Below are 135,231 nucleotides of genomic sequence, written 5' to 3'. Positions count from 1 at the left end.
ATGGGTTTGAGCCCAGGGTTGGACTCTGCACTGACAGCACAGGAGCCTGTTTGGGATTCTCTCTCTACCCCTCCTCTACTCACTCATGTGTGCACACAGAATAACAATAAATAATAATTAATTATATGTATAATGAATTTATTTAAAGAGCTAAGTAAAGGAGGCATCTACATATATGCCTATATATATATATATATATATATAAACTTTTTGTAGAGGATGTGAAAGTGCTTCAGGGGATTCAAAAACACAAACGTAATTGTCCTCAAGCAGCTTATGCCTTAGCAGGATCATTAAGTAAATACAACAAAGAAAGTAGCAACCCCGTGAAAGAGGTATAGGTAAAGGGGTGGATGAAAGCAGAAAGTGGGTCATTTGCAGCTGGGGAGACGTGGTTAAGGAGGTGTAATTGACTACAACATCCTGTGGTTAGGGAGGTGTAATTGACTACAACATCCCCTGAACATTTACTGATAATTTTGCCTGTGGAGTTTATGATCAAGTCCCACATTTAGAGTTCCACAGTTCAAATCCAATACTAATCATGGAACCCTCCATCTCCTGTGTAAGGAGATGACCGGTAGGTACCAGGAGCCTGTGGCTTTACAGGTGAACCTGCAGTGGTCCCAATCGCAGGAAAACAGTGGCCTCTTCCCTCAAATTAACCTGTAGGGCTCACAACTGATTGAAATTAATTACACTGAAATTCAAACAAGATACTAAGTCAAGCCCCTTATCACCAGGGTTTATCTTTAAAATAAGCAGGAGAGAAAAGCAGGGTCTATCCAAGGCCTGAGATCAGAGAAAGAAAGGGGGGAAAAGAAGGGGAAACATTTCAAATGGAAGTATGAGAGGTTCAGTGAAAACCAAAATCATTTTAGATAATCCCAAGAAGGGAAACAAAGGAGACAACAATTAGGAGAGCTCTGGTGGGAATGATTTTTTTTAGCCAGGTTTGTCTTAAAACTCAGCTCTGACCATGTGGACACTCCCATCTCTAACCCAAAATATCACCCTCAAACCATCAGGAAATTCTTATGATGAACCAATGAAGCCCACCCTCTTTCATTTGCCGTTTAATGCCTTTCACCAATTGGCTTCAACTTTCCTGTACAGACTTGTTTCCTATGATGCCCCTCATGTTCCCCTAAATCAAGTCAAAGTGGAGGCCACAAGATCTGCCTTGAATATCCTCAGTACTTCAGAAACCTACACACACACACACACACACACACACACACACACACACATTTTCTTCTGGCTTTGTTTTTGCTTTTGCTATATCTGCCTGGATAACTTTACCCATTCCTTTTCTTCAAAATGGCACACATCCTTCAAAGCTGGTCCATATCTAAAGTTGCCTTCCAGACACAACTCCCCTGCCTCTGAACTTCATTTAGTAAATGGCTTAGTTTTGTTTTTAACCCTCCGTTACTAACTTAATCTCCTGGATGTTTGTGAACTACTACGCATGTTCAAGCAGATCTGGTTGTGCCCTCCTTGGTATACTAAGCACTTGGTTCATCACTCTGCTATGGCAAGAATGATGGTTGATCGTGTTGGGTATTGATGGATTTGTCCTTTGGTCCTCCCCTCTCTGCCCCCCGCCAACTAGATTTTAAACTCCTTCAAGGAGAAACTTAATTTTTATTCCTCTTTCTGTTACCCACAAACCCATACTTTACATATAGCTGGCATTCAATTCAATTGTGTTGCCTTGTCCTAAACCGCAATGGACTTAAACTGCAGCATGAGGCATTGAAAGATTCCCTGACAAAGAGGGAAAGCTCGGGGAAACTATTTCCTGGATATTTTCCAGTGGAGAAAGCTTCTATCAGGGAAGAATCACCCAGGATGCAGGGAGATGGGGGGTGGGGGGAAGGACTCCCAAATGACCTGGTCATCTCAAGAAGCCTATAATGCAACCAGCAGTCATCGAAAAAATTAAAAATTAAAATTAAAAAAAGACAAGGGATATCCCATTTTCAGAGTTCTCTGGGGGAGCCATTCTCTGGGAAGGAGGCTATAGAGAAATTCCCTCTCATGGCCTAAGGATTCAGGTTCCCCTGCCCATCTATCCCTCGGAGAAGTGTGTTTATGTCCCTTTTTCTGTCCCTCTCCCTCACCCCCCCCCCAGGCATTCCAGCCTAGGGCAGGGGGAGGCCATCAGACACAAAGCCCTCTGTGTATGGGGTGGTATGTGTCCCCCCACCCCTCCACCGAGAGGACACAATGCCCCTTCTGCTCCCTGTACTCTTCCCCCCTCCCCACCACCTCTCAACTGCACATGCCAGGCTGCAATTGGTTACTGGCTCAGGACAGCCCCCTCATACTGGGGCCCCAGGGGATTTTAAGCGGATTCCAGGAACCCCCCGCTCAGTTCCTTGTCCCCCACTCTCCCATCCCCACAGACGCTCCGAGCCCTTGCCCCTGCCCCAGCTATGGCTCCTGGGGCTCCCTCGTCCAGCCCCAGTCCTATCCTGGCTGCGCTGCTCTTCTCCTCTTTGGGTAAGTGGAGCCACCCCAGTCTGGGAGCCCTGGAGCTCAGCTTGCCTCTCAGCAACCTTCTCCTTGCCTTCACTGCATGCCCCACCGCCACCAAAGAGTGAGCAGGAGCAGGAAGGTGATATTATAGTCGGAGAAAAAATATATATAGCTTAGAGGGAGACAATAAAGGTATTCTGTGAAGGGAGAAGGTAAAAGAGCGTAGAGAGCTTCCCTGAGGTGGACCTGACTGGACCCAGGTTGGAAGGTAGTAACATGCCCCCAAAGCCATGCTGAGCACCTGGTGGGAAGCAGTGTTATGGTGTGGTAAGGAACAGGACAGACACCTGGGTCGGGTACCTAATCATTCCCTAGCAGTGCCTGAGGTACTTAACCTTAGTTCCCCTGAATAGGAAGGTCAGGAAATGTGATCTAAGGAAGGAGCCCAAGGTCTGTGGTCCCAACTCCTCGAATCTTTGTCTCTTGGTGCCTCAGTTTCTCTCTGTGGATCCATTGTCTATTATGCAGGCAAAAGGAGTAGGAGGGAGGTTCTATGAGATTCTAAGATCTTGTCCATCTAAAGCAGTCTTCCTTTATAAGGTGACCAAACCCTTTCTCACCCCATGGCAGATGTTGGGTGGGCAAATGAAAGTCAAAAGTAGAGATATTTGAATGGACAGTTCCCTTCTCCAAACGACCCCAAAGCCTAACACGATAGATGAGTAGTAGGCAAATTGGGGGTCGGGGAGAACGGCTCAGAATATCAGCTCTTTGAGTCCTGACCCCAGAATCCAGACCCTTCTGGGTGCTGTGCTGGACTAGTCTGGGACACCCAGAGAAAATGTTAAAGATAAGGAGTTGGAGAAGGTCATAGTGAGGGCAATGGGGAGAAGGAGTGTTGGAGAATAAGGAAGAGGGTTCTGTTCTAGCACCTGTCCCTCTCATAGTACCATTGAGCAGGGCTGAAGGGCAGTGGTTGATGTTAGAACAGGAGGAATAGAAGTTAGATCCAATGAATAACCTTCGTTGTTGCATTTGGGATTCCCAAGAGACCTCTAAGGAGAAGCGGGCCACTGATCTTCCATGCTGAGGTGGGAGATTTGAGACTATGGAGCAGGAGTGGGGGGTGGTGATGGGGTCTGGGGATGGCAGGAGCCCCCAACATTGGTCAGACAATGGGTCTCTGTTTGTTTGGTCGCTTCCTCCCCCTCCCATAGAACAAAAGGGTCTACAGTTGCCCCCACCCCGGGCCAGCCCACACACATAATCTCCCTGGAATGGCCTTCCTTGTGTGGGTGAGTCTTGGGAGTGGCACTGGGCCAGCATGGCCAAGAGGAGGGTGACAAGGGTCAAGCCACAGAGGGCTCACATGCAAAGTCATCTGAGCTCTGAGCTTGGGATCTTCCTCTGTATCCAACTTCCCCTGAGAAGCTCCCTGACCTCCCAGTCGACAGCAAGCTGTATGGCAACCAGGGATGCAGCAGCGAGGACAGTTGGGCCAGGAATAAACAGTCTTAATTATCTTCATTTTTTTTCTGTGAGAAATTTGAATGTGTGATGCTGTGAAATACTACGCAGCTGTTAAAAATAAGATTGATCTCTATGAATCAACATGGGAAGTTCCCTCAGACACATAGGCATATTATACATCCTCTTAAGTGAAAAAAGCCAAGTACAATATAATGCAATGTATCGCAAAAAGGAAAGAAAAGCTCCATAAGACAAAACTATTTCATGTTTTGAGTTTGTTGGGTTTACACTGCACTCGATACATAGAAAACGGTTACTTACTAAACTGATCGACAGTGGTCATATTTGGGAGGGGACTACAGGAAAAGCATTTGTTGGGGGAGGCGTCAAGAAAGACTCTAGCGGGGCGCCTGGGTGGCCCAGTCGGTTGAGCGTCTGACTTTGGCTCAGGTCATGATCTTGCGGTTTGTGAGTTCAAGCCCCATGTCGGGCTCTGTGCTGACAGCTCAGAGCCTGGAGCCTGCCTCTGATTCTGTGTCTCCCCCTCTCTCTCTGCCCCTCCCTGACTCATGCTCTCTCTCTGTCTCAGAAATAAAGAAGCATTAAAAAACATTTTTTTTAAAAGAAAGACTTTAGCTTTATCTCTATTTGAATGGTTTCTAAAAAAGAATGCAATATGTATTACCATATAACTTATAAACTAAAATTTTTTGAAGCCTGCATCTTAGGGGTACCTTAAGAGTTAAATACTGACCCAAAGGGAAAGGGAGACTTGGAAACAGAATCCACCTTCTGGAAGTCCTCAAGAGAGTTCTGTTACTGCTGATTTCATTTCCTCTTATGAACACACTGAACTTGAACCCAACGCAGCATTTCTGCCTAACTCTTCAGCTGGCCCAGAGAAATCTGGGCTTGACAGTGGATCATTTCTGCCCCAGCTTTGCTGTGGTCTCCACTCAGCCCTTGGCTTCCTATTGGTCTCGCTTCCTCTGGATCCCTTAGTGGGTCCCGGGCGCCCATCTGACTCCCCTCTCTGCTTGCAGTGCTCCCCCTGGCCCAGGCCATTGTGGTTTACACGGACAAGGAGGTCCATGGCGCCGTGGGCTCCCGGGTGACCCTGCATTGCTCGTTCTGGTCCAGCGAGTGGATCTCAGATGACATCTCCTTCACCTGGCGCTACCAGCCCGAAGGGGGCCGTGATGCTATCTCGGTGAGTGCCTGGGGGCGTCCTGGGATTGGATAACCAAACGGTGCTCTGAAGAACAACAGAAAAGAGCACTTGGGCAACCGAGGGGACATCCTTTGAGCCCTAACCCTAACTGTGGCAAGGTAAGTAGCCATCTGACTAGGGCCTATCTACACTGTCTCCCCCACCCCCAACTACCCTCTCCAGCCCAGGAGCCCTTACCCTGAGGCTAGACCCACATACTTCCCCTCATTCCTCATAGATCTTCCACTATGCCAAGGGACAACCCTACATTGACGAGGTGGGGACCTTCAAAGAGCGCATCCAGTGGGTAGGGGACCCTCACTGGAAGGATGGCTCTATTGTCATACACAACCTGGACTACAGTGACAACGGCACTTTCACCTGTGACGTCAAAAACCCACCAGACATAGTGGGCAAGACTTCTCAGGTCACACTCTATGTCTTTGAAAAAGGTGTGAGAGGAGATGGCCCAGGGGGTCTGGCAATACAGGGAGGACTGGGGGTGGGGGGTGGGGGGGAGGGAAGGGCTGGGGGAAGAGGCAAAATACCTGGGCTAATGCCCTTCAGGCTCTGGGAGGGCGGGCAGAAGACAGCCGTGGCTGAGCGCTGTATGTCGGAAACAGCAGGGAATGGGTGTGGGGCCAGGAACCGAAGGTGCGTGGCCCCGCTCACCCCTTTACTTGTTTTCCCTCCCCTCCTAGTGCCTACGAGGTACGGGGTGGTGCTGGGAGCCGTGATCGGCGGTGTCTTGGGGGTGGTGCTGTTGCTGCTGCTGCTTTTCTATCTGACCCGATACTGCTGGCTACGCAGACAGGCGGCCCTGCAGAGGAGGCTCAGGTAAGGGGAGCCTGGCGACCCTCCCTTTAACCCCGCTGTTCCCCATCGGGGCAGAAACTTCTTGGGGGGGGGAGCGGCAAAGGGAGGAGGAAGCTATAGCTGCTCTCCAGGGGGGCCCGGGCCTGGAGCGGGGCAAACCCACAGCACCGCCTTTCCCTGCAGCGCCATGGAGAAGGGGAAATTGCACAAGGCTGCGAAGGACTCGAAGCGCGGCCGGCAGGTCAGTGGAACTCGGGGCCTGGACAAGGCGCGGAGCTACCTGGCAGCAGTAAGGGATGGGATGGGACCAGGGTGGGGCTGGGCCCCCCCAGAAGGGTGACTGAGGTGTGACCCCCTCCCTGCAGACGCCAGCGCTGTATGCCATGCTGGACCACAGCAGAAGCACCAAAGCTGCCAGTGAAAAGAAGGCCAAGGGGCTGGGGGAGTCTCGCAAGGATAAGAAATAGCGGTTAGCGGGCCGGGCGGGGGGTCGGGGGTCAGGGCGGGAGCCCACCAAAGGCTCTCAGGTGGTGGTCATAGAGATGGAACTGCGGAAGGATGACCAGAGCTCGGAGCTCCGGCCTGCGGTCAAGTCCCCCAGCAGAACCAGCCTCAAGAACGCCCTCAAGAACATGATGGGTCTGGACTCCGACAAGTGACCACCCCCCTGGGCCCTCCCAGAGCAGGGGGACCTAGGCTCCTCTTCTTCCCCCCGTCTAGGTGCTTTCCTCCTTAACTCCCCAGCCCTGCCCTGCCCTCAGCACCCTTTGAGATGTAAGTTTCATTCCAAAGTTCATGCCCCAGGCCCCTCCCATCTCCCCCCACCTGCACCCACGGCTTTCTGGGAACCCAGGGGCCTCACCCTCCCCTTCACCGGCCCCAAGGACTGTGTGTTTGGTGCCCGTCCCTCTGGCACCGAGAAGAAAGGGACCTTGATACCCCGTGCCTCAGCTCCAGGCCACCTGGCGTTCCCATCCCTTGCGGCACCCGGCCTGTCCCTCCTTCTTTTCTTTCTGACCCTCCCTCCCCTTCATCAGGTGGTCCAGCTCCATATTCTGTCCTCCCGGCTAACACCCAGAACATCCAGATCAGACTCTCCTTCAGGGTTTATTTAGGTTGTTAGTTATTTTTTATTTTTTAATCCAGTCTTGTTTGTTTGTTTACCGGCGCCCTCCCCCCATGACTGAGTACCAATGACGTCATGTGGTTTTTGCATTTCCCCCTCCCCCCTCCCCATTAAATCCTTCATGGAGAGCTAGCCCAAGCAGAGGGGCCCCTGGTCCTCAATCCTCAGCTACAGGACTGGTGCCCCTGACCACTTTAGGGCACCGTTCCGGGACTTGAGGTCTTGGGGAAGGAGAGACAGAGAGAGACAAAGAATCCTCACAGGTCAGGGCATTGAGGACGGGGCAAATAAGCCTTAAGAAAGGGCTTTAAACAACCAAACAGAAAGGAAAAATAAACGGGAAGTGGGGGGGGAGGGGAAGGCTGCACTCCCAGCCACAGGGGACTCTTAGGATTTTTCTACATTCTGTATATTTCTTCTCAAACTCCCAAATGTCCTTAAATGTTTAATAAACACTGACATTTCCAGAAGTGCTGCCTCCATCTCCAACTTCCTCATTCTCCTGGGAATATCCCTGCCCCCTATTCCATCCCCGGCCCCCTACGTTCCCCCTTCCTTCCCCTCTCCCAGTCCTCTTCCTCATCACCTGGTTTCGGTTGTTAAGAATTTGGCTTTATGTTACGGACCTCCCATAGTACAGTGGAAAGATCTCTGAAATAGGCTCCCAAGACGCCTTCAGCAAATATCCAGTGAGTTTATCCTGTGTGCTGAACTGTGTATCAGCCTCTGTGTTTACATGGGTTAGAACACAGACTCCCTCTTTACCAGGATCTGAGTTTTTAAAATATGCCCACCCATCTGTGTGGCCCATGGCTGGTTATTTGACTTTTCTGTTTCTGCCTTTGTAAATTGAGATGATACCTGCCCTGCTTAATTTTTTTGAGAAGCAAATGAGATCCTGTATATGGAAACCTTTGTAAACCATAAATGGATATGCAACTAAGATATTAAGGATCAGTCTTTTAAAGATGTTTCTACAGGGGCGCCTGGGTGACTCAGTTGGTTGAGTGTCCGGCTCTTGATTTCGGCTCAGGTCATGATCCCAAGGTCATGGGATTGAGCCCCACAGCAGGCTCCTCACTGATCATGGAGCCTGCTTGGAATTCTCTCTTTCTCTCTCTTTCTCTCTCTCCCTCTCCCCCTCTCTCTCTCCCCCTCCTCACTGTCTCCCTCTCTAAAAAGATTGCTTGAAGATATTTCTACATCTTGCCTAAAGGATTACACTTTACGAATTAGCATAAATCCCATTCCCCCTACCAACACAGGCATGTGTAACTTTAGTTGGTGCATTATTTTAGCTATGCTATTAATACCTCATTATCTAGTTTGTTGGTATGCTAACGTAGGTACACCATTAATGGCCTGGGATACTAAGATGATTGTGGAAAGATATATATAAAAGTTTCCTGGGGGGTCACTGATGGCAAAAAAAACCCCAAGATTCCTGCAAGTCATTTCTTCACCTTATTAAGAGGTTAAAGATAAGATTTTTTTAACACCGGCTTTGCCCAAATCCAGAGTGCTTTCATTTATTTCAAGCCATGTCTTCTGCTTTTTTATTTTTTTATTAAAAAACATTTTTTTTTATTTTAGAGAGACAGTGTGCACAAGTGGGGGTGGAGAGGAGCAGAGTGAGAGAGAGTAAGAGAGAGAGAGACAGAGAGAGAATCTTAAGCAGGCTTCATGCTCAGCCCAGAGCCCCCAACACAGGGCTAGATCCCATAACTCTGGGATCAAGACCTGAGCCTGAAATCAAGAGTCGGACGCGCAACTAACTGAGCCACCCAGGCAGCCCGGTCTTCTACTTTTTTATAAAGAAAAATTAACCCAAATTCATTTCAATACAAAAGCGAATAGATTTCATTGGATAAATGCAAATCAAAACTACAATGAGATAGACCACTTCACACCCATTAGGATGGCTCCTATCAAAAAACCAAAACAAGGGGCACCTGGGTGGCTCGGTTGAGCATCCGACTTCGGCTCAGGTCATGATCTCACGGTCTGTGAGTTTGAGCCCCACGTTGGGCTCTGGGCTGACAGAGCCTGGAGGCTGCTTCGAGTCTGTGTCTCCCTCTGTCTCTCTTCCCCTCCCCCACTCATGCGCGCGCATGCGCGCGCGCGCTCTCTCTCTCTCTCTCTCCCTCTCTGTCAAAAATAAATAAACATTAAAAAAACCCAACAAAACAAAACGCAATGACAAGTGCTGGAGAGGATGTGGAAAAATTAGAAGCCTTGTACCCTGTTGGTGGGAATGTAATTTGGTACAGCCCCTGGGGAAAACAATATGGAGATTTTTTAAATAATGAAATATAGAATTACCATATGATTCAACAATTCAGCTTTTGGATGTATACCCAAAAGGATTGCAAGCAGGGCCTTAAAGAGGTATTTGTACAGCCCTGTTCCCAACAGTATTATTCACAGCAGCTAAAGTGTGGAAGCAACCCAAATGTCTGTGGATGGGTGATCAGAGAAGCAAAATGTGGTATATGCATGCAATTGACTATTCTTCAGAAAGGAAGAAAATTCTGACTTATGCTACAACGTGATTGAACTTGAGGACACTATGCTATGTAAAATAAGCCAGTCACAAAAAAGACAACTATCGTGTGATTCCACTTATAGGATATGTACTTAGAGTAGTCCCGATCGTCCAGACAGAGAGTAGAATGGTGGTTTCCGGGGACTGAGGGAAGGGGAGACAGAGGAGTTATTGTTTAATAGGTGTAGAGTTTCAGTTTTATAAGACGAAGAGTTATGGTGACGGAAAATGGTGACGGCTGCAGAGTATTACAGATGTGCGTAATACCACTGAACTGTACAAAAAAAAATAGTTAAGGTGGTAAATTTTTTAAGTGTATTTATTTCTTTTATATTATAAACATATATTTATTTTGAGAGAGAGAGTGAGTAGGGGAGGGGCAGAGAGAAAGGGAGAGACAGAATCCCCAGCAGGCTCCACACTCTGAGCACAGAGCCCGTTGCGGGGCTCTGTTCCAGGAAATGAACCATGAGATCGTGACCTGCGCCGAAATCAGGAGTCCGGACGCTCTACCGACTGAGCCACCCAGGTGCCCCAAGATCGTAGATTTTATGTTAAGGGTATTTTATCACAATGCCAAAAAAATGGAAAATCAAGGCTAATAGAGGCCATATAGCTTTTTTAGGGGGGGGAGAAGAAGTTTAGTCACAACTCAATGAAATTGAGAGTCTGAGCTGAAGAGTCCTTACCAGTGGAACAGACTACAGAGTCCAGAAACATGCAAATAAGTGTGAGGCTATATTATATTATGAAAGTAACATTCTAGTTCAGTAGTAAATAAATGGATTATTTAATAAAAGATATCAGCATAATTGACATGTGTGTCTGGAAGAAAACAAAGTAAGATCTTTATCGTTTTGTATTCAAAATTAAAATCAAATGTAAAATATATACATATATATATATATATATATATACACAAATATCAAAAGTGGGGGGGGGAAGCAATATTCAACTTAAGATGATTGTTGCCCTGTGACAATCAAATGTAGCTTTCATTTGGATAAACAAATAACACATCATGTATAAGAATATTTGCTTAATCTCCAGATGAGGAAGTCTTTTAAGCAAGTCAGGAAGTTCAGAAATCTTATAATAAGCGCATAAAATCTTGAACCACTTTAACGGAACAATATATTAGAAATGAAACTAGGGGCACCTGGGTGACTCAGTCAGTTGAGGAACCAACTTTTGATTTCGGCTCAGGTCATGATTCCAGGGTCGTGGGATCGAGCCCTGCATCGGACTCCATGATGAACGAGGAGCCTGCCTAAGATTCTCTCTGTCTCCTTCTACCCCTCCCCCACTTGAGTGCAGGAGCGCTCGCGCGCTCTCTCTCTCTCTCTCTCTTTCTCTCTCTCTCTCCCTCTGCCCCTCCTCCCCTTGTCCCACCCCTCCACTCCCCAGCCCCCACCCCCCCACTCATATGCACCTGTCTCTCAACATTCAACATTATCAACCACTTCCTCTTTCTGGTACCACTCTAATTCTTGGCTTCCTTGAAACACTATCCTCGTGTTTCTCCTCCCTATTTGAGAAATCATGAATTCGTCTTAAAGTAGAGATTGAAGCAACCCCGGGGGCGCCTGGGTGGCTCAGTCGGTTAAGCGGCCGACTTCAGCTCAGGTCATGATCTCGCATTCCGTGAGTTCGAGCCCCGCGTCGGGCTCTGTGCCGACAGCTCAGAGCCTGGAGACTGTTTCAGATTCTGTGTCTCCCTCTCTCTGACCCTCCCCCGTTCATGCTCTGTCTCTCTCTGTCTCAAAAATAAATAAACATTAAAAAAAAATTAAAAAAAAAAAAAAGAAGCAACCTGGAAGACATCTTTTGTTTGTCCCACATGATGTGTTATTTGTTTATCCAAATGAAAGCTACATTTGATTGTCACAGGGCAACAATCATCTCAAGTTGAATATTGCTTCCCCTTCCCCCCACTTCAAGTGAGGCCTCCATACTCACTGCTCACTTCCCTACCTGCCTGACGACTCTTAGTGTATGAATTTGCTACCCTGCCTGAAAACACCTAAGAAATTGGACAACTATTCATGTGTGGAGCGAGGGTGGGGTAGGGAGGCTGCAGTCAGACTTACACACACAGACTTACACACACACGCAGACTTACACACACTCCTCACGGCTCCTCAAACAGGCCATCCGTCACGATGCTCATCCGGCTACATTAGTTACTCCTCAGAATAAAATGCCTAATTTAGACCAACACATATCTAAAACAAGCAAATAGAAAATGTTGTCACAGGGGCGCCTGGGTGGCGCAGTCGGTTAAGCGTCCGACTTCAGCCAGGTCATGATCTCGCGGTCCGTGAGTTCGAGCCCCGCGTCAGGCTCTGGGCTGATGGCTCGGAGCCTGGAGCCTGTTTCTGATTCTGTGTCTCCCTCTCTCTCTGCCCCTCCCCCGTTCATGCTCTGTCTCTCTCTGTCCCAAAAATAAATAAAAAAAAAAAAAAAGAAAATGTTGTCACATCGCTATAGTCCTCATTTCTGTGACTGATCAAGAAGCCATAATTGATATCTATGAACTGCTTCCCCCATTCATTCCGTATTTTCCCTGCCCTCAGCCAGAATCTCAGATAGTCAAGGTTCTTTACCTGGCAAAGTGACCCAAACTTCCAGTTCCGGCTCAAGGTCTGAGCCCTCAATTGTCCTGCCTTTTTTTCCGCTGCTACATTTTTCCATTAACCTTTACTATTAGGCATGGAAGTACTAAGTGGGCCCAGAGAATCCCCTGGGTTCTCCGAAATAGTTCTTGCTGCTCCCAGTGGGCAGCAGCAACCCAAATTCCCCCAGGTTATCAGGATCAACCACACCAGCCAGCTGAGTAATCCCTGGACCTCTTGGTTCAGTGGTACATGGAGTCCCGAAGGACCAGGTGACAGTCTCATCTTCCAAGTCAATGGAACCATCGTGTTCCCTGGTGGAAACATTCTCCGTTTGGGAACAAAGTCCTTCAAACCAACAGAGCCCGAAGTTGCTGAGAGAAACAAAAATTCTGTGAGGGGGTTATTAGGTGTAACAGTGAAAGAACCACTCCACTCCCACCCCTGACTTCTGAACCACATACTCTGCTGTAGTAGGGGAGACGACACCATATAATGGTCTCTGATTCAAAGCGTAGGTTGCGTCTGTGAGACAGAACTCCATTCCTTTGGTGTTGTCTCCCAACCGTTGCTGTGGTCTTCAGTAAGCCCTTCCATGTTTCAAACAGGTATCGGCTTCCAGGTGATGGGGGATATGGTAAGACCACTTCATTCCAGATGGTAGGGTATGTGGTAAGACCACTGAATTCCACTTCAATCCCATTACCGCACCTTCCCTTGCTATGCAGTAAGTTCCTCGATTAGACACAATGCTATAGGAAGTGCTACAACTGTGTGTAAAGCATTCTGTGAATTCACCAATGCTTTTCATTCAATTTTCATTGCTTCCACCAATTCAGATGTCTGGCTGGTTCCCCCAGGGAATGGTACATATCAGGGACTCAGTGTTGGTCTCTGCTGTTGACATATTGGCATTCGGCAATAGCGCTAACCAGATTAGCCTTGGTAGAGAGAAATCTATGTTTTTGAGCTCATTCATAGCCTCCATGTCTGTCAACATGGCCACTTTATTCAAGAGACCATTGAGCAAGCACCGGGGTGAGCAAGGACAGAGGCCCTTGGTGGACACACACAGTCTGAGCCCATTCTCAGCATTCCATTGGAACATCTCTTCCCCAGGCTTCCTTGCCACCAGTGTTAGAACCCTGTGCTTTCTGGTCTCTGACCATCCAGCCAAACCATTAGTAACTGCCCTTGAATCAGGATAGATCTATACCTCTGGCCATCGCTCACTGCCGACAGTGAACAACCAAATGTACTGGCCACCAAGACTAGTCTTTTTCCTTCACTGAGAGAATTTTCCTTTACCATTGTCCTTCGGTGTCACTCCTGAGTGGGGCTGTAATGGTATAGCTCTTCCCTTTTGAAGTTTTTTTTTTTTTTAAATAATCTCTACACTTAATGTGGGGCTCAAACTCATGACCCCAAGAGCAAAAGTCTCATGCTTTTCCAACTGAGCCAGCCAGGCACCCCTATAGCTCTTTGCTTTGGGGCACTACCAGCACATATAAACCAGGCTGAAATTTTTTTTTAATTCAGCCAACTGGTCAAGCATTGAGGAAGAGAAGCAATACAGCAGGAGCAGTGTGAAAGGATCTTGAACCTCCTGCTCATACAACTTACCTTCTGGAGGAAAAAAAAAAAAAGCTTGTTTTTTTATATATAGTTTCCATTAATGGTAATCTGATATTGTGTATACCCAATCTTATGGCTAAGTGGATTAAACAACACTTGGTTCAGGGTGACTGGGTGGCTCAGTCAGTTAAGCGTCCGACTTCGGCTGGGGTCATGATCTCACAGTTTGGGAGTTCGAGTCCTGCTGTCAGCACAGAGCCTGCTTCGGATCCTCTGTCCCCCTTTCTCTCTGCCCCTACCCTGCTTGCACGCACTCTCTTTCTCTCTCAAAAATAAACGTTAAAAAAAATTTTTTTTTATTATTACGTTTCTTTATTTTTGATTGGCAGAGACAGAGCATGAGTGGGAGAGGGGCAGAGAGAGAGAGGGAGACACAGAATCCGAAGCAGGCTCCAGGCCCAGAGCCCGACGCGGGGCTCGAACCCACAAGCTGTGAGATCATTACTTGAGCCAGAGTCGGACGCTTAACTGACTGAGCCACCCAGGCGCCCCAAAATAAACATTTTTAAAAATTAAAAGAAACCACACATCTTTGGTCTTTGTCCTGTTTCTTGAACTTCCTGGTGACTACAATAAAGGTATCATTTGTTATGTTAATGAGGCAAAGTTAGGGAAGCTCTACTTAACCTAAAGATGATGCTGGGTTGGGAGAAGCAGCCAAGTGATTAGAGGTTTGGAACTTTCAGTCCCGTCCCCCTGACCTCCAGAGAGGGGACAGGGGCTTCAAGGTTGACTCGATCACCAGTGGCCAATGAGTTAATCAGTCATGTCTATGGAATGAAACCTCCATAAAAGCTTAAAAGGAGGGGCGCCTGGGTGGCTCAGTGGGTTGAGCGTGACGACTTCAGCTCAGGTCGTGATCTCACAGTTGGTGAGTTGAGTCCTGCATGGGGCTCACTGGTGTCAGCGAAGAACCCACTTCAGATCCTCTGTCCCCCTCTCTGTCCCTCCCCAGCTTGCACTGTCTCAAAAATAAACTAACATTAAAAACAAAACAAAACAAAAAACTACAAGGAGAGCTTCTGGGTTGGGAAACCCTCGGAAGTGTGGGGACAGTGGTGCACTTGGCAAGGGCACGGAAGCTCCTTGTCCCTTCCCCATACATTGCCCCGTGTATCTGTTCTACCTGGCTGTTCTAGCATGATGTTTTTTTAGAATGAGCCAGTAATCTAGTAAGTAAAATGTCTCTGAATTCTGTGAGCTGCTCTAGCAAATTAATCAAATCCAAGGAGGAGGTTATTGAAACCTATGACCTATATAGCAGGTGGGTCAGAAGCCCAGGTAAAAACCTTGGACTCCCAACGGGCATCCGAAGGGGGCAAGGAGCAGTTTTGTAGGACCAAGCCCGTAAACTGTGGGTCTGACATTATCTCCGGGTAGACAGTGTTAGAATTGAGTTGAATTGTAGGATGCCCAGCTAGTGTCAGAGAATTGCATGGTGGTGCGGGAAAATCATACACACACAAAAACAAACCCTCTGGAATTGGGAACAGAACCTGTACAAGAGATGTACTGAATGTCAGATTACTAGATTGGTGTTAGAATGAAAGGAATTATGGCCCAAATCAGAAAAGCCTTCCATAACAGCTTCTTTCCTTAGAAAGTGCTTTGGAGTCATCTAGAAGGTTTTATTTATTTTAAAGATTTTAGTTTTTAAAAATGCTTATTCTTGAGAAAGAGAGAGAGAGCATGCACCGGGAGGGGAGGGGCAGAGAGAGAGAATCTCAAGGAGGCTCTGTGCTGCCAGCGCAGAGCCCGACCCGGGGCTTGAACTTACTAACTGTGAGATCATGATCTGAGCCAAAATCAAGAGTTGGACGCTTAACCAAGTGAACCACCCAGGTGCCCCTAAAGATTTTATTTTTATTTATTTTTTAATTTATTTATTCATTTTTAAATTTACATCTAAGTTAGTTAGCATATAGTGCAACAGTGATTTCAGGAGTAGATTCCTTAATGCCCCTGACCCATTTAGCCCATCCCCCCCAACCCCTCCAGCAACGCTTTGTTCTCTATGTTTAAGAGGCTCTTATGCTTTGTCCCCCTCCCTGTTTTTATTTTTTAATTTTTTTTAACACTTATTCATTTTTGAGAGACAGAGAGAGACAGAGTGCAAGTGGGGGAGGGGCAGAGAGAGAGGGACACAGAATCTGTTGCAGGCTCCAGGCTCTGAGCCATCAGCACAGAGCTCAACTCGGGGCTCAAACTCACGAACCTCGAGATCATGATCTGAGCCAAAGTTGGACGCTTAACTGACTGAGATACTCAGGTGCCCCTGTCCCCCTCCCTGTTTTTATATTATTTTTGTTTCCCTTCCCTTCTGGTCAGCCGTTTTGTCTCTTAAAGTCCTCATGTGAGTGAAGTCATGTGGTATTTGTCTTTCTCCAACTGACTAATTTCACTTAGCATAATACCCTCTAGTTCCATCCACGTAGTTGCAAATGGCAAAATTTCATTCTTTTTGATTGCCGAGTAATACTCCATTGTGTGTGTGTGTGTGTGTGTGTATACGTGTATATATATATATATGTGTGTGTGTGTGTGTGTGTGTGTATATGTACATATATATATACATATATACTGTCCCCACGTATATATATATATACATATATATATACACATATATACTGTCCCCACGTATATATATATACCATATCTTCTTTATCCATTCATCCATCGGTGGATATTTGGGCTCCTTCCCTACTCTGGCTGTTGTCGATAGCGCTGTTATAAACATTGTGGTGCATGTGCCCCTTCGAAACAGCACACCTGTATCCCTTGGATAAATGCCCAGTAGTGCAATAGAAGTTACACCAGTATAAGATTAACAAGTTTGGGGATCTAATGTACAGCATAGTGATACTAGCTAATAATACTATCATAGACTTGAATGTTGCTAAGAGAGTAGATCTTAAATGTTCTCGCCACAAAACGGAAATGGTAACTATGTGATCAAATGACGGTGGTAGCTAATACTATGGTGTTCATTTTGCAATTTAGAAATGTGTCAAATCAGCAGGTTGTATCCTCTAAACTTACACAATGTAATGTGCCAGTTGTATCTCAAAAAAATCTGGAAAAAAGAAGTTCTATCAAAATCTATGTTATATATTCCTTCCCCGAAGACAGTTTCCATGAATTGAAATGAATGGAACGTGCAATGCTTGCAAAGTCCTTGTGAGAAATTACAGCTAAAAAGCAGTGTCTTGTCCATTGAGCCAGAGGCTCCACCAAGACAGTGGAGTTCTCACTGGATCTCCTCACTCCTGGTTATTCACACTCAGGAAATAAAAGCGATCAGAACACCTCCTTAGGAAGCAGTTATCCAGTGTGGGTGAAGCCAAATGGCCGTGCTTCCCCCAGAAGAGTAGGGAGTCTGGGAATGAGCAAGTGTGTGTGTGTGTGTGTGTGTGTGTGTGTGTGCACGCGCATGCGCGTGCATGCATGCATGTGCAGTGAGAGAGAGAGAAAGAGCAACCTCATAAGTAAAGGGTTGATTCTAGTGTGTGAATGTTGTTTAGTATTGCTTTAGGGTAAAATAACGATTCAGCAGAAGCTCTTTGCTTATTCTGAAAGAACCACAAGTTAGGAATGGCCTGGAGAAGGAACTCACCCCTGCTTTTGGCAAGACCCTAAAACAGGCATCAAACCAGACCTGGTTTAAATTCCTGCTGTAGCTCTCTGTGATCTAGGACAAATTACCTGACTTCAGAACCTGGAGCTTGGTTAAGTTAGCACCTAACCTATGGTGAATTTCAAAGAAGAAATTGAGCGTTGGTGGCATAGTGGTTAGCATAGCTGTCTTCCAAAGAAGAAATTGAGAATGTGGGTAAACCACGTCACTAGGCACTTTGCGTGGAGTCGAAGCCTTATCCGTGCTAGTGCCTCACCATCTCTACCTCCCTCCCTTTTCTTCCTCTTTTCAGTTGAAGGAAGTGGGGGAACTCTCCCGCAGGACACCTAACTCCCTGTCCACTGGTCTAGATCTCCATCTGTCACTGGCTGCTTCACGATACAGACGCCATCACAATACAGACACCATCCTTTTGTCCTGAAGATGCTTTCCTTTCTAGGCATTAAGTATGGCTCTGGCTGAGCCCCAATTATTTACCTTGGGGTCCCTCTCTGAGCGGCCAGCCCATTGTAAAGACTCACAGCCTGGCCGTAATGTTTGGGGGTCTCTTTTATTTTTTTTTTAAATTTTTTTTCTTAACGTTTATTTTTGAGACAGAGAGAGACAGAGCATGAACAGGGGAGGGTCACAGAGAGAGGGAGACACAGAATCTGAAACAGGCTCCAGGCCCTGAGCTGTCAGCTCAGAGCCCGACGCGGGGCTCGAACCCACGGACCGTGAGATCATGACCTGAGCCGAAGTCGGACGCTTAACCGACCGAGCCACCCAGGCGCCCCCGGGGGTCTCTTTTAGAGAGAAAAGGGGTGGAGGCAGGAGAAAGGCAGGTTCCCAAATCCTCAGGCTGGTGCTGGGCCTGGCTTTCCAAAGGCTCAGGACATTAGTTCCCAACCCCCTCGGTCCGGTGCCCCTTTCACTCTCCTGAACGATATTCATATGCAATATAAACTATATACCTAATTTCAAAAAGTAAGTTTAATGCTCTGATATTATAAAGGTGAAACAAAAGATTAATTTATAATACAAAAGAAAATATTTTAATATGTAATAGCAGGCATGGCTCCACATCTAATCTAATAGTCAGAGCCTTGGACTTAATACAGAATCACTGTGAACGCGACAGCAAAATGAGCCAACGGATAGGCGTCGGTAACTCTGATACCGTTAAGCAGCAGTGTTTTAGAGGACACGGATTTCTGGAAAGGGGAGCAGCTCTTGGCAAAGCCCTGAACAGAACAAATGATAAGTTCCTTCAATCTACACATCAGTTGCATTTCTGGCAAATTCGGTGTTTAAAATGATTTAAAAAAAAAAAACCCGGTTTGTGTTCTTTTGTGCAATTAAGTGGAGTTCTGGGCTCTCGCAGACAAGAACGGGTTTTTCACCTATGTTGGTATCCAGTGGGGCTTTGCCAAGGCGTGTGGGCTGTGGGACATTTTGTGCAGTCCTGTCCCGGTCACTGCAGTATGTGCTGCATCTTTGGCCCCGAGACCCTGAACAATACCGGGAAAAAATAAATAATACCTCCTCCTTGCCCACCCCACCCCCCAACATCTTAAAATAACCACGAATTACCCTCACGGATTTCCAAAACATCCTCTAGAGGGCAGTACGTCCCCCTGTTGAGAAGTGGCTTAGGCGACAAAACGTGACCCGGAGCCCTCCCAGGAGCTGGGGAAGAGTTTGGTTTCCTTTCACGAGGCCCACATCTGTTCACCCTTGTACCTGACGTGGGCCTGTTGACCCTCCCTCCTCTCTAGGCCCACATATCGGCCCTCCCTCCCCAGTTCTCTACCCGTTTCGCCTCGGGCGGCCTACACATTTCCTGGAACACGAGGGGAGGCAGCTGGAGGAGACCAGGCGCTGATAGAATTCTGGAAGGAGTCTGGCAGAGCAGTCGGGGAAAGCTAGGTCTGGTCCTTTCCTGGAAGGATGGGGCCCAGACGGGACCCAGATCTTCCCGCGTGGCCACAAGGGCCCAAGCAGGTACGCCCGAGCACAGCTAAGTTTGCCCTCAAACTTGGCTGGACAACATCCCCGCCTTCCAAGCCGTCCGCCTTCGCTCATCCAGTCCCTTGTTAAGGTGGTACAAGGAGCACAGATTCTGGAGCTAGACTCCTGAGTTCCAGTCCTGGCTCAACCATTCGCTTTGCTTTGGGAAGGTTATTTAGGCTCTCTGCGCCTCCGTTTCTTCATGTGTGAAATGAGGATAATGATAGTTATCCCTGCCACAGGGTTCCAAGAATCAGATGAGTTGATATACGTAAAAGTGTTGGGGGGCCTGGGTGGCTCAGTTAAGCAGCCGACTCTTTTTTTTTCCTTCTAATATTTATTTATTTTTGAGAGAGAGACCGGACACGAGCGGGGGAGGGGCAGAGAGGGAGGGAGACACAGAATCCGAAGCAGGCTCCGGGCTCCGAGCGGTCAGCACAGAGCTGGACTCGGGGCTCGAACTCACGCACTGAGAGACCACGACCTGAGCTGACGTCAGCCGCCCAACCGGCTGAGCCACCCGGGCACCGCAAGTGTCTGACTCTTGATTTCGGCTCAGGTCACGATCTACGGTGAGACTGAGCCCTGGGTCGGGCTCTGTGCTCACAGCATGGAGCCCGCTTGGGATTCTCTCTCTCCCTCCCTGCCCCTCCCCCATGCATGCTCACTCACTCTATTGTATATGTATATACACTTATATTTATATATTTATATTATATATATATGTAAAAGTGCTTTGAACAGTGTCTGCACATACTCTTTTGCAAATCTTAGATATCATTATCGTCACCACCATTCATGCCCGTCAGGGAGCATCAGGCCAGCAAGTTCCCCCAACGTGGCGGCCGAGCATCCCTAAGGCCCCCAACTATGAAGAGGCCGAAGCTGACGGAGTTCATTTTCTGCACAGGAGAGAACGCTCGCCGCTAACGTGGCGGACGCGGCGCCCCGTGGGCGGCTCGCGAAGATCTAGGAGGCTGCGGAGCAAGAAAGGCCAATCATCACGATCACGACCGTCGCGATCACCCACCAGCGTCACCATCCTCACACCAGGGGAAGAACAGAATCCTGGAAGGAAGACGGAGGGCTGTGAACTCGGGCAAAAGGCTTGCTTTCCGACCACCTGTGGACTGTGGGTCTAGGCCTTTGGAGACCCTGAGCCCGAGCTGCTTCCCAAGTGACCAGAAAAGAAAGGAACCTCCTGACCCCTCCCCCCCCGTCCCCCCCCCCCCGCCCCCCGCCCTCAGGCAGCAGACGGGCTGGCTTTGGGGAGAGGTCAGGGAAGACGAGGAGGAGGCCAGCGGCTCACTGGACAGCGATTCAGGGAGGGCTGGATCTCAGGGACCGGGAACAGCAGGGGCAAAGACGATGCCAGGAGCCACTGCCCCCCACAAAGGATCCCAGACATAAAGGAACCGCAGCAAGGGCAAGAGGGGCAGAAGTGGGCCGGAAGGGCGCCCCCCCCCCCCAAAGAGGGCGGAGTAAGTTAAGAGAGGACAGTGGGAAGGCTGCCTCCATCCCAGGCAAGGTCAAGGAGAGGTCAAGAGTCCCACCCAGCAAGGACACCAAGTCCCTCAAAGTAGCTGGTCCCGGGAAGCTGGAGCCTTGTCCGTTTCACTGCCGGAATTTCTCGCAAAACCTTCGCCTTCGAGTCTGGGCTTTGGGAACGTCCTCTGAAGGTTCTCCCCGCTCAGATCCGTGAACCTCTTGCACTTTGGGCAGGGCTCCCCTCCCGGCTCTGTCACCGCTCCCTACACCCCTACACGGCCAAAAACGCGCCAAGAGGCATGTCCGGGAACGGGGTGCGGTAACTGAATTTGCTTTCTTCCTTGACTATTTTCTGCCTGTCTCTTCTGTGAAGCCATTTATTTTATTTATTTTGAGAGACAGAGCACACACAAGTGGGGGAGGGGCAGAGACAGAGAGCGAGAGGGGGAGAGAGAGAGAGAGGATCCCAAGCAGGCTCCGCACCACCAGCGGGGCTCGAAGTCACTAAACCGTGAGATCATCACCTGAGCTGAAGTCGGCCGCTTAACCGACTGCCCCCCCACCACGGGCGCCCCAAGCTTCTGTATTCTGGACTCAAGAAAGGGGGGGTGAATACTAAGTGAACAGGGTGTGTGAGATCGAGCCCTCCTGGCTTGACCTTCAGGCACGCAGCTTCTGGTTTCAGCGTGTAGAGGTTAATTCTCAGCAGTGCAAGCCCGCTTCAGCGCCATCCCTTTATTTAATTCATGGTTTGGAATCTGCAGCGCGACAGCGGTGGTCTCTCCTGAGCCAGAGCCTTCCTCTCCGGCCCCTAAGTTAGACACACAGTGGGAGGGAGGGGGGATGTGGGAGGGACAGCAAGGGTAGGTCACCCGGGGATGGGCAGCAAGGAAGGCTTGTTCTCCCAGGGATAGACCCCAAGTGCGCTCCGAGCCAGAAGGCGACAGGGAGGGAGGCGAGCACCCTGCAGGTGTGCACGGGGGTGGTGACAGCAGCAGAGAAAGAGCCGGTGTGGGCGGCGAATCAAGGTGAGGGCGAGGTCAGGTGGGGGAGGGGGGCTCAGTCTAATTGCTCAGGCAGCGTTGACTTCCTGTGCCACCGCGCCGCGTAATCCTTGCACCTTCTCCATCACCAACCCCCACGCCCCCAGGCCAGCTCAGGCTCGCACTCACATCCCCTCCAAGAAAAGACAGAAGCGGAGGTCGAATGACCCCACTGGAGGGTTTGTTTTTTTCTTTAATCATCATTGAACATGCTAAAATCACACAGAGGGGCTATGTCACTTCCGCTCGGACTCCGCGACGGGGTAGGTGGGGACTCCAGGGGTCACTTGGTTTGGCGGCCTTCAGGGATGGCCAGATGTGGGAGGTTAGAGGTAGGCAGGTTAGCAAAGTCCCGGAAACCCTTCATCTGGGTACACATCTCTCAGCAGTAGCTGGGTCTCCAGAAGGCCCCCCTCCCCCACGCTCCTGTCCTCTCCAGATCGGCTCTAGTCCCGTCTCCCTGCCCTTGACCCTGGGAACCCGCTCTGCCTCTGCCTCTTATGGTCGCAGACTGGATGATGAAGCGTCCCTTCCTGGGAACTCCTCTACTCGGCATGCAATAACGTGGAAGGTGCTTGATTTGGGTCCCCTGGGGGGGGGGGGGCTCCAGTCCCCACTGTCACCCAGCTCCTAAGAGGGTGGGTGGATGCGGTGGCGCAGAAGGATGTGAGCGGCAAAACCCGTTACCTGAAGTGTGAATGTTGTAGCTGGCAGAACGGTGCTGGTGCCCCCCCCTCGGCGCCCTGCTCTGAAGGCTTTCCCCTCCCTCCCACGCTGGCGGGGGCCCCTGTCTCAGCCTCAAAGCCTCTTGCCCCTCAACCTCACAGGCGAGGCACAGGTACCGACGAAGGAGGCTTATCCCAAGGAGAAACCGGCCCACCTCAGGCAGGTGGCTGCCAACTGGGTTCTCCATCTTCCCCATGTTCCTCGTGCTTCCACTGCGGCGATGGCTGGAGGGGGCGATCAGAGAAAATAATATCTAAGGGTCGAACTTGCCTCGACAAGAGGCGAGAGGGACACACAGGAGTGGGAACTGTGGAGGAGGGGAGAGAAGGGAAGGGGGGGAGGGCAAGCCTGGTTATTCAGGGGCTAGGATCCTTTTTCCTTTTCTGGAATCTCCGGAACTTGCCCTGAATGGCAAGGGCGGCCTTCTCTGTTTCCGGTGCTGTCAGATCAATATCAATCTCCTCTTCCTCCTCAGCCTTCTTGGCACTGTTGGCCTTCCCTGCAGGGGGTTGAGAGACTCATAAATGGGTACACGGGCATTGCCCCCGCCCCTTTCTCCAGGCCCCCATATGCAGCGGTTAGGGTCCACTTCCTGCTGGGCTCTGTGGGGTTCCCCAGTCTTTGCTAGGACTAAGGACGCCCGGTAAGTCTCCTGCAAACTTGAGTCAGGGGACGGAGGCTGAGAGCTCTCTCTAGCTACGTAGGAGCTTTGCTGCTCTTAGACCAAGATGGCAAATGTCTTCTGTCACCACTCATTCCTAAACCCCGCGCTTCACATCCAGAGCATGTTCACTGTCCCCAGCGTGTTCTCAATTTCTGATTGACACAGTGGCCCGATTACCTGGCGAGTTTCTTCCTCTCACAGTGCCTGTTTCCAAGCACTCCCGAGCCAGTTTCTAAAATCAAAGAGGCAAGGCCGGTAGGTTTACTTCTGAGGAAAAAGTGGAAGGAGTTCTAACCGAGTGCTTTGTTTCACTTATCCACGTTCCTATTCCGACTACGTCTGACTCTGGGAGCTTCCAGACTTACAGCCCTACCCGTCTTCATGTCCGTGTATCTACCCGCTCCACAGATTGCCTCGCCCAACCCCACTCACCCTTTTCCTCCGGGCCAGGTGCCTGGTTGGCTGCTGGGGACGTTTTGGTATTAAGCTGGAAAAGACAAATCAGAATGTTAGATATTCACAGAAGCACTAAGGTGCCATCCCCTCGGACTCCTTACCAACACTTTGACGTCCTGCTACCAAGCACTTTCCCCTAGGCTTTTGAAGAAGCGGGTCTCGAGATCGAGATCGGAGGGAGGGAGAAAGTCGTCAAAACTCATTCAGCAAGTATTTATTGGCGCTAGGGAAGTCGTAGAGGATAAAACAGACTAGCTCTGTGCTCACGGGGTTTACATCCTAGTGCACAGATAGACCTACTATGCTAGTATGCTAGGTGGTCATAGGTGCTGTGTAGACAGAAGACAGGCAGAGGGGTAGTGAGGGCTGGGGTGGGAATGGAGAAAAAACAGGTGTGCGCAGAGTGGTCGGGAAAATCCTCTCTGAAAGTAGCATTTGAGCCAAGAGCGGAAGGAGATCAGGGACCCTCCAGTGGCTGTGGAGTGGAAGTGAGATGAGCCGTCAAGAGGAGGGAAGCAAGAGAAAGGGGGGGTGGAGACAAGATCAGAGATAAACTGGGGTGGGTCGACCATGGGGGGACTTGGGAGCTTTTTTTTAAAATGTTTTATTTATTTATTTTGTGGGAGAGTGGGGGGAGGGGCAGACAGAGAGGGAGAGAGAGTCCCAAGCAGGCTCCACGCAGTCAGCCCAGAGCCCTTAGGCGGGGTTCGATCCCACAAACTGGGAGATCACGGCCTGAGCCGAAATCAAGAGTCAGACGCTTAACTGACTGAGCCACCCAGGCACCCACGCCTTGGGAGCCTTCTTAAGGATTTTCACTTTTATAGGTGAGATGAGAAGGCACAAAGGGGCACGTGGGAGGAAGCAGGAAAACCCGGGGGGGGGGGGGGTTCCTGCAGAAAATGAGGCAAGAGATAGGGGTAGCTTGGGTCAGGGTGGTGAGGAGTTCGATCCCGGGTATATTTTCATGTTATGACCCAAGGGATCGGTTGATTGGATGAGTGGCCTTCTGAGAAAGGGGTCAAGGATGACTCCAGAGTGTGTGGCCTGAAGAAGTGAGGAAAACGGAGTTGTCATTTCCCACAGTGGAGAAGGTGGCAGGAGCAGCAGATTTTAGGAAAAGGGTCAGGAGCTTGTGTTCGGACAAGTCCAAGAGGTCTACTAATTACTCAAGTGGAGATTCTTCTACGAGCTGCTGGATGTCCAAGAGGAGGACCCGGCCCAGAGGTATAAATTGGGCAGTTGTTAAACATATGGGTGACATTTAAAGCCGTCAGGGGCGCCTGGGTGGCTCGGTCGCTTGAGCATCCGGCTTCGGCTCCGGTCACGATCTCACAGTTTGTGGGTTCGAGCCCCGCATCGGGCTCTGTGCCGACAGCTTAGAGCCTGGAGCCTGCTTCGAATTCCGTGTCTCCCTCTCTCTCTCCTTCAAAAATAAATAAAAACTTAAAAAAAAATTTTTTTTAAAGCTGTCAGACTGCATGAGAGCACCATCAGATAAAGAGAACACAGTCAAAGCCCGGGACATTCCAGTGATTTGAGGTTGTAGAACTAAGGAACAATCAGCAAGGGAAATTGAGAAGAAGTCAGGTAGGAGAAAAGCCGAGAGATTATAGTAATTTAGAAGGCCTGTGAAGAAACTATTTCACGCAGGAGAGAGTGATGAACCGTGTCCAATTCTGCAGGCCAGCCAAGTAAGATGAAGACGGGGGCTGACCCGGTGACCCCGACAGGAGGGTCACCGTGGAGGAAGGGAGCAGACGTCTGGTTATAGTGGGTTCGCGAAAGAAATGGAGGAGAGATTGAGGCAGCAAATGCAGAAGGCGTTGCAAAAAAATGGGGATGGGGGTGTGTGGTTTGAGGGGGATACGGCTCACGAGAAGATCTGCCCGAAGATGGCAGAAATGACAGAATGTTTGTGTTTTTATGAAAATAATCCAGTAGAGAAGGACGCACTACAGTATTGCAAGAGCCTCACTGCTGGAGAAGGAGAAAGGGGATGAGATCTGGTGCGTAAGTAGAGGCGGCCCTGAACGGGGGGTGAACTGGAGGGAAGGCAGAGCTTACGGGTCCAGAGGCAACACGTGGGAACATTTGCGAGGTCTCTTCTCATTGCTTCTGGGTTTTCTTTTTAAGTTTATTTATGTATTTATTGGAGAGAGAGAGAGAGAGAATCCCAAGCGGCTGATGGCTCACCCGACACGGGGCTCGATCTCACGAACTGCGAGATCATGACCTGAGCCAAAATCAAGAAACGGACACTTAACCAACCGAACCGTCCAGGTGCCTCTCATTGCGTCTGTTTTCGAAGTACAATAGGTAACATGGTCATCATCCAAGAGGAGGAGGGAAGAGGTACTGAAGGAAGGAAGCAGGGAAAGAAGGTATGAGATACTCATCCAGGGAAGCAGGAAAGTGACTGAAGTAGGAAACAGTAACAGCATTGCTGGGAAGCACTGGGGCCCCTCCTAAGGCCAAGGACATGAATTTGAAATAAGATTAGTCAGCGATACGTGTGCTCTTCTCTGGCCTTTCTGCCCAGATGGAGAGTTAAATTCAAAATAATAGTAGTTCCCCTTCCTCAGAATTGTGTCACTGGGGCTGCTTCATCTGGACATTCCTATCGCAAGGTACAATTCATCTTGAGACAGAGGCATGCCTGTGGGCTCCTGGGCACCCTTGGAGTCTGTGGGCTCATTTCCAAATCGAATACCTGATATTTCCCAAAATACAGGAACCGAGTGCTTTCACGAAGGTTCTGTCATCTCATCCGTAGGATAGCTCAGTGGAGTCTCCAGCATTATCCCTCATTTTAGCAAATGCAAACCTTTGCTGAATGACTGCCAGATAGAAGGGCTCTGCTTTAAGAGCGGATAGAAAGAACCCAGTGTATGACACGTAGATTATGCCATTTATACCCTATTTTGATGAATATTTATCAACCACTTACTGATGTTTGACTCTACGCCCTAATGGAGTATAGAAGAAACACAAGATCCATTTATTCAAGAAACGTATCACTGCCTAATACATGCCAAGCATCATTCTAGACACTGGGGATGAAGCGGTGAGCAAAATAAAGTTCCCGAACTCATTAAACACTTATGCCAGTTAGTGACATGTTCCAAGAAGGAAAATGAAGCGGCGTATCTAGGAAGGGCTCTCTGATGAGTGACATTTGAGCAGAAGTTTGAATGACACATAAAAACAAGCCATGTGAACGTGTGGGAGAGAAGCCTTCCAGGCGGATGAAACGTCAGGTGGAAAGTCCCTGAGGCAGGTTTTGTGCCTTCTGTGTTCAAGGAAGAGTAAGAAAACCAGCATGGCTGGAGCCGAGTGAATGAGGGAGAGTGTAGAAGAAATGAAGCTGGGTGGGGAGCCAGAATATGAGTATCTCTGGACCAGAGCCAAGGCTTTGGTTTTTTTTTTTTTTTTAGTTGATGGAAAGGCATTACAAAGTTCGGGGCACAGGGAACCATGGCCTGATATATTTTTAAAGAATCACTTTGCTGCTCAGAGAACAGACCCTAGAGAGGCAAGAGAGAAACCAGGGGAAAGAATTATGAGGACGATAAGCCAGTGAGTGGAGAAGCCAGATCATGGGGGTTTGGAATAGGGCTGGAGGTGATGAGAAGTATTCAGACTGGAGACAATTTTCATGGTAGGATCCATGGGACTTTTTGATGGATGTGTGTGTAACGATAGCTCTTTCAAAGAGCTCTGCTTTAAGAGCAGCAGAGAAATTTGGCGGAAGGTGGGGAAGAATGCGGAGTCGTGGGAGAGTGTTTCAGCAAGTGAGTTGAGAAGGAAAACTTGATGATGCAGAAGAGAGAGAGCATAGTCGCTAGAACAGTGCCTTGAACAGGCAAAAGGAAATGGACCTAGCACACAAGGAGAGGGGTTGGCCTCAGAGATATAGACAGTCCATCCATAATACAGGAATGAAGGCAACGAACATGGGTACGGAGGCAAGCAAGGGGGTACCTGTAATGGGACTGCGTGAAAGTTCTCTTCTGATTGCTCCTATTTCCTCGGTTAAACAAGAAGCACAGTTGTCAGCTAAGAGCGAAGAAGGGCCACAAAGGAGTAAAGGTTTGAGGAGAAAGGAGAAGGAGTGACATAATCACGTAAGAAAGTAAGAGAGCGAATAATGAGATGTGGTAGGGTCACCACGCAGCCCTAAGGGCCCACTTGAGGTTAATGGACATGGATTTTTTTTTTTTAATTTTTTTTTTGACGTTTATTTATTTTTGAGACAGAGAGAGACAGAGCATGAACGGGGGAGGGGCAGAGAGAGGGAGACACAGAATCGGAAGCAGGCTCCAGGCTCTGAGCCATCAGCCCAGAGCCCGACGCAGGGCTCGAACTCACGGACCGCGAGATCGTGACCTGGGCTGAAGTCGGACGCTTAACCGACCGCGCCACCCAGGCGCCCCAATGGACACGGATTTAAAGTGAAACCAATTCAGATAGTTGTCCCCAGCTTCCAGGCTGAGTGAAGAGCACCCAAACGGTATTTACTGAGAACTTCCTAGGTGCCAAACATGATCTCATTGGATCCCCTGAAATTTCTGAGGAGTCATCCCTATTTCATAGTTGAGGAAACAGGCTTAGAGAAGTTAAAGGTCTTGTCCAAGGTCAATCCACACTGCTAGGAAACAGTGGAACTGGCTTTGGGACCCAGAGTGGCAGACTCCACGTTCAACCACCAGGCTCTGCTGTTTCCACAGGATGGAATATTGTCACACGCTGGCCCAAATATGCCATTATGCTAACAACGACCGAATCTGGGTGAAAAGCACATAGATGCACACTGAATTGTTCTTTCAACTCTGATAATTTTTTCTAATAAAAAGTTAGGGGGAAATAAGAAAATCATAATTTGAAGTAAAACAAAAATTACTAAGACATGTTTTAAAAGTAGGCTATCAATTGGTATGGTCCAATTTTTGTAAAAGATACAGACTGCTGGGGCGCCTGGGTGGCTCAGTCGGTTGAGCGTCCGACTTCGGCTCAGGTCATGATCTCACGGTACGTGGGTTCGAGCCCCGCGTTGGGCTCTGTGCTGATGGCTCGGAGCCTAGAGCCTGCTTCACATTCCGTGTCTCCCTCTCTCTGTCCCCTCCCCCACTCACACTCTGTCTCTTTCTCTCTCAAAAATAAAACATTAAAAAAATTTTTTTAAAAAGATATAGACTGTTTATCTATCTATCCATTTCAGTTTACAAATCTGAAAGAAGGGCTCCCGGCTGCCTCAGTTGAAAGAGCATGCAACTCTTGATCTCAGGGTCAGGAGTTCAAGCCCCACGATGGGTGTAGAGATTACTTAGAAATAAAATCTGAAAAAATTAAAAAATGATAATAGGGTGCCTGGGTGACTCAGTCAGTTATGTGTCTGACTCTTGATTTCGGCTCAGGTCATGATGCCAGGGTCGTGGGATTGAGCCCTGAATTAGGTTCTGTGCTGGGTGTGGAACCTGCTAAAGATTGTCTCTCTCTCTCTCCCTCTGCCCCTCTCCTATTTGTGTTCCCTCTCTCCACCTGGGGGGTTCAGTTGGTCAAGCATCCGACTTCGGCTCAGGTCATGATCTCACTGCTTATGAGTTCAAGCCCTGTGTTGGGCTGTGTGCTGACAGCTCGGAGCCTGGAGCCTGCTTCGGATTCTGTGTCTCCCTCTTTCTCTACTGCTCCCCCCACTCATGCCCTGTCTCTCTCTCTCTCTCAAAAGATGAATAAATCCTTAAAAAATCTTAATAATAATGAATAAAAATCATAAAAATCTGGAAGAACATTCACAAAAGTGTTCCTGAAACTCTACAGAATTCCTGCTGGTTCCCCTTTCGTTTTGTTTTTAAGTTTATTTATTTATTTGAGAGAGAGAGAGCACAAGCAGGGGAGGGTCAGAGAGAGAGGGAGAGAGAATCCCAAGCAGGTTCAGTGCTGTCAACATGGAGGCAGACACAGGGCTCGAACCTGCAAACTGTGAGATCACGACCGGAGCCGAAATCAAGAGCCTGACACTTAACTGGCTGAGCCCCCAGGCGCCCCTGTTTTGTTTTGTTTTGTTTTTTAAGTAAGCTCCGTGTCCAACACGGGGCTTGAACTCAACTCACGACCCTGAGGTCAAGAGTCATGTGTTCTACTGACTGAGCCAGCCAGGGACTCCTTGGCTAGTCCCCCTTTGACCAAAAGAAAGGGCCCCTGAAAAGAAACGTTGTTTCTGAGACTCTTGGGGGACCAGCCAGTCACTGCTTTCTTTCCCCATGATCTTCCTGTGGTCAAATTTATTTTTCATTTCCGTATCTTTTTGCACACGATCGATATAATGGCCCAGTAGTCGCCTACGTGACACGTTGCCCTCTGGTACGCCGTCATCACGAGCGCTTCGTCCACACTGCAAAAGCAGGGCGGGGACGGTAACAGGATAACAGTCAATAGTCCAGGCAAGAGGGTCATGGGTCAAGAGGCGAGTGCATGACCTCCTAGTTCAAATCCTACTTTCTCGATCGCCAGCAAATCCCCGGCTCTGATCCTTGCTTTAACTGTTATCCCTCTGACTCTAAGCCTGTTCCCTTAGAGTTCTCTCACCCTAGCGCCTCCCCCTTTGGAGGACAGTCAGGGCCCAATGTTGAACATCTCTCCTCAGATGGCTAGCTCTTCCTCTACTGTGCTTCTCATCTTGGCTACTCTTGAACTTCCTCTGAGCGGGAATAAGTGTGGGGACAGACCCACACCGGCCACCGCTTCCCCTCTGCCCTGCCCTGCCTCAGTCTCTCCGGAGATGACCGACCCTGGGACGCGGGCCGTGGCTCAGCTGCTGTCTGGTCCCCCAGGGGTTCCCGGTGCGGCTTCAATTCATGAGGGGTCACCGGGGAGACCAGGAGAGGGTGCTTGCTCTAAGGAGGAGAAAGGCCCTATCACTCCCAACGCCCCCCTCGAACCTTCCGCTGAGAAGCAGGGTGCTGAGTCTCCCACCTCCTGGCCTCCTCCCTCGGCCCTTTCCAGCCAGTTCTCAAAACAGCCGCTCTGGACCCTGGATTTCTCGACTTGGCTTTTTGGGATTTGCTGAGGTTGGGGGGTGGGGGCAGTTAGATCGCAGGTTGTCAGCTCCCACACTCCATACGGTACTCGGCCCTTTCCTGCTCCCTGGTCTCTGCCCCAACTCCCCTGTTTGTTCTCCAGAATCCCAGCAGTTTTCGATGAGTCAAGGTCCTGCAAGCAGGCTGACTACCTGCATTTCAGATAAACCAGGGAGGCGTGGCGGGGAGGCGGAGGGGTCCACTCTGGGTGAACCAGAAACCACATGCCCTGTAAGAGTCCCTCTCCCAAGAACTCACATCTGCGAAGCCACAAGAGCTGTGACAGGTGAGCGTTTCTCAGCCTCTGCCCACCTCACATCCCGGCCAGGGATGCGCGACAAACTCTCGGGTGGTCTTCTCTTTCTTTCGATCCTGAGTTCTTCTGACCAGTAACGGCAATGAAATGGTTTAGCGAATCCTCTCCCTTACAGGACCCAGCAGGAGAACGAGGAGGAATCGAGGACCGCGTCACGTCGCCCTGCCTTACTGGTCATCACATATGTCATACCTACTCCGTGTCAGTCACCTTTCTACACACGTTATGAGCGTGGACACGAGGGGTCTTATCACAGCCCTACCAGACGGCTATTGTTGCCCTTCTCATTTTACAGAGAAGGAAACTGAGGTCAAGAGAGTAACTTGCCTACGGTCACCCAGCTAAGAAGTAGCAAAGCCAGAACGTGGAGCCAGACGGTCTGACTCCAGAGTCCAGGCTTTTGAACACCACGCTGTGAACACCACTCTCCCGTCTCTAGCCAAGGAAGGACAGCGGGAGGGAAAATCCTAATCATTCCCACAGGCAGCCAGAGTCAAGGTCAGTCTCTCAATCCACGGGCCCCAGCACTTTCTTCACGTACTCTCCACAGGGAACACAGGGAACAGTATCACGTCCTCCCATCGTGGGGAAATCTTTATTTATTTATTTTTTTAAGTTTATTTATTTTGAGGCGGGGAGAGGCAGAGAGAGAGAATCCCAAGCAGGCTCTGCGCCGGCCAATACGGGGCTCGAACTCACGAAACGTGAGCTCGTGACCTGAGCTGAAATCAAGAGGTGGACGCCTAACCACTGAGCCACCCAGGCGCGTCCCCCCACCCCCCCCCCCCTACTGTGGGGAAATCTTACTACACAACCTGCTCCCAGAGCGTGCGTACTGACTCAGATTCCGGCCCTGCCGGTTGACCTGACCACCCCGATTCTGGCTTTTATCTCAGCGTGTGCTCTGTGGGCCACGTGACACACAGCAGGCTGACCTCTGGGGGACAGCTATAACCCGACGTATGCTCTCTACTCGCGGTGACGCTGTGAAGCGGACGCTTCAGATGCCGAGAATTCCACGTGCGGGGCCATCGCCCTGGTTTCCGCCTCGAAGGACTCCCTCGCCTTCATTCAATCTGCGATTCTGTGTCTCCGGTGCGCTTAGAGCTGGGTGCGGCTCAGCCTCCGTGCCCACACCAGGACGAGATGTTTCTCACGTCTCAACACGCACCAAACGCTAATTAGCAACTGTGAGGCCATCAACTCTCGCCTTTCCCCAGAGGGTCCCACTTCTTTCCTTGCCTACCTCCCTGCACTCCTCTTCCCCTCACCTCTGGGCCTGACCTACTCCCAAGTTCCATTCTATCACGTTGGCGGTAGCTGCCAAGTTCCCCATGAGTATATTCTGGTTTCCTCTGCAGTTCAAAGTTGTGGGCCCTCCCTTCCCCTGGGGAAGGAGGAAAAGGAGAGGCCAGGCCTGTTAGCTTAGGGGTCTTGGGGCTCTGGGACTGCAGAGAGGATTCTGCCAAGGCAACAGCCTCCCTTTCCCAGTGTGGTACCTCCTCCCGGGGCACTCATTAGCATTCAGATGAATCCCGATTCTTCCATTTAGCTTCCTCCTTTCTCCTTCTCGGGAGTCTTTACGATTAACTCCCCTCACTCTCTTATATATAAAGTCTCCCTGTCTTTAAAAAAGGGGTAAAAAAGACTTCCTCGAGCTGAATTCTTTTTTCAACTACCATTAGAGGGAAAAGCAGCAGGTCTAGGACCATGCCTGGAGGAACCCCAATACTCAAAGGTTAGAGGGATCTTTTCAACAAATACAAATATTGCAAAAAAAAAAAAAAAAAACGAAAAACAAAAAAAACCTCCATCTGTACCTTGTACTTCACACAAAAATTAACTCCAAGCACACATAAAACCTAAAACTGTAAGACTTCTAGAAGAGAATATAGGAAAAAAATCTTTCCAACCTTGGGATAGGCAAACATTTCTTAGATATACCACAGGTAAAATCCATAAGAGAAAAAAATTATAAATTGGACTTCGTCAAAAGTAAGAACTGCTCTCTGAAGGGCGCCTGGGGGGCTCAGTGGGTTAAGCGTCTGACTTCAGCTCAGGTCATGATCTCACGGTTTGTGGATTCAAGTCCCCGGTCAGGCTCTGCGCTGACAGCTCAGAGCCTGGAGCCTGTTTCAGATTCTGTCTCCCTCTCTGTCTGCCCTTTGCCTGCTTGTGTTCTCTCTCTCTCTCTCTGTCTCTCAAAAATAAATAAATAAAACATTAAAACAAAAAAAGTAAGAACTGCTCTTAGAAAGACACTCCTAAGAGACTGAAGAGGCAAGGCACAGATTAGGAGAAAATGCCTGCAAATTGCCTGCAAATCACATGTCTGACAAACGCCTTATATCCCACATACATAAACAACTTTCAAATCTCGGTAACGTGAATGCAATTTGTAAACACGGGCAAGATATTTGGACGCCTTGCCAAAGAAGATACATGGGTGACAGATGAGCACAGGAGAGAAGATACATAACATCATTAGCCGTTTGGGGAATTCAAATTATAACCCCACCGAGGTACCATTACACGCCACTACTCTCGTGGTTTTTTCGTTTTGTTTGTTTGTTCTAACCACACGGCGTGCTGGCAAAGATCCAGAGTGCCTGGAACGCCGTCTACTGTTGCTGGGAACGCAAAAGGGCACGGCCACTTGGTGGTTTCTCAGGCACCGTCACTGCTGACCCCAGCAATCCCCCTCCTACGGATTTTTCCCAGTGAGATGAAAACCCCTACACGTACACCTGGAAATGAATGCCCGTAACAGCCCTACTTGTCATCACCAAAAACTGGAAGCCGCCCACATGTCCCTCACGTGGGGAAGGGATAAACGAAGCGTGGTCCGTCCGTGCGCTGCGATACTACTCGGCAGTTAAAAGAAGGCATAAGCCACTGATACAACGATATGCATGATGGATGAACCTCAAATTCATTAGGCTAGGGGGCGCCTGGCCGGCTCAGTCCATAGAGCGTGTGACTACTGATCTCACGGTCTTGTGTTCAAGTTGGGCGTAGAGCTCACTTAAAAAAAAAAAAAAAAAAAAGCGTTAGGCTAAGTGAAAGAAGCCAGTCCCAAAAATCTACGTATACATAGTATGATTCTAACGATATGACATCTCTTGTAAGGGCAAAACTATAGGGAACATAGAAAGATCATGTCAGTGGCGGCTGAGGTCACGGGAGGGGTGGTGACAAATGCGAAGGAGGGATCTGGGGATGATGAAACTGACCCGTATCTTGATTGTGGTGGTGGTTTCATGACCACATGTGTTTGTCAAGATTCACAGACCTACACACTGATAAGGGTCCATTTTACTGCGTAGAAATTTTATGTTAATGTCTTCAGTGTGGAAAAGGGTTAAGGGGAGGTCAAGAAGCTAACAACGACTGAGAAGGAGCACTTAGAAAGGCAGGGTAGTAGGGGGCACCTGGGTGGCTCGCTCGGTTAAGCGTCCGACTTCGGCTCAGGTCATGATGTCACGGTTCGTGGGTTCGAGTCCCGTGTCGGGCTCTATGCTGACGGCTCAGAGCCTGGAGCCTGCTTCGGATTCTGTGTCTCCCTCTCTCTCTGCCCCTCCCCTGCTCGCATTCTGTCTCTCTCTCTCTCAAAAATAAATAAACATTAAAAAAAAAAAAAGTCAGGGTAGTAAGACAGACTGGGGGGAGGGGGTGGGCCTAGGGCCTCTCACGGCTCCCCTCTTCACAGCAGGGCTCTCTGAACACTTACTGTCTCCGTCTCCTCACCTTCCAGACTCTCCAACCCATTTCAACCCCTCCTCTGCCCCTCCTACTCCAGTGAAATGACTCTTCGGACAAGCAATGACTCTATGATACCAAGTCAATGCAAAGGTGCCAACTCCATTTGGCTTGACTTGAGGCATTCGACACGCAAATCGTTTCGCCTTTCTCGACCCACATGCTTGCCCTGGCTCCTGGGACATCGTGATTTTTCCTGGTTTTTCTCCTTCCTGGGCACTTCTGCCCAATGCTTAAGTATTGGAGACTCTCGAGGTTTGGAGCCAGACTCTCCTTCTGTTCTCTCTTCCTAGAGGATCATATCCGTACCTCTGACTTCAGTCATCATTTATGTACCGTCCCGGAGAATGGGGGTTGGCAGACTACAGTCTCCCTGACGAATCTGATCTGTAGCCTATTTGTGTAAATAAAGTTTTATAGCCACACCGATCGTTTACATGTTGTCTATGGCTCCTTGGCTCTGCATCAGCAGAGTTGAGTAGTTGCAACAGAGACCATATGGTCCACAGGGCCAAATACATTTAGTATCTGGCCCATTACAGAAAAAGTTTGCCATAGAACTGCAACAGATCTTTCTGCAATGATAGAAATGTTTTGTTTTTATTTATTTTTTATTTTTTTAAAAGGTTATTCATTTTTCAGAGACAGAGAGACAGAGCGTGAGCGGGGAAGGGGCAGAGAGAGAGGGAGAGGGAGACACAGAATCGGAAGCAGGCTCCAGGCTCCGAGCTGTCAGCACAGAGCCCGAGGCGGGGCTCGAACCCACGGACGGTGAGATCGTGACCTGAGCTGAAGTCGGACGCTTAACCGACTGAGCCACCCGGGCGCCCCATGATAGAAATGTTTTAGATCTGTGCGGTCTGGTATACGGCATCCATGTGGCTGTTGAGTACTTATGTAATGTGGCCCGTGCAACCGAGGAATAAAATGTGTAACTTTATTTAATTCCTAAGTTAAGCGTTAGTTGTCAAGCGTTGGTTAACTTCAATAAGTTAAAGAGCGACAGGTGCCTAGTGGCTGCCATTCTGAACAGCCATTCTGAACGGCCACTGCCGACTCCGATGGACATCTCTGTCCCAGAGCCCTCCTGTGGGTTTCAAAACACCTCCACCCGATGGCCTCCAGAAACCTCAAGCTCTATGCATCTCAAACCGGACTCATAATCCTACTTACCCAACCTTGTCTTCTGCAAATATTCTCTATCTCATCCAGCTGCACAAGCCAGAAACCCGGAAATTGTCCCCGACGACTGTCCTTCTTTCCGTCACACTGTGTGTCCCATTCAGTATGAACGCCTGTTAACTTCATCTCCTAAGGATTTCTCACTCCCGTCACTTCTTTCCACCGCTGCTGCCCGAACGCACTTGCTTCCTAGGTGGGCCAGTGCAATAGCCCAAGCGGTTACCGATGGTCTTAGGATGAAGAATAGAATCACTACTGTGGTCAAAAGGCCCCTATACTATGCAGCCTCTGATTGCCTCAGTAACCTCATCTCTGGAACATACCTTATGCCTTCCTACCTCAGGACCTTGGCACAGGATTCTCTTATCTTTACTCCCTTATCTAATTAATTCCTGCTTATCCTTCAGAGCTCCCCTCAAGGGGTCCTTCTTCCGGGAGGCTCTTCTTGGCTACCCAGACTTGGCCAGGGCCCTCATTATGTTTGTTGTTGTTGATGTATTTACTTTGAGAGCAAGAAAGAGAGAGAGAATCCCAAGCAGGCTCTGCACTGTGAGCCTGGAGCCTGACGCGGGGCTCAAACCCACGAACCGTGAGATCACGACCTGAGCTGAAATCAAGAGTTGGACGCCTGCCTGAGCCCCCCCAGGCACCCCTCATTATGTTTTAATCAGCGCCGAGGATTTCCTCTTGGTAGCACTTATCGCTCGTGTAACTAAATCATAATTTTGTGGTCAAATATCGAATGTACGTCCCCTCCATTTGGGTGTGAGTTCCTATGAGGTGGGGGCAGTGTCCACCTTAACTCACTACCGTACCCCCAGGGTCTAGCACAAGGCCTTTATGTACTCAGGATTTGTCGAATGAACGAAAGAGTTCCCACTGTGCTCTATTTGCCACCTCATCTGGACTTCTGAAATCAAATTTGTTTTCAGCTGGCTGAGGGCCTCCACTCTATAGCTAGTTCAGAGGCTGTTAAGAGTATCAGAAGCCAGGTCACTGCTCTTCCTCGCGTCGGTACGTCGTGCCTGAAAAGGAGTTGAGGACGAAGGAGAACCTGTCCGGAAGCGTACCTCCTATCGCCTGTTCGACAGCTACCGTGCATTTGGCTTCCCTTCCCCCACCCTCACCACCTACCAGATTCCACTGCCTCGAAAGCACAGTCCATATTTACCGCTTATTTCCGTGTCACAGTAACTGCAACCTAGGCCTTGCACAGAAGAGGTACCCGACAGATATTTATGTGAACTAAAAAGTTCTCCAGCCTCAAATTCCCGGAAGGAGTGCTATGGCACATTAGGTGGAGCTAGACAGATCTGGTTTCATATCCCGGGTCTGCACTGACGATCTTCAAATCCCAGTTCTGGGGCGCCTGGGTGGTTCGGTCGGTTGAGGGTCTGACTTCGGCTCAGGTCACGATCTCATGGCTCCTGGGTTCAAGCCCCACGTCGGGCTCTGTGCTGACGGCTCGGAGCCTGGAGCCCGCCTCGGTTTCTGGGTCTCCCTCTCTCTCTGCCCCTCCCCTACTTGCTCGCTCACTTGCTCTCTCTCTGGAAAAAAAGAAAAAAAAAAAAATCCCAGTTCTGCCATTCCTAGCTGTGTGACATTGGGTAAATCGCTTAGCCTTGCTGTGCTCAGACCTCTCACCTGCAGAAAAGAGACAGTATCTGTTCTGAAGGGTGAAAAGAACTAGAGAAAATGTATGTAAAATGCCTAGCATGTATTAAAATAAATAGTTAGTATTTTGAGGTAATATAATCCTGGGTTAAATACAAGAATAGGTCAAGTTACTGGGGAATTGCCTGGTTAAAGTCCTGGAATCAAAGACTAAAGTTGCTACAGAGTTTATCTTCCCTAAAGAGACCTGAAGGCCGAAGACTATGCCAGGATTGGTCTAAGGGGACTTGAGGCTTATTCTCCAACCACAGGACCTTCATGACGGAGCTCTTTTCACTCTAAACCAATGCTGGAAATCACAATCTCCATCTTCCCAATGTTTGTCCCCAGAAATGCTGACGATGGCTCTAAACTCTGATAAAGGGCCCAACAATAGTCTGCGTGGACAGAAACTGTATTCCGTGCAGCAGCCGCCCAGGTCTGCAGTCCTGGAGACTCCTGGAGCCACTCCCGGGTACACAGGAAGGGGGTCCTATACGGCACCTCCGTAAGTGTTCACGTTTCATTTCAAAATTTTTTTTAACATTTGTTTATTTTTGAGAGACAGAGACAGAGCATTAGCAGGGTGGGGGCGGAGAGAGAGGGAGACCCAGAATCCGAAGCAGGCTCCAGGCTCCGAGCTTGTCAGCACAGAGCCCGACGCGGGGCTCGAACTCACAAACTGGGGGATCATGACCTGAGCCGAAAAGCTGGACGCTTAACCGCTGAACCGACCGAGCCACCCAGGTGCCCCTGTTCACGTTTCATTTCAAAGAACTCTAGGGGCGCCTGGGTGGCTCAGTCAGTTAAGCATCAGTCTCTTGATTTGGGCTCAGGACATGATCTTCTAGTTCGTGGGTTTGAGCCCCGTGTTGGGCTCTGCACTGACAGTGCGGAGCCTGCTTGGGATTCTCTCTCTCTCTCTCTCTCTCTCTCTCTCTCTCTCCCTCTCCGCCCCTACCCTGCTTATATGTGCACGCACACTCTCCCTCTCTCAAAAATAAATAAATACACTTAAAAAAAAAAACAAACCTCTAAGACACAGACACGCATTTTATTTTTTGAATCCAAACGATGATTGTGCAAATCTGTTCATTGCAAATCTGCTCAATCAGAAGGATGGCTTGTTAGTATTGTCTTGGCAAAACGCCTGAGAACAGTCAAACTGGTGGTGACTTAAGTGCCGTTTCCCTCCTGCCACCACTGGGGAATAGGTACCTTATCACTTTAGGCCTGACTCCCTCTGCCTCCTTCAAGGGCTGCGTTTCTTCCTTTCTTTGTCTTCTTCATCTGTAATGGTGTTGCCACGGCAACCACTGTCACCAGAATAGGCAAGACAGTGTCACCCCCTCTGCTCCGAGCAGCAAGTTAGAGCCAACCTTGGAGAAGGTAAACTACCCACATTTCCCCGCACTCCTCTTCCCCCTGGGCTCTTGAAAGAGGTTGTTCCGGGCGGCAACAGAAGGAACAAAGGAGGACCTCACCATACCTGGATTTGCATGATCCGGCTGGGATGCTTTGCACATGAAAACATATCATCTACACATTCTGGTGCTGCTGGAATCTCAGAGTTCAGATGAAGAAGCACAGGGACTCAGCGTCCCGCCCTACAGCCCAGGGCAGGAAACCTCAAAAGGGCCTGAATCGTCAAACTCCGAAACAGGAGCCCCCAAAAGACCCCAACCCCTTCCTTGGTTTGGTAGAGACATAAATCACCGGCTCCGTAAGCTCCCCGCCTGCGTTAGAGGTGCAGAAAGGGACGGGAGACAGGAGTTCGTGCAGCTGCTTCCAAGTGGTGACAAAGAGGGTCCCCAGGGACCCTTGCACCCCTGCTGACGTATCTTCCCCCAATGCTAGATGAAGGTCGCTGCCGAAGGACTTCAGAGAGGCCCGTGGGATGTCCGGGTGCCTCTGCGAGACCCTAGCCTGCTGTTGGGAGCACTGTTGGAACCGGTTCAATTCCTTCAGTGCAGCAACCAGCTGCAGTCTTCAAACAGCCTCTGAAAGACTCGTTCAAGGTCACCCTCAAGATAACAACAGAAGGAGAACTGGGAATTCTTACTTCAGGTCCTACACACACACATTCTTCTCCTCATATAAGGAATGTGAGCCAAATATCCTGGAACCCAGATGCCTCTTAAAACAGGAACTGGACCTGAGCGTTCGGAGCTCCCGAGCACCCCCCCACTCTGCCCCCTCCCCCCGGCCCCTCAGACACCCCAGCCCTGCTGCCTGGAATAGCATACCCCCCACCGGAGCCAGAGGCAGAACTCCTCGGGCCAGGCTAGCTCATGGCACGCGGTGAGTCAACAGCCCCGCCGTCCCCCCAGCATGGGCTGCCACAGTTTAATGAGCGGTTCTTTGCGGTGCCCTGCACACAGCTTGGAGCTGTGCCTTCTACCCCACACTGAGGGTAGGGGTGGGGGAGAGCGAGCAGCGCCAGGCATCATTTATTACTATAATCTTCAATGTGCATCCCACCCATGGCGTTAATGTCCCAAAATAAACGTATTAATCCCCCCACAGCCTACAAAGCAAACACTCAGCTGGAGGGCTTTGTGTGGGAGGGAGGCAGCACCAAGGACAACAGAGTGGGAAATGGCACCTCTTTCCCTGGGGTGGGGGGGGGGGGCGCTGCTGGGAAACCCAGGTGGGCATGCCTTCAGGAGTCAGCCTAGAACGAAGCAATAACGAGGCTTCAAGGAGGAGAATGTGACAAGGTCCAGGATTTGGGGCACCTGCTCATGGGCACCCGCAGGGATGCAGAGCTCTTGGAAAAAGTGGTTTGGGATCTGCTTCCGACTTGGCTTACTCCCTCGGGTAAAACAATTCTGGGGCAAGTCAAGGCATTTTGAGCAGCCCGTCTGGAGCATGGATTTAGAAAAGCACGCGCTTCGGATCCTGGAATCCTAGTAGGCTGCTAACACTTACTTTGCAGGTCTAACACATTCTTCTTTCCCCCTTCGTAGACTCTTCCTCCCAAAGCCTTTGTACTACTCTTCTTGGAAGTCAAGTGGCCCAAATGAAAGGGCCCTTGTTTGGTTAGCAGGTACACCGATTTTATCGCGAGATCTTTTGTCCTGCACTGGGCCCTCCAAGTCGAAACTTCACCGGACGTCAGAGAACTGCTCTCGTTTCTTTCTTTTCCGACAGAAAACCGCTCCTTCTGGCCCTTGATGCTCTGCAGTTCCGGGGATCGATGATGGACACCGGAAACTAAGAACCCAGGAAAAGGGGGCCTCCAGGTTTCCCCTCACCGTCTCTCCTGTTAGCTTGCCTGAGCCACTTGAGCACATTCACTGCACCCATTTTCAGGGCGACTGCACATCCTGCATTAGGGGCAGTAGTTGCCCTGCCTAGTATCCTACCAAAATGTACCCTGTCGATAAATATTATCTCCCGTGGATCTCTCGTCTCCCTCTACCCTCCCGCTCAGCAGGTATTAAATCACATTGCTTAGATTTCCTGTAGAAAGTACTTGGGACCTATTCCTTGAAGGTTGCATATAAATCACGGCATTCTATGCTCGCTGGGGTAACATATTAAAGGGCTCATATGGAAAGTTCTTTTGGAATGAGCAGTCTGTGCCCTAGTCTTCGTTGTAGTGTTGTGTACACTTAGCTCAGCTTTGGGCCTCAGTTTCCTCATTTCTAAGATAGGAAGATGGGATCAGATGATCTTTAGGGCTTCTTAACATATCTAAAATCATATCACTAAAACGTTTGGACGGGGACGCCTGGGTGGCTCAGTCGGGTAAGCAACTGACTGTTGACCTCAGCTCAGGTCTTGCTCTCAGGGTTGTGAGTTCAAGTGCTGGGCTCCACACTGGGCATGAAGCCTAGTTACAAAAATGTTTTTTAAATAATAAAATGTTTGGTTATTTCAGATTTTCTTGGTGAAAGATATATCTGTATTTCTATCTTGAAGATTTTTTGCAAACCAAGCTTCTTTCTTTCTTTCTTCCTTTCTTCCTTTCTTTCTTTCTTTCGTTCGTTCATTTATTTTGAGAGAGAATCCCAAGCAAGTTCTGTGCGGTCAGTGTGGAGCCCAACACAGGGCTTGAACGCACAAACTGTGAGATCATGACCTGAGCCAAAATCAAGAGTCAGCCACTCAACCAACCAAGCCACCCGCGCACCCAAAATTTTTTTCCATGAGAAAAGAAACTCATGAAGGGCAATTTGGGACTATAGAGAAACAGGAAACAGGGAGAGGCATTCATAGAACCACTGCTCTGAAAGGACAATTACTCACCTGACCCTTCTTCCTCTTCTTCCCCTTCAACCCTATCTCCATCACTTGCATTCCTGAAGACCCTCCACAGACCGACAGGAAAGATGCTTCAGGTTTGCATATTTCAACTCCAGCCACATTGCTTATGGGCGCCTGCCCTTATAGAGCCGTGACATTCTACGACGCAACAGACCACAGCTGCGGCTTAGGAAAAACAGTCGTCCCAATTCCTGGCTAGGAGATAACAGTCATCCACTTTTACCAGCGAGAGGCTCCCACTCAAGCAGCTAAAGCCAACGACCTGGATGGGTGACTGAGAAAGCAAGTTCTGGAACCAAGTTCTGATTTCCCTCGCTTTGGAAGACAGATTATTTTCAGAGGTGGAGGGCATTCCAATATTAAGTAGCTAGCCCTTCTGTTTTATATGTCCAATAGAACCGTAATAATTATAATAAAATACCGAAGAGAGAGGGAAACTTGGATTTCCTCCAAGTCCCTTCCAGGTTCCCTAACAACTGGCTCACAGAAGACAACAGAATGGTATAGGCCTGCCCAAGCTTCCGTTGTGAGAAAGGTTGCAGACTCTGACAGATATGCGCACGAACGAGAACGTGATCTCCCAAATGCGATATCCCATTGCCAGTACCTAAGACGAGAGCCAGCAGGAGGATAAAGGAGGGAGTACCAGTTCTGAGCTCTCTCCTAGCGAGGCTTAACGGATTTTTGGCCCCTGCCAGCCGAAACACAAGACAGACATTGTGAGCACAGTTCCCAGGCACCCACGACCCCCGTTTCAACAGAAGGACGGCCAGACCAAGGGATCGCACCAGCTGGGCCCCTCACAGTTGAAAAATGCGACAGGATCACAGGAGAACTTGCATCTGTGCTGTAAGCAGCCGGCTACACCGTAGGAGTGTCACGAGGGGTTATGGGACAGAGCCCCCGGGGACGGCGTGCATCTCCCATTCCCATCCTTCGTTGAAACCAGCGAAAAGTTATGAAACGACAAGAGATAGACCGTGATTCACAGCAATCAAGTCCTGCCTGCAGCTGTGAATACAGCAAGCTGAAGCTGAGTCCCCTGCAGCTCCCCTGCGCGTGGACACACACACACACACACACACACACGCACACACACGTGTACGTTTATGGGGAAATGCTCTGCTGCAGTACTGAGGGACAGCAAACAGCCATGGAGGCAAAGAGGAGCTGGAGATCGTCCCCAGCAGCCCCACCGGAACCCCTGCTCCTTGGTTGCACTACGTCTGAAGACTGCTCTCCGGTTTTGGTTCTTCAGTTGAAATGGGAATCTCGTAAGGAGATCCCAAATCCTCTCGTTTCAGGCAGTTTTTCTGAAGCAAGAAAATAAACAGGTGGTGTGTGTGTGTGGGGGGGTGAAGCTTATATAAGATTTAGGGTGCACGGGGCTTTCCTGGGCAGCCCGAGGTGGAGAGCCTTGGGGCTGCCCAGGGAGAGGTGGAGAGGTTTGGCGTCTCCCTGGAGCTCCAGAGCCCTGGGCAATACTTCCGCTTTTTATCGTATTGTTTGTTTTTTTTTTTTCCTACCAGAGGAAGAAAACAGGCCGGGTCTTGGCCTCTCAGGGAGCAGAGACCCCTTGGGGATCTGGTTCAGAAAGAGCTAGTCTCTGCGTAGACCCAGGTGGCTGCTTCTGGATTTTATAAATACTCATCCCTGAAGCCAGGCTCAGCTCCATATTAGAAGGCAGCCTTGAGAACTAAATTGCTAGTTAGAACCAGTTCACTCTGACGGCCTGGGCACCCCTGCGCACGCAGACAGCTAGTCCCCATCCGAGGATCCTACAGTCATCATTCTACGGAGCAAGCTCCTGAGTGAGGCTAGCCAAGTTCCGCCACGAAGTCAAGGCTTGACTTTCCCCTCACACACCAAACGGTCTTCCTGGTCACCGAAACAGCTTCATCCCTCCACCAAATGCCACCCTAAATGCCAGCCCCTGTAGCGTGCCCTACAGAGAGTCTGCGCACTTCCCCCCCCCCCCCCCCCCCCCCCAAAGCACAGGCTAACCACACATATTCACGCTGGCATAGCCTTCAGGTCACAATCTCCCAGGGGGCGGCTTGAATTGCAACTTTCAGATTTAGAAACACTAGAGGGGGCCTTGAACTCCAGAGCTCACTGAAAAGAGGGCAAAGGAAACCTCTCTTCTCATATCAGGGCTGCTCACATTAGAAGCAAGAGGAAAGGGGACGCCTGGGTGGCTCAGTCGGTTAAGCATCAGACTTTGGCTCAGGTCGTGATGTCACGGTTCATGGGTTCGAGTCCCGTGCTGACAGCTCAGAGCCTGGAGCCTGCTTTGGATTCTGCGTCTCTATTCGCTCTCTGCCCCTCCCCTGCTTGCTTGTGCGCTCTCACTCAAAAATAACTATTTTTTTAAATGTTAAAAAAAAAAAAGAAAGAAGTGGAAAGAAGATTGAACCATTTTTCTTTCCTTCTCTTTCTGAAAGGCTGCCCTGGTCACAGTCACAACTAGGTGAGGGACTTGAAGCCACTTTGGTTCATCTGCAGCCCCCAGACTAGCTGAATTTTCCAGGATAAACTCAGTGGACATAGCAACCAACACAACACAGCCGTGGGCACTAATTGGTTCCCTGGACGACAACTCTTAGCAGAGCTCCTACTAGAGATAAAGATCTAAATTGAGACCTAGGTTCCAGGGTCCTGTCCCCTCACTAACCTGGTATTCTTGAGAATTCTCGCGCTCATTTTCTGTAATATTCCAAAACAGAAACGGGGAGACAGTAACGATAGATAGCTAATGTGGATTGAGTACCTCCTCTGTGCCACTGTTCTAAGTCTTTTGCATATTATTATCTCATTTAATCACTTGAACGATCCGTATTGCCCCAATTTTACAGATCAAACAACGAAGCAGAGAAAGATCTAGTAACCTGCCTAAGACCACATAGCTAGGAAGTCGTAGGGCTGGGCCCTGGCATGTGGCTGAGACGCCGGATTTATCACAAGATCTTGGGTACTAGGAAAGGGGGGTGCAGAGGGCAAGCTTGCGGTGCTACTTAGCCCATACTGACTTCACTTGGGAAGGGAGATCCTGGTTTTTGGATCCTCCAAATGCATTCAAACAATGGGAGAGGTCTTTCCAAGTCTCTGCTTTGACCCCCACCTAGGGACAGTGTCCTTGGAAAAGAGAAAATCCCAGTTGATGGACTGGCTCTGTCTCAGATGGATGCCACGGAGCCAGCCAGAAAGACCTAGGCTGTAACAAACACTGCAGAGGGAGACCTCTCCGGAAGGGGACGTGGCTCCAGGAGTGGACGTGCCCCCACAACAGGCGCTTCTGAATAGCAGCACCGGTCCCTCCAATGGTTGGCTCCCGTCTGAATGGGGGGGGCGGGGGGGATGCCACCTTCCCCAAAGGGGGGAGGTGACGCCCACAGGGGGCGAGGGCTGGGGTTGTGGCTGAATGCTACCTAAGGAGCGAGTGCAGCACAGCCTGGAGAAGGAGGGTACAGGCGAGCCTTTCTCTCCGAAGTCCGGGGAGTGCAGGGAAGCCCGAGTGGCCTCGCAGCGCTAAGACAGATGCAGAGAGCGGTATCCCGAGGAGGCGACTTATCACCTGAGACCGCAGTCCCCCCCCCCCCCCCCCGCCCCCTCATCAAAAGCTCCATCCAACGCGCCGGGCTGAAAGCCTCCGTCTTGCAGTCGCTTCCCAGCGCCCGGGGCGGGAGCTTCCCCGGAGGGGCCGTGGGGCGCCCCCGGAGGGCTCGGGGACTCGGGGCTGCCGCGCCCTCCCTCGCTCCCGGGTTCCCGCGCCGCGGCCTCCCCGCCGCAGGCTCGCCCGGAGCTCACCTCGCTCATCGCGGCGGCCGGACGGGGCGCGGCACGTGCAGCAGAGGCGAGGGGCCCTCGGGGCTGCGCGGGCGACGGCCGCGGGTGGCGGGGCTCGGAGGCGGGAGCCCCGGCCGACGAGCGGAGCAGAGGCTGGTGCGGGGAAGGGGGGGGGGGGCGCTGCTCCGGAACCCGCACCCCGGCTCTCGGCGACCGGCTCCCCGCCGCCCGGTCCCCTTCCGACCCCGTCCTGTCGGAGCCGCTCCGCGCGCCTCCGCCGGGCGCTCCTTTTATAGTCGGCGCCGCACCCGCCTCCGGCCCGACCAATAGGAGCGCCTCCTGCCGCAGAGTGACGGCGCGGCGCATCCAATGGTGGCGGGCCCAGCGGTCTGCTGCATTTCCAAACTAGGGTAAGAAGGTCCGAGAGCGGGAAGGAGGGGGAGACCGTCGGGGGAAGAGAGCGCGGCAAGTGAAGTCGCGGGAGCAAAGAAGGAGGGAGAGGAGGGAGTGGTACACGAGGGAGGGGAGGAGGGAGAGGGAAGGAAGGAGTGCGGGAGTTCGAGACAGCGGAGAAAGAACTGGAAGGAAATCAAGAGGGTATCCGAATGAAAGGGGTAAAGCCGAGAGTTGTTGCAGATTAAGATTTAGTCGTAGGACGGCAGTCTGATTAAGAAATGGGAACAAAGGAGGAAGAGAGGGAGAGATAGAGAGGAGGGAGGAGAGACTCAGAGACAGAAGCAAGTGGACCGGATTCCATGGCAAAGAGCTGGGAAATTGTGAAGTGCTTGTTTGAGAATATTCTAGATCTTAGGAGTAGAAAGACAGTTTACAATTCACCTGTCTTACCTCCCATATAATGCAAAAAAAAAAAAAAAAAAAAAAAGGTCCCTTAAGCATCCACTTGAATAGGTAATGAGCTCCCCAGCAGCGTGAATTTACAACTGCTTATTCATTCAGTCTCAGTCTGACGATGTGCCCTCCACTGTATCAGGCATGATGCTGAGAGCATTAAAAAAAAAAAAAAAGGAGACACACTTAATATGACTTTGCACCTATTGGTGCCATTGAAATAGGGTTCAACATGCAAGTCCCGTTGGCCTGTGTCTTCCTGCAATTTAGGTAGGGTCATGATCTCGCGGTCCATGAGTTCGAGCCCCGCGTCGGGCTCTGTGCTGACAGCTCAGAGCCTGGAGCCTGTTTCAGATTCTGTGTCTCCCTCTCTCTGACCCTCCCCCGTTCATGCTTTGTCTCTCTCTGTCTCAAAAATAAAAACGTTAAAAAAAAAATAAAAAAAAATAATTATGTCGTCTAAGTTTCAGAGGGAAAATATGGTTGGAGCAAGATGAAGGGAAGTCAAACACAGAGGCGAGAGTCATGAACTCCCCAAGAACTTCCACTGATACTCCCTTTTATCTAACTATCTAGCTTTCATTTCTGCTTTAAGGAAATCCTTCAAATCCTCTTGCCTAGATACTTCTAGGCACTGTAAAGCCATTGAAAAAACTTTTAGGCGGATGTAAAGCCTCCATAGAGTTTCAGTGTGCCAAAACCAAACTCTCTCAGCTTCAGCTATGACGTCCTTTTGATAGTTTCCTTCATGGCCTGTAACAACTGAGTCATTATAGTTGGGCTACTCTCAGCCAAGAACCACTGCTCTCTTTTCAACAACCAGATTCAGATAAGACCTCAATACTCTTTCTCTAGCTGGATCCTTGGTGCTTTCACATTTTCACTTTTTTTTTTATTCCTTGGTAATGAAAAAGACTTTAATTCCATTATAGTTAACATACAGGGTTATATTAGGTTCGGGTGTACAATGTCACGATTCAACAATTCTATCCATGACCAAAGTGCTTTTACACTTTCTCTGCTAGATCAGAAACAGAGAAGAAGGGGGAAAGATCACGTCTTTTCCCCCATCCACCTGAGATCCTCTGACTCTCAGTTACCAATGGGAATCTGGTTGCCTAAGTTACCCAGTTTCTAACCAGGCTAGCTCCTACTCACTCTATGCAACCTGCTCCTCTGGCTACCCCCATCTTTCTAATGAATGGTTAATTAGTATTGAAAAGATTGCCTGTAACGAAGCACACCTCTCCCAAGTTCTTAAACAGCTCTGCAAAGATTATAAAGAGAATTTAAGGTCCTAGGTCAGAGATCATCAGCATGCTTTTTCTGTAACAACCAGAGAGTAAATATTGTAAGCTTTGCAGGCATCGTGGTCTCTGTTAAAATGATTCAAGTCTCCCGCCACGGCCTGAAAGCAGTCATAAACAATAAGGGTGGCTATATGCTAATAAAACTTTATTTGTGGACACTGGAGTGTGAATTTCACATAATTTTCATGTGTCATGAAATATTCTTTTTCTTCTTTTTAAGTTTAAATATAAAAACCATTCTCAGCTCATAGGTTCTGCAAAAAAAAAAAGCAGGAGGCCAGATCTGGCTTACTTAGATGATTATATACCCAGCAGTGTGTACAACAGTAAGTTGCATCATAGTAAATAGTAATCGATCAAAGAAGATAGACATGGTCCAGGACCAAAAGACCAAAACCTTCCTGCAGAAAATGGGATTTGGGTTGGGCCTCAAGGGAAGGATAATATTTAGGCAAATAGTGGAAGGAAATGGAAAGAAGGGAAAAAAAAAGATGTATCTATCTGGCCTCTGGGTGTTAACAAGAGAAAAATAATGAAATAAGACTGTGGTTGATGAGGGGCACCTGGGTGACTCAGTGAAGCACTAAACTCTTGATTTCAGCTCAGGCCATGATCTGGCAGTTTGTGAGACTGAGCCGCCCATCAGGCTCTGCGCTGACAGTGAGGAGACTGCTTGGGATTCTCTCTCTCTCTCTCTCTCTCTCTCTCTCTCTCAAAATAAATAAATAAACATAAAAATTTTTGAAAACTCATTAGTGGCATGTTTGTTTGTCTGTTTTTTTAAAAAAAGACTGGTTGGTGAATAGGGAAGCTACAGGAGATGTATAGGGCCTTGAATATCAGAATAAGGAACTTAAACCTGACCTTTGTACAAACAGCATTTTTAGATTATTCTTCCAGAGGAAACAGGGCTGATCTGGCAAGAGAAAGGTGAGGAGCAGGGAGAGCAAGATGGGGATTTTGCAGTTGGACAAAATATGAGTCTGGGGGAGCGTAGGGAAAGTGACAGAAGAGAAGGGAAGTGTTTGAACCGGAACCTGGGGGACCAAACAGAATAAAGCAGACTGAGACTGGAGGTTTGGCTCAAACCCGAACACCTGAGTGAGGTCAGCCACATGTCAGATGCGAACATGGCAGGTAGGAACGGCTCAGAAGCCAGAATGGAGTCAGGAATCAGACTAGAAGCCTAATGAGTTTCCCGTCGGAGAACCAGGATAGCAAAGGATGATTAGCTGTAAAAGACAGTGACTACAAGGGAAACAGGAATGCGTCCCGGTGACATCATGGAACCTGGAACTGCTAGAAAATGCCTAGTATAAGGTGGGTGTCCATTAAATACCTGCTAAGTGAATGCAGTCACAAATAATAACATGTGGAAAGAGCGTGAGTTTGGAATCAGACCGTAATGCATGTCCTTTTTCTTCATTCCATAAGCATTTATTATATGGGCCTGGCATATACAAACCCTCAGGGTCTGAAAAACGAAAGAAAGAGGCCGCTGTTGGCTTCAACGACTCACAGTTGATTGACAGAATCTGAAAGAAACAATTGCTCAGCAATGTGTAAGTGGTGTGACTGATAAGTGTGTGCAGAGGTGTAGCTCTGACCCGCAGTCTCCCAAAGGCAATCTTCTGTGCTCGGGGGCCTGAAGGGCCACGCGGATCGGGAGGACCAGGGAAGTGGTGGGGGGGGGGGGGGGGCGGTGATGCTTTGGAAGCCGAGGTGTGTATGGCAACTCCAACCAGACAGAATAACAAGGGCTCGTGTTCAGGGGTGAGTGAGCCCAGCTTGTTCGGGGATCTCTAAGTGTTCAAGCACCTCTAGAGCCAGAATGTGATGTGTTAGATCAGGAGAGGGAAGTGGGGTTGGAATAGATGAGACCAGAGCGACAAACAGGGGCCAGGTCGCAAAGGACTGTGTGTGACATGCTAAAGAGATTGGCTTTTATCCTGAAGGTGATGGGAAGCAAATGAAGAATTTTAAGCAGGAAAGAGACATGATCCAATTTGCATTTTAGAAATAGCAACAGCATAGAGGATGGGCCAGAAGGAGATGGCACTGGGTGTAGGAGAATAATTTAGCAGGCTACCGCAGTAATAAGTAGAAAGTGATGAGGGTCTGAACTCAGCTTCGAGGTAGTGGGCATGGCAGGTCAAGAGACAGGAGTGACCGGCACGGCATGTGATCATTTTCAGGGAGGGAGGGAGAGAAAGGAGGCTGGGTGACTCCCCGGCGGCTTCTGGCTTGGCATCTGGGAGCAGGTGGCAATGGAGAGGAAGGAAAGAAGGAGGGTAAGAGGACGATTATGTGTCAACTTCCTTCCTTGTTCACAACAGACCTGGCGAGTGTGGCGTTATTAACCCCCTTTTCCAGATAAGAAGACTGAAGTTCAGAGAGTTTAGCCCAGTAGGTCATAGCCAGCAGAGCTTTTTTTTTTTTTTTTTTTTTTTTCCAGTCCCTGGGACAGGAATGTGGGAAGAGGGTAAGGACCCCAGTTAACCCTGAAAGTCTGCTCAGCATGGATGTGAAGGGCCTACCACAGCGGCTCCCAGCCTCAGTCTGCTTCGTGGGGAAGACCTTAAGGCTGGGAGCACTTTTTTTTTTTTTTATTGATTCAAGTAATCTCTACACCCCACATGGGACTCAAACTCACAACCCGAAGATCAAGAGTCACATACTCTTTCATCTGTGACAGCCAGGTGCCCCAAGGCTGGGAGCACGTCTTTTTTTTTTTTTTTTTTTTTTAATTTTTATTGATTCAACTAATCTCTACACCCCACATGGGACTCAAACTCACAACCCAGAGATCAAGAGTCACATGCTCTTTCAACTGTGACAGCCAGGTGCCCCAAGGCTGGGAGCACGTCTTTTTTTTTTTTTTTTTTAATTTTTATTGATTCAAGTAATCTCTACACCCCACATGGGACTCAAATTCACAACCCAGAGATCAAGAGTCATATGCTCTTTCAACTGAGACAGGCAGGTGCCTCAAGGCTGGGAGCACTTCTGTACATAGAAGACCAAGCTCAGAGATGTGTGTCCCCAAGGCAACTGCCAAAAGAACAGGGCTCAGGGTGGTCCCTGGGCCCCAGGAGAAGGGGCAGCCCTGGGCCCGAGCATCCTTCCACCAGCCTGAACTCCTCCCTAAGCATCTAATACCCATCCAGGAGGAGGAAGTCAGCCTCCCTTCCCTTGTCTGGGATTGGCCCAGCCTGATGAATTCAGACTCTCATGGAGCTGGGTCTCAGTGATGTCAAATAATCACAAAAGTAACTCAGCTAGCACGAGCCTAGTCAGAATTTGAACCTAAGTCTTATGACGCCCAAACTCACGCTCTTTCCACTTTCTCGTGCTGGGATAGCCACCAAGTTGGGTAACATAGAAGTTAGTGGGAGTCGACAATGATTTTCTTTTTTTTTTCAGTATTATTTTATTTTTTTTTCCTTTTTTTTTCAGTATTATTAAGATATAATTGACAGATAACATTGTATAAATTTGAGGTGCACAACATCATGATTTCTTCATACACGTATGGTGAAATGATTCACCTGACAGCGTTCCAAATTCTTTTCCTTGTAATGAGAACTTTGAAGATCGACTCTCTGAGCCACCTTCGAATTGTACCATATGGTTAATTATAGTCACCATGCTGTGAATTTTTTTTTATCGTATAACTAGGCGTTTGTACCTTTTGACCAACTTCACCCAATTCCCGCACCACCTCCCCCCTCCACCTCTGGCAACCAAAAATCTGATCTCTGTTTCCATGAGTTTGTCTTCGATTCCACAGGTAAGTGAGATCCTATAGTAGCTGTCTTCCTCTGACTTACTTCGCTTAGCATAATGCCCTCAAGTTCCCTCCATGTTGTTACAAATGGCAAGATTTCCTTCTTTTTATGGCTGAATAATATTCCACTGTGTGTGTGTGTGTGTGTGTGTGTGTGTGTGCGCTGCGCGCAGGCTGCTGCGTGCGCGCACGCTGCGCTCACATCATTTTCCATGTATCTAGTGATAGACACCTTTTTTGTCTTCGCTGTTGTAAATAATGTTACAATGAACAAGGGGGTGCATGGATCCGTTCAGGACAGTCATGTTTTCCTTTGGCTATATACCCAGAAATAGAACTGCTGACTCACATGCTAGTTCTATTTTTAATCTTTTGAGGAGCCTCCATACTGTTTTCCATAGTGGCTGTGAATTTACATTCCCACACACAAGGGTTCCCTTTTCTTCACATTCCCTCCACCATTTGTTGTCTCTTGTCTTTTGGATGTTGGCTCTGACGGGTGTGAGGTGATACCTCATCGTGGTTTTGATTTGCATTTCCCTGTTGATCAGCGATGCTGAGCACCTTTTCATGTACCTGTTTGGCCATTTAAACATCTTCTTTGATCTTTGAGAAAATGTCCACCTCGGTCCTTTGTTCATTTTTCATTGGATTATTTGAGGGTTTTTTCTATTGAGTTGTTTATATATTTTGGATATTAACCCCTTACGGGATGTGTTCTTTGCAAACATTTTCTCCCATTGTGTAGGTCGCCTTTTCATTTTACTGATGGTTCCCTTTGCTGTGCAGAAGATTTTTAGCTTGACATAGTCCTACTTGTTTATTTTTTGTTTTGTTGCCTGTGCCTTGGGTATCGTAGAGCTCCATCGTTAAGACCTAATGAATTTGAGATGCCCATGTGACACCCAAATAAAGACATCTAATAAACTGGTGGGTCTACTGATCCTCCTGTAAGTTATTTAAACTCTCTGAGGCCTTAGTTTTCTCTTCCGTAAAATGGTGATATTATCTATCTGGTAGAGTTAACGCTCACCGAGAATAAATTAATGGAGCGATGGATGCCTAGCCTATTATATAATTTTTATCACACAACTTAGAGCTCGATTCTTTCCTGTAAGATGTAGGAGTTCAATTTGTTCGTGCACGCTCCATAATTAGACAATACATTCCTCAGTAATAGGGACCTTCTCTTTTGTCCGTCCCAATAAAGTGTCACCACAGAGTGGGCACGTAATAGCTTCCAGCTGTAGAAATGGATAGAGGCCCAGGATGCAAGGCCGTGTCCTCCTCCAGCCATCTCTTTCGCAGTGGGTGGGACCAGCATCCATTTCATCACTGGTGCTAGAAACCTGAAGTTCTGTTGAACTCCCCTTCCTCTTTCTCCGGGCAGACAGTCTAGCAGCACCAAGTTCCAATGATTGCACCTCTGGGAATTTCTCAAACCCTCTCTTCCTCTAGGTCCTCCCACTGTCACTAGCTCAGGCGTAATCTTCTCCCAGTTATGGGACAACAATAGCTTTCTTACTGGTCTCTTCGCCTCAGGTCCAGCCCCATCAAATCCATCTTCCAAACAGCCAGCAAAGAAAGATATTTACAATAAGATAGATCTATCCAGAATAGATAGCCTAATGTCACTTCTCGGCTTCCCCTTTAAAAGCTTTCTGGGGGCGCCTGGGTGGCTCAGTCGGTTGAGCATCCGACTTCAGCTCAGGTCATGATCTCACAGCTCATGGGTTCGAGCCCCGCGTCAGGCTCTGTGCTGACAGCTCAGATCCTGCTTCAGATTCTGTGTCTCCCTCTCTCTCTCTCTCTCTCTCTCTCTGCCCCTCTCCCGCTGGCGCACTCTCTCTCTCTCTCTCTATCTCTCTCTCTCTCTCTCTCTCCTCTCTCAAAATAAACATTAAAAAAAAAATTTAAAAGCTTTCTGATGGACTCGGGGCACCTGGGTGGCTCAGTCGGTTGAGCATCTGACACTTGATTATTGGTTGAGCTCAGGTCATGAGCTCAGGGTCGTGGGATCGAGCCCCATGTCAGGGCTCAGCGCAGAGCCTGCTTAAGATTCTCTCTCTCAAATAATAAACAAACAAACAAATACAAGCTGTCTGGCGGACTCAAGCTGCTTAGTCTGGGAGACAGGAGGTCCCCTGCAAACTGGCCCTGCCTGTGTCTCAGCCTCCCAGCCCGCCTCTCCAGAATTCTCTCCTCCCACCTCCAATCTGAAGGGCCAGGCTCCTGCGAGAGGGAGCTATTTGAGGTTCAGCCACACCCACTTTTGGGTCTGGCTTCGTGAACTTCCGCAGGTTGCGCCCTCTGCCTGAGCTGCATTTTGCTGTCACCTGGCTTCCTCGGTCCCCTTTCCAAATCGGCTCAGTTGTCACGCCTCCAGGAAACCTTTCCTGCCTCCTCTTCAGCACCTTTTTGCCACAGCGGACTTAGGTGCCCCTCACCTGTGGTCCCATATGCTCTGTGCACAGCGCCGTCCTTGCTCTGACTACGTTTCGCTTTATCTGTGCGAGGGTCTGTCTGCCCCACTGGCACATGTAAATTCCATGAGGACAGAAGAACATCTCAGTCATCATAGATCTTGGGAGTATGTGTATATACATATACATTTATTCATATATACATATTTATTCACACACACACACACTGTTCACACTTGTGAAAATATTCTTTTTTTTAAGTTTTTTTAATGTTTTATTTATTTTTGAGAAAGAGAGAGAGAGAGAGACAGAGAGCAAGCAGGGGAGGGGCAGAGAGAGAGAGGGAGACACAGAATCCGAAGCAGGCTCCAGGCTCCGAGCTGTCAGCACGGAGCCCAACGCGGGGCTCGAACTCACAAACTGTGAGATCGTGACCGGAGCTGAAGTCAGATGCCTAACCGACTGAGCCACCCAGGTGCCCCGAAAACGTTCTTCAATGTTGATGGAGCAGGCAGACCAACTCCAGTGAAGGCTCCAACTTGTGATTCTTTTTTATTTATTTTTTACACAGCAGTTAACTAAAGCAAAAATATATATTCAAGGTGGGAGAGTGGGCAGATTCCCAGAGGTGGAACTGGCCCATACTTTTGATTCTTAAACTTATTAATTTGAAGTCCTTCATCTGGAGGCGCCTGGGTGGCTCGGTCGGTTTAAACATCCAACTCTTGAGATCAGCTTAGGTCCCTGATCTCACTCTTGTGAGACTGAGCCCTACATTGGGCTCTGTGCTGAGCGTGAGCCTGCTGGGGATTCTCTCCCTCCCCCTGCCCCTCCCCCTGCTCACATGCTCTCATCCCAGACAGGACTGAAAACATAATTCGCAGGACCCACATAAAAACCAGAAATGCAGATCCTCTTGTTCAAAATTGTTAAGAATCTCAAGACAGCAATGGCAGAGCATCAAACCAAACCCAAGGCTCCTCTGAGCCCAGGGTCTTGTGTGACTGCATAGGTCACATGCCCATGAAGCCAGCTCTGGTGCAAGGGTCCTCAAATCAACCTAACTACTACCTCTAATGTGTTAGGGGCCACTCTGATTTGATTCTCAGCCCTCCCTAGTTAGGAAGCGTGGACCTCGTTAGCTCTTTGCATACACTCTTCGTTAGACCTGGTCTCTTTTTAAGAACTTTCACTTTGGGAGCCTTGTGCCACCGTTACGCCCACCCTTTTACCGTCGTCATACTGCACGTGAAAAAAGCGTGCTCTGTCTCTCCCTCTCCCTTCCCAGTTTGTCCAAGATCCATGTTCAGGGGCGGCTTACAGATCTAGCCTGAAGCTAACTAGTAAGGAACATCTCCACGGGTCTGATGAGAAGCAGCTTCCAGCGAGTCGTGAGGGTCCCCACCCCCCACCAGCGTCCCGCCCCATGTGCCAGCAACCTGCACCCTGGGCATGCTGGGAAAACCTCCCACCCAGGCCTTTGCCCTGGGTCCAGAGTCTGATGCCCTATCTAGGTAGTCGCTGGGAACCACTGGAGGCCACCCACAACAGAAGTGCCTTCTCCCTAACTCCAAACCCTGGCAGCGTGGAAGTTTGGGGAGAGGTGTCCCACACCAGATGCTGAGCCCTGCAGGTGACTGGCCCAAGAGTAGCAGGTAGGACATCTTTGGGGGGAGGCAGAGTCTAAAAGCAATAAAGTACAGGGGCGCCTGGGTTGGGGGCGGGGGGCTCAGTCGGCCGACTTCAGCTCAGGTCACGATCTCCCGGTTTGTGAGTTCGAGCCCCGCGTCGGGCTCTGTGCCGACAGCTCAGAGCCTGGAGCCCGCTTCGGATTCTGGGTCTCCGTCTCTCTCTGCCCCCTCCCCCACTTGTGCTCTGTCTCTCTCTGTCTCTCAAAAATACGTAAATGTAAAATAAATACACAAAAGCAATAAAGTACAGATAATGCAGAGGGTCAGATCCAGGGCGGGTTCGGGAAGGGGGTCTCTAAGAGGGGGAGAAGGGGGTCAAGGGTACCAGGAGCTGACCGCTGACCCTTCCCACATTCAGGGGCCCGTGACGGCCACTCCAACATCTGAAGCCATGGCCGGTGGGGAAGACGAGCCGAGGAACTGTGCGGTGTGCGGGGACCGAGCCACAGGCTACCACTTCCATGCCCTGACTTGTGAGGGCTGCAAGGGTTTCTTCAGGTGAGAGCCCCCCTCCCTGTAGAAACAACCTCCCAAACCGCCCGCCGGGCAGCCTTTAAGCCCCGGCATGTGCGCGAGCTTGTCCAGCTACAACCCCCCTGCATCCCAGAGCCCGACTACCCCGTGGCCAGCATGTTCTATCTTGCCAACCTCAACACTGAGCCAACAGGTGATACGATAACAGAGGGAAGGCCGAGGGTTTGTGCTATGGACACAACCCCTTAGTTGAGAGTGCTGATCCCGTGCCCTACGGAGATGCTTGCGTTGTACCCTACCCCCCCCCCCCCCCCAGGGACCCTTGGGCACAGCTCGGATTAGCCTACGTCACCGCCGATCCTTTTAGACCACGTCATCTCAGACCCTCACGACGCCACCCGTTCGCTGCCATCCCCGCCCGCCCTCCCAAACGTCTCTGTCTCCCACAGACGAACCGTCACCAGAAGCACTGGTCTCACCTGCCCCTTTGCTGGACGCTGTGAGGTCAACAAGATCCAGAGACGTCACTGCCCAGCCTGCAGGTTGCAGAAGTGCCTGGATGCTGGCATGAAGAAGGACAGTGAGTTGGCCCCTCCCAACACGAGCATCCATGGACCAGGTCTCTCGGCCTTGCCCTTGGTCCCACAGCGTGTACGTCACACAAGAAGAGTAGGAACAAGTCCGACGATGTTACTATTCCGCCCAAAACCCCAGCGGCCCCTCGTCCGCCTTACGGTCTGTGACCCCACGATCCTCTCCCTCCTACTCTTTCCGCCTGGCTCAGCCCATCACGGCCACACTCCAGCCACGCAGTGCGGCTGTCAAACACACCCCTCGGGACCCGTGTGATGGCATTTGCCGACCCCTCCACCAGGAATCTGCTTGCCCCAGATGTTCACGTGGCTTAACCTTTCTCTTCTATGTTTCACATATAGTGCCTGTCACTCAGTAGGTACTTGATAACCGTTAATCACTTGCTGTCATTTCTCCGCGCCAGGTACCCAGGCTATGCTCCCCACAGATAGTCTCCCCGGGGGCTCGCAGAAGTCAATGTGCCCCGGGTTCGCTCAGCTACAAAGCTACACCATCTGTATTTAATCTCTTCTGTCTGACTCCCAAGGCCTTGCTTTTTCCATGACATCACACGACTTTTCCATACGGAGCAGTGGAAAGGAAACCGTGGAAGTTAGAAACAAACAAACAAAAAAATTCAAGCTCCGTCACTTAAGTGTTTGTGACTTTGGACCTGTCACTGGGGTGTCAGCCCGCTCATGTCTCTGAAAAACATGGATAATAACACCCGCCCTGTCTTCCCAGAGGGTTACTGCAATCCAAGGTAGGGAGATTTAACCTCAGAACCCTTGAAATGAGAGCGCTATATGGAAACATACGGTGACGTTTTAGGCATCCAGGGCCCTCCCTCGTCAGTGTTGGCCCAGGAGCCAAACATCTCCCTTCACGACGACCCCCTTACCCTCCACCCTTCCTTTCTCCACCGCGGTGCCCTCTTTTCTGCCGCAGGGCCCGGCAGGATGGAAAAGTGGCCAGGAATCCCCTGCGGCCCGGAGCCTCGAGGATTTCAGCCAAGCCCTCCCGCCCCACATCCTTCACCCTGCTGGGTACCAGAGGGGTCCCGGACGTGGGGCTGGCAGAGACAGGTGCTCTGGGCTGGTCTCAGTGGCTCTGTCATCTGTGTTCCCCGGACACAGTGATCCTGTCGGCAGAGGCCTTGGCGCTGCGGCGAGCAAAGCAGGCCCAGCGGCGCGCACAGCGAGCACCTAGCCAGCTGAGCGACAAGCAGAAAGAGCTGGTCCGGACTCTCCTGGGGGCCCACACCCGCCACGTGGGCACCATGTTTGACCAGTTTGTGCAGTTCAGGGTGAGCCTTGACAGGCTTCGGGCCGGAAGGTGACCAAAAGGGTGCCCAAGGGGGCCTGACCCGAGGGAGGGGGCTGTGTTCCAGGCACCGATACGGAGGACGAGGCTTCTCCAGAACCCCCGGTGTAGACAGACGCCTCAGCCTAGCGCCCTTCCAAGCCAGGGCCGGAGCGGCCTAAAGAGAGCCTCTCACTGAGGCTCTGATCTCTGCAGCCTCCCGCTCATCTGTTCGTCCGCCACCAGCATTTGCCCGGCTCGGTCCCTGTACCGCCTCTGCTGACGCACTTCGCAGAGATCAACACCTTCATGGTGCAGCAAATCATCAAGTTCACCAAGGATCTGCCCCTCTTCCGGTACGTGACCTCCCCTTACCCTTCAGGAAGAAAACACTCCAGGAAGTCATAATCCCCAGACGCACGCCAAAGGAAAAAAAAAAAAAAAAAGTCACTGACCCCCCCCCCCCCCCCCCCGCCCATCACCCACCCTGCATCCTGTCCGAGCACCAGGTCGTAAATCCCCAGCTTTAAGTATCTCCCTCAGAACCGGGGGGGGGGGTGGGGGGGGGGGGGGCTCCTCTCCCTGTCTGAAGTTCAGGGCGGAGCCTGAGGTGCTCTCGTCCCCTGCTCCCCACAGGTCCCTGCCCATGGAGGACCAGATCTCCCTTCTCAAGGGAGCTGCTGTAGAGATGTGCCACATCGCCCTCAACACCACCTTCTGCCTCCAAACACAAAACTTCCTCTGTGGGCCACTCCACTACGCGATAGAGGACGGAGCCCACGGTGAGACGGCGCTAGAACCGCAGAGGGCACGTGCCCTTCGAGGTATGGTGTGCGGCCAGGTGACCCGAAGGATCCTAAGCCTGGCGTCTCCCACAGTGGGCTTCCAGGAACAGTTTTTAGAGCTGCTCTTTCGCTTCCACGGGACCCTGAGACGACTCCAGCTCCAGGAGCCCGAGTATGTGCTCATGGCCGCCGTGGCCCTCTTCTCTCCCGGTGAGCGTCCCCAAAGCCCAGAGGGGCGCCTCCGCCTCTGCCCCCACTCCCAGCCCCGTGAACCCACCCACGACCGGGGCTCGGTCTTCAAACCCAGCCTGGGCCCGTTCCGCATGGCAGGCCCGCGCCCGACCCCACCCCGTCCTTCCCCGCCACCCCCACCTCCTTCCAGACAGGCCTGGGGTTACCCGGAGGGAACAGATTGATCATCTGCAAGAGGTGACAGCACTGACCCTGCAGAGCTACATCGAAGGCCAGCAGCCAAGGCCTGGGAGTCGGTATGGGGGACCCCGGGGGGGCTGGAGGCTATGCCAGGGCACGAAGGTGAGGGAAACGCTGAGCTCAGGGGGAATGCTTTTACTGTCCCTTCCTGTGGGAAACCGGGTCCCTCGGGGGCTCGAGTCCTTCCCTCGTGCCTCGTCTAGTTCTGGCATCCAAAGTGCTCCTACGGGCGTTTCACCTGATTTTTTCCAGATTTTTTTTTTTTTTTTTTATTCGGTAGAGATGCAAAGTAGGAGCTGGCAGGCTCTGTATAACAGCATTCCTGAGATTGATGAAATCCAGTGTCTCACCCGTCCCCTCTCCAGGCTCAAGCAGCCGGCCAGGTCTCTCTCGTTCGCTCTCTTTCCTTGGCCCTTCCCCTCCTCTCCGTTGGGCCCATTAATGTTTCATTCATTCCCCCTTGAAGTCAGGGTCGTTCAGTTTCATGGCCCAGGCCGGTCCCCTGGCCCAAAAGTCCGTGATCTATTCAGGCTCTGAGGCACACTCCCCTTGTTCTCGGCTGTTCCTCAATGAGCCGGTTTGGCCAGGAGAGGGATGCTTTACACCATAGGACGCACCCACCTTCTAGAACCTGCTCTAGGAGACCCGATGCACAGACTCCACACAGGTGACGTCCTGGCCACATCTGGGGCTTTCTTCACACTTGGCCCTCAGACCTCTGGGTTCAAGAAATACGGCATGGTGAGAGAGGAAAGTGTCAGAGGACCCCCTCGGGGACCTTTTGGAATTCTGGATAAATTCGTCCTACCAGAGCGTGATTTTCTCTAGGGGTCAGACCTAGCTTCGCCGAGGGACAGTTCAGGGGCTCAGGACGTCAGGGCAAGACTCTCAGCTACCTCGTTCTCCTCCTCTTTCCCTGGTGACCCCACCGCTTCCTCCAAAGGTTTCTGTATGCGAAGCTGCTGGGCCTGTTGGCCGAGCTCAGGAGCATTAACAACGCCTTTGGCTACCAAATCCGGCACATCCGGGGGCTGGCCGCCATGATGCCACTGCTCCAGGAGATCTGCAGCTGAGGCCCCAGCCCATGTGGACACACGGGACTGGGGAAGGGGGAAATACTGGGGCCAGAGGTTGGGAGCGGTAGAAAGGGAGCCCAGTGGTTGCAATGAAAGACCAAAGCGATAACTGCCTCTTCATGCAGTCTTGGGGGCCGTGGGGGAGGACCACAGGGACAGAGTTGTTCTCCGGAAGCACAGAAAATGAGGAAGGAGGGAGCCTCGGGGCGAAGAGGTAAAGAAGCGCCTTCCGGGAAGTGAGGGGGGGGGCCCACTTTCCCAGGGCAAAGATTTAGCCCTTCGGCCCTCGGGAGACTCTGGGATGGAAAACAGGACGGGGAGCTGATCCCATGCAGACTTTTCTGCTCTGAAGAGGAAGACGCTGGGAGCTTTAATCGACAGGGAGATGTAGAAGGTGGGGGGGGGAGTGAGGGGAGAGAAGTCAGCCAGACAGACCCCCTAATCCTTCTCCCTCGGTCCAGAGCCACAAGAGCACGGGAAGAGGACGCCGGCGGGGGGGGGGTGGGGGTGGCAGAGGTCGGAGTCTCACGCCAGCCCCTCGGCAGCCGCCCCTGCGGCAGCCCCAGTTCTGAGGAGGGCACGGCCCTGTCCGCCACTCTGCTCCTGGGACCTAGAGGTCACCCAGCAGGGTGGGCTCTGGAGAGGGGCCTAGTCTCTGGCCCTCGGGCACCTGACTCGGAGGCTCCAGCTTCAGCGGGTGCCGGCTCTGGGACAACCTCAGCCCACAGTGATGCTGAACCCACAATGGAACCTGTTCCGCCAGTGGTTGAGGAAGGCTCCGAGGGCTAGGGTGACAGGCAAGGGGGGCATCTTCTTCTCCAGCACGGCACCCACACACCAGTTACTGTCCACCAAGCCTGTGGGGGAACGGAATGTAGACCGGGTTAGGTATTTATTTTTTTAATTTTTCTTAACGTTTATTTATCTGGTGGGGGGGCGGGGCGAGAGAGAGAGGGAGACACGGAATCCGAAGCGGGCTCCAGGCCCTGAGCTGACAGCACAGAGCCCGACGCGGGGCTCGAACTCAAGAACCCCGAGATCATGACCTGAGCCGAAGTCGGACGCCTGACCGACTGAGCACCCCCCGCTCAGGTGCCCCTGGACCGGGTTATTTAACAGGCTTGCAGAAAGGGGTCAGAAGTAAGGCGGACCTTCCCTCCCTCGGTCCCCCCAAGCCCTCAGCACCTGCGAATGCCGTCCGAATGACCCTCACCTCTAAACACCATGTTGGCCTGGGGCAGAGTCAGGTGGTAACCAAAGGAGAAGGTTGTGTCTTGTAGCCTCGTGTTTGCCTCAAACTCCACCCCGACCTGAACCTGAGAAGCAGGGCAAGGGTGGGAGAAGGATCTGTCTCAGTGAGGCCTCGAGGAGCCCTGACGGGGGACCCGCGGGATGAAGGCAGGCGGGGGGAAACGTCTGTGCCGTGTGGGTAGGAAGAACAGTAGGCCAGCGGGGCCCGTGGCCGTCTGGAGGGGTCAGAGTTCACGACCGACTTGCGGGGGCGGAAGATGGCGTCGGTAATCTCACCTGTTCGTTGGCCCTGTGGTAATAACTTGCATGGGCCCCACCTGATCCCACATTCAACGTGGCCACCCAGTGCAGGGCTGTCGAAACCAAAGGGGAGGAGACGAGGGGCGTTACTGTAGCAGGACACGGGCCAGGAGCCCTCGCCAAGGCCGGCATTGCCCCTCCCCATCGCTGCTCCCCCCTCACCCCATACCCGAGTACTTCCCAGCCAGGGTCAAGATGGCCCCCTCTTCGCCTGGCCGCCGGTGATAAACTAACTCTCCTCCCAGCACCAGCCGATGGGTGAGGCTCTGCAGGAAGTGAGCGACCATGATCACTGCGGGGTAGTGGAGACACATGGCATCGGTCACAGGGACAACGTCCGGGCCTGCTCCGCCGCCCCGGCCCACCCAAGAACTTTCCAGTCCCCGATCTGCACAGACGACGACGACGACGACGAGGCCTAGCCAACGTTAGCAAGTGATCGGCCAAGATCAAAAGAACCCTGTGCCAATTCCTCACCCGACTCCCCAATCAGGTCAGGATTCCCCAGGGTCAGAGTAGCCGTGTAGTCATCTCCTCGATACTCGCCATCGAACTGCCACGTCAGGAACTTGGCCTGCTGCGTCTGCAGCGGGGAGAAAAAGGAGTGAAGCCTTCCTCCTCCTTCGCGGTCACCGGGGCCTCCGCGCCTCTCGCTGGAGCCCCCAGAGCAGGACACCCGTGGAGGAGGACAGGCTTCAGCGGATAGAGGCGGGGACTATGGGTCACCTGGAAGACAGCCTTGGCTCGGAGCCGCTCTGCCAGGAGGAGCAGGACCTGGGCGTTGAGGCTGCCGCTGCTGTCCATATCCCCTACCACAGTGGGGAACACCTGTTGGAGAGGGTCCCCGGTAAGACCCGGCTGGTGGGGGGCACCACTCCGCCTCCATCCAACTCGCTAGGATTTCTTTAACAGTACCCAGCGCCCCCTGGTGGAGCCACAGAGGTAGACTTCTTCTCGCGCCACCTTTCCCCACTCTCTCCCCTTCAGAGGAAACACAGAGAAGCAGGCGCCCTGGACGCTCTTCCTCATAACACACACATTTCCTCCTCCTCCAGGCCCGGGTCCCGGCTGGGCTTTCAGGGAGATGACCCGGGCGTGAGGAGTCCTCACCTCGGTGGGGCTAAGTTGCCAGTCCCCCGCGTAGGCCGCGTGGAGGTGATAGCCTGGCAAGCCCAGAGCACTCATATGCACGGTGTGAGCCACCTGAGGAAAGAGAAGTCACTGGAGGAAAGCGTTCCTGCCGATTTCAACCCCCTCCCCCCCAGCTGCTCCCCAGCCAGATGGCCTTTTAAGAATCCCAAAGATTCAACATAGCCAACACCAGACAAAAAAGCAACAAGTCCCACAGGCAAGGGAAGCAGGGAGAGCCCCACATCCTCCCTCATTTGTCCCATAGAGCCTGCTTAAGGCTTGAGTACAAAAGGCAAGGAGGAGAGGATCCAGGGATAGGCGGGGAGGGATAGTGAGGAGGGCCAGAGAAGTGGGAGCACCTGGAAATGGCTGCTCAGAACCTTGTTGACAACGAGCTTCACTCCCTCCATCTGTGCTGGGAACACATCTGAAGGGGGTGGAGGGGAGGGGAAGGGGAGCAATAAGCACAGACAAGGCACCCCTACCCCCAGAGGTAAGTGTCCCCTTCCAATCCCATAGAAAGCACTTGGGAGGATCTGACCTCCTTTCGAGTCCTATCACGAAATGCTCCACTCCATTCAGGCACGGGATCCTCCCAGGGGCTGGATGCCCCGGCTGTGATCTCCCTTTCCTGCTCCCATCACTGGACACCCAGCATTCAGGACCCTCCCCTGCTCTGCCCCTTCAACTTGAGACACCCACATGCCAAGTTCTCACCTTTGCATAGCCGGTGCAGCTCATCGAAGCTCCCAGGGTTGGGCAGAGGTTCCTCTCGCCGGGGGCTCCGGCGGGGCAAAGCCCCCATCGGTGCCAGGCCCAGCGTGTTCCCCATTTCAGTCCAGAGGACAGGGGAGGGGCCGGGGTTAGCCTGAGAAAGGACGCTATTGCTCCCTCTACCCCCCACGGGCCCCACCCCCCATCATCCGACTCCCCAGTCCCAGAAACTTCCACATGGTCCGACGCTACACCTGGAACAGGAAGAGTGGGGAGAGGGCGCCGGTGGGGAGATTGAACCCCAGACACCCCCACACTCCCGTCCCATCTTCGATCCTTCACCCCCACCTGTCACCCCCTCCCCTCCCCCATTCTCTAACCCTAGCTCCCACACAGACCTCACCCAGCTTCCCAGTCTTTCTGCTCTCCATTCCTAGGCCCCAAGGCGAGGCTTGCAACGAAGCAGTAGCTCTTACCGTCTCAGACCATCCTGCTGCCCCCTTTCCCCCGGCACACCCCGGTCATCTTGATGGGGGCAGCCATCTTGAGTGATGGCAGAACTGCGGCTTCACGCTGCATCCCCAGCGTGGTCATCCACGCCATCTTGGAATCGGGCAAAAAAAAGACATCAAAGATCCGACCGACCCTCCCTTGATTGGGCCCCGCCCAATCGATAAAAAAAAAAAAAAAACTGCCTCCCTCTCCCCGCGGCCAATGGGAGAGGAGGAAGCGAAGGAGTGACAGACGCAGGTCCAGGGAGCTCCAACCCAGGCACTGCAGAGGCGGGCGGGACTTGATTGGTAGCTCCTTAGACTTACTCAAGTGGATGGCCTTAGATCGCCCGGCGTCTACAAGGTCGGGGGGAGAAAAGCCGTGAGCGCACAAGACACTAGAGGGAGCATCTTGGAACTTGGGCCACTTTCACCCTACGGCCTGGAGACCCGTTTTGTGAAGGGCGGCGGACGGAATGATTGTGAGGACTTCATTCGGACCCTGGTTCCTATGGCTCCTGGGTGCCCCCACCTCGAACCCCTAGGGACTCCTGACAGCCCTCCCCAGTACAGCACAGTACACAGTGCACCTCCAGATGAGTACTGCTCGCGAGTACTGCTCTCCCTGGAACATGGCCCCACACCTGGAGGTCTACACCTCCCCAAGTTCACCTTCTAGTTCTCTTGGCGGAAGGGAAATGGGTGGGAGTTGCGGTGAAAGGAGCAGGGGCTGCAGCCTTCCTACTAACGAAACCATTTCCTGAGTTAGGCGTCCGACTGGGGCTCAGGTCATGATCCCACGGTCGGTGAGTTGGAGCCCCCGCGTCGGGCTCTGTGCTGATGTCTCGGAGCCTGGAGCCTGCTTCCGATTCTGTGTCTCCCTCTCTCTCCGCCCCTCCCCCGCTCACGCTCTGTCTCTGTCTCTCTCTCTCAAAAAACAAATAACACATTTTTAAAAATTAAAAAAAAAAACCCTATTCCCTAAAACAGCTGCCCCTATGGGTTAATCCCCCCCTCCCCCCCCCCCCCCCACCGTGGCCCAGGTGTTGTTGGCAGATAAAATCTGTTGGTCCCCAAATGAACTCCACTCCACAGGCAGGGACAGTCCATGGAGGGCTCTTCAAGTACTAGGCATTCCCCAGAGGAATAATTGAAGATGGAGTAAGAATTTGGGGCCCCCCGGTCACTTCCCCCACTAGCCCTCACCTCTCCGACCCCTTCTCTCCTCCCTCACAATCAGAGCTGGCACGGGGGGGCTCGGGCCTTGGTCAGAGGGATGCCGTGGCCCCTGCTGACTCACATTGGCTGACCACCACTGGAGAATGGCCAGGGAACTTCGACCTTTATCCTTGGTAGAGGACTCTCGTTCCCTTCCTTTCTTGCCAGGGCCCGCCGTTTGGGAAGGAGAAGGCAGAGGCTACTTTCTGAATTTGTTTTATTGGGGGTGGGGTGTCCTCATGTATCAGCAGTCGGGAGGGTCATTCTGGGCTCTCGTGTTTTCTCCCCCGTCTTGTCACACATTAACTGAACACTGGAGAGAGGCGATCATACCTGCCCTTTGGCCCGTCCCAGGACTCTCCTAATCCTCGTTCCCCTCACCCCATCCCCTGATTTCTACTCCTTTCTCCTTTCTTCGGTTCCCAATTCCGGTCTGCCAAGTTACAGTCAAGGGGATGATTCCGGGGAGAGTAAATCTACCCACGATGGGACAAAGTTACCAACGGCTGCTGCTGCGGGCTTCATATGTCAGGGCTTCCCAGGGGAGACTAGGAACCCTTCCTGCAGCATTCATTTTTTAAACACATTTTTGTAATGTTGATTTTTGAGAGAGACACAGCACGAGGGAGGGAGGGCCAGGGAGAGAGGGAGACGCAGAATCCTAAGCAGGCTCCAGGCTCCGAGCTGTCAGCACAGAGCCCGACGCGGGGATGGGCATCGGGACCACAAGCCGCGAGATCATGACCCGAGCCAGAGTCAGACGCCCAACCAACTGAGCCACCCAGGGGCCCCCCTGCGGTATTCAGATCCGAGGACTGCCAGCCCCAGACCCCAAAAGAGTGAATGTTGAATAAGCCTGGAGTGTATCCCTTTGGACTCCACTAAGGCCTGCCTCCCCATGCCCCGCCCCCCCCTCACCATGAGTCCCCCACGTGCTTATCCTCTCCTCCCCCATTTCTCTGACTTGTTTACTCCAACATGGCCCCTGCCCCATCGGGTCCTTCCACAGTCCTTATCACCTGACGGGGGGCGTGGGGAAGCAGCAGTATATATAGCCCCTGTCTCCCCAGTCAGCAGGCACAGACAACGAGGACACACGCACTGACCCGGTAGGGGAAGGGAGCAAGGGGTGTGGTCGGGATCCGAAGGCCAGGTTTTAATTGTGGGAAGGGAGGGAACCCGGTCGGAGTGGGTACTTAAGTAGCCATCTCCGGAGAGGGGCTGAAACTGAATGAAGCTCGTTCCGCTTCAGCCCCTCCCCTACCCCCACTTGTTTCCAGGCCACCTTCCCCACTGTCACCACCATGAAGCTGCTGGCAATGACTGTGCTACTCCTCACCATCTGTAGCCTTGAAGGTGGGTGTGGTACAGAGAGGGGTCCCGAAGAAGGAGAAGGAGAAGGTGCTGGGGGTCGTAGCTACCCATCTGGCTGTACTCCTATGCCCCGCTCTAGCCACCAGAGAGCTCAAAAGATAGATCGTCCCCCCTCTAAAGCTCCTGGAGCTGGGTACCCGTTTGGGGAGGGGCCTGAGAGCTCATTGATGGGTATCCAGCTAAGAAGGTATGTGCGCGTGCGTGTGTTTCCGTGCGTGCAGGGGCTTTGGTGAGGAGACAGGCAGCGGAGCTGAGTCTACAGAGACTGGTCTCTCAGTACTTCCAGACGGTGACTGACTACGGCAAGGACCTGGTGGAGAAGGCCAAGGGCCCAGAGCTTCAGGCCCAGGCAAAGTAAGTTTCAGTGAAAAAGGTTCAGGGGACACCTGGCCGACTCAGGAGAGCATGCAAGTCTTGGTCCCTGGATTGTGAGTTCAGGCCCCACATTGGGTGTAGAGATTGCTTAAAAATAAAATCTTGAAAAAAAGAAAAGAAAAGAAAAGAAAAGAAAAGAAAAGAAAAGAAAAGAAAAGAAAAGAAAAAAGAAAAAAGGTGGGGGAGGGGGTGGTGGTGGTCAGGAACCAGGGAGCTATAGAGAGAAAGAAGGGAAGATCAAAGGTTGCACAGAAGACTGAGCTCAAGGGTGGGGGTTAGGGAGGATTAATTTTTTGTTTTGTTTTGTTTACTGTTTGTTTATTTTTGAGAGAGAGACAGAGTGCGAGCAGGGGAGGAGCAGAGAGAGAGGGAGACACGGAATCCGAAGCAGGCTCCAGGCTGTGACCTGTCAGCACAGAGTCCAACGTGGGGCTCAAACTCACGACCTGTGAAATCATGACCCGAGCCAAAGTCAGATGCTTGACCAACTGAGCCACCCAGGCGCCCCAGGGAGGATGGGGTTTAAGTGGGACGGAAAGATTCCTTCACCACCTCATAGGTCCCATCGACCTCTTGGACAGGCTTTGAATTTCAATCTCTAGGGTCTGTTCCTCTGCCCAGGGGAGGGCTTGTCTCTCCTCCTCCGAGTGTGGTGGTCATGACAGGATGGACCAGGCACTAAAGTCTGGGGAGCTGGGTCTCATCTCCCACCACCCACAAGGCCCCTGGTCTCTCACACTGACCTCTAATCCTCTGAATACACAGGGCTTACTTCGAGAAGACCCAGGAGCAGTTAACACCCCTGGTCAAGAAGGCTGGAACTGACCTGATTAACTTCCTGAACAACTTCATGGACCTCAAAGCACAGCCTGCCACCCAGTGAGGTGTCCAGACCACTGTCCTCCACCCCCAGCTGGGCCCTGGAACTCCCACTGGCCAGGCCTAGAGCCCTCTCCCAACCCGCCCCTTATTTTCTACAATAAATATCGAAGGAGTCAGGTGTGAGCCTGGTGCTTTGGGAGACCGGGAGGAGTCAGGGAATCGGTGAGGGGAGAACAGAGAGATGGGCTCCCACTGGGAGAGGGGTTCGGTGAGAGGAGAGGAGGGCTGAAGAGACAAAAGAGGGAGACAAAGGGCGGGGCGGGCGGGGTGGGGGGAGCTCTGTCTGGGATTCTTCTGCCCACAAGCCTGGGAACTGCTTTGCAGCAGACAGAAGAGCCTCTGCATTGCACAATCTCTCACCTAGACCCCCTGTCTGGGGAACAGCCCTTCCAAACCCCTCCCCCACTATAACCCGGGTGCCGTTCACAGAACTGGCCAGGGAGCCAGACCTGAAACTAGCAGACAGGATAGCCAGCTAAGGTCTCCTGGATTAAATCAAAATGGGGTGGAAATCAGGCCGGGCCGACGTGGGACACTCACACACCAGAACGCAGGGCAACGAAAAGTAGGCGTGTTCCAATAAAAGTTCGCTCCCACTTTGCATGTCAAACAGTTACCTTCCGGCCGTGGCTCATTTCTCGCATCTCCTCTGAGATCACGGTTTCCCCAGCCGCCCGCGCTGGCTCCACGTTCTTTGGCGGATCGATCAGCCTTTTCAGTCTGGCCTTCGAGGCCCTCACCACTCATGGTTATTTTCCTCCCTCTCTTTCCCAGTTTCTGGTTTTTTCTCACGGGGTAAGATGTGTGGGGACAAAGAGGTCTCAGTCTGTCACTTGCAGGATGACCTCGGACAGGTTAATTACCTTCAAAGAGCCTGAACCCCCTCCCCGCCCCCCCCCCTCCCCCACCGGGTTACTGACCAGATCAAATACTACAAGCAAGCTGGGAAACACTCTCAACAGGGTGAGTCGCCGCGTGGTGCACAGTCTTCCCCGACACGGGGAGTGCCAGGGTAGTCCTACTCTGACAGGGCTTCCGGGTCACAGGTAGGAGTGGCAGCATCTGGTGGGATTCAGATACCACAGGAAATCCTGCCCTCCTGGCACAGCCACAAGCAGGGCGGGGACTGACAAGGGTGAAGCCCCGGCCACCCACCCACGTGCTCGGAGGAGCTGCCCTCCCCCCATCTAGACCCAATTTGCTCCCCTTTGCTTCACCCGCCCGCACCCCCGGCCTGGCCCTCTGAGGTCCCTCTTTGCCCCAGACGCACCGAAAACCCACTGTTCCCGTGAAACCTTCCAAGGCTCTGTCACACCATTATCCTGCATGTTTGGTTTTGGCTTTTCAGCCACGCCACTGCCCACATATGTGTGCGTTGCGGGTTGTCCCCACGCTGTTCCCTGAAGCCCACTCCGATCTGGGGGGAGGGGGGCGGCGGGGGGAGGGTTGGACAGTCCGGCTTCTCCACGACCCGACCTTGGTTCAGTTGCCAGACACGGAAAGCGGGTGCGGGCGTCGTTTCTTGGGTTCCAATGTTTCTAAATGGGCCCAGACTCCCAACACTTCGCTCCCTGTTCGAGCTCCGTGCCAGAGAACCTGGGGCTGGGGGTCTCATTCCTGCCCACCCCCCGGGCCCGGCCCCAGCCGCCACAGTCAGCTTTTGTCCCTCTGACCAGGCAAGGGTCAGCCTGATGTCTGTTGGATTGTGAGCTCTGTAAGGTCAGGGGCTGTTTACTTAAAAATGGTATCTTCAGAACCCAGCCTAGTGCCCAGTGGAGGCTGAATAAATACGTGGTAAATGAACGAATAGGGTCCAGTCTGTGGCGGCTTTATTGGTGGTCCTCTCTTGTCATTGTCGAGTGGGGGTTGGAGACGGGAAAGAGAAGGGGGAGGAAAGGAGGGGAGGCGAAAATATAAACGTTCATGACTAGCATCTGAGCACAGGTCTTCGACGGGGAGGAAGAACCAGTGTGCACATTAACGGGGGGGGCAACGGGGGGGGGCGGGCATAGCATCATTGCAGAGACGGGGTCAGCTGGCATTAACGGGAGGCATGTGTGACGCCGACCATGAGGGCTAGGAGGAGAACAGGCGCGGAAGGATGCGGCCAAGGGCATCTGTCCTAAAGTTACTGGGGTGGTTTCTCATGCTTCAGGGTTTCATAAGTCTCCTGGTTCCGGGTGCTCAGCCCCTGGAGTCAGAGGTCAGAGGATGGTCAGGGCTCCCACCCACTCCCACAGACCCCATGTCTTCCAACAGTCACACAAAATCCCACCCTCTTCTGCCGACTTCCCAGGGCTGGGGTGGAGGGAGACAGGGTCACTCACCGTGTAAATGCCATCTGATTTCTGCGGAGGCAAAAGGGGCAAAGGCATTAGAGACCCACCCCTCCTTCAGGGTCCCGCGGCAGCGTCGTCCCCTCCCGGGGAGGTGGCAGGCCCCTGGGGCGGGAGGGTCCTCGCAGCGACACTCCAGGGCAGGAACGCCACGTGCCCACATGGCCACCAACGCACATATACACACCACATCCTACCCGCCCGTGCTCATGGTCACTCTTCACGTGACCCTCCCTTGTCACCCGCCGAATATTCCACTCGTGACTTGGCTAGGGATGGGGTGTGGGGGCGGGGGCTCTGAAGCTCGTGCCGGTCCGCACCCAAGACTCACGCCCTCCCGGAGGCCACGGACCCCGAGGCCGAGAGGCCGTCAAACAGACCCCCACGCGTGGAAGGGTCCCTACCTCATAGCTGGTTATCGCCGCCTTCCGCACCTGGATCTGGAGTGGGGGAAAGGTAATCAGTAACGGCGGAGTTAGTGGCCCAACCCCGTCCCTCCGAACTTCGCGGGGAGCCCCTGTCATTCCCGCTCCTCAAAGCCCTGCTGCTCGGCCGGCCCTCCCATGCCTCTTCCAGCCCTCTCCCCCCTCCGAGCCTCCCCCAGCCTTACCTTGAGTCGGCAGTAGAGCAGGGTGAGGACAATACCATACAAGAACAGGATGGCATCCAAGATATAGCAGAGCTGAGGCTCTCCCAGGGCGGCTGAGGGGATAGAGGGGGCCCGAGGGGTCGGGGCATCAGGGAAGATCTGGCACCAGGGGACAGAAGGGAAAGGGCTCCGGCAGGTAGGACGGGGCCTGGCGGGGAGGCTCCGAGGAGAGAGACACTGGAGCTTCCTCTCTGGATCCTATTCCTCGGCTTACCCTCTTCTCCCTCGCACTAGGGCAGGGCTAGGACAGGACGCATGGGGGGTACCACCTCGATGGCGCCCTACAGGTAGGTGCTAAGAGCCGAGCCCCCTGGGTTCGCGCTGTCGGCTCCTCAGGCGCCACTGAGCACTTCACAGCCCTCAAGGGACTTATCTGAGTTCACTGGGCTGAGACCGAAACCTCAGCCCAGAGGGGCAGGGTGACGGACAGGCGGTGACAAATTTCACTGAAGAAACCACAGGAGTGTCTCTGCTGAGTCCTGTGACCTGTGGCTGAGGGCTGGACAGGAAGGATGTGAGCCGGGGAAGGGAGGGAAGGCAGCTATTGGTTATCCCTGAGCCCCAGCCTCATCACCCTCGGGCCCACAGCAAGACACGTCGAAGTGGAAAAACAGGTGTCTGCTCTCCTAGGCCTCACAGATCCCGACGGCTCTGCGCACGGCCGGGAGAGCGTCTCGGCCCAGCCTCGGCGGGATGACAGCAGGCTGGATTCCGCGTCCGGACACTTGCCCTGTTACTCACTCACCCTGGGCCGCGGAGAGAGGAAGTTTTGTGCAATCAAAAAAAAAAAAAAAAAAAAAAAATCAAACAGCGGGGTGCCTGGGTGGCTCAGTCACTTAAGCCTCCGACTCTTGATTTCGGCTCAGGTCACGGTCTCGCGGTTGGGGAGTTTGAGCCCTGCAAGGGGCTCCGTGCTGGTGGTGGGGAACCTGCTTGGGTTTTTTCTCTCTCAAAATAAATACAGAAACTTAAAACAAAAATCAAACAAGGGTGGGGGGGGGGGCGCCTGGGTGGCTCGGTCGGTTAAGCGTCTGACTTCAGCTTGGGTCATGACCTCAAGGTTCGCGGGTTCGCACCCGGTGTCGGGTCTGTGCTGACCGCTCGGAGCCTGGAGCCCGCTTCGGATTCTGTGTCTCCCTCTCTCTCTGCCCCTCCCTTGCTCATGCTCTGTGTGTCTCCCTCTCTCAAAAGTACATAATAAAAACTTAAAAGAAACAAATAGGGTCTGAGCACCAGCCCCCGTCTGCCCTCAGCCCCTATCTGAAGGGCTCGTGGGCACACGAGCGAGGTCAGTGGAGTAATTTCTATGCCCTGACGCGCTTTCACGCAATACCGCGTAAATCTCAAAACTACCCCGTGGGGGGGGGGGGGGGACATCGTGGTCGCCATTTTACAAATGAAGAAACTGAGGCTGGAGACAGCTAAGTAACTCCTTGAGGGCCAGAGGATGAAGGGAGAGAGCTGGAGCTCAACTCCAGGCTCTCTGCTGTCAGAGCTCGTGCCCCTCCCTCTGCCTCAGTGCCCCTGCTCCGTTCTTGCCTCACGGCAGCATGCTGGCAGTCATGGAATCCCTCCCTCTCTCCGCTGCACAGGGGCGCTGCTGGACCCCCCCAATCTTTCAATGTCCCATCTCCCTGACGTTTCACTCACCCCCTCCTCCCCAAGCCTCAGCGGCAACCCTCTTCAAAAACCATACACACGGGCGGCACAAAGCGAGCGAGGGGTGGCGGATCAAGAAACTGAGTGACCGGGGCGCCTGGGTGGCTCGGTCGGTTGAGTGTCCGACTTCGGCTCAGGTCAGGATCTCACAGTTTGTGAGTTCGAGCCCCGCGTCGGGTTCTGTGCTGACAGTTCAGAGCCTGGAGCCTGTTTCAGATTCTGTGTCTCCCTCTCTCTCTCTGCCCCTCCCTTGCTCACACTCTGTCTCTGTCTCTCAAAAATGAATAAACATTAAAGAAAGAAAGAAAAAGAGAGAGAGAAAGAAAGAGAAAGAAAGAAAGAAAGAAAGAAAAAAAAGAAAGAAAGAAAAAGAGAGAGAAAGAAAGAAAGAAAGAAAGAAAGAAAGAGAACGAAGGAATGAACACTGAGTGACCGGAAAGAAAGAAGGAAAGAAAGAAAGAAAAAGAAAGAAAGAGAAAGAAAGAAAGAAAGAAAGAAAGAAAGAAAGAAAGAAAGAGAAAGAAAGAACAAACGAACACTGAGTGACCGGAAACCTAGAGCTGCTGAGAACTCCCCACATCTGCCCCCATCTCTTGGCCGGTGCTCAGGCCTCCGGAGCCGGGCATCGAGTGCTGCCCACACTCATGGCGGCTGTTTGCAGAATGGTCTATGCCAGAGATGGCCCACGGAGGCAGAACACGGGTCTATTTTGGTTGTCCTTGCCTCACTCCCAAGCCTAAGGACGGGCTCCCGCCTTCCTGAAGGGGCTCTGTCAGTATCGTTAACCAGCTAGAGATCACCTCCCGGCGGACCGGCCCAAAGACACCACACAGGAAATGCTGATCATGGGGAAGGGAGCTTCTCCCCAGACCGGCCCTACATCACACAACCATTCCCTGCCACACTGAAGCCTTGCCCGCTATCGATCCTAAAGGAGTCCAGACCACAAGGGAGGGAACCAGGACTCTCGCACCCCGATGGGGACCAGACGGGACCAGCCTCGAGGTCTCGGTGTCCATCTGAGCCCCGCGCCCACCTGCCCGCCACCAGCCCCCCTCTGCCCCTGCCTCGGCCCCCAGACGCGTGCCCTTGACTCCCAGCCCGGAGCCCGGCTTGCGGTCCCGCACCAAACCAGCTCACCTGCTTGTTCCACCGAAAGGAGGACGATCAAGAGCACAGCTGGAATCATCTTGGGCCGGAGCTGAAGGGCGGCGAGCCGGGGATCGGACGCGCTGCCAGCACTGTGCAGCTGTGCTCAGCGAGTGGCTCCCTGACCACAGAGTTCCCCCCTTCCTGCCCCGCCTTCCCCCAGCTTCGGCCCCTTCCCCTTCCTGCATTAGAGCCCGGGCGGCTCCCGGAAGGGCCGACGGAGGGAGCTCGATATGGGCTCTCACGCCTCAGGCCTTCAGTGACCAGGCCCCTGCCACCAGGGGAAAGGGGGACTCCCGCACTTGAGAAAGACCGCGTCCACCCGCCGTCACCCCCGCCCTGTTCAGATACATCTGGAATAAACCGTCCCTTCGAATTCCCTGAGAGCCCACCACAGCCCTTTCCCTTGCATGTGACGCTTGACCCAGGACTTGGGCAGAGGCAGAGGGGTTTACCAATTTGTGTAGGCAGCGAATTCCGGGCAGGGGGGAACCGAGAGGAAAAGAGGAAACGGGGAATGGAGAAGTGGGAAGGACAAGAGTCAGAGAAGGGGGTGGCGAGGAACAAGAAAGACTGCCAAGAACCGAGTCTCAGACAGAAGAGCAGGGTTAATTAATTAACATTCTTGAGTTTCCTAGCAAAGTGAAAGGCAGTAAGATACTGAGGAAGACATACCAGAAGTTTGGGCACAGGGGCCGGAAGGCGGCTTATTTATTATAATTTCTCCTTTTCTGGTACATGCACGGAAAGCCTGACAGCTAACTGTTCACGCACGTGTACACACACACACACAGAGTCCCTTTCCAGAGACGGCCAGGCTCCGAGGAGGAAGCAGACCGGCAGGGAGATCCAACGCTGTTCCCCTGCTCACCGATCCACTTCTCCAAACACAATATCTTGGGTACCTAAGAGACCGACGGGAGGAGGAAAAACGCGGTGTTATCCAAAATCCAGAACCCATCACCGTGCCCAGGAGATTGAGGATGTGGCTCTGGGCCCATTGTCTGTGCTGAACAGGAAGTGTTCGCTTTCCGCCCCCAATTAGAGTCCTGAACTCCCTCATCTGTGGCATCTCTGTTACAAGACAGGCCGCGTACCTATGATGGCAACAACATCTGCCAGCATGTGTCCCTTTGACATCTTGTCCAAACCGGCCTGGAGAGATTGAGACAGCAACAGTGTTAGGCAAGATTAGCAGGGTGGGAGGAGAAGCAAGGAAAGTGCGTGAAAATCTCAACCAAGGTCAGAAATTACGGACTCCTCTACTGGAGGGAGAGTCACCGGGGTCGGTTCTTACCAGGTGGGCGAAACCAGGAGCCTTGATCTTGCATCGGTAAGGGCGGCTGCTGCCATCGGACACCAGGTACACCCCGAACTCTCCCTGTCCAAGGAAGAAAGGTCGCTGCCTCCGTTAACAGGAAGAACACTCTCCTCTGCCCAGAAAACCTCTCTATTGGCCCGCGTGTCCTCTCTCGCGCTGGTGACCAAGCAGCTACTTGGACATCTGTCTCCGGTCCCCCAGCGCACAGACAGCCTTATCCTTCCCCGTCTCTCCTCACCTTAGGAGCCTCGATGGCGGTGTACGTGGCCCCCGGGGGAACCTGGTAGCCCTCTGTATACAACTTAAAGTGGTGAATCAGTGATTCCATGGAAGTCTGGAAAGAGGAAAAAAGGAGCATCAGGAAGCCGGTCCAAAGGTTTCCCGGGCCTCCCCCTCCCCAGCACAGACAATAACCTCTACCCTCGGGGAAACTAAAACCCACACAGCGAGCGAGAAAGCAGAGAAGACAGAGTGACAGAGGAGGCTACGGGAGGTTGAGACTCATATGGCGAATTCTTCCAAAAAGGAAAACTGAGGAGGAGGAGGTCATCTGAGGGTACTCCTCCCTGGCTGCTGGCCCCTTTCCCTTTGCCCTCTTCCCGGGGCCAACCTTCATCTCTGCTCGCTTAGGCGGAGACACTTTGGCATCATCGACCTTGATCTCCCCAGGAGGCATCTTGTTGAGACATTGCAAGATGATTCGAAGGGACTGGCGCATCTCCTCTACCCGACACAGGTACCTGGGGTGGATGAGACAGGCTCAGAGCAAGAGAGGACCGGTCAGGGCACGGGACGTGAGGCTGGGAAGGACGCCCGTGGCTGACCCGCAAAGGGCTGGCTGACTTTTTCCCCTTCCTCTTTTCTCCTAGCGCGGGATCTCTGCTTGGCTTGGCCCCAGGTAAAACCTACAGTCTTCTGGTTCTGGTCCTGGCTCCTGCCCCCTGTCCTCTCCTGATCTTCTCCCCCTACCGTGCCCTGCACTACTTCCCTCTTCAACTGCCCTCTTAGACACTTCCTGGACCGCAGAATGGGTAAGGGTCAAATTGACTCAAAAAGAAAACAAGCGAATCTCATTCAGGGTCAGCAAACAAGAATGGAACGTGAAGCTTAGACTCTGGTGGCAAGAGCCCCGGGTCAGGAGGATTCTAGTCTCAACCCCCACTAACAGGATAATCCAGGCCGATCGCTCCCTTTTTCATGCCTCGGCTTTCTCAGCCAAAACTAGTTCCATCTAAAACACGAGGATGAGGGCAAAAGAAGATGTACACCCGTGAAAGTGCTTCAAAAAACCACCTTGTTTAACAGACCAAGAGCTCCAGCAGATATGGGAAAATATGGGCATAAAGAAAGTAACCGAGAGACAGGTCAGACGAGGGGAAGCAGCTGGAAAACGAGCCGAGGGGACGTGGGCCTTACCTGTCGTAGCAGTCCCCTCGAGAGCCTATGGGAACATCAAAGTCCACCTGGTCGTAAACATCATAGGGCTGGGTCTTCCGCAGGTCCCACTGGATGCCTGAGCCCCGCAGCATCACGCCACTGCGGGGCACGATGGGAACAAGGGTCACTTTCCACAGACCAAGAGAGGAGGCGCGCTTTCTTCCGCCCCCACGCTCGGAGCATGGCCCGGAAGGCGCCACACCGTCCCGAAGCCAAGATTATCAGGCTGGAACTACCCCGTGCCCAAGGAGAGAAGTCTTTTTTTTTTTTAAATATTTATTTTGAGAGAGAAAGAGAGAGAGTGTGTGCAAGAGAGCAGGGGAGGGGCAGAGGGAGAGGATCCCAAGCAGGCTCCGCGCTGTCAGTGCAGAGCCCGATGCGGGGCTCGAACTCACAAACCGTGAGATCGTGACTGGAGCCAAAACCGAGTTGGATGCTTAGCCGACCGACACCCCCCCCCCGGCGCCCCCTAAGGAGAGAAGTCATTCCTCCCACCTAAATCCATAGTTCAGTGCGTCTTCGGCTGTTACGACCCCAATGTCGACTGTCCGATTTCGCCAGATCCTGTTGTTGGTCAGCATCTATCGATCAAGAGAACCGGCGCGTGAACACCCTCCACACCTCCCTCCAAACGCCTCTATATCTCTTCACAACTAGGGACTAAAACCCACAAGCTGCTTCGGCAGCACATACACTAAAGCCCACAAGCCTTTCTTGAGAGGGAAAGAGGGACTCTTCCCACCAGTTCCTATCTTACCTCTTCCAACTCATCAATCCGAAGTGAGAAGTTCTTAGAAAACTCATAAATGTCATCCATAAGCCCAAGAGGCAGGTCCTAGAAGCCAAACGGAGAAGGACAGAGAGTACAGCTCAGCCTCCCTGCCCCAGGGCTACAGGGTTGGCGTTTCCATCAGCCGGGGCTGCCCTCCAGTGGCCACAGAGGATACAGGCGTGGACCGAAAGTTCAAGAAGGCAGGGGAGTCCGCTCACCTGGTGCACACCTCCTGGCCGGACGTAGGCAGCATGCATCCGAGCCCCAGACACGCGCTCGTAGAATTCAAACATCTTGATAGGACACACTGGGAATTAGTGACAAAGTCCTGGGCCCCTAAGTCCAGCAACATGGTGGTCCACTCTCCTGCCCTCTGCCTTCTTGTGCCCTACCAACCCCTCATGACACAGAGTTCCTCAAGGACAGAACCCAAGTTAAATATACCTTCTTCCTCTACGTGTTCTTCGTTCTGTCTCCTTTCCATCCCTTGGCTCCTTCCTACCTTCTCCACTTCCTGTACCTCCCTGCCTATCCTATCCTTTCCTCCTTCTCTTACCTTCTCCCTCTCCTCAAACATCCAGAAGAAAGGGGTCATAGCCCCAATGTCCAGGGCATGTGTGGTCACAGCCATAATGTGGTTCAAAAGCCGTGTGATTTCTCCAAACAGCACTGTAGAGACAGGAAGACAGCGAGAGGATCGACAGCGAGTGGACACAGCGGTTCTGGGCAGCGTCTAGGGTCTTCGAACTAAGCCTGGGTTGGATGCTCCCACGATGGGAATGGTGCGGGAGGGGCACTAGGCTGCGCTCACAGCGGGGCCACAGGAAGGAGACGGGCATACCTCGGATCCACTGTGCCCGGGGCGGAGGCTGGATATTGAGTAACTTCTCCACAGCCAGTGAGTAGGCCTGCTCATTACACATCATGGACACATAGTCTAGCCGGTCAAAGTATGGAAGAGCCTGGGAAGAAGGAAGAACCTGGGTCACACCTGACAGGTCAGGAGCCCTCAGACTGCCTGCCAAAAGCATTGCTCTCAGTGGGCATCAAAAGTCTACGCTGCATTAACCTTCTAGTCTCAGGAGCTAAACAAGGCAGTGCCCGATATCCAGCAGCATGCTGGTAAATGTTTCTTTAACAGTCAAATCTCTGAAGGGGTGATTTGTTGCGTGTGCCCATTTCCACGGTGAAAATACTCCAGCAGGGCCAGCTTTAAGCTACCAACGTTACATAACTGAGCACAGCACTGGGCAGGGGAGCACAGTCTCTGCCATGCAGAGACAATAAAATCACTTAGGAGCACAGAGGAGTCAAGCAAGAAAATGATGAGCTCTGAGTACTTCTTACCCTGGCTTTTGATATAATTTATTAAATCGTAAGCCAAGGGGCGCCTGGGTGGCTCAGTCGGTTAAGCGGCCGACTTCGGCTCAGGTCATGATCTCGCGGTCCGTGAGATCGAGCCCCGCGTCGGGCTCTGTGCTGACAGCTCGGAGCCTGTTTCTTTTTCTTTAATTTTTTTTTTTAACGTTTATTTATTTTTGAGACAGAGAGAGACAGAGCATGAACGGGGGAGGGTCAGAGAGAGGGAGACACAGAATCCAAAACAGGCTCCAGGCTCCGAGCTGTCGGCACAGAGCCCGACGCGGGGCTCGAACTCACGGACCGCGAGATCATGACCTGAGCCGAAGTCGGCCGCTTAACTGACTGAGCCCAGGTGCCCCCCCTGGAGCCTGTTTCAGATTCTGTGTCTACCTCTCTGTGACCCTCCCCTGTTCATGCTCTGTCTCTCCCTGTCTCGAAAATAAATAAAACGTTAAAAAAAATTTATTAAAAAATCAATCAATCAATCAATCAATCAATTGTAAGCCAAGATCATTTAATTTTTAGTAATGGCTACGTTTAACAACTGGCTCACAAAATGCCCGGAAACATAACACTCTGTTCTCGCAAGCAGGCTTGAGCTGGCCCCGGCACACCACAGCCAACGCTCCTCTGGCCCACACGGCTGTCAGAGTGATCGGGTGAGTGAGAGATTTCAGGAAGACAGGGCCCTGAGAAGGACTGGATTGGCTTCTGGCGGGAACAGTTGGGGAGAAAGGGTTCTTTCCCCGGGACACCAAGAAAGCCAAGTCTAGCTGTCTGCCGAACCACTGAACCAGCTTCAGCTTCCAGGAAGGGGGCGGGGCTACGACAGCCCTCTCGGGGACAGCCAGTTCTTGTCCTGATGTCACTGTGACGCGGGTTAGTGCCGCACCGTTTAGCTCCACGGTCTCTGGGACCAGAAACCATCGGTGCCTGGACTCTCGGGGGCAGCGCAGTCTAGTCAGCTGGCTCTGTCCTAACCCCGTCACCCTGTGTCATCAAGCCCTCTCCTCATGACACTAAGACAAAACTTTCAGATGCTCACCCCGGCTCCAATTCCCTCAAACCTGACCCTCACCACTGGGGGTCACACAGCTCTCCTGAAACACGGCACACTGCCACAAACCCTCTCTCGGTCACTCTGACTCACTGAGTGTTTCGAAAACAAACCTAAGACAGCCGGAAGATACGAGAATCGGCTGTTCGTCCTAGGGAACTGACGTCTCTCCCCCCTTTCCCTGCCCCCAGGGATCGCGGCTTTGACGTATTGGTATGATAAGAACAGGGAAACTGAGGCATTCGAAAAAGGGCAAAGGGGTCAGCCAAAAGTCAGCCGGAGAAAAGCCGGTGGTGTGGTTCCGGCTCCAAAGCATTTCTGCTGGATAAACCAGATCTGGATGGATTTCAAACATCCCTTGCCACGTCCCTCCGTCCTCCAACCAAAACGGTCCTTGCATCCTCAACACCCTCCTCCCCCGGGGTTTTGGGGGCAGCAAACCGGCAATGCCCCAGGCCACAGCATGCCTAGGTCCCGTCAGCAGGCCCCTGTTCGCCCTCACACCTGCAGATAGGTCTTGTATTCAATGAGCTTCTCGGTTCCTCGGTGCAGAAGCCCGATGTGGGGGTCACACTTGCGCACCATCTCCCCACTCAACTCCATCACTAGTCGCAGGACTCCATGGGCTGCTGGGTGCTGGGGCCCAAAGTTCAGGGTCAGGTTCGTCACCATTGTGTCCTTTGGAGGGTCCACATCTGAGAAGTGGGAAATAGTTCAGAGCCAAATGGTGACTCCCCGGAGACAGCAAGGAGTCAGCCTCTCCCCGTCCCTCTTTCACCTCACCAATCCACACCTTGTTAACTTCCCAACTGCCAACATAACGGGGAAGAAGACCATCACACGGAAAAACGGGAAGGGAGATCGAGATTTTCTCATGAGGGGGGACCACGCACAAACCTTGCTCTTTCTTTTTCTGTTAGAGTTTATTTACTTTTCAGAGACAGAGAAAGCACCAGTGGGGGAGGAGCAGAGAGAGAGACAGAGAGACAGAGAGAGAGAGAGACAGAGAGACAGAGAGAGAGAGAGAGAATCCCAAGCAGACTCCATGCTGCCAGCACAGAGCCCAATGTGGGGCTTGAACTCACAAACTGTGAGATCATGATCTGAGCCGAAATCAAGAGTTGGGACACTTAACCGACGGAGCCACCCAGGCACCCAAATCTCGCCCTTCCATGTTTCCCAGAGTCCTTTTCTTTTTTTTAATGTTTTTTTGAGAGAGAGAGAGAGAGAGAGAGAGAGGGAGGGAGAGAGAGAGCACGAGCAGAGGAGGAGCAGAGAGAGAGGGAGACACAGAATCCAAAGCAGGTTCCAGGCTCTAAGCTGTCAGCACAGAGCCTGCCGCAGGGCTCGAACCCACGCACCGTGAGATCAGGACTTGAGCCGAAGTCGGACACTTAACAGACTGAGCCACCCAGGTGCCCCCCCCCCAGACCTTTTTAAAGATGATAATACTGATAACACTTGTATAGCTCTTACTGCGTACCAACCACCAACCTAAGCCCTTCACTGATTTTAATTAACTTAATTCCCCTAATAACCATACGAGTAGTACATTCTATTATTATCTTTATTTTGTTGGGGATGCTGAGGCCAGAGAGGATAAATGACTTCTCAGACAGCTAGCAAGTGGCAGAGCCAGGATTTAGCTCAGCTCGTTCAGCTTTTTTTTTTTTTTTTTAAGTTTGTTTATTTTGAGAGAGAGAGAGAGAGAGAGAGAAGAGAAGGAGGAGGAGAGAGAATCCCACGCTGTCAGCGCAGCGCCTGACGCAGGGCTCAACCTCACGAACCGTGAGATCATGACCTGAGCGGAAATCAAGAGTCAGATGTTCAAACAACTGAGCCACTGAGGCGCCCCTCAGGGTCCACGCTCTTAACCACCATGATACCCGGCCTTCCAAATCTATCTGATGAATGCCCAACTACTCAGGAAATGTCTATTTAGTTCTTGCTACCACTGAATGACAGCTGTTACCCTCAAAAAGCATACGATTTAATTTGGGAAATAAGTACACGTGAGAAACTAGTAACAGAGTTACCAACTAAGTGGCTTAGCTGTTAAATATTTAAAGGAAGAGGGGCGCCTGGGTGGCTCAGTCGGTTAAGCGGCCGACTTCGGCTCAGGTCACAATCTCGCGGTCCGTGAGTTCGAGCCCCGCGTCGGGCTCTGTGCTGACAGCTCAGAGCCCGGAGCCTGTTTCGGATTCTGTGTCTCCCTCTCTCTCTCTGACCCTCCCCCATTCATGCTCTGTCTCTCTCTGTCTCAAAAATAAATAAACATTAAAAAAAATTTTAAATATTTAAAGGAAGAAAAGAGTACTGTGAAGAATTCACGAAGGCAGGATCTGAGCTGGTTTTTGGTGTTGTTTTTGTTTTTTTTTAACTTTTAACATTTATTTATCTTTGAGAAAGAGGCAGAGTGCAGGTAGGAGAGGGGCAGAGAGAGAGAGGGAGACACAGAATCCGAAGCAGGCTTCAAGCTCCGAGCTATCAGCACAAAGCCCGATGTGGGGCTCGAACCCACGGACTGTGAGATCATGACCTGAGCCCAAGTCGGGGGCTTAACCGACTGAGCCACCCAGGCGCCCCAAGAGCTGGTTCTTAAATACAGGGAATGATTCAAATAGGCAGAGAAGAGCATCCCAGGCTATGGAATCAACAAAGATCAAATCTCAGAAACAAGGAAGTATCTGTGAAACTCTCACCTACACAGCGATGGGTGTGAGTTGGGACAGGAGCTCTGGGAACTCACCATTCCAAGGTGGAGGCTTCCAGTGGGCCGTTTCCTTGGTGGGGTACATGACCGCTCCCCCAAACTGCTCTGCCCATTCCATATCTGGCTGCCATTGCCGAGAACCTCTAGGGAGTTAAAGACAGATCCTGGACACAGGGGCCTCAACAGGGCTTGGTTCCTCTGTTCCCGTTCACTCTCAGGTGGGCCCAGGGAAGTGCCTGGGATTCTCCAAAGCCAAGTGACTGACACACAGCGTAGCTTAGGCAGAACGAGCTGGACCTCTAGAGGCTCCGTTGCTACTAACTGCCTAATTCCTGGTCACTCCTGGGCATGCAAGGTTAGGGATCCTAATTCCTTCCACTTCTCATCATGTTCTTCTTTCCACCTTGGTGAATATGAACGCAAGAAAGGTGCTTATTCACGGTCAACCAAAGACTAAGAGGTGTCCCGGGCCGGTGCATGGCGGGGGAGGGGCATGCTGGCTCCGCGGCTCGGCCCAGGTAAGACCCGAGTGATGCCCTGGGACCGACGCGGGGACAAGGGAGGTGTCTTGGCTTGTGCTCCTCCTTTATCTCCCTCTTCTCGTCTAACGAGACTTTTCAGCAGTCCCACGCCACCCGTGATGAGTGTTCAGCAAGGCACAAGGGGAAGGTGACACTATCACTAACGTTCAAGGGCACGGGCGCCCCTCCGCTGATTTCACCCCTGGCAGAAAGAGCTCGAGACCCTCTTTCCTCCCTCGGCCAGGGCGGGCGCCACTGCATCCTGGAGCCCGAGACAGAAGGCCTGGGCGAGGGGGTCACCGGCCTGGGTCATTCTTTCCTGGAGGGAGGGGGGGGGTGTCACAGGGCCCGCGGAGACCCCAGACCCGAGAAACCCTGGCCTCGGGGGCTGCGCGTCGAGGGCTGCCCGGAGTCTCACCTGCTGGGCTGAACGGGCAGCCGGCCCCCGACCCCGGACCGCAGCGCCTGGGCCGCGACGCCGCGGAGGCTGCGCAGAGCCCTGAGCGCCGCCATCTTGCCCCGCCGCGGACTGCGGGAAGGAGAACGGGCGGAAGTGCTTCCTGCGCGCCGCCTCGCGGGCTTCCCGCCCATTGGCGCCACGGGGCCGCCCTCTTGGAAGCTGGCAGGGTCGCGGGCGCCCGCCGACTACATCCGGGGTCGGCGCCAGGGCTTCACTTTCGCTCTCAGAGCGGCGGCGGGGCGCGGTTCACCTGGCCGCTCGTGGCTGACTCGCAGAGGCGGGAGCCGGAGCAGCTTGCGGCCCCCGCGGGACCCTCTGTGTGTGCCCTGCCGCCCCCCCCGGCTCTCCCTCGCTCTCCTGCGCCCCGCCGGGGCCGCCCCCTGCCCGAGCCCCGCTCCCGATGGCGGCTTCTGAGCCCGGCCCTCCCGGGGCAGCCCCAGGCTTTGCCAAGAGACTCGGAGCGGGGAAAGCCAGCTCGTTTCCAGACGGCCTGAGTGGGTTAGGGAAGAGGGGGCCCAAGCGGGGCTGGGCGGGCCCGAGAGCTCCCGCCAAACCCAAATGAAAAACGAGGAGGACGCCAAGGCCACCAGCACTGGAGTGGGCTGCTGGGTGTGTAGGAGCCACCTCGGCCAAGAGGCGGGGAGGCCCCCTGTGGGTGACCCTGATGTCTGCCAGGCTTCCAGAAGCTGCAGAATGACAGACCCAGGAAGCGACCTGAGAGATGCCTCACACCCCACTTCCCTGGGGGTCAGCCCTTTTTCCCTCCGGTCTTTCCGACCCCGCCTTAGTCCTGGCCCCTGGCGACGGCGGGGTAGAGATGTAGTACCACCAGGAGTCCGATCCCAGTCCTGTATGGAACAGACAAAGCGTTTTGCAGCCTTGGAGGCCAGTTCTGTTCTCTCCTTGTGCCTCCAAACCCAGCTCCCGCTGGGCCACCCGCTGAGTTTGCACATCCCTCCCGCTCTGAGCCTGGAAAGAGGCCTTCCCCAAATCTCTCCCCCTCCCCGCACCAGGGTCCCTGAGAGCCCACCAGCAGTGCAGCAGGGTGGGGCCGACGGACCAGGAAAGTGGCAGAGGCAGGGAATTCTTAGCTGTGGAGAAAGAGAGGAAAGCCAGACTTCTAGCCTGGGAGTTGACCTAATGGGAACCATACCAAAGGGTGGGGCCACATCCCTGGCTGTGGGAACTGACTGGGCCCGGCCCCGGGGTGGACTGGGCAGCCAGGCAGAGGCTCTGCCTCCGTCGTCCCCCCCACCCTTTCCCTGGGCCTTCTCTTCCCCTGTAGTTGGACACAGTGAATGTGATGGGGGGGAACTGCATTTCTTTACCCTAATCCAGCCCCAGGAGAAGTCAGGGTCGAGTCCGGGCTGCTTAGCCTTGGAGGCAACTTGAGCCGGCACCGGGGTGAGGGCTCCTGGGGGGCTACCTAGGACACTACATCTTTTGTGCCCTCTCCCTGCGGCCGACACCCCCACACGCTGCTGCTCTGATTCTGAGGCCCTTTGTCTTTCATTGCTTAGTCACCCCCTTTGTCCTCATCTCAGATGGGGGGTGGAAAGGGGCAGTAAGAGTCCTCTGGTGATGGCTCCTCTTGCCCCTGCCCCTCTGGTCTCCTGTCCTTTGTCTGACTCCTGCAACCCCAACCCCCTCCAGAGTTAGAGCCAGAGTCAGGGCATGTGGTGGGTGACTCCGGAAGTGGTGGGCACCAGGGCAGGTATTAGTGACCTGAGCAGGAAGGGAGGGGGAAAGGAAGTGTTCTGGCGGATATGATTTGGGAGACAGGAGGTGACAAGGCAGAGAGTGGATAGGGGAATGGAGGCAGGGGCAGGTGATCTGCCTCTGGGAAAGGAAAGGCACGGCTGACTGCATTCTCTTTCCTGGGGATATCCTGGGGAAAGGAGTGGCCACAGCATGGGGTGGGCAGAAATTTTCCCTCCTTCTGTACCCCTTGCTTCCGTGCCTCCAGAGTCCACCCCCCCCGAGACCTCTTTGCTGAGTTCTCTCCCGTCTAGAACCACTTCCTTCTCCGAATACTGCCCCTTCCTCCCCAGGCACTCTCCCCACCCCAGGCACTGGGTTCCTGTTCCTCTCCAGTACCCTAATTTCCCTATACACACAGTCCTGCCTCCACCCTGTCCCTGTCTCATGGGCAGTGAGAAATAAAAGATTACTAGATATTCCGGGAACAGTTGTGTTCTCGGGGCAATGTGAGGCCAAAGGAGGGAGCCAGGTGGGGGGATTCCCTAGGATGGGTTGACTTTGGGTGCATCTGGGTTTCTGAGAGAGCAAATCTTTCTGTGCTGGGGGCTGGCTGACTTGGGGCTGGGGGAGGGTTTTAGGGCAGTTGGGAGTGGGCAGGAACAGGGCCAAGAGCCTGGGGGAAGCTACTGGGAGCTGGGCCAGGGAAATGGGGAGCCAGGAAGTGGGGAGGGGGAGCCCTGGGGGGAATGGAGGCGGAATGGCTGTTCCGGGCTTTGGAGGGTGTGGGTAGTGGTAACTCAGGAACGGGGGAGCCCGAGGGAGAGCGGGAGTGTTAGAGAAGAGGAGGTGCCACCCTGGATCCTCCTTCTATAAAAGGAAAAGTCGTTAACCCCTCCTGCCTTATCCTCTGCCTGCTCCACATGCCCATTCCAAGCCGACTCATCCTACCTTTGGGCAGTAAATTCCCTGATGGCTGTCTCCTTGCCTGCCCCATCTCCCGCCTGGCCGACCGGCCTCTCTCCCACTGTTTGTTCCCGTCCTGAGCCAAAGGCCGGCCACCTCCTTTGTTCTGCCCTCTCGGTGCTTCCTTACCTGTTGCCCACTGCCTTTCCCTGGGCAGTTCTCTCAGTTGCCTCAGCTCTGGAAAGCAGCCTCTAGGGGCAGAGGGCAGCTCATGAGGGAGCCCTGAGAAAAGGGAGGCCATGCCAGATGAGAGAATGGGAGCGAGAATTCTCCCGGGACCGTGGCCTTTCTGTGCGTGTTGACCAGGCCCTTTCCCTGACTTCCTACCCCTCCTGGGGCTCTGTCCCACCAAAAAGGGAAAGAGACAGCTGAGAGCCGACTGTGGGGTTTGGGGAAAGGCTATGTCATCAGCTGGCCCGGTGCCTATGATCCATCCGGCTGCTAGAGATTCCCCTCCCCTGGGCAAGTCCCATTTTTTTTTTTTAAAGGAAAACAAAAACTAGGATTTTTGGGAAGCAATGAGACACCCATCTGAGTTCCACCAACCAAGCTCCTGTCTGAATGGCTTATAGCTCAGCCAATCGCCGAAGCTCGGGCTGCTTAAAAGAGCTGGCGCGGAGAGAGGCTGGGAAGAACCCACAGGGAGACCCACAGACACATAGACACGGGAGAGAGAGGAGGAGAGACAGAGACAAAGGCACAGCGGAAGGAGCCAGAGACAGGGCAGGCACAGAGGCAAAGCCAGACAGTCTGAGGGAGCCCAGAAGGAGAGGCCAGAGAAGCTAAAGAAGACACGGGCAGGGAGAGACAAAGACATAGGAGAGGAGGGGGTGTGAGAGGAGAGTTTGGGGGAAGCCAGGCCACTAGGCGCCTCTCCTAAGCCTAAGGGCCAAGTTTTCCCCATCTCCTCTGACCGGCCCCGGCCCCTCTGAAAACTCTGCCTCTGACCTTGGCACAAGTCCGAGCCCCCAGGCTGCAGAGAGGAGCTTTCCAAAGCCAGGGCGGGGAGGACTTGGTGCCCAGACGGCCTCAATCCCTCCCAGCCGCGGCACCAGTGCCATGAACAGGACGGACCGGCATCCCAGGAGGGGCTTGGCGGGGTGCTGGCCGTGGGGAGCCCGACCCCGCCTGCCGCTCCCCCCTGCGCCCGTCTCCCTGCCGCCGCTGCTACTGCTGGCCTCCCTCCTGCCCTCGGCCCGGCCGGCCAGCCCCCTCCCCCGGGAGGAGGAGATCGTGTTTCCAGAGAAGCTTAACGGCAGCATCCTGCCGGGTCTGGGCGCCCCTGCCAGGCTTCTGTACCGCCTGCCAGCCTTTGGGGAGACGCTGCTGCTAGAGCTGGAGCAGGACCCCGGCGTGCGGGTCGAGGGGCTGACGGTGCAGTACCTGGGCCAAGCACCTGAGCTGCTGGGAGGGCCAGAGCCGGGCACCTACCTCACCGGCACCATCAACGGAGACCCAGAGTCGGTGGCATCTCTGCACTGGGACGGGGGAGCCCTGTTAGGGGTGCTGCAGTATCGGGGGACCGAGCTCCACATCCAGCCCCTGGAGGGAGGCACCCCTAACTCTGCCGGGGGCCCCGGGGCTCACATCCTACGCCGGAAGAGTCCTGCCAGCGGCCAGGGCCCCATGTGCAACGTCAAGGCTCCCCCCGGGGACCCCAGCCCCAGCCCCCGAAGAGCCAAGGTAGGCAAGCCCTGGAGTCTGTGTCCTGCAGCGTCCTCCCGCCATGTCTGTCCTACTGACCCCCATTCACGCTCTCTCCACCCACTTCCATTGCTGGCCATTCTGCTTCTTCCCTGCCTTCTGTCTGCCTCCGCTCTTTCCACCAGCCTCCCTTCTCGGGAAGGCTCTGGCTTCTCCCTGCCCCATCCCTTCTCCTGGCCGGACTGCTGATCCCACCCGAGGAGGGCTCTCGGGGTTCTCTGCCGGGAGTGACCTCCCCTCTGGCCACGCCAACCCCGCTTGGCCACAGCATCCTACTGGTACCGTCTCCTGCGATAAGGCTATCCTGAAGGCCCCTTGGCCGTCCCAAACTTTCCGTGCCCCAAATTTGATTTCTACCCCCCCCCCCACCAACTATAAAGGAGTGAGAGGTTTGAAAGGAGTGAGGATTGGCCTCTGGCTTCTGGTGCTGCCTTCACGATAGTTCTGGCAAAGTGCAAACTAGGGCCGAAGTGGACGAGGAGGAAAGGCGCCCCGTTACCTGGTCAGTCCCCTTCCAGCACTGCGGACTGACTGCAAGGCGGCCTGAGGCTCCATCCTTCCCTCCCTCCCACGGCCGGCCTCCCCCCCCCCCCTCCCTCCCTCTCTCGCTTTAATCCAGACCAGCCGCTCTCCCTCCACACCCGCCACGCTGAGATCTGGCCCTGGCCCTAGCTGCTGACTGAATTGTTCCTCCAACCACACAGGGCAGACACGTTGCAGCCCGGCCCTCTAGCTCCAGGCCTGCAGGCCCCGTCGCACCACTCGGGCCTGGGGGACCCCCAAACCCCTCCCAGAGGCATTCTCACTGCGCTTTCGCCTCTGGGGCTCACGCAGCCCTGGGACGTGGCATCCCCCCCCCCCATCCCCTCCCCTTCTCAGAACCGACAGCTGATTTCTCAGAGTTACCACAGAAGCCCTGGGACTTTGGGGTTGGGGGGAGGGCCCAGGCGAGACCCGTGGGGAACGTGTGGCACCACTGGCTCTGCTGAGCTCCAGACCCAGGAAGTAAGGGGGCGTGGGGGGTAGTGATCCGCGGGGCTGGGCGGCTGTTTCAGGGCGCCCCCCCCCCCTCTTTTCCAATCCAGCGCTTCGCTTCACTGAGTAGATTTGTGGAGACTCTGGTGGTGGCCGACGGCAAGATGGCAGCATTTCACGGCGCCGGGCTAAAGCGCTACCTGCTGACGGTGATGGCGGCAGCGGCCAAGGCCTTCAAGCACCCAAGCATCCGCAACCCCGTCAGCTTGGTGGTGACTCGCCTCGTGATTCTGGGGCCAGGCGAGGAAGGGCCCCAAGTGGGGCCCAGCGCCGCCCAGACCCTGCGCAGCTTCTGCGCCTGGCAGCGAGGGCTCAACACCCCCGAGGACTCGGACCCGGCCCACTTTGACACGGCCATTCTGTTCACCCGGCAGGTGAGGCCCCAGTCGGCCCCCACGGGCCACGTGCTGCGTTAACTCCCCAACCAGCGGCGCTGCGGAAACCGTGCCGGAAACGGCGCCCCTGGAGCCGCACGACGCCGCGTCGCCTCGGCCCCGGGCCACGCGGCCGGGGCCATCCAGGCCCCGACGGTGCCGGGGGCCCAGCTGACCTAGATCTCTCGTCCCGGCGGGCCCCGGGGGTCTTGGTTCCTCATGCGTCTTCTGTGACCCCCCCTCTCCGCAGGACCTGTGTGGGGTCTCCACCTGCGACACTCTGGGCATGGCCGACGTGGGCACCGTGTGTGACCCGGCTCGGAGCTGTGCTATTGTGGAGGACGATGGGCTCCAGTCAGCCTTCACCGCTGCTCACGAACTGGGTAATTGGGAGTGGGGCTGTGGGGCACCCGGGATGGATGAGAGAGGTAGCAGGCCCGGGGAAAGGGGACAATGGGCTCACTAGAATGCAAGTAGGGGTCACAAGGCCACCCGGCCTAGGCGCAGGGCCGTTATCCTTCTCTGCTGTGGATGTAGGCAAACATTTAGCTTCGTCTATTAAATGAGATAGCGTGTGGAAACTTACCGTGAACTCTGTGTGTGTGTGTGTGTGTGTGTGTGTGTGTGTTTGAGGACGGCACAATATTGAGAGAGAGACTATTCGTCAGAGTCAGTGATAGAATGTTGGGAACGTTGGCTACAAGGCAAAGGGGGTAGGGAGGTGCCCTGAGTGTGTTTGGGGGGAAGGGGAGACAGAGACATGGGGGGTACATATGGAGGAACCCTGGAACACCGGAAGGAGATGGGGGCGGGGGCAGTGTGGGATGCGGGGAGAATCTGACCATCCACAGCTGGAACCAGGTTTATCATGGGCTTGAAGCCCCCCGACGGCACAGAGAGGGGACCCTTGGACCCTAACCAGGCCTCTGCTCTCACAGGCCATGTCTTCAACATGCTCCACGACAACTCAAAGTCATGTGTTGGTCTGAATGGGCCTGGAAGTACCTCCCGCCATGTCATGGCTCCTGTGATGGCTCACGTGGACCCCGAGGAGCCCTGGTCCCCCTGCAGTGCCCGCTTCATCACTGACTTCCTGGACAATGGCTATGGTAAGCAGATGGCTCACCCCTTTCTCTGTTCGGCTCTGGGCTCCTGCCCCGCCCCCCACCCCCCACCATACTCTCTCTTCTGCTACGTTCTGCATGGACCCAGTTGACTACCTCAAGTGTGTTTCCTCTGCAGTGTGGGACGGGGTGAGAAATGCTTCTGTCTTTGCGTGGTTCCCACTTCCTCTAGAATAAATAGCACAGCCAAGGCAGGCAACTTTTGGTGCGGTAGAATTAGATCTCACCTTTTAAGGGTCAGCCCTGTTCACACCAGAATGGGCCCGCTGTGAGGGGGGTGACTGCCCGTCACTTGAGGTGTGCAAGCCTGAGGGACGGCCTGCTACTCGGCAGGTTGCTGATAGGAAGCAGACTCCAGAGCCCTGTAGTTGCTTAGAGCAGGTAGGAAGACTCAGGGCTTTGGGTTCCTGTCCTGATGCTGTTCGTTAGACACGCGTAGAGAGTGTAAGTTTCTTCGCGTCTGTGTGTCCGATCTGTAAAACAGGTCTCTCGGTTAAACGAGAGAGCGTCGCTCAGGCATTTAGCCGAGGCTCATCACGTAACAAGCACCCAGGCAATTGCCTCTGCTACTGAAAGCTTTCTCCGGCCTCGGGATTTGGATTCTAGGATCCCTCAGGCCCCAGGGAGTCCAAGCTTTCAGCCGGCAACCTAGAGCGTTCCCTCAGCCCGCTGCTGACCTCACATCCCTACCCCCTTCCCAGGGCACTGTCTCTTAGACAAGCCAGAGGCGCCCCTGCATCTGCCTGTGACTTTCCCCGGCAAGGACTATGACGCTGATCGCCAGTGCCAGCTGACCTTCGGGCCTGACTCACGCCATTGTCCGCAGCTGCCTCCGCCCTGTGCTGCCCTCTGGTGCTCCGGCCATCTCAACGGCCATGCCATGTGCCAGACCAAGCATTCCCCCTGGGCCGATGGCACCCCCTGCGGCCCGGCGCAGGCCTGCATGGGTGGCCGCTGCCTCCACGTGGACCAGCTTCAGGATTTCAACGTGAGGTCCCAGGCCAGGGGTGCAAGCAGGGGGCCAGGGGGAGTGGGGACTGGCCCTGGGCCTGGGAGACTGTACTTACTGGCACGGCACCCTTTCTGCTTCTGCAGGTCCCACAGGCTGGCGGCTGGGGTCCCTGGGGATCATGGGGCGGCTGCTCTCGGAGCTGCGGGGGCGGCGTCCAGTTCTCTTCCCGGGACTGCACGCGGCCGGTCCCCCGCAACGGCGGCAAGTACTGTGAGGGCCGCCGCACCCGCTTCCGTTCCTGCAACACCCAGGACTGCCCAACGGGGTCAGGTGAGCAGTGGGAGGGACAGAGGCCTTCAGGCGGGGACGGTGGGGCTGAGGCGGTCGTCCCTTGAGTGTAGGGACTGTCCCCTGCTGTCGAGGGGAGCGACCTCACCGTTCAGGGCTCAGGGACCTCCTCTGGCAGTCTGTGGGGGGAGAGCGGTGCCACGCCGTCCAGGGGCCTGAGGGGCTGGGACGGAGGGGCTCCGGTGGGACGTGGTAAGGAAAGAGGACCCTGACCGGCCGTTTTACCCCGACAGCACTGACCTTCCGCGAAGAGCAGTGCGCCGCCTACAACCACCGCACCGACCTCTTCAAGAGCTTTCCGGGGCCCATGGACTGGGTCCCGCGCTACACGGGGGTGGCCCCCCGGGACCAGTGCAAACTCACCTGCCAGGCCCGGGCCCTGGGCTACTACTACGTGCTGGAGCCACGGGTGAGGCCCGGACGCCCCCGGGCGCCGTGCGTTCACGGTCTTTCCCGCAGCCCCCCTACCTGCTGAGCTGGCACAGTTCCCCCAAAGCAGCCCAGAGCCGTGCGGGGCCAGCCCGGGCTCGGTCAGGCTCCTCTGTCCCCCGGGTATTGGGAAAACAAGCCCCAGACTCTAGATAAGTTTCCCGTGGTTTCTTTTTCTCTCTCTTCCCGTCTCCCTGGGCTCTGCTTCGTGAGAAGGGATGTGGCCTTTCGGGCAAGTCTTTGACCCCGTTTCCTTGGGCTCCTCTCTGAATTCCAGGGGTGGCCTCGTTCAGCTCGCGGATGGCCAGTCCGTCACTGGACAGGCCTCTTGGAGACAGGGGCGCCTCCCCACTCCCTCCCTGCGCTAGGGCGGTTTGTTGAAGGCCCAAGGGAGGAGCCCTGGCAGATTTTTCACCCCTACCCCGGGGAAAACTCGTACACGTCGGCCGCCCCCTAGCGTCCATGTGGGTCGCTGCCTTCGAGGTTCAGGGCTGGTGTAGAGACTTGGACGGACTTGTGGTGTCCGCCTGGGCCCCTCTACTTGCCAGCTGTCTCCCCTTTGGGAGACTGTGCTCATCCTTCTGAAACCTCCGTGTTCCATCTCTGGAAACCTCAAGGAGTGCTTGTGAGATTTGCATTCTTGTTTACAAAGCACGTAGCACAGTGCCTGGTCCATAGGGAGTATTCTGAAAACGGTAGAGTTTTAAATCTCTGTTGTCGCCACGCTCATCACCCCTTACAGAGGTGGGGCTCACGCCGCACCCCGTTCACGTCCCCCCCCTGCCCAGCCTTTACGACGGCGCCTTCCTGGCGGGATCTGGCTTCACCCAATCCCTCCTGACTTGGCATTGCTGCTCTCTCGGCAGGTGGTAGACGGAACGCCCTGTTCCCCGGACAGCTCCTCGGTCTGTGTGCAGGGCCGCTGCATCCACGCCGGCTGTGACCGTGTCATCGGCTCCAAAAAGAAGTTTGACAAGTGCATGGTGTGCGGGGGGGATGGTTCCAGCTGCCGAAAGCAGTCCGGCTCCTTCAGAAAATTCAGGTTCGTCCGCTATTTATTTCCTCCCCTCGGGCCCCTGGGGATGCCAGGATGAACTTAACGCTGTTTCTCCCCTCACAGAGCTTCCTGTCTCGCAGGGGAGACAGATGAGTAGCCAGGTACAGCACAGGGTTCCACGTGTTGAGCAGGTGGCAGCCTGGGCTGCTGTGAGGGCCCTGGTGGGCCTCTGGGAGGGCTTCCCCAGGAGGTAACTTGCTCCTGGAGGGAGAGTGGGAATCGGACCGGCATCGAAGAGGTGGGCTTCAGTGGGCACCTCAGTGAGGGGGCACCGGATGCAAAGGTCTAGAGAGAAGAGGGGGGAGGGCACGCTTGCACACAGCTCAGACCTACAGATCTGAGACGATCGGATCTCAGGTCTATGCAGACCCCTTACACAGTTTTAGGGGGACGACCCTCTTTGCACACACACTCACACATATGGCCGTACAAACACAGCTCGGAAAGGCTGGAGGGATTCCGGAAGATGCTGAGCTCCCCCTCTATTCCTCCCACGCAGGTACGGGTACAACAACGTGGTCACGATCCCCGCGGGGGCCACTCATATCCTTGTCCGGCAGCAGGGGGCCCCCGGTGTCCGCAGCCTCTACCTGGCCCTGAAGCTCCAGGACGGCTCCTACGCCCTCAACGGTGAATACACCCTGATGCCCTCTGCCACGGATGTGGTGCTGCCCGGGGCGGTCAGTCTACGCTACAGCGGGGCCACCGCGGCCTCAGAGACACTGTCAGGCCACGGGCCGCTGGCCCAGCCCTTAACGCTGCAGGTCCTGGTGGCTAGCAACCCCCAGAACGCCCGCCTCCGGTACAGCTTCTTCGTGCCCCAGCCGGCCCCTTCGACGCCGCGTCCCACCCCCCAGGACTGGCTGCACCGCAAGGCACAGATCCTGGAGATCCTCCGGCGGCGCCCCTGGGCGGGCAGGAAATAACCTCATCGTCCCCGCTGCCCTCTGCGGGCACCGGGGCCTCGGACTGAGTTGGGAGAGAGAGGGGGCTTCCGCGGCTGCCTCACGCTGCCACGGCGGGGAGGGGCTGAGACTGTGAGGCCTGCCCTCCTCCCCTGCCCTGATGCGCAGGCTGGCCCTGCCCTGGTTTCCTGCCCTGGACGGCAGTGACGGGTGGTGGATGGAAGGGGCTGGGGACAGTCCCCCATCTAAACTGCCCCCTCCACCCTGCTGGTCACAGGAGGGAGGGGGAAGCCGGGGGCAGCAGTTGTATTTATTTAGTATTTATTCACTTTTATTTAGCACCAGGGAAGGGGACGAGGGCTAGGGTCCTGGGGAAACTGACTTCCGCCCCTCATAACCCTCACCCCGGCTAGGAAATCCAGGGTGGTGGTGATAGGCATAACTGATCCGTGTGTATGTGTGTGTGTGTGTGTGTGTGTGTGTGCGTGTGTGCCTGTGCGTGTGTGTGTGTGTGTGTGTGTGTTCACGTATAAGGTACATCCTGCCCTGCTTTCTTCTCCCTGAACTTTGTTTTCTGGGAAAGGAAGAGTCAAGGGGAGGATAGGCCTTCAGGGAGTAAGGGATTATCATATTTTTTAAATATATATTGAATTCTGCTATTTATGTGCTCCTTTGGGAGTCAGACACATGTGGGCTTGCACCCCGGCTCCACACCTCCGAACGTTCGTTTCCTCAGTTGCCAATAATAATACCTCCCTTGGAAATTGTTGTGAGGACTAAGTCATGTAAATAAAGGACTAGCATCGTGCCCGGCGCTGGGTCAAGTGCTCTGCGGTGGCCGCTGCCTCTAGGTGGTGTCACCGCCGCTCTGCCTGCCTCCGGCGTCCAGGGGCTCGGAGGTGGCGGAGAGCACGTCAGCGGTGCCCACCCTCAGCCCCAGGCCACGCTCCTCTGGTGGGCAGAACGCCGTCCTGCACTCGGAGGGACTCTCAGAGAAAGGACGGCTGTGTCCCTGATCCCTGGAGACGCCCAGCCAATGGAGACAGAATAAACGCTCGACCCCAGACACAGTTGATAAGAACGAGAAGGCGCAAAGGAAAACAAGAACAGCTCCATCCACACAAAAGGCACTTAGGACTGAGGGCCCCTCGTGGGGTCTGGTGGGGATGTCATTGTAGGAAGGGCACTGGAGAGGGAGTCCCCGGGCGTGAATTTGAGTTGGGGTTCAGTCTTACCGGCTAGTGGTGTTGGGGAAGTCACTGGTGCTGAGCCTTCGGCGGCTCTTATGCGTCAGGGGGCTGATAATACCCATCCCCACCGGGTTGTTCTGGAAACAGTTGATAACCACAGTTTCAGAACAGCAAAGGCCGAACCGCGTGAGAGGTTACCCTTGTGACTACTGAGTGATTAGGACAGGGGCCCCCAGAATCAACCGGGGCAAACACAGCAGACGTCTCTGAAGGTGTGAGGGTAGAACGGCATTTAACAGAGGGCAGGGCATGGTTTGGGAAGTCCAGAGGGCAAGGAGAATGGCGGGGAGGCGGGTCTGGGGGGGCGGACAGCCAGGTGTTCCCTGGAGGTCGACACAGGGAACACAGACTCGAGGGGCAGGAGGGCACCAGACACAGCTGTACTTTTCCTTCCGAGCAGGTGGCCTTGCTTAAGAAAGAACCGGGGCAACCCTGTGTGCGTCGTGGAGGACGCGCGGTTGGAAAAGGGGTGACAGGTGGATCGGAAGGATAGGCAGAGCCCTGTGCGAAGTCCGTGCGAGGTACACACACACACACACACACACACACACACAGAGCGTGACTGACGGGGCTCACCCATCGGAAACAACAGGACGTTGCAAAGCTCTGCATCATAAGGGCCAGATAAGCCATAGAGCCTGAGCCCAGACTCAGTGGGCTGTGAGGGGTAAGGAGGGTGAGTCTCAGGCTGCGCTGAGCAGAGGGCCACCCTGACGGCCTTCTCGCCTTTCCGTCGTGCTCGCGGGAGTTCACACTTTGAAAGTCACCTTCACGTGCAGCCTCTTAACAGGAGGCCCTTCCCTCACCGCGTCGGGCTCTGCCTGGCATAAAGAGGAAACTTTTCTCAGGGGTGCATGGGTGGCTCAGTCGGTTGAGCGTCTGACTCCCGGCTCAGAGGGCGTGATCTTGCAGTTCAGGAGTTCGAGCCCCGCAGCGGGCTTGCTGCTGTCAGCACAGACGGTGGTGCCTGCTTTGGATCCTCTGCCCGCCTCCCCCCCCCGATCTCTCTCCGCCCCTCCCCTGCTTGTTCTCTCTTTCTCAAAAATAAATAAAACATTACAAAACATTTTGGTTTCAACTTACGAAATTTTTCCCAGAGAGGGAAAGAGCTTAGGGACCGTGTCTGTGATTGGGTGGGCGTGAAAGCGGAGGACACAGAGAGCTAGCCTCTCAAAGACGAGTAGTGGGCATCATGGCCCTCAATCCCGGGCGACGCCCGACCCCTTTCTGGAACGCTCTTCTCCAGACCACCCTTCCCCTACCTCGGCTAGAGACTGGCCTGAAGCCCCCCTCAGGGATCCAGCCAGTTCTTGCCAGGGATGGGGCGAATTCATACCTTCTTGTAAGAGCCAGATGGGCTCTTGTCTCTCCAGTCTGCCTACTTATTGCCTTCCCGGGCCTGTGCTACATTGTGGGCGAGCAATCGGGGGGAGAAACAGGAATACCAGGAAGTTACGTTATGCACACCGAGCTCCAGTATCTGGTCTTAGAGGGAAAAAGAGAGAACAACAGTGAGCTGATGAAAGGGGGGTCTGTGACTGTGGGAGGACGAGGGCAGCGAGCGCCCTGTCCCTGGAGAAGTTCAAGCAGAGTTTGGACAACCATTTTTTTTTTAACGCGTATTTATTTTTGAGACAGCAAGAGACAGAGCACGAACGGGGGAGGGTCAGAGAGAGAGGGAGACACAGAATCCGAGGCAGGCTCTGTCGGCTGTGCTGACAGCTCAGAGCCTGACGCTTGGCTCGAACTCACGGACCGTGAGATCATGACCTGAGCCAAAGTGGGACGCTTAGCCGACTGAGCCACCCAGGCGCCCCTTGGACAACCATTTTATGGGGTGCTAAGTGCTGTGCCTGTGTGTTTGGGGTGGGGCGGGGGGCTTGAACAATAACTGTGAGCTGAGCCAATTTCTTAAAGCTCCTTCTGCCCCTCAGATCTTCCACCTCTGCGGTTAGAGCAGAGGAAATCCGGGCATTTGTCCAGCCACGATTTTCGCGGTGGGGGGTGAGAAAGCCAGGTTTCTGGGATGCTCTGCTCACACGTCTACCCCAGCCCCAGCCCCTCTTTTTCAATCTTCATGTAGTATTACAGTGTTTGGCCTTCTAAACTACCAGACTGACAGTCAGTGACTAAACCCAGCAGCTCATTGGTCAGGGCTGGGGGGGGGGGGGGGAAGGAGGGGGAAGAAAGTGGAATTCGATGTATTAACATTTTATTGGCTACGAGGATGCTTCTGAACCAATTGAATACTTTCCCCATTGACTGTTGCTAGAGGGGTAAGCCAAAATCATTTACAGCAAGACTCAACCAGCTGACAGCTGAGGGAAACCACCAGTTCTAAAAATGCTCAGAGGAAGCCCGAGGGGTGCGGGAGGGTGGGGGGGGGGAGTGGGTGGTGGCAGAGAGGAATTACTGAACAATTTCCCCAGAAAGGACCTTGTATAGGGACAGGCCCAGAGGACTTAAGTAGCCTTCGGAAGGAAAGGGAGGAGAGGAAGCATGTTTAAGACATCCCTCACGGTCTTTGGGAAACCAGCACCCGGCCCTGCAAACGCAGGGACGCAGCCTGAGGTTGGCCTGTCCAGCTTCACAGAGATGTATCAGCACATCCTCCCGATAACGTAGAGGCGTACAAGCATCGAGAAACTGCAAATATGAGAATTTTGGCCTGAAAGTGGGTCAGAGGAAAACATATTAATTGGAATAGCACTTCCTACGGAGAACTGACTGTTTCTCCGTTTGTTCAGTAACTAAGCCATCGGGTTATGAACGGGAGTCAGAATCACGCTCTCACGGCATCTGGAAAGGACACCGAGTTTTGGAGTCAGACTGAATCTAAGCTTTGCTACTCACACGTGATGATGTGATCTGAGATTCCTTGATCTCGGTGACCCTCGGTTTCTTAATGTGTAAAGTGGGTATTACTACTACCTGCCTTACGGAGAGGTTGTCAGAACTTAAGAATATAATGGCAGGGGCGCCTGGGTGGCTCGGTCGTCGGGCGTTTGATTCTTAATTTCAGCTCAGGTCATGATCTCACGGTTTGTGAGTTCCAGCCCTGCTTGGGATGCTCCCTCTCCCTCTCTCCCTCTCTGCCCCTCCACTGCTCTCTCTCTCTCTCTGTCTCTCAGAAATAAATAAACATTAAAAAAAAAGAAGAAGAATATAATGGTGTACGTGTTTGGCCCTGTGTCTGGCTTCTAGTAACTGCCAATACATGCTGATTCTCTTCCCCTCCGATCTCTTCCTTTGCCTGCCCCCTCTTTCCACTCCTGTATTAGCATGAGAAAATAAGTATACTGAGGAACCGTCTAGGTCAGATATAAGATGGGCTATTTTGTAGAGTTTGTGCTACAAATTCTTGGTTACGTTCAGGGGATGATAAAAGGAAGCCATGGTCCCCGTCCTTGGAGTTCACAGTCTGGTGGCTGAGACGGTCAAGTAAGACCAAAATGCCAGCCCCCCGTGACAGATGCCATGAGATGAGGGACGCCTAGCATAGAAGATGGGGCCACAAGTGTTCCTGGAGGAGGTGTCTGCCTCCCCTTCTAGAAGGCTGTGAGACTGCAGGGCCCCCAAGGAGAGTAAGCGGGTGGTGGAAGAAGAAAGAATTTCTGCTCCGGAGGGCAGCTCAAGGGTTCTTCTCTGTTATGCAAAACCAAAGACAAGTAAAACAGCTTTGAAGCTGGAGGATAATATTGTAAGTGGCCCAGTAGGGTTGGAAGGGGTGGTTGGGGTTAGAAGCTACATCTCAGTGGACAACGTTGAATGGGAGAGCGAAGATTTTAAAGACATTGGGCTGTTCCATAGAATGTGCTCCTGGTCCGTGCTGTCTCCTCCCAATGCCTCCGATGTTTCCTTGAGAAACTAGAGATTTATATGCCTTTAAATTCATTTTGAAACGAGACCAGATTTCTTCTATTGCGTTGTGTGTCATGACTGGACCACTAGGGGTCCTAGGATTTAAAAATTTTTATTATTGTTATTTTTTCTTTTTTTAATTTACATCCCAGTTAGTTAGCATCTAGTGCAACAATGATTTCAGGAGTCGATTCCTTAGTGCCCCTTCCCCGTTTAGCCCATCCCCCCTCCTACAACCCCTCCAGTAACCCTCCATTTGTTCGCCATATTTAAGAGTCTCTTCTGTTTTGGCCCCCTCCCTGTTTCTATATTATTTTTGCTTCCCTTCCCCTATGTTCATCTGTTTTGTATCTTAAATTCCTCACATGAGTGAAGCCACATGATATTTGTCTTTCTCTGACTGACCAATTTCGCTTAGCATAATACCCTCCAGTTCCATCCACGTCGTTGCAAATGGCAAGATTTCGTTCTTTTTGATTGCCGAGTAATAATCTATTGTATATACATACCGCTTCTTCTTTATTCATTCATCCGTGGATGCATTTGGGCTCTTCCCATCCTTTGGCTGTTGTCGATAGTGCTGCTATAAACATTGGGGCACATGTGCCCCTTCGAAACAGCATACCTGTATCCCTTGGATAAATACCTGGTAATGCAATGGCTGGGTAGTAGGGTAGTTCTATTTTTAGTTTTTTGAAGAACCTCCATACTGTTTTCCAGAGCGGCTGCACCAGTTTGCATTCCCACCAGCAGTGCAAAAGGGTTCCTCTTTCTCCGCATCCTCCCCAGCATCTGTCCTTGCCTGAGTTGTTAATTTTAGCCATTCTGACAGGTGTGGTGGTATCTCATTGTGGTTTTGATTTGTATTTCCCTGATGATGAGTGATGTGGAGCATTTTTTCATGCGTCGGTTGACCATCTGGATGTCTTCTTTGGAGAAGTGTCTATTCACGTCTTTTGCCCATTTCTTCACCGGATTATTTGTTCTTCGGGTGTTGAGTTTGTTAAGTTCTTTATAGTTGTTGGATACTAACCCTTTATCTGATATGTTCTTTACAAATACCTTCTCCCATTCTGTCAGTTGCCTTTTAGTTTTGCTGAATTCTTTGCTGTGCAGAAGCTTTTTATTTTGATGAGGTCCCAATAGTTCATTTTTGCTTTTGTTTCCCTTGCCTCTAGAGACCTGTTGAGTCAGAAGTTGCTGCGGCCAAGGTCAAAGAGGTTTTTGCCTTCTTTCTCCTCGAGGATTTTGATGGCTTCCTGTCTTACATCGAGGTCTTTCATCCACTTTGAGTTTATTTTTGTGTGTGGTGTAAGGAAGTGGTCCAGGTTCATTCTTCTGCATGTCGCCGTCCAGTTTTCCCAGCACCACTTGCTGAAGAGTCTGTCTTTATTCCATTGGATATTCTTTCCTGCTTTGTCAAAGATTAGTTGGCCATATGTTTGTGGGTCCATTTCTGGGTTCTCTATTCTGTTCCATTGATCTGAGTGTCTGTTTTGGTGCCAGTACCATACTGTCTTGATGATCACAGCTTTGTAATACAGCTTGAAGTCTGTATTATTATTATCTTTTAAGTTTATTTATTTATTTTGAAAGAGAGAGAGAGACTGTGCGAGCGGGGGAGGGGCAGAGAGGAGACAGAGAATTCCAAGCAGGCTCCGCACTGTTAGCATGGAGCCCGGCCCTGGGCTGAAACTCACAAAACCTGGAGATCATGACCTGAGGCGAAAGCACGTGTCTGATCCTTAACCAACTGAGCTCCCAGAATTTATTCAGAACGTAGAAAGACAGGATACTGTGGTAGAAACCAGCAATATTAGAATTTACGTTTTCAGAGACATAGCATTTCTAGGTGATGATCAAGTCTGGAGTGTGGCCAGGGTGAAATGGAATAGAGGTGCAAGTTCTTGAAAATGAAGCTTGCGAATTAATGCAGGAGAACTGCAGCAGAAGGCAGGTGGAGATGTGGGATAGACGATGAAGTTCAGTTTTTCTAAAACTGAACACCATGGAGGAGTAGAGAGGCTCAGGGGAAGGGTCCTGTGAGTGAACCACATTTCCACTTTCTCTAGGAGTCTGTCTTTTCCACGACACCGTGAACTCCTTAAACAATCAGGGCTTTTATTCTGTTCCTACTTTGTGCTCAAAATTCAGATAGACTGAATATCTACTTCTGCTGGCATTGTTCCCTAGTTCACAGTATCACAAAACCCCTTAAGATGGGGTTCATTTTATAGATGAAACCTAGAAAGTGTATTGTTCAACATCACACAGCCAGGGTGTGTATGATCAAAAGCCGGTGATTCTGCTGAAACCCACCATTATCTCATTTTGAACCTCCCCAGGCATCTCCAGTTCATGAAGTCCAAAGTTTAACTGGTCATCTCTACTGTTTCGCCCAAACGTGCCTCTTCTAAGTTTTGTTTCTTACTGAATGATGCCACCATCCACCCAGCGGTCCACACGAGAAATCGGGGAGTCTTGGGGCGCCTGGGTGGCTCAGTCGGTTGAGCATGTGACTCTTGGTTTCAGCTCAGGTCGTGTGATCTCTCTCAAGATAAATAAATAAACTTAAAAAAAAATTTAAAAAATACAGTTTTCAGAAAAAGGTAAAATGATGACGGTCATGCTGCTAAAGAAACAATTATTCTGACGACAATTGTTCAAATGGTAAGGAAGACTTTCTTCAGGACCATTGTGATACGTGTAAAGACTATCCCAGTCAGAGAGGTTGGGCTCCACTCTGAGTACAATAAGGACAAGGGGCTATTTAGAGCCAATGAGAAGTATGAGAGGGTCAGTGGATGGAAAATTACATCAAGGATAAGGAGATCCTGGCTAAACTGACTTAGCAGGTTTCTTGCTGAAAGTGGCTGGTGGTCCAAGGATGAGGCCTATTTGAAAAGAAACCTCAGAGGATCCTGTCTGAAGTTTGGTCGAGGAGAGTCTTTGTCAATATCTAAATAAAAATGAACACGTGTGAAAGATGTTATTTAACTCACGAGGGAACTGGCAGATGGTATAGTTAGTTTAAAAGAAAATCTGAAGAAGAGACATTTACAGATCAAGAGTACAGAATTGAATATGAAAATGGAGGCAAAAACTGCTTGTTTGTTTTGTGTGATATGGGGAATAGGGGGTTAATTGAACCTGATATCGGGACAAAATTTGCATGTCGGATCAGTTACCTACAGAGTTGTAAAATAGTTCCCATGGAAACAGAATCTCGTAAGGCAGCAGCGGGATCGTCACTTCTGGGAAGTGTTTCCCGAGTCTCTACGTGAGAATGGGTTGCAATTTCTGGGCAATCGTGTTTATCACACTATATTGTTTATATCCTTCCCTTCCTCCCATACACGCTCATGAACTTTTTGAGGCAGACACCGTGACTTACTCCAAGTTTCCTGGCTCTGAACAGCAGCTTCTTAGGAACATAACATGCTAAGAGGGTAGTGGAAGCCGCAAGATAAACATATTGGGTACTAATGGAGCGTCCATTTTATTCTAATATCTGGGAAAACGCAGTTTTACATTGAAGCTGGCGCTTCCCTCTTCACTCAACGTTTCCTTGTTTTATTAACTAACCGTTTCTATTTCAAGGTCGCGGGACACCCTGGGGATACAAAAATGCGCCTGAGCAGTCGCAACGAGATACCCTGAGCAAGAAACAATTGTGAGACTAAGTGGCACTAAGTCGCAGGGGCACCACGGACACGCCGGGAAGGGGCTGGCCCGCCGTGACAGGTCTTGGGGCGCGCCAGAAACTGTCGCACTGGCCTCTGGGTCAGGCTCGGCCCGGCAAGAGAGCCCTGGTTGGAGCTGATGTCTTCCCAGTCTGAGGGGTGGGAAATGGCATCCGGGCCGGAGCGCGTCCAGGAAGGAGAGCCCCCCGCCGGCTCTCGGAGCGCCCCAGCCCCGCCATCCTGCGCTCGGGCCTCTGTCGGCCTCTGTCCCCCTGTCTCGGGCGCCCCGCCCGCCAGGCCCCGCCCCGTGACGCCAGGCCCCGCCCCGTGACGCCAGGCCCCGCCCCGCGGCGCCCGCTTCCAAGATGGCGGCGGCGATGCCTGCCAGGCAGTCCGGGTGGCGGTGACGACGGGAAGCTGGAGAGCAGGTATGTGGGCTGGGGGTGATGGGGTGAGAGGCCCGGGAGAAAGGTTCGGGCGACTGGCGCGTTGAGAAGTTTTGGGCAAAGGCTGGAGACCAGCTTGAGCGGGGGTGGGGGGGGCGTCCCAGGTGGACGTTCGGGCAGAGGCCGGTGGGCTCACGTTGCAAATGCAAGAGGAGGTTGGGGTGGGATGGGGGTGCGCGGAAAGAACCCGTCTGTGACCCTCTGCAGCGCGCTGGCCACGCCCCTTCGGTGAGCCAGGCCAGGTATCCCCGACAGGTTCTGCCCAGCCCTCCCTCTCCCTGCCTCACTTTTAGCCGTAACCCTCCTCCCCACCCCCGCTAGGACGGGGATGGGGTAGAAAAGGTAGAGGAGGCCACCCCCACCCTCCTGCCCGCCGCGCTCCGGGGCTGTTTGCTTGCAGCTCCCAGGTGGTCACGCTGCCTGCACCTGCGGAGCTAGCTCCCAGGCACGTGAAGAACGGAAAGGAGCCTGTTTCCTACTCCGCCCTTGGTCCTCCTGAGGCCACTCCACAATCCTGTCGTGACTGCCTCACCCCTCGGCGAAAATAATGGTTCCATTAGCTGCCTTGTCCCTACTCCCCAAACAGGTTGGTCCTGTTGGGGTGGGGTATGGTTAAGCAAGCGTGAACCGACACTCTAGGGCAGCCGGGGCAGAAGCCAGGGACCTACGATCTCTGGCTCCTCCCCTTGTCTTTCCAACCGCTTTCCCTCACTTCCCAGTTTCACCCTGATGTTGAGCTCTGCCCCTCTGGGTGGGTGGTTATCCTTGACCACTTGTGTTACAGCTGGCCCCAGGATCGCTGTTGGAGTGTTGGATGGAGCCCTTCTCTGTCCTCTGTGACATTTCCAATTTTAGATAATGCCTCACATCTCTGCCCCGCCGGGACCCCCCGAAGCTCCCATGACCCCGAAGAAGACAGCTTGAACCTAGGTGAGTCTTTCCCCCTCTAAAATTGGAAGGGAGGTTCTCCAGGGACTCCTGTGAAAGGGACATGGGACCTGAATGATGTAAGCATTCTTGGGGGTGGGGACCGAGAGTAGTTGGCTGAGTGGTTTGGGGAGGAGGTGGAGGAGAGTGAAACTTGGGCTGGAAATGGCAGGTGGTAGGGCTGCTGGCGGTTACATTCTGTTTCTTTTTCGTGCCTGACCGTTCACCTGTGTGCTCCCTTCTGCGACTTTGTTCTTTGTCTCTTCTTCCTCTTAACTTCAATTCTTAACTGAGGATCTCTCTGCTGGCTTGCTCGTTGCCTGCCTGCCCCCCAGAACTCTCCTCTCTCCCTCCTCAGACCTCACCCCAGGATGTTGCGGAGGCTGCTGGAGCGGCCCTGCACACTGGCCCTGCTTGTGGGCTCCCAGCTGGCTGTCATGATGTACCTGTCCCTGGGGGGCTTCCGAAGCCTCAGTGCCCTATTTGGCCGAGAGCAGGGGCCGACATTTGACTATTCTCATCCCCATGATGTCTACAGTAACCTCAGTCACCTACCTGGGGCCCCTGTTGCCCCAGGGGGTCCTCCAGCTCCTCAAGGTCTGCCCTACTGTCCAGAACGATCTCCTCTCTTAGGTGAGTGCAGAAAGGACGAGGAAGTAAAGGGAAGGCCAAGGTGTGGGGACAGGGCTGGGGCGGCAGGAGTGGGCCTTGGAGGATGTTAAAGTACCCGAAAGGTGGGCTGAGGTTGACGTGGAGCCCGTTCTGAATTTGGAATTAGATTGGGCTCCTGGGTTGAGCCACAGCTTTCCATCGCCTGGCCATTCTCGTGCTCTCCCTGCCTTGGGCTGGGAATTGCTTCCTTTGTAGATGAGCTCTGGTTTAGTTAGTTGCAAGTCCTGTGTTCTCCCATCTTCTAACGGTAGCCTCCGGCCCAGCGAGGCAGGAGAGAGGGAGCGTGAAAAGAGGCAGGCCGGGTGAAGAGCCTGCACCTTCCAGACTTTGTAAAGCTGTCCCAGTGACGGCTTGTGAGGTTTCTAACGAGCCCTTGGGAAAGCTGAGCCCCGGCAGCAGACTGCCAGGGCCAGAGGCGTTCCCAGGCCTGGGGGTCCTTTTCTCATTGCCCCTCGAATCCCTGACCTGGCCGTTCTCTCCCTACAGTGGGTCCTGTGTCCGTGTCCTTTAGCCCGGTGCCGTCACTGGCGGAGATTGTGGAGAGGAATCCCCGGGTGGAACCGGGGGGTCGGTACCGCCCCCGCGGGGTGTGAGCCGCGCTCCCGAACCGCCATCATTGTGCCCCACCGTGCCCGGGAGCATCACCTGCGCCTGCTGCTCTACCACCTGCACCCCTTCCTGCAGCGCCAGCAGCTTGCCTACGGCATCTACGTCATCCACCAGGTACCCCGGCCCCGCCCCGCTCTCTCTGTGACGGAGCCTCAGGTCCCTGCCCGCCCCCCCCCCCCAATTCCCATGTAGTAGGTCCCCGGAACAGTGCTGAGGGGGTCGGACCGTCGAAGATGGGGAAACACGCAGCACTGCTCGGCCAGCTGGCTCGCCCCGTAACTCCTCCGCTTCTGTGTAGGGTGTTGTTCCCACGGTCTTCCGTGATTTCTTCCTTTGTTGAACTTGCAATGGTGCAAGTTTGGGACCGGCCAGACCTGGACTAAAGTTAGTTCTGCCATTTGTCCCACACGTGACCTTGAACACGTTTCTTAACCCCCTGAAATGAGGCAAAGAGTGAAAACTAATAGACACCTGTTTTCCGTGGCTATTGGTTGTCAGGATGAAAATGCTAGACAGCGGCATGTAAGTATCAGACACACGCTGATGCTCCACGAGTATTTGCTGAACGAAAAACGAAAGTTTGTCTTTCTCTCCATTCGGCTCGCCACCCTCCCTTCACCCGCCTTTGATCTCCCTCCTTTCATTTTTGTACTTGGGCCCCTCTTCTCCATGCTGCCTACAGACACGGTCTGGTTCTCCCCCATTACCTTCCAGGCTGGCAATGGGACCTTTAACAGGGCCAAGCTGCTGAACGTTGGGGTGCGGGAGGCCCTGCGTGACGAGGAATGGGACTGCCTGTTCCTGCACGACGTGGACCTGCTGCCCGAGAACGACCACAATCTGTATGTGTGTGACCCCCGGGGACCCCGGCACGTCGCTGTCGCCATGAACAAGTTCGGATACAGGTATAGAGGGCACGAGAGGGCGCGGGGAAGTAGGGAACCCCACCGTCCACTGGGAGGAGGGCCAAGGGGATGTGGGTGGGGATGTCTCCCCAAAAGACTTGTGGAATCCAGGCACCTTTCTCTCCCTAGCCTCCCGTACCCCCAGTACTTTGGAGGAGTCTCAGCGCTCACTCCTGACCAGTACCTGAAGATGAATGGCTTCCCCAATGAATACTGGGGCTGGGGCGGTGAGGATGACGACATTGCTACCAGGTCAGACTTCCTGCCCCCGCTCCCTCCCCTCACCCTCGCCTGGGGGCCTGTCCTCGGAGACCACGCCTGACTCTAGCAAGCCGGACCCCGACCCACACCGGGCCCATTCTTCTCCCTTAGCTTTTTCAGTCCACCCGGGTCAGGCTTTGCGTGCCGGTCTCCATTCTGTCGTCCCCCGGTCTCCTAGATCCTGATGACTTAAGGGAGAGACGATGAGATCAAGAGGCTACAGTATCACGGGATTCCTTCCAGAGTCGGAAGAGGGCCTAGCGATACTGCAGTCCTGCCTGCCGCCAGGCTTGCATCCAGACCACTTCCGGTGGGGCAGGGGAGGAGGGGCTCTGCTCCATACCGCCCAGAACCACTTTGTTGGTTGGAGTCCGTGTCGCTGGCACGGTGCCAGCTCATTTTTAGCCTGTGAAACGTTTTGACCTTCAGCCTCAGCTGACCCAGTTTCCCATCTGTGGCGTGAGGATTTGGGCTTGCTGTGCTAGACCCATTGCGTCCCCTCCCCCCTTGGCCCCTCCGGGACGAGCTCTCTGAATTCTTGTCCTCTGTATGTGTGTGAAGGACCCAGCAGTTTCTAAACGTACGTGTGCTTTCAGTACCTTCCCAGGCCATCTTCAGGTCTTGCTTCTGTGTGTTCCAGATGGGGGTTTGTTTCTTTCCAGGTCCTGATTATTTGGTTCTGTTCTTTTCCTAATGACGGGGACAGGTGGAGGGGTCGGGGTGAGGGAGTTGAGGCAGCTCGGCCGCCGTTCTAGATAAGAGTTGCTGAGCTTGGGTCCGCGACTCTCGGTCTTGCCCTGTCCTTTTGATCAGATGGCTCCTCTCCCTGCCCTTCCTGGACTGCCAGGGCGCTTCCCGTTAGCCACTCAGAGAGCAAAGGTGGGACGTGCGAACCCACCTCTGCCCGTTGTTTAACGAGGCCCCAGGGTTTGGATGCACTGGCACCAGCCCAGGCTTTGGATACATCCAGCTTCTGTGTTCTCTCGTGCCACTTCCTTCTTTCTCTTTGACTTTCTCTCTCCTTCCAGTACGTGGCACTTTTTTGCCTAACCGGCGAGAGTGGCTCTCTGTGTACAGAAACACGTAATTGCTTCCTTGCTGGCCGGACGTAGCTCCTGTTGGCCTGTCAGGAGCTTTCCTCCACTCCGGATCCTCCACGGTGCCCTCACTTTTCCCATAGGGTACGTCTGGCTGGGATGAAGATCTCGCGGCCCCCGACATCCGTGGGGCACTATAAGATGGTGAAGCACCGAGGAGACAAGGGAAATGAGGAAAACCCCCACAGGTAGGGAGGACTGCCCGCGAATGGTGACTGGGCCCTCAGGGTTCTGCATCCCAGCCAGGAAACGCCTAGAGGTCCCTAAGTCCCCGGCTGTTTCTCTCTGGGCCTTAGTTCTCCAAACTCTGACCCTCAGATTTGACCTCCTGGTCCGTACCCAGAATTCTTGGACACAAGATGGGATGAACTCACTGACATACCGACTGCTGGCTCGAGAGCTGGGCCCTCTCTATACCAACATCACAGCAGACATTGGAACTGACCCTCGGGGTCCCCGGACTCCCTCTGGGCCCCGTTACCCACCTGGTTCCTCCCAGGCCTTCCGCCAAGAGATGCTGCAGCGCCGGCCCCCAGCCAGGCCTGGCCCTCTGCCTACTGCCAACCACACAGCCCCCCAGGGCTCACACTGACCACTCCTTCCTGCCCACCTCAATCATGAAACCGAATCCGAGGGGTCGTATCCTCCCCGCCCTCGGCTCCTCACTGCTCTCAGAGGGGACGTGGGGGAACTGAACTCCAGTGCTGGGCTGGAGGCAAGGGCCTCTCCTCACTGCTGGACTGGAGCTGGGCTCCTTTAGACCTGGGGGTCCCTCTTTCTAGGGTCACCTGCCAGGGCTTATGACTGTGAATCCTTGATGTCATGATTTTATGTGAGGACTCCTGAGAGTCCCCGGCCCCAGGGGTAAGAGCAGGGCTGGACCCCAAGTCCCTTCCTCTTCCAGGAGAGAAGAGTGATCCGGCTTTTCCTGGGACCTCTGTGAATATTTATTCTATTTATGGTTCCGAGGAAGTAATGTTTGGTGAAGGAAACCCCTCCCTGGGTACTTTTCTGCCAGTGCTGGAGTAGCTTCCTCTTCTGGACCTGGCGCAGGGGGCTGGGATTTTGATATATTTTCTAATAAAGGACTTTGTCTTGCCTCTGCTCCTGCTTGCTGCATCCCAGGCACCTCGTGCCTATCTTTGCGACCTGCCCCCCTGCCGCCTCGTGCCTGTAGGTGACAGAACAACCAGATCCAGCCAAGCTCCAGCAACTTTTATTTTCGTGGGTCAAGAACTGCCACCAGCGGGGCCAGGAGGAGGTGGGAGTTGGGGATCAGCTGTTCGGTTCCGAGCCCAGGACCCGGGCTGCTGCCTGGCGTCCGCTCTCTATACAGTCGTTGACAGCAACCCCCTCATAGGAGGCTCCGGCCAGAGTCAAGGGCAGCCTCTGAGAAGCCAAGAATTCCGTAGCTGCCTCTGGAAAGAAAGGATGAAAGGATGGTTAGAGCTGGGGGTCTGGTCTCCTTGCCCTCCTCAGCACACTCGCTCTCCCAACTCACCCAGTTTTTGCCAGTGGCCTAGTGTATACTGGGGGATGCAGTTCTGGGGAGAGAAGAGGGGATACGGGGAAATTTTTGCTGCTGATGTCCAGGCCCAGGTAGACGGTGACAAATGCACCGCTTCCTGCCTTCGGTGGGAGTCGAGGAGCGTTTGCTCAACTCACCTTGTGCAGATGGACCAAGCAGTGGCTGGGTGGCTCTTTCAGTCCTAACTGGGTGGCAGCTGCTTCCTGGGCCTGTTGTTGGAGCAGCTCCTGAGATAAGACGGCGCCCCTGGCTTCCAGCATCTGTAACCAGGACCCTCCCAGCATCACCTAGGGAGAGGATATGGCACTGAACAGCCTGGCCTGACCTGCGCTGGGCACGGAGGAGCCCTCTGGAAACCCCCGCTAAGCAAAGCTATCGCTTCTCACGGTCACTCGGAGGCCAGGGGGGCTTCCGTCCTGCTCAGGGAAAGCAACTGAGTCATACACGATTCCCAGGACGCCCGGGTCTTCTGAGGATGGCACCAAATGTCCGAATCCCTGGGGCGAGGAGAAGACCGGGTCAGGAAGGAGAGGTTCCGGTTGAGCCCACGCCTCTCGTTCCTCTGTGTCATGGCTACCTGCACGGGCAGACGGGCTCCTCGGTACTGCAGGTTCACCACAGCCACAGACACCGCAGTGATGGCGCTCAGGGCCCGGGCCAGAGGCGCAGCCTCCGCAGGGAGCAGCTTGCCGAGCACTGGGGGGGAGAGCAGGCGGGGGCCCGCGTCAGGAGGCCTGCCCACCAGTCTCGCCCGCCCTCCCCGGGGTTGGACCCCCCACAGGGATGACCGGTTCAGGGGCGCAGGATGGTCCCGTGGGTCCCGGAAGCTGAACTTTGCCTCACTCCTGCCGGGGAAGGGGACGGTGGCTACCTCGTTACCTGAAGCCGGAACAGCACTGATAACGTGGTCAGCATCCAGACTGCTGTCCCCTAGAGACACCTGACGGGACGAAAACATTTGAGGGACAGACAGAATGGGAGCGTTGCCCCACTTTCCTAGGCACCAAAAGGGCAGGAGAGACTGAGTGCTGAGCCAGGATGAAGAGACTGTGCGATCAGCACAGAACCCCCGCCCCCTCCCCCCCCCCCCCCCCCCCCCCAGTTACTCCAGGAAGCAGACCAGACAAGCCAGCGTGGCCTCTCTGAGATGCGTAATGGAGCTGGGCTGGCCCTTCCCCTACCTAAGCCACTTACAAGCACTACTTCTGTCTAGAGTTGGATCAGGCAGATCTCGGAGGAAGGTCTACAAATAAAGTCTAAGACCCCGGGGTAGCCCGTACTTAAACAGCATCTAGGAAAACCATGAATAACTAGTCTGGCCCACCCCGGCCTGGTTAAAACATAGAGGCAAAGATGGAAACTCTAATTAGACACACATTCCACACCAGGGGCCTCTCCTACCTTCCAGCGCCTGTCTGCCTGGAGGCTGAGCCCACAGACGGGCTGGCCTCTGAGAATACGGACTCCTCTACTAGTCAGGTGGGTGTTAAGGGCTTGGGGCAACGTTTCCAGCCCTCCTCGGAGGGACCACTGGCTCCAGCGCTCGGCTCGGGCCTGGCTAATGAGTGCGGAGTCTGGCTGCGGGCTCTGCCCTGCACAGGGGGAGGCAGGGAAGAATCATTAAAACAGCACCCTGGCCTCCAGTCCCTTACTCTGGCGGTCCTTAATATCTTCACCCCTTGAACCAATCCCCACTCACCTGCTCCCAGCAGCAGCCCCAGTAAAACGGAACGATGGGTTTGCTCGGCTTGGAAGAGACTGGGAAAGCAGGACCTGACGCTGAGCTCTCGGCTGTTGCCTGCAAACACTCCTCGGCAGAGGCTGTCCATGGCTAGAGACGCCACCTTAAGGGTGAGACCAGGATTGAGAGGCCAAGGAAGAAGCCGCACAGCCTACTTCCCGCTGGCCCTGCTAGGTAGGGAACAGGGGTGGGGTAGGGTTTCGGTTGGGGAGCAGTCCCGCTGTAGCAAAAGAATGGGAAGCAGCGGAGAGCATCCACTCCCGACTGTTCTGAGGACTACTGGATGTGAAGAGAAGGGGGCGTCCCTAAGCCCTACAGAAGAGCCCCCTTAGGTGGCAGGTATGAGTGGAGGGCTCTGCAGCTGGTTAGGAGGGGAGGGATTTCGGGGCCTCTGGGGCCACGTTACCTCGGGTCCAAGGCGGCGCTGGGCAAAACTGTGCACAGTCTCATCAGGGTCTTTGCCCCTGGGCGCGGTCAACTCCCTCAGCCCAGCCCAAAACAGAGGTTTGGAGAAGGGCGGTGAAGGGCGGAAGAGCCCCCTGCACTGAGGAAGGCATAGTCATTTCCATTCATCTGGCTCCTCTTGCCGGGAGGGCTGACAGACTGGGAGATGCAGTGGTGGAAGGGGTGAAAGCCAGGCGGGCAGGGGTGCAGTAAGGAGGTGACGGCGTTACCTGAGGCCCGAGGGCAGCGCATGCAGGGCGCCACCTACGTACAGGAACCTGTTCTTGGCAGCTGGGTGGTCTCCCCGGACAGGCAACACTTCTGAGTCCAAGCCAAGCTCAGAAACCTGCTCTCCACACATCCTCAGGAAGAGGAGAAACTAAGGAAAGGACTGGCCCACCAATGCTCCCTCCCAAGCCTGTCCTCTAGTGAAGGGCCCTCCGCAAGCCCTCCTAGGCATTCCGTAGCCTTCTCACCAGGAGCAGGGTCCGGGCCCCCAGGGCTCCCGCCGGCCGAATTCCTCGAGGTCCAAGTTCAAAGATAGCACCACCTGGCCCTCGGACTGAGCGGATCCAGCCTCCCAGACGCTCGCTGGCCTCCACCAGGACCACCTGGGGACAAGAGGGCGGCACGGCCTACATAGCCTCGGGGTAAATGGTCTGCAGGGGAAGAGGGCAGCGCACTCCCTTTTGCTGGAAACGGGAGGAGGGTATTAAAGCAGCCTCCCTCTGGCACGACGGGGCACTCACCTTGGGGGGACAGGGGGCCCGGCTCAGGTGGTAACTGGCGGCCAAGCCGCTGATGCCTCCTCCCAGCACGACCACGGTCCGGCCCATTAGGAAGCCTGGGCGTAGCCTGGGTAGGGGGCGCGGTGGGGGAGGGGGATCGGACAGGCTGACGGGGCTGCACCTGCTCTGCGGAAGCCCCCCAGGTTCCACGTTCCAACCCCCGGTCCGGGCCACTGCTCCAGGGGAAACCCGCAGAGCCCGCGGACGGGGTGGGGCCGGTGAGGTCCCCGCCCAGGGCCCAGGACCCACCCGCGAGAGGGCCGAGGGAGCTGGAGGGAGAGGTCTCCGGGTTCCCCGGCCGGCGCCCGGCGTGGAGGCGGATAAGGACCCCGCCCGCGCTATCTGCCCGCGCAGGGTTCGTGGCGCCGTGAGGGGCCCCAGGCCCGCGGCTCGGGCGCCGCCGCTCCGGCCGCCCCCTTCGGGCCCTCCGACTTCGCGTCCACTCCCTCCCGCCTCCGGATTGGCGGGCCCTGGGAGGCCCCGGATCACGCCCACCAATGAGAGCACAGAGCCGGAGGTGGCTCCCCCCCCCCCTCCGCCCCTGCCCCGCCCCGCGGAGGCCGGCCCTGCGTGAGGCTGCGGCGCCGGGCGGCGGTTAACTGCTTAGGTGCCAGTTGGAGAGGGCGGTCGGCCGGGCCCTGCCCTCCCCGGGGGCTGCGGCGGCGAGGGCTGGAGCCCGGTCAGCGGGCCCCGGCTCAGGCGTCCCAGGCCCGGCGACGGTGACAGCCCAGAGGCGGGGGGGATGGGAGAGAGGCGAGCGTTGGGTGCAGGGAGAGCGGACAGGGACACGGGCCGCTCCGTGGGGAGGAGGCTCCGTAAACAGCTCCTTGATGTTAGCAGCAGCCCGGGCCTACGGGAGCCGGGGCCGCCCGGCAACGCGCCCCGTGTTTGTCAACAGGGGTCCTCGGGTGCCTCGCCCTCGAGGGGCAGCCCCGTTCCGGGCAGAAGACGGCGCCCCGAGCTTGCACTGGCTTCCCCGTAGCTTCACGAGTCGCAGGTGTGCCTTCCCTCTTTGCCCCCACGTTGGCCCCCGCGTGTCCGGGTCCGGCACCCCCACCTCCGCCCGAGAGCGCCCCCGTCTGTCCAGAGAGGGAACTGGGTCCCAGGGGGACTCCCGTTCCGCCGGTTCTCTTATCTGCCCCCTAAGCGCAAATACAGAGAAGGACATCACTTTTTCTTAATAAATTTATTCACAAAAAGTGAGGTTGTAGAGGGTCTGGGGGCTGTACACGGGCAGGGACCTGGGCAGCTCTGTACATGGGGCTGGGAGACGAGGGAGCCTCCAGGTGGAAGGGTACTTCTTAATAAAAAAAATAACGGGAGCTACAACCACCGCCTCCCCCCTCCCCGATTAAAAAGACACAAAAATAGACGTCTCTGAGGTAAATGGGGAGCCTGGGGCTTAAGGGTGTTGACAGGGCGTCACAGGTGCCAAGGCGTAAAGGGGGTGTCACAGGCACCGGGGTGGCTCCTGCATCAGTTGGTAGAACAGCACGTAGCCCTCACTGGACGCCACCTGGTTTTCACTGACAGGGGAGACACTGGGAGGAGGGGAGAGGGGACGGGGCTTGTGACGGCTCCCGGGTCTTCCCTCCTCCCCGCAAGATCAACCTGGGGCATCTAGGAAGAGCGCCCCGCCCTTCTGGGGCTTCACACGGAGGACAGGGGAGCAGCGGTGGGGATGGGGCAGGAATGCGGGGGGCGGGTCTCACCGAGAATCATTGTAGACGTGCCAGCCAGTCTGGCACCGGCACAGGGCCGTGTAGTGGCCGTAGTGGACGCTGCCCGAGTGGTTGCAAAGGGCATACAGCTGATAGATGGGGCTTCCTGTCGGGCGAGAGTCGACCACATTCCAGGGCCAGAGCTGGGCCCGCTCCCGCCCGCTCTCCCTCCCCTTCAGAGGAGCTCTTCAGGACCTTCCCTTCCAGACTTACCGGCTTTGTCACTGGCAAAGTCCCCTAGGCTCAGTCGCTGCAGCGGGAAGTCTACACCTACTGAACTTTTCTTGATGGAGCCTCGGGAGGCAGAGAATCGATTAAGATCTAAGCCCTAGTTAAGGAGCATGTGCGTGGAGGGGGGGGGGGGGGAGCAGAGGGCATTTGAAGGGGACTGAATGCTGTCCCCTCCCCTCCGGGAGCAGGGCAGGAAAAGGCGGAGTGGCAGGCTTTTCCTAAGGAAAACTCAATTGCCAAACGTCCAGCCTGGGCAGACATGGAAAACGAGGGGGGCCAACCGGATGGGACAAATAAGAATCTGAAGATCAGGATACGGAGCACGAGGATTCGGGGGAATCTTTGTACTGTCAACTTTTTGGTACTTCGTGTTTTCTGCCGACATCGATCACACACCTGAATGAATGTCAGATAACGTCATGTTAACGTGCTCCGCCCCTCAGCCGGCTTTTCTGACACCTTAACTCACAAATTTACCACGCTTCCCATTACTCCCTTCTCCTCGGGGCCACTCCCCTGGGCCCTAGGATTCCTAGGCCGTATCTGAGAGCCCGACACAAACCCAGACATACAAATATTACGCCCGTATCAAAGCATCATGCGACCCCTTTTACTCAGACGGGCCCCCTCCCCAGGCCTCCCACCCTTACTGTATCCCTCGTGGAACCCCACATACTGGAGCATTCTCTGACTCCAGCTCTTCTTCCTTGGTGAAAAGGTTGAAACAATCCCGCAGAGATACCTTGCCCCCGGCAAATCCTTTCTGGGGGGGGGGGGGAAACAGGAATGAAAGGTCAGCATGTTCTGGATGTGCTTCTCCAACTCGTCCCCATCAACCCAGGCTTCAGTGCTTCCCACAGGGCTCCCTCCCACGCTCTGGGGGTGGGCAGGGACGGGTCACAGAACCCATGTCCCATCCAACCCTGGAATCCTCCGGACTCCCACCTTGGGGATGGGCAGGGACAGGTCACAAAAAACCTCGAAGGTCGTGGAGCGATACCCACAGGCCTGGCACTTGAGACAACTTTTCAACTGGCCCACAAACAGGTCTAGACAGAAGCGAAGAGGCGGGACAGACAGTCATTCTGGGATGCCAGAGGTGCTCCCTTGGCCCCTCCTCTCTTCCCACCCCTCTTCCTGACCCTTCTTTTCCTAACCCCCCTCGCCCCTCGTCCGCATTTTCACCCTCTAGTCTCGCTCCCACACCCCTTCATGGTATCAGTCTTTCTCCCAAGCCTGCACCCCTCCCCCACGCTGATTTGCCCGCGTGGCTTTGCCCGGTTCCGTACCCACAATCTTGCTGTCTTCTCGCTCCAGGTAACGCTTCCACATTAGGTTGGCTCGGTCATCGTCACTACCACAGGTCAAGGGAAGCGAGGAGCACCCATGAGACGGCGGGGACACCGGGGCGGCCCCCCAACACCACGGAAACGACTCACGCAGCCCTGCACCCCACCCACCCCCAGCTCCTTCTCTACATTTCAAAGAAGCGTCAAAGGAGTAGGTCAAAGAAGTAACGCTTCAGAAGGCTCAGAGGGCTTTCCGGGGAAATCCAAGGTGAGGGAAAAGAAGGGAATAAGGAAGGACAGGGAAAGAACAGCTGTCTTCACCTGGCTTGAAACTCTTTAGGTCCCTGGTTATAAATTATCCCCTCTGCCTCAACCCAGGGCCATCCCAGCACTGCCCTCTGCCTCCAGCCGTACCCTTGGCCTCCCTCCCTCCTCCGACCTCTGCGCTGCTTCTCCAACCAGCTTCCGGGCTAAGCGGTTCCCTGGACCCTACATCCTCCATCCGGACTAGCCCAGTTCTGTGTGGGGTGAAGGCTGCCAAGCGTGTACGGGAAGGTGAAGGAGGGAGAGTGACCTCACCTCAGCTCTGGTTCTTCTAGCAGAGCCCCCCCGCGGCGGGGCTGAGAGGCAGCCGCACCACTGGCCAAGATGGGTGCAGCCCGGCGGCCTCGTCGGTTGATTTCGAGGTGCAGCCGCTCCATGAGGAGCTTCAGGAACTCTTGGGCATCCTGCTGGCTGCGGCCAGAAACAGGGTGTGGGCCACCGACCCCCACCTGGTCCCCAGACATGACCCCCCGCCCGCACGTCGATCCCCACTTCTCGGATGAAGGACATCCGAGGGCCCAGAACAACGCTGCCAGGGCCCCTGCTCGGCCCAGAGAGGAGCCTCCTCCCCTCCGGCTCTCCCACCTGTATCCAGAGAAGGAGGGAACGTATTTCTGGAAGACAGCTCGGAATCGGGTGGGATTCACAGCTTCACAGGAGTCAGGATGCCACAGGGCACCGATCACATCCGCAAAGGCTGTCGGGGCAGGCGTGGGGAGACCGAGGTTAGTGACTAGAAGAGGCGGGCCAGGGGTGGCTCAGAGGGCGGAGAACCACCTCTAGGGAAGCAGGCAGCAGGAAAAACAGATGGCCAGATGCAACGGTCGGGGCCACCGTGCCTGGCAGGCGGACCCAGAGGTCGGGGAGAGGACCCGGAAAGGGGGGAGCAAGAGGTGTTGCCCTACCTTCAGTGAGCTCTTGCGCTCGACCCCCTCCAGGCACCTCTTGCCGGAAGTCCCTCCGCAGACAGAAGTCCCGAAGAGGCCGAGTGCTGCTCAAACACTGTAGCACTGCATTCAGGAAGCACTGGGAGGCGCGAGAGACACGGCCATCATTGCTGCAGACCACTGACCTGACGCCTAGAAGGGCTTCAGTGCGCTCCTTCCCCACCTCCCCCAGGTCGGCCCCCCCGCCACCCCCAGCCCGCACCATTTCTCATTCCCGTTAGGGAGGAAGGACAGGAGGCTGGCTCTCACCGTGTTCCCCAGGTTTCGCAGGCCAACGTGACCAGAGCCCAGGAGCAGTGTGTGATGAGCCTGGAAGGTCAGAGTGGAGTCAGCGGTTTCCCATCTATCCCGCCCAGCACTCCGACCTTTCAACAGCATGCTGCCCACCGCTTCCCCACCCCTGCACTGCACCCCCAAGCTCCACCCTCTTTCCCCCACCGGGTACTGGGGGCTCCCCTACCTCACTGGCCATGAGCACGTAAGCCCATCGCAGCTGAGCGCAGCACGGACTCGGCCAGGGCTGTCCCACCTGCTCCCCACTTACTCGCCTGCCCAGCTGGCCGGCGCTGCAGCTCCTGGGGCAGCTCCCCAAGCACGGGCATGGCTGCCCAGCCGCTCCCCATGCCCACCTTGCTTCCCCCAAGGCCCCACTCCCGCCCCCCGGGGCCCCTTCCTGAGCCCTCTCCTGATGGATACAACTGCAGTCAACCTAGCTCACTTAGCTTGGGAAATGGACAACCACCCTAACTCAGATGCTCTGAGCCCGCCTCTCTTCAGCTCCAGAGATTAATTAGGCCCAGGCAGCATCCTAGGAGAGAAGGGGAAGCAAGGGAGAGTAAGGGCCCGGGGACCGGGGATGCGGAGAAGAATTCCAACTGGTTGGGTTAATTCTCTGGGGACTGAAACGGCACACCGTGCTGGGGACTCACAGACAACCCCGAAAAAAAGGTCTGCGAGGCTCGAGGGTACTTAAGTGAGGGAGAGGAGAGTCCCAGCTGCTGCAATGAGGGACTGGGAAAGGAACTCGGGGAAAAGAGGGAAAGGAAAGCCACCTGACGGCAAGAAAGCTGGAGGCACAGAGGAGCACGGGCACGGAAGGCCACGGGTGCCGGACAAGTCCTCACCATTTTGTCATCGGAGTAGAAAGACTCAGAGGGCCGGGCCGATATGACGTGAAAGGAGCCATGGGAAGTAGGGGGCTCCGTCCGTATACTGAGCAAGGTTGGGGGACCGGGAAAGCCCCCGAGGCGGCGGAGAGAAGCGCTGCGTCTCAAAGCCGGTGGCTCAGGCCGGAGCGCCAGGCGGCTCAGAGCAGCCCCGAGCTCCCCAGCGCCACGGTGCCCTCCCAGGGCAATCCCCATAGGCCGCAAGTCCCCACTGCTCACAGACTTGGAACGGGCTAGGTTGGTCCTGGAAGGGAGAGGCAGAGCCACGGTGGTCGGGGGTGGTGAGCCAGGCAGGGGAACTCCATGATCTGCCCGAAGGGGTCCTCTGGGACGAGGGCCTGAGGTCCGACCCCGTCCCAGCTCCAGTTTCTTGAGCCGTTCCTCAGGGGGCCCCGGCCGGGGAGGCAGAGGTCTTAACATGGGGTTCGGCCCGGGGGCTGGGTTTCGGCGCTCCTTGCTTCGGGCCCGTGGGGCAAATGGTAGCTTGGATCCCACTCGGGGCTGGACATTAACAGGTGGCTCTCGGGTCCGGCCCAGGCGGTGCTCAGAGGCCTGGGGCATTGTGGACACCACAGGCTGGACCTGGGAGGAGAAGAGAGGGTCAGTATTTGCATGTGGAGGGAGGCGGGAACCTAGGTTACCACACTAGCTTCTACATACTCCACAGGCAAGTACCCCGTCTGTCACGTCAGTCACTGTATCCCCAGCACCTGGCATCGTATTGGGCACAAAGTAAATACTCGGTATCCGTTGAGTAAGGGAATGAATGACAGCAGCCCCCCCGCGTTGGCTCTTTCTGTATTCCTCGTCCCCTTCCTGCAGAACACAGCTTGACTGAAAAGCCCAGGACAGTCTCTATCTCGGCGGTCTTTATGATCTAAACGCTCATGACGAGGGCCCCCATACCCGGCTAGTCAACGGGAGGTGCCCTGGGTCACTGGGAACCTCTGGACAAACGAGGGTGTGGATGCAAGGAAAACAGCCCCAAAGACAGCGTCCCACCCTCAAACCCCTGCCTGCCCTCCGGGCTGCACTGAAGCGGACTAAACGGGTGCCTTGCGAATCACTCCCTCCCCCACGTCTGAGCTGCAACGAGGTGTTGGGGCTCAGGGGCAGTGGCGGGGAGGGAGGTCGAACGAGACCCTCCTCTCCGCACCTCTCCCACCACGGCAGGGCTTCAGCCGGGTCCGCCCCCCTCGAGGGCAGAAAGGCCGAGGCCGCTGATTGGCTACGGGGTCCGGCGGCGTAGTCCCTGCGGTCCACGGATGCTGTCCCTCCAGCCCGGATCCCCCAGGCCTGCTGGGCCCCCCGCGCCCTGCCTTTGTGGAGGGCGTCCTTTCGGGTCTGGAGCGGTCTTCCCGCGGCCCCCCCCTCCCCCACGCCATAGCGCCCCGGCCCGTACCTGTCCCCCGGTGAGGCGACGGGGGAGGCCAGCCGGGGCCAAGCCCCAGCTCAGGGCCACCCCCTACTACCCCCGTGCAGCCCCCCCGAGGGCCGGGCTGCAGCTTTCGCTGCAGCTGTTGCCCAGATCTCTCCCGCCGCAGGGGCCGCCGCCATCTTTGTTGGTCCCGCCCGGCCACCGGCCACCGGCTTCACCGCCTCTCACGGCGCCTGCGCACCCACACTCGGAATCCACCCACCTCCTTCCTCGGCGCCTGCGTGAACCCGCCCCCTTGGCTCCGCCGCCGACACCATGGAAACGCAGCCAACTTTAGGACCGCCGGTTCCCAGATCTGCTTTGAATGGTTTTTAAACCGTCTCTCCAAAGCAAGTCCCTGCAGCCATAGGGTCCTGTGACCATAGGGATGAAGATCCGAGGGTCGTAGTATGGCCCCCAGGCTTGCAGACAGATCCTTGCCGGGGAGTCCGGGTGCCAGTGTGGGAAGCTGCGATGCTTGGGTCCGGCCCTCAGACCGGTGGAGAAGCATCCGGCACTCCACACAGGGATGGGAAGATCCCTGGAGGGCGGGGAATGCTGGTCCTGCAAAACCATTCCTCAAGCATCTTGCAGACCAAAGCAGTAGGCACCCCGCTAAAGGACACCAGCAGATCTCTGCAAGCAGATCTCAGCAGGAGGGAGAGCAGTCAAGATTTCCTTTCATTTCCCAGCTCCTCACCACAGCACCCCCCATCTTCCCCTCCCTCCACACTAAGGTCGTTGTACATGTGCCTTGGGTCTCAGCCGGCTCACCGTCTCTTCACAGTCACCAAAGAGAACGACGGGTCATCAGAGGAAGCAGCTTTTATTGATGAGTTATCTCCAGAGACCAAAAAGACTATGCACCCACTTTCCAGCCTGCTTCCCATCCTTCCTGGATCTCACATTGTTCCACCTGGGGAAGGGATATGAATTGCCTTGGTTTTCCAAAGCCCCCGTCTTTCCCCTCCCTGTGTAGCCTTAGAAATTCAGTGGCGATTGTGTTGTTTATTTTTTTCAGCAACGCCTGATGCGGCTACTTAGTAACAATTATGGGTGGAGGGGCTTGGGGGGGAAGCAGGTGGATGAGTAGGAGTGAGGCACAGAAACAGGAACAGAACATAGCCCGTCAAAGGTCCCTCTGTCCTGCCTCAGTGGCTTGGTCCTTCATTGGTTGCATTTCTCTTTATGCTGAATCACGCCCTTCTGAATCAGATCGGGGATTTCCACTGCCAGCCATGGACCCAGCTGCAACACAAGGGAGACCCTGTGAGATTACTACCACCGAGTCAGTGCCTCTTGTCCCATCAGAAGCTCCTTCCTAGACAGATTTTTATGAGCGTGCTCACGGAAAACACTGTTATTCCCTGTTTACTCTCAGTTACTTTTCTTACATTGCTCAGTGCCTAATTCCTCTCCCTCCCCTAATATGCCAAATATCCCAAACTTACCCCCAGAGCCATGAGATGAGCGAGTCCAAACTTGGGCACGTTCCTGGCCCACAAAGGCTTAAAGTGATCAGTCAGGCATATTTTGCCACCCCTATGAGAGGGACAGGAGAAAGAAGGTGTTGACATGCAAGGTTTACCATAAAGCATAGCAGCCTCTTGGAAGCACAAGATGATAGCCAGTGATCAGAATTAGGCACAAGGTTAGCTGAGTACTTTGCCCAGGTGCGGTAGAGGGGAGCGTGGAGGCCTTCTAGGCGCTAGGACAATTGTTGTCTCCCAGAGGTCTTCCCTAAGGCCTCTTAGACCTTTTCCCATCTCCTTTTGAGTCCTACCTGTACATCTTTGCTGTTTTTCCATCCAGTTCAGGGACTGCAATTTCTGGAGCAGTAGTGGGGTATGTGATAGGAATCTGGAGGAAATATAAGGCCTGAATGACACAAGCATCGGGATAGAAAGGAACTAATCTAATCACACGTATCTCTTGGTTGAACTGAAATGTGCGACAAACCCCCCAAGCAGCATGCCGACGCAGGGATGCTGGACATGGAGAGGAGTAGCTGTCCTCTCTGCCTGCTCCAATCCTTAGCGTTTCCCTCCCATTTTGAAAGTTTTCTCTGGTTCCTCCAAGAAAGGTTAGCTTGTTAACAGCCACCTAATCCCTCCCCTTCCACTAACTTCCGTATTTCCCATTCCATCAGACTTACGTCAAACTCAATGTCAAACTCATATTTGAGCAGGTCATGGATGTACCAGCATTTTCCAAACCACCTGTAACAAAGACCAAACCTCAGTCCAATCTGCCCATTCTTCTCATGCTCAAATAACATCTTCTTGGCTTAGGTGATCAGCTTGGGAGACTCATGGGATGGGAACTGGGGCACTCTGGACTGTGGGCGGGAGGCAGCTAACAGGAGGCAGGGAAGGCCTGGCAGTGGGCTCTGGGACATTAAAGTGCTCAAGCCACGTAAGATTCCCACCCCCCCAAACGACCAAGAGGGTCTGCCTACCGAGTCCCTTCCTTGTTGGACTCCAGTCGGAACCAATCATTGTCGGCATTCTTGTTGTTCTCCACGTACTAAAAGCAGAGAATGAGGTCTTTGAGGAGGGAGTTGAGACCAAGGGCAGTCCTCTTCCCTCAACAGAAAAGTGTGTGGTTACTTTCTTAGTGTGTACCCAACTTTCTTTTTTTTTTAAAGCTCATTTATTTTGAGAGAGCATGCACACAAGTGGGGGAGGAGGAGAGATAAAGGCAGAGAGAGAAAGAGAGAGAGAGAGAGAGAGAGAGAGAGAGAGAGAATCCCAAGCAGGCTCCTCGCCAACAGCGCAGAGCCTGACTCGGACTGCATCCCATGAATCATGAGATCGTGACCTGAGTCAGAAGCTTAACCAACTGAACCACCCAGGTGCCCCTGTAAGTTGAAACTTTTACTTTCCCTTCACAGGCACCTCAAACTCAGCATTTCCCCCTGGTCCTTCAGACCATTTCTTCACTGCACCAATTTCAATGACCGCATTCACTCAGTCATGCAAGCCAAACCCTGGGAATCATCCTTGACCTTCCCTCTCCTCTCCTCTCCCCAGACCTTCACGATGTCCTGCTGATTTTACCCTTTGAAGGTTCTTCAAATCTACCTCTTCTCTCTATCCTAACTATACCTATCCCGTTTAGATCATCACCTTTCTTTCGCCTGGATTAATGACAGCCTCCTAAATTTGCTTCCTCCCTTCAATCTCATCTCTTTCAATTCCATTTTCCTCTCCACTGCCATTGTGATTGACCTAACCCCAATCTGACCATGCTATCCCTCAGCTTAAAATACTGTAAAGGGTATCCCAGTGCCTACAACAGAAATTTCAAGAGCTCAAGCCGATCTCTCAAGCCTTGTCTACCATTCCCCGCCATACACTTGATGCTTTAGCAACTCTGAACTGCTTCCATTTCTGTTTCTTCATAGGCATCGTGCCCTTTCTAGCTTCTATGCTTTTGCTCATGCTGTTTCTTTTCCCGTCAACATCTTTCTCTTATCCTCATGTTGATCAGATTATGTTTACCCTTTCAGGCTCAGCTCAAGCACTGCCTCTTCGAGGAAGCCCTCCCGGACAAGACCCAAGCTGGATTAGGTATCTCACCTTCTGTTCTCAAAACATCCTAGCAATCTTTCCCTCCCCCTCTCCCGCCCCTTAACGAATTGTAAGGATTTGTTTCTACCCATCTCAGCAGGCTCCGGCTTATTCGGCTTTGGATCCCGTTCCTAGGTGCTAGGTGTACAATAAATGTGGTGTTTTTTGTTGTTGTTGTTGTTGTTGTTTTTAGCGAATAAAGTGCTGCTGCCCTTTGAAACAGAGGCCACGGCAAGGAAGACAAACTTTCTTCCTTTTCCACGAAGGGAGATGAGCCGGGAAGATAGCTCATTTCCTGACTGTGAGCTTCACTCCTCAACTCTTGGCAACTAACGCCTGAATTTTCAGCCTTAGCCTGTGCCTCCCTCAGGAAGAGTGAAGGAAGGAGCAGAGCGACGAGCCAGGGACTTGGAGCCCCAGGAATCCCTTTTGACCGCCTCCCCTCCATCCAGGACAGCAAACACCTGGAGCCAGAGGGACACGTCACCTTCCGGGGAGGCGTATCCCTAAAACAACTGCTGCTTTGGCCCCGCCTGGGCTCTCAAACTGAGTTTCCTTTGCCCCCTCCCATACCCTCCTAAGCCCCCCAGCCCCACAATCGTCCAGTTTCTCTGAATTTGGGACTTCAACTTTATAACCGGAAGCGGCTTCCACACGGAGCGTATTCCCAAGGACACCCGATTACCCGCAACCCTTCGGCGACGCGGCCGGCCGCAGAAGCACAACTAACCCGGATAAGAGACTGATATTCCTCTTTGAGTCGCTGCACCCACAACTCACGATCTCGAGGTCCGGCGTTAGTCTTCAGCACCGGGATCTCAGACACCACACGCCGGGTAGCCTCGTCCGCCATCTTGGACGAGGGCGCCAGAGAAACGCGGAAGTGGTACTGCCTGCAGTTTACACTCAGGGGGCCGCCATCTTTACTGTGGGAAGATGGGCTGTTTGTTGGGCTGCCTTCGGGCTTCTTTGAGTGCGGTCTTTATTTTCTTGTAACGAAGACAAATTCGTCACCTGGTCACTTGCTTGTGGGTGCAACGGAAAAAAGAGAACGTAACGGATTGCTTCTTAATATGGTACCTATTATCTAAAAAACCCGCAGATTGCTCAAAGGGTGACTTCCGCTCATGCTCAGAGAAGGAGTTTCAGAAAACTCGGCCGCCTTCCCAAACTTGGGAGAGTTGTTAGAATTTCAGGCTGGTGTAGGCACTGTGCGGGGCACTGTCTTCCTGAAACGCGCTGTTCACGTGTTTGGATAAGCTTCCTTAGCTTCCATGTAGTTCGGTTCAGGCAGCAGGGGCAAAGCAGTCATCCAACAGAAGGATATTGATCTCGTGATAATGATTGGAAACCATGGGGAATCAAAGTATACACACCCTCGGTCCTGAAGAATTAACACAATCGAATTAGAGAATTCTTAGTAAGTTCCCAAGCAGTTTAAAGATCGCAGGAAAACTTGCCTTAGTCTAGCCTAGACATTTTTTAATCTGGATTTAAATCACCCAGGAAGGATTCTGGTGCATGGCACACAGTAGGTATCTGGTCATACTTTTGCAGAATTTTGTATCTTCCTGTTGGCTTTTCAACCCACACACAATTTTGGCTTTAATTTACATATCATGTTTACTCCCTTAATCAGCCTGTGGCAGTAACTTTGAATCAGATTCGTCAAATTCTATCGTCCATTTACAAAGCTATATCTTAATTATAAGCATGCTATATCTTCATTTCTAATGGCTGTAACTTCCAGTACAATGTTGAATAAAAGTTTTGAGGGCATACATCCCTGTCTTGTTGTGATTTTAGGAGGAAAAGCATTGGCTTTTTTCGTTATGATGTTAGCTGTAAGCTCTTCATAGATGGTCCTTTATCAGGTTAAGAAAGTTCCCTTCTTATTGTGGTGTTGAGGGTTTTTTATCATGAATGGATGTTGGATTTTTTCCAAATGCTTTTTTTGTATGTGTTCATTAGGATGATAATGTGGTTTTTGTCTTTTATTAGCATGCCATATATTTCTTTCTTAAAAAAAAAAATTACGTATTGGATAAAGCTAAGGCAAAGCCTTGCAATACCTTACTAGCAGCCTCTCTTCTCTGGGAAGTAAAGATTTATTCCCTTTTGGGTGTAGGCACTGTGGAGTGGTACAGATTACAGAGATTAGGAATGAGGCTTTGCAATTTAATTGTCATATGACTTTGGTGATGGGGTGAGGGGTCGATGGGGAAATGTAGGTTAAATGGTGCAAACTTTCTAATAAAAATAATAAATTCCAAGGATCTAATGTACAGCATGATAACTATAGTTGATGATATGGTGTTGTATATTTATTTGAAAGTTGTTGAGAGTAGATCTTAAGCATTCCCACTATACACACATACACATACACACACGCACACACACAAAGAATTAACTATGTGAGTCAACTATGTGAAGCATGTGTTCATTATCTTGATCTTGGTAATCATTCCACAACGTATATGTATTTATAATCATCATGTGTACATGTTTATGATATATACATGCATGTATACCAGATCGTCACTTTAAATATATACAAAAATATTTGTTAGTTACTCCTCAATACAGTTGGGGGGAAAAGATTTTGGAGAGTAATTGTGCGAACAGTATTTTCTCACGTGTAAAAGGAGGATAGTGGGGTGCCTGGATGGCTCAGTTAAGCCTGCAACTCTTGATTTCAGCTCAGGTCACAACCTTGCAGTTTGTGAGATTGAGCCCTGCATCCCAGCTCCTGCTGAGAGGAGCCTGCTTGGGATTCTCTCTTTCCTCTCTCTGCCCCATTCTCAGTCTCTCAAACAAATAAACTGAAAAAAAAAAGTTTTATTGGTTGTTGTTGTTGTTTTTACAGTTCTGTTGCTATGTTTTATGAAGTGTTTATTTATTTATTTTTGAGAGAGAGAGAGAGAGAGAAAAAAAACACACACAAGCAGGGGAGGGGCAGAGAGAGAGACACAGAATTTGAAGCAGAGCCCGACAAGGGGCTCAAACTCATGAACTGTGAGATCATGACTTGAGCCACAGTCAGATGCTTAACCAACTGAGCCACCCAGGTGCCCCTGAAGAAAAAATGTTTTAAAAGGAGGATAGTAATGCTTATAGGGTTGTAACTATAAATGCAATGTCTCTTTATTCATTCATTCCTTCATTCATTCACTCACATAATAGGCTTTCAGGATGAAATTCAGATTAAATATATAGCAGTAATTTTCTTTTTTTTTTCTTTTTTTTTTTAAATTTTTTGTTTAACGTTTTTTATTTATTTTTGAGACAGAGAGAGACAGAGCATGAACGGGGGAGGGGCAGAGAGAGAGGGAGACACAGAATCGGAAGCAGGCTCCAGGCTCTGAGCCATCAGCCCAGAGCCTGATGCGGGGCTCAAACTCATGGACCGCGAGATTGTGACCTGAGCTGAAGTCGGACGCTTAACAGACTTAGCCACCCAGGCGCCCCTATAGCAGTAATTTTCAAACCTTCTGTAGTAGCAGAGCCAAATTTACAAACAAAATCTTAAGTTGGAATCTCAAAATACAAAAACGATCAATGCAGTCCTGCCCCCTCTCAACTGCAGCCAGACCACTAGTCCTTAGAATACTTCCTCTATGTTAAGGACTCATCACACTTTGTTAATTGTTTAATTGTCTTAAAAGACTGGAAGTTCAAGGTAGGGACTGTGTGTCTATCTGGTTCATTGCTGTATTTCTAAAATGTAATAATGTACTGTAGTGCCTATCACAAAGTAGGCGCTCAGTCAGTATTTTTAAAAATAAATGAAAATCTGGGACATCTGGCTGGCTAAGTCAGAAGAGCATGTGACTCTTGATCTTGGGGTTATAAGTTTGAGTCCCATGTTGGGTGTAGAGATTTCTTTTTTTAAAAAAATAATTTTTTTAACATTTTATTTATTTTTGAGACAGGGAGAGACAGAGCATGAACGGGGGAGGGGCAGAGAGACAGGGAGACACAGACTGAAACAGGCTCCAGGCTCTGAGCTGTCAGCACAGAGCCCGACGCGGGGCTCGAACACACGGACTGTGAGATCATGACCTGAGCCGAAGTCGGCCGCTTAACCGACTGAGCCACCCAGGCGCCCCGAGATTTCTTAATAAATAAATATTTAAAAAATAAATAAAATGAATGAAAATCTTAGTGGGTAAGGTAAGCACTAAAAAAGCTGTCTTTTAAAATCTGAATCTTATTTTTGTTTAATTGTGTTGGAGAATTACCTTATTAGACCATTTAGTAAAAAGCAGAGTTCATAACGTGTATGAAAGTACAAAGAGCCATCCCTATGGGAGGCATAGTTGCAACTCTGTAGGGTATATTTACTTTTGTGAAATATTTATTTTTAAATTATGGACTTAAGCTCATTCTTGCTTTGTGTAATTCTGATAAGTGATGAGAAGCTAGGACCTAGAAAACTGAGAGAAGAGTATGCAGGCCTGAACTTCTTTTTTCAAAGGAAGAACTCATTCATGAGCAAATGTTTATGGAGTCCCTATTACCTCCAGGCACTGGGAATACAGTCATGTACAAGGCAGGCAGAGTCCTTGTCCTCACGGAAATGACCCTAAAACAGCTATAAAAAAGGATTGATCAGGATTGATTGGATAATTCAAGTCTAGAAAATTCACTGATGCGAGACCTTTCTTTTGATGGGATAGTACAGTTGGGTATATAGGGGAGGCCCTGAAAGTAGTTGAAAGTCCCATTGTCAGCCATCGTAGGAAAAGGTAGCTCCTGGACGGAAGGAGAAATAGACCACAGATTAGAGAAGAAATTGAAAGTTTTCCCTGCTCTGGTCTTTATGGGGTTGGTCCAGACTCCAAAATGCTGGAAGACACCTCAAAATGGTGAAGGGATTGCTGGCTCTATTAGAGGGAGGGAGCCACCCTAAAGAGGATACGTGCAGATGGGCAGCCAATTTTGGAAATTTTCCTGTTATTGCCTAGCAAAGAATTATCATAAATTATAACATTGTCTCCGTTATGCCCTGGGAAAAATTGGGTCCGCACTTAGAAGCACTTGGTAAAGAGAACCATAACAACTAACGTTTATATAGTGCTTACTGTGTGCTAGGCAGTGTCCTAAGCATTTTGCAAAATCAACTCCCTTATATCTGGCCACAACCTCAAGGCAGGTACTCTCATTGTCCTCATTTACATTTGAAGAAAGTGAGGCACAGTCAGCCTCCATGAAAGAAAGCCCTGGGGTGCCTGGGTGGCTCAGTCAGTCCTACTCTTAATTTCAGCTCAGGTCATGATCTCATGGTTTGTAAAATCGAGCCCCGAGTTAGGCTTTGGGCTGACAGTGCAGAGCCTGCTTGGAGTTCTCTCTCTCTTCTCTCTCTCTCTCTCTCTCTGCCCCTACCCCCACTTGGCACATGCTCACTTTCTCTCTCTCTCTCTCTCTTTCAAAATAAATAAACTTTGAAAAAAAGGAAGAAAGAAAGAAAGAAAGAAAGAAAGATAGAAAGAAGGGAAGGAAGGAAGAAAAAGAAAAGAAAGCCCTATATTACATAGCCAGTAAATGGTAGGGCTGGAATTCAATCCTGCTCAGTCTGCATACAGAGAGTCTGGTGGTTCTGAACCAAGCACGGCAGAACTGCAGGAACACGTATGTGACAACCAACCTCTTCCCTGGAGTGGGCTGACGTGCGCGTGGGCCCCCCTGAGGTGCTCATAGGAACTTGGGAACTGTGGACTCTGAGTTTCACTGTTAATGTGACTTCCCTTCTACCTACCAGCTGGGAAGCTCTGGGGGTGCCAGAGGATTTGGTTAACAGAGATGAAAAGACCTCTTTTCATTGGGGAGGAGGAACGAATATGCAGACAATTACCATCAAAAAAAAAGTCTCTGTTCCCCAGGTGTACAAAGTACTGTCTGAGCGACAATGCCTGAGAGAACAGCGTAAGGCTGATGGCCTTTGAACCCCAACTCTTAGGATGAATCCCCTGGACGTGCAGGCGAGGAGAGAGCAGGGGAGGTAAGGCGTTCTAGGCAGACCGAGAGCACAGGTAAGGCAGGAAGCCACGAGGAAAGATCATTATTTATCATGGAAGGGGGAGAATGCTCGTAGGAACCATTAATTAATTCTATGCGATATGCTATATGAAAATAGTTATGAGACAAACATCAGAACACAAAATTTTATACACCTGGAGTTCAAAAATATTTACTTTTGAATAGCTAATCCATGCACCTGCTCAGAATTCAAAAGGTGCAAAAGGATGTAGAGTCAAACGTTAAGTCTCCCTCTTACCTCATTCCTTGGCAGCTTAGGTCCCTTCTCTAGGGGCCCTCTCCTCCAGCTAGTTATATATATATTATTATTATATATTATAATATTATAATAATATATAATACAGTAATATATCATAATATACAATTATTATTAATATAATGCATATACAACTATCTCATTTTTCTTTTCCTTCTCTCTCCCCCTCTTCTTCTTTAGGAAGTACCTCCCAATGTAGGGATTTGCCATAACTTCTCCAACCAGACCCTCATGGAGAGATATTTAGATTGTGTTCAGTTTTTTTGCTGTTGCAAACAGTGCTGCAGTAAATAGCCTGGTCTATCCACCATTTTGTACATGTGCAATAAATACTCATATATGGAACTACTGTCTCCAAAGATGTGTGCATTTTAAGTGTTGCTAAATATTGCCAAATTACCGTCCAGAAAGAGTAAAGCAATTTGTAGTACCGTTAGCAATAAATGAAACAACAAGGTCTCCCCCCGCCCCCCTCCCCCAAACAGGTCATGGTTAACAAAAGAGCTGTTTTTGCTAATTCCGTGATTGAAATGGAATCTCAGAACAATTTTAATGTCCATCTACCTCTTTTATGAAGAGTGAGGCTGATTTTTTTTTTCTTTTTTTTTAAGTAAGCTCTGTGTCCAATGTGGGGCTTGAACTCAGGATCTTGAGATCAAGGGTCACATGCTCTGTCAACTGAGCCAGCCAGGCGCCCTTAGCTAAATGTCTTCTGATAAGCTTAGCGTTCATTTGTATTTCCTTTTTCGTTTTCTGTGAATCCTTATAGCCTTTGCCTCTTTTAAATGACCATTCATTTTTTTCATAGTCATTTATGTGAAGGCTTATTGTTTTCTTTCTTTCCTTTTTTGTATGAAAGCAATTAGACATTTGTGATGAGTTATAAATAATTTTCCCAGTTTACTGTCAGTCTTTGCTGTTCTTAACAGCATTTTTAAAAAAAATTTTTTAACGTTTATTTATTTTTGAGACAGAGACAGAGCATGAACGGGGGAGGGTCAGAGAGAGAGGGAGACACAGAATGTGAAACAGGCTCCAGGCTCTGAGCAGTCAGCACAGAGCCCGACGCGGGGCTGGAACTCACGGACCGCGAGATCGTGACCTGAGCCGAAGTCGGATGCTCAACCGACTGAGCCACCCAGGCGCCCCTTTAACAGCATTTTTAACCATTTAGAAAATGTTCATGCACGAGGTGGAGCGTACCAGTCTTTTTGCTTCTATGGCTTCTGGTATGTCGCTACAACAGTCTAGATTATTTTATAAAAACAACACCCAGGGTGGGAATGCAAGCTGGTGCAGCCACTCTGGAAAACAGTATGGAGGTTCCTCAAAAAACCAAATAGAACTACCCTACGACCCAGCCATTGCATTACTAGGTATTTATCCAAGGGATACAGGTGTGCTGTTTCAAAGGGACACATGCACCCCCATGTTTATAGCAGCACTATCAACAATAGCCAAAGGATGGAAAGAGCCGAAATGTCCATCGATGGATGAATGGATAAAGGAGATGTGGTATATCTATACAATGGAGTATTACTCGGCCGTCAAAAAGAACAAAACCTTGCCATTTGCAACTATGTGGATGGAACTGGAAGGTATTATGCTAAGCGAAATTAGTCAGAGAAAGACAAATATCCTATGACTTCACTCATATGAGGACTTTAAGAGACACAACAGACGAACATAAGGGAAGGGAAACAAAAATAATATAAAAACAGGGAGGGGGACAAAACAGAAGAGACTCATAAATATGGAGAACAAACTGAGGGTTACGGGAGGGGTTGGGGGAGGGGGGATGGGCTAAATGGGGAAGCGGCACTAAGGAATCTCCTCCTGAAATCATTGTTGCACTACACGTTAACTAATGTGGATGTAAATTTTAAAAAATAAAAAATTAAATTAAAAAAATATACGTATGCAAAAAACCCCACAAAAAACAAAAAACCAGGGCACCCGGCTGGCTCAGTCTACAGAGCGCGCAAGTCTTGATCTCAGGGTCGTGAGTTCAAGCCCCACGCTGGGTGTAGAGCTTACTTAAAAAACAACAAAAAGATTATCCTGTATTTTCCTCTACTACTCTCTTTCCTAACGTGAAAATGGCTTTGTTTGTTGTAGCTTATTTAAACAATATAGAAAAGTGAAATCAATTCAAAATCCTACCCCAGGAGATTAAAAACTTCTATTATTTTGAGTATATGTCCTTCCCGACATTCTGCACGCACACTTTCTTTCTTCTGCTTTCTTTGGGTTTAATTTACTTCTAGGTTTTTGAGATAACACGAGGCTCACCCATCGTCAGCTTTTCTTTTTTCCTAATATATGCATTGAGTATACATTTCCTTGGTAAAGCATAGCTTCAGCCCCATCCTGTAAATTTTGGCATGTACTATTTTTATTATCATTCAGTTCAAATTCTCCTCTAACTCCAATTATAATTGGGTGTTTTTTCCCAAGATTTTATTTTTGTTCATTTATTTATTTTGAGACAGAGACAGACAGAGAGTGCAGGGGAGGGGCAGAGAGAGAGGGGGAGAGAACCCCAAGCAGGCTCCGGGCCGTCAGTGAACAGCCCGATGGAGCTCAATGCCAAGAACCGTGAGATCAACACCTGAGCTGAGATGAAAAGTCGGATGCTTAACCGAGGCTATTTCCGAATTTGTAAAACAGAATTTGTAGTTACCTTGTCACTGATTTCTAGCTTACCTGCAATGACAGCAAGAAACATGCTTTGTATACGTTCAATCCATTGAAATTTGTTCTACAGCACAATACCGTCTTTTTTTTTAAATGTTCCAACTGCAGGGCACCTGGGTGGCTCAGTCAGTTGAGCATCTGACTTCAGCTCACATCACGATCTCATGTGTGACTTCGGCTCAGGTCATGATCTCACAGCTGGTGAGTTCGAGCCCGGCATCGGGCTCACCGTTGTCAGCACGGAGCCTGCTTCTGCTCCTCTGTCCCCTGTTCTCTCTCTGCCCCGCCCCTGCTTATGCTCTCTCTCTCTCTCTCTCCCCCAAATAGACATTAAAAATAATAGTAATAAAATGTTCCAGTGTGCTTGAAAATAATTTGTAGTTTGCAGTCGTTAGGTATAGTGGACTATACGTGCTTGCTGAATTCCATTTGATCCTTGATATTGATATTATTGATATATTGATAATAATTGATATTATTTAAGTTTTTTTCTACCTTACTGATTTTTTTTGGGGGGGGGGCCTACTGATTCTGAAAGAGATACTCTCTATCAGTTTAGCCTTGCTGTTTACAGTGAGGTGTGTTCAGTCTCCTCTTATGACTGTAAATTCGTCTATTTTTTCCTTATAGCTCTGTTGCTGTACGTAATTTGAGACTGTTATTAAATATATACAAATTTACAGCTTCCTGGTAAGTTGGACTTATTGATATGAAGTGCCCTTCTTTATTTCTAGTAATGCTTTTTGCCTTGAAGTCTACTATATCTACTTTACATAATTTTCTTTTTGGTTTATGTTTGCGTGGTATGCCTTTTTCCGTTCTTTTACATTCAGCATTGTTGTGCCCTTAAGTTTAGATAGCTTCTAGTATTTTACATTAATTATGATTGGATATTCATCTATACGGGATTGATTTGGATGAAGGGTATGCGGTATGGACCCAACATTTTCCCCCTGGGTGTTGATTCAGTTGCACCAACACCACTCATTAAATAATGCATATTCTTGGGGCGCCTGGATGTCTCAGTTGGTGAAGCATCCAACTCTTGATTTCGGCTCAGGTCATGATGTCCTGGTTCATGAGCTCGAGCCCCGCATCAGGCTCTGTGCTGACAGCTGCAGAGCCTGCTTGGGATTCTCTGTCTCCCTCTCTCTCTGCCCCTACCCCGCTCGCTCTCTGTCTCTGCCTCTCTCAAAATAAATAAACATTTTAAAAAGTAATTAATGAATTCAATAATGCAAACCTTTATCAATACAAAATTTCGACATGTATTTGGGTCTCTTTTCATTTCTATTCTGTTGCATAGAGTTGTTCACACACAGGACATCACCCACAGCTTTAATTAGTGTCGCTTCATAATATTTTCTTCTTTTTTTTTAAGATTTTAATTGTATTATTTTTTAATGTTTATTTATTTATTTTGAGAGAGTGTTAAAGGGGGAAGGGCAGAGAGAGAGAGGGAGACAGAGGATCCAAAGCAGGCTCTGAGCTGACAGCGGAGATCCTGACGTGAGGCTCGAACCCATGAACTGTGAGATCATGACCTGAGCTGAAGTCAGACACTTAACCCACTGAGCCCCCCAGGGGCCCCTAGATTTTTATTTTAAAGTAATCTCTACGTCCAGTGTGGGGCTCACACTTACAACCCCGAGATCAAGAATCACATGCTATATGGACTGAGCTGGCCAGGAGCCCCTATAATACATTTTTCAATCTGGCTGGGCCAGCTTCTCTTTGTTACTTTTCCAGGATTTTCCTTTCAATCCTCTTTTATTTCTCCATGTAAACTTAAAATAAGCCTGTTTAATTTTAAAAACTCCTGCCAATATTTTTCTACGGATCATATTAAATTTATAGACAACTTTGGAAAAGTGACATCATTATATATTCTCTCTATCCAAGAACATGATGTTACTTTCCATTTGTTCAAGTTTTCTTTTATGTGGGTAGCATTTTAAAATTCATACAGATCTTGCACATTCTTGTTAAGGTTATTCCTAGGCATTTTATCTGTTTTGTTGCTATGGAGTCTTTTCTTTAATTACATCTTTAACTTAGTGTTTATATATATAAAGGATATTTATTTTTACATGTTGCTTTCCTCCCACTTTACTAAATTCTACTATTATTTGCTGTAATTTTAAAGTTGATTCGCATGAGTGATCTAGGTAAATAAGATATCTTCTGTAATAATGCTAATTATATTATTATTTTAACGGTATGGAAACGTATATAAATAGCTAAAGCTTGGAACATGAAGAAATGATGTAAAATGAGGAGTGAGGAAAATTCTTTATGTTAGTTATAAGTTCATTAATGATCAACTAAAACAGTATTTTAGGATCCTTGGCATTTTAAATGACAGGATCCTTAGCATTTTAAATGAGTTCAGCCCCTGGACACATGGTATTCTAGAAATCAGAAGTATTATGTAAGTGAAATTTTGTCCCCTTTACATAATCTGAAGAACTCACAATACAGCAAATGTCCACATTTTCAAAGGGTGCAATTCTCGATGGTGAATTCTGGAAACTGAAAAACAGATGATTGATTCTTAGTAAAATTACAGAACATGTATTAAAAAATGGCTTATCAAGACCACAATGAGATATCACCCCACACCTGTCAGAATGACTAACCTTAACAACTCTGGGAACAACAGATGTTGGCGAGGATGCAGAGAAGGAGGAACACTTCTCTCTGCTGGTGGGAATGCAATATAGGTATACACACACACACACACACACACATATATATGTAGGTATATGTGTAGGTATATATGTGTTATATATATATATATAACACACATATATATATATAACATATATATATACATACACACACACACACACACACACTGGAATATTTCTCAGTGATTGAAAAGAATGAAATCTTGGCCTTTGCAACAATGCGGATGGAACTAGAGTGTATTGTGCTATGTGAAAT

At 52.7% G+C, this 135,231-nt stretch overlaps 11 protein-coding genes and 1 long non-coding RNA gene across 26 annotated transcripts; 4 read left to right on the top strand and 8 right to left on the bottom strand.

Annotated features, from left to right (window-relative positions):
* Positions 1–2,367: 2,367 nt before the first annotated feature.
* MPZ (myelin protein zero) lies at positions 2,368–7,576 on the top strand. The gene is given in 6 exon segments (XM_019433344.2): positions 2,368–2,508; positions 4,998–5,164; positions 5,403–5,616; positions 5,866–6,001; positions 6,164–6,221; positions 6,346–7,576. Coding segments are annotated over 6 exon segments (936 nt in total). The 5' UTR covers positions 2,368–2,441; the 3' UTR covers positions 6,640–7,576.
* A 14,633-nt stretch (positions 7,577–22,209) lies between these two features.
* PCP4L1 (Purkinje cell protein 4 like 1) lies at positions 22,210–46,212 on the bottom strand. 2 transcript variants are annotated; one of them, XM_019433172.2, is made up of 4 exons: positions 45,970–46,212; positions 23,878–23,932; positions 23,185–23,280; positions 22,210–23,005 (listed from the first exon to the last, which is right to left on the bottom strand). In XM_019433172.2, exons 1-4 carry the CDS (start codon positions 45,976–45,978, stop codon positions 22,911–22,913), a joined length of 255 nt encoding a protein of 84 aa, XP_019288717.2. In that variant the 5' UTR covers positions 45,979–46,212; the 3' UTR covers positions 22,210–22,910. The 2 variants fall into 2 exon arrangements, with proteins under 2 accessions (XP_019288717.2, XP_053764906.1); XM_053908931.1 differs by having other exon boundaries at positions 22,210–23,280.
* A 9,658-nt stretch (positions 46,213–55,870) lies between these two features.
* LOC109257291 (apolipoprotein A-II) lies at positions 55,871–68,502 on the top strand. Of its 4 annotated transcripts, XM_053908928.1 has the most exons (11): positions 55,887–55,972; positions 56,367–56,506; positions 56,932–57,062; positions 58,192–58,361; positions 58,574–58,713; positions 58,994–59,139; positions 59,236–59,352; positions 59,525–59,630; positions 67,008–67,111; positions 67,351–67,483; positions 68,270–68,502. In XM_053908928.1, the coding sequence occupies exons 2-11, from the start codon at positions 56,400–56,402 to the stop codon at positions 68,385–68,387; spliced, it is 1,272 nt and encodes a 423-aa protein (XP_053764903.1). In that variant the 5' UTR covers positions 55,887–55,972; positions 56,367–56,399; the 3' UTR covers positions 68,388–68,502. The 4 variants fall into 4 exon arrangements, with proteins under 4 accessions (XP_053764904.1, XP_019288862.2, XP_053764903.1 ...); XM_053908929.1 differs by lacking the exon at positions 68,270–68,502 and having other exon boundaries at positions 55,871–55,972; positions 67,036–67,111; positions 67,351–67,465; XM_019433317.2 differs by lacking the exons at positions 67,008–67,111; positions 67,351–67,483; positions 68,270–68,502 and adding an exon at positions 60,518–60,759 and having other exon boundaries at positions 55,871–55,972.
* TOMM40L (translocase of outer mitochondrial membrane 40 like) lies at positions 59,695–65,467 on the bottom strand. Of its 4 annotated transcripts, none has more exons than XM_019433319.2 (11): positions 64,523–65,467; positions 64,050–64,300; positions 63,692–63,759; positions 63,312–63,404; positions 62,928–63,029; positions 62,679–62,784; positions 62,371–62,493; positions 62,178–62,254; positions 61,864–61,966; positions 61,402–61,507; positions 59,695–60,292 (listed from the first exon to the last, which is right to left on the bottom strand). In XM_019433319.2, the coding sequence occupies exons 2-11, from the start codon at positions 64,162–64,164 to the stop codon at positions 60,211–60,213; spliced, it is 975 nt and encodes a 324-aa protein (XP_019288864.1). In that variant the 5' UTR covers positions 64,165–64,300; positions 64,523–65,467; the 3' UTR covers positions 59,695–60,210. The 4 variants fall into 4 exon arrangements, with proteins under 4 accessions (XP_019288864.1, XP_019288865.1, XP_019288866.1 ...); XM_019433320.2 differs by having other exon boundaries at positions 64,050–64,200; XM_019433321.2 differs by lacking the exon at positions 64,523–65,467 and having other exon boundaries at positions 61,321–61,507; positions 64,050–64,384.
* A 1,691-nt stretch (positions 68,503–70,193) lies between the features above and the next one.
* FCER1G (Fc epsilon receptor Ig) lies at positions 70,194–74,320 on the bottom strand. Its single transcript, XM_019433262.2, has 5 exons — positions 74,171–74,320; positions 71,333–71,424; positions 71,127–71,162; positions 70,714–70,734; positions 70,194–70,577 (listed from the first exon to the last, which is right to left on the bottom strand). The coding sequence occupies exons 1-5, from the start codon at positions 74,217–74,219 to the stop codon at positions 70,515–70,517; spliced, it is 261 nt and encodes an 86-aa protein (XP_019288807.1). The 5' UTR covers positions 74,220–74,320; the 3' UTR covers positions 70,194–70,514.
* A 546-nt stretch (positions 74,321–74,866) lies between these two features.
* NDUFS2 (NADH:ubiquinone oxidoreductase core subunit S2) lies at positions 74,867–83,916 on the bottom strand. The gene is made up of 14 exons (XM_019433258.2): positions 83,781–83,916; positions 82,878–82,984; positions 80,633–80,823; positions 78,551–78,671; positions 78,266–78,378; positions 77,928–78,002; positions 77,695–77,772; positions 77,433–77,518; positions 76,917–77,036; positions 76,111–76,240; positions 75,739–75,834; positions 75,477–75,560; positions 75,277–75,334; positions 74,867–75,084 (listed from the first exon to the last, which is right to left on the bottom strand). The coding sequence occupies exons 1-14, from the start codon at positions 83,873–83,875 to the stop codon at positions 75,047–75,049; spliced, it is 1,392 nt and encodes a 463-aa protein (XP_019288803.1). The 5' UTR covers positions 83,876–83,916; the 3' UTR covers positions 74,867–75,046.
* Positions 83,917–86,281: 2,365 nt separating this feature from the next.
* Positions 86,282–95,222, top strand: ADAMTS4 (ADAM metallopeptidase with thrombospondin type 1 motif 4). The gene is made up of 9 exons (XM_019433257.2): positions 86,282–88,169; positions 89,276–89,599; positions 89,850–89,982; positions 90,538–90,708; positions 91,425–91,711; positions 91,819–92,005; positions 92,257–92,432; positions 93,319–93,494; positions 94,009–95,222. The coding sequence occupies exons 1-9, from the start codon at positions 87,546–87,548 to the stop codon at positions 94,433–94,435; spliced, it is 2,505 nt and encodes an 834-aa protein (XP_019288802.2). The 5' UTR covers positions 86,282–87,545; the 3' UTR covers positions 94,436–95,222.
* Positions 90,924–91,886, bottom strand: LOC109257268 (uncharacterized). The gene is made up of 2 exons (XR_002075936.2): positions 91,791–91,886; positions 90,924–91,196 (listed from the first exon to the last, which is right to left on the bottom strand). It is a non-coding gene; the product is annotated as an uncharacterized LOC109257268 (long non-coding RNA).
* Positions 95,223–104,297: 9,075 nt separating the features above from the next.
* Positions 104,298–109,230, top strand: B4GALT3 (beta-1,4-galactosyltransferase 3). The gene is given in 8 exon segments (XM_019433311.2): positions 104,298–104,584; positions 104,940–105,214; positions 105,740–105,831; positions 105,833–105,976; positions 106,577–106,767; positions 106,897–107,019; positions 108,209–108,313; positions 108,444–109,230. Coding segments are annotated over 7 exon segments (1,191 nt in total). The 5' UTR covers positions 104,298–104,584; positions 104,940–104,952; the 3' UTR covers positions 108,718–109,230.
* Positions 109,231–109,325: 95 nt separating this feature from the next.
* On the bottom strand, positions 109,326–113,068 carry PPOX (protoporphyrinogen oxidase). 5 transcript variants are annotated; one of them, XM_019433305.2, is made up of 13 exons: positions 112,876–113,067; positions 112,588–112,693; positions 112,315–112,449; positions 112,069–112,217; positions 111,801–111,933; positions 111,353–111,497; positions 111,055–111,245; positions 110,533–110,593; positions 110,231–110,349; positions 110,040–110,150; positions 109,791–109,940; positions 109,627–109,669; positions 109,326–109,543 (listed from the first exon to the last, which is right to left on the bottom strand). In XM_019433305.2, exons 2-13 carry the CDS (start codon positions 112,672–112,674, stop codon positions 109,401–109,403), a joined length of 1,467 nt encoding a protein of 488 aa, XP_019288850.2. In that variant the 5' UTR covers positions 112,675–112,693; positions 112,876–113,067; the 3' UTR covers positions 109,326–109,400. The 5 variants fall into 5 exon arrangements, with proteins under 5 accessions (XP_019288850.2, XP_019288852.2, XP_019288853.2 ...); XM_019433307.2 differs by having other exon boundaries at positions 112,069–112,184; positions 112,876–113,066; XM_019433308.2 differs by lacking the exon at positions 109,627–109,669 and having other exon boundaries at positions 112,876–113,068.
* Positions 113,069–113,793: 725 nt separating this feature from the next.
* Positions 113,794–119,916, bottom strand: USP21 (ubiquitin specific peptidase 21). 4 transcript variants are annotated; one of them, XM_019433210.2, is made up of 13 exons: positions 119,707–119,914; positions 118,191–118,886; positions 117,388–117,447; positions 117,097–117,217; positions 116,777–116,888; positions 116,447–116,602; positions 115,868–115,932; positions 115,524–115,627; positions 115,255–115,341; positions 114,896–114,974; positions 114,561–114,668; positions 114,339–114,453; positions 113,794–114,167 (listed from the first exon to the last, which is right to left on the bottom strand). In XM_019433210.2, exons 2-13 carry the CDS (start codon positions 118,863–118,865, stop codon positions 114,077–114,079), a joined length of 1,773 nt encoding a protein of 590 aa, XP_019288755.2. In that variant the 5' UTR covers positions 118,866–118,886; positions 119,707–119,914; the 3' UTR covers positions 113,794–114,076. The 4 variants fall into 4 exon arrangements, with proteins under 4 accessions (XP_019288755.2, XP_019288756.1, XP_019288757.1 ...); XM_019433211.2 differs by having other exon boundaries at positions 118,263–118,886; positions 119,707–119,913; XM_019433212.2 differs by having other exon boundaries at positions 118,524–118,886; positions 119,707–119,912.
* Positions 119,917–120,531: 615 nt separating this feature from the next.
* Positions 120,532–124,651, bottom strand: UFC1 (ubiquitin-fold modifier conjugating enzyme 1). Its single transcript, XM_019433223.2, has 6 exons — positions 124,024–124,651; positions 122,180–122,247; positions 121,877–121,940; positions 121,505–121,581; positions 121,173–121,263; positions 120,532–120,969 (listed from the first exon to the last, which is right to left on the bottom strand). Exons 1-6 carry the CDS (start codon positions 124,144–124,146, stop codon positions 120,889–120,891), a joined length of 504 nt encoding a protein of 167 aa, XP_019288768.1. The 5' UTR covers positions 124,147–124,651; the 3' UTR covers positions 120,532–120,888.
* Between the last annotated feature and the right edge of the window lie 10,580 nt (positions 124,652–135,231).

This window comes from Panthera pardus, unplaced genomic scaffold (genome assembly GCF_024362965.1).
Source record: "Panthera pardus isolate Hobbes unplaced genomic scaffold, ASM2436296v1 HiC_scaffold_21, whole genome shotgun sequence".
Classification (NCBI taxonomy): Eukaryota; Metazoa; Chordata; class Mammalia; order Carnivora; family Felidae; genus Panthera; species Panthera pardus.
The sequence above is the reverse complement of the archived record's forward strand: the minus strand, read 5'-3'. Positions and strand labels throughout refer to the sequence as shown.

Coding starts and splice junctions, on each gene's coding strand:
- TOMM40L (XM_019433319.2), bottom strand. CDS start 64,164: ATGGGGAACACGCTGGGCCTGGCACCGATGGGGGCTTTGCCCCGCCGG. Junction 63,405..63,691: donor TTCTGAGCAGCCATTTCCAG/GTGCTCCCACTT, acceptor CTCTTTCCTCAG/GTGGCTCACACCGTGCATAT. Junction 63,030..63,311: donor GGCAACTTAGCCCCACCGAG/GTGAGGACTCCT, acceptor CCTCTCCAACAG/GTGTTCCCCACTGTGGTAGG.
- PCP4L1 (XM_019433172.2), bottom strand. Junction 23,281..23,877: donor ACCTGGCCCGGAGGAAAAGG/GTGAGTGGGGTT, acceptor AACCCCCTGCAG/GGAAGGCCAACAGTGCCAAG. Junction 23,006..23,184: donor GGCCGCCCTTGCCATTCAGG/GCAAGTTCCGGA, acceptor CGCCCCCTCCAG/CCATCGCCGCAGTGGAAGCA.
- UFC1 (XM_019433223.2), bottom strand. CDS start 124,146: ATGGCGGACGAGGCTACCCGGCGTGTGGTGTCTGAGATCCCGGTGCTG. Junction 121,941..122,179: donor TCCAACAAGGAAGGGACTCG/GTAGGCAGACCC, acceptor TCTTTGTTACAG/GTGGTTTGGAAAATGCTGGT. Junction 121,582..121,876: donor AGTTTGACATTGAGTTTGAC/GTAAGTCTGATG, acceptor TATTTCCTCCAG/ATTCCTATCACATACCCCAC.
- ADAMTS4 (XM_019433257.2), top strand. CDS start 87,546: ATGAACAGGACGGACCGGCATCCCAGGAGGGGCTTGGCGGGGTGCTGG. Junction 89,983..90,537: donor CACCGCTGCTCACGAACTGG/GTAATTGGGAGT, acceptor CTGCTCTCACAG/GCCATGTCTTCAACATGCTC. Junction 93,495..94,008: donor GGCTCCTTCAGAAAATTCAG/GTTCGTCCGCTA, acceptor CCTCCCACGCAG/GTACGGGTACAACAACGTGG.
- LOC109257291 (XM_053908928.1), top strand. CDS start 56,400: ATGGCCGGTGGGGAAGACGAGCCGAGGAACTGTGCGGTGTGCGGGGAC. Junction 57,063..58,191: donor TGCTGGCATGAAGAAGGACA/GTGAGTTGGCCC, acceptor CCCCGGACACAG/TGATCCTGTCGGCAGAGGCC. Junction 58,362..58,573: donor ACCAGTTTGTGCAGTTCAGG/GTGAGCCTTGAC, acceptor TGATCTCTGCAG/CCTCCCGCTCATCTGTTCGT.
- NDUFS2 (XM_019433258.2), bottom strand. CDS start 83,875: ATGGCGGCGCTCAGGGCTCTGCGCAGCCTCCGCGGCGTCGCGGCCCAG. Junction 78,379..78,550: donor CCGGGCACAGTGGATCCGAG/GTATGCCCGTCT, acceptor CTGTCTCTACAG/TGCTGTTTGGAGAAATCACA. Junction 76,241..76,916: donor CGAGGGGACTGCTACGACAG/GTAAGGCCCACG, acceptor CATCCACCCCAG/GTACCTGTGTCGGGTAGAGG.
- FCER1G (XM_019433262.2), bottom strand. CDS start 74,219: ATGATTCCAGCTGTGCTCTTGATCGTCCTCCTTTCGGTGGAACAAGCA. Junction 70,735..71,126: donor CGGCGATAACCAGCTATGAG/GTAGGGACCCTT, acceptor TTGCCTCCGCAG/AAATCAGATGGCATTTACAC. Junction 70,578..70,713: donor AATCAGATGGCATTTACACG/GTGAGTGACCCT, acceptor CTCTGACTCCAG/GGGCTGAGCACCCGGAACCA.
- PPOX (XM_019433305.2), bottom strand. CDS start 112,674: ATGGGCCGGACCGTGGTCGTGCTGGGAGGAGGCATCAGCGGCTTGGCC. Junction 111,498..111,800: donor AGCGCCGCCTTGGACCCGAG/GTAACGTGGCCC, acceptor CTCACCCTTAAG/GTGGCGTCTCTAGCCATGGA. Junction 109,544..109,626: donor AGGCCACTGGCAAAAACTGG/GTGAGTTGGGAG, acceptor CTTTCTTTCCAG/AGGCAGCTACGGAATTCTTG.
- USP21 (XM_019433210.2), bottom strand. CDS start 118,865: ATGCCCCAGGCCTCTGAGCACCGCCTGGGCCGGACCCGAGAGCCACCT. Junction 117,218..117,387: donor TGCGAAACCTGGGGAACACG/GTGAGAGCCAGC, acceptor CGCGCCTCCCAG/TGCTTCCTGAATGCAGTGCT. Junction 116,889..117,096: donor AGCGCAAGAGCTCACTGAAG/GTAGGGCAACAC, acceptor CTGCCCCGACAG/CCTTTGCGGATGTGATCGGT.